The 144,179-nt window shown below is 37.7% G+C and overlaps 1 protein-coding gene across 3 annotated transcripts; it reads right to left on the bottom strand.

Annotated features, from left to right (window-relative positions):
* Positions 1-25,367: 25,367 nt before the first annotated feature.
* LOC131362223 (contactin-4) lies at positions 25,368-142,356 on the bottom strand. Of its 3 annotated transcripts, XM_058404098.1 has the most exons (23): positions 142,231-142,356; positions 73,176-73,326; positions 70,905-71,031; positions 70,516-70,691; positions 68,979-69,074; positions 64,945-65,148; positions 60,948-61,050; positions 54,667-54,851; positions 53,884-54,026; positions 53,624-53,753; positions 53,343-53,493; positions 48,102-48,229; positions 45,845-46,017; positions 44,090-44,207; positions 43,588-43,746; positions 41,259-41,408; positions 40,221-40,291; positions 37,558-37,792; positions 37,019-37,134; positions 35,362-35,542; positions 33,388-33,500; positions 29,338-29,506; positions 25,368-26,885 (listed from the first exon to the last, which is right to left on the bottom strand). In XM_058404098.1, the coding sequence occupies exons 2-23, from the start codon at positions 73,234-73,236 to the stop codon at positions 26,776-26,778; spliced, it is 3,099 nt and encodes a 1,032-aa protein (XP_058260081.1). In that variant the 5' UTR covers positions 73,237-73,326; positions 142,231-142,356; the 3' UTR covers positions 25,368-26,775. The 3 variants fall into 3 exon arrangements, with proteins under 3 accessions (XP_058260081.1, XP_058260083.1, XP_058260082.1); XM_058404100.1 differs by lacking the exon at positions 29,338-29,506 and having other exon boundaries at positions 26,807-26,885; XM_058404099.1 differs by lacking the exon at positions 25,368-26,885 and having other exon boundaries at positions 29,365-33,248.
* Positions 142,357-144,179: the final 1,823 nt, after the last annotated feature.

The raw sequence follows: 144,179 nt of genomic DNA, 5'->3' as shown, positions 1-144,179 counted from the left end.
GTGTGCACACAGAGCTTCAGACATAATTTCTTCAATTTAGCATTCAGGTAGTGTCAGTCATGACGGAGTATTGACTTCCCTTGAAAGGGAACAATTCCTGTTCTGCTATGCCATGTTCATGAAATCCATTGCTTTACAGCCTTAATGGATTTCTGAGCCACAGTAAACCTGATTGACAACCATCTCATTGAGGAACTGTGGCTGTCCACGCTACACCTGTGGATGACTGACCCATAGGGGAGTCCCCTGGGCGGAATACGCACTCCTCCACAGGGCTAAACTCCTTCCAGTGCATCCTAGTCCGACTAACTGTCTGATGTCCCGGCCATGGATGACTGGATACACAGGAGCCAAGGCATCTGCAAAACCACTCACGTGTCTCCAAAAGGTGGTGCACTGACAACACCTGCAACTTGAAGCTCAAATTCCCATGCCATAAGTTCAGGGAAACATTTCATAGGTCCTTTTGAAATTATGAGACAAATCAACCATGTCAGTTACCACCAACTTTCACCCTTGCATTGCATCTCCCCTACATTCCTCCCTCCTCAAGCCTGTGTACACCTCCTCCAACAGTGACATCACAAACAAAAAACCCCCTCCTCTGTTGGATATCGATCGCTCCCCAGCTTACCTGGTATGAACCCTACTGGACTCCAGACGCTGAAGCCAACTACTGTATCTGGTAGACTGGGAAAGATATGGCACTGAGGAGCAGTCATGGGTCAATGCCACTGACACGCTAGACCTGGAATTAACAGATGAATTTCTCAGGCTTTACCCTGACAGACCAGCACCAAGTCCATCCACATTGCAGAATGTTTTTTGGATTTGATTTTGGATTGCAACATGAATTCCAGACCCTCTGCTTCGGGAGTATCCTTACAACATAGAGCTACATAACAACACAGAACTAAGAACTGAAAATATGTTGTCGTAGCTACATAAAGTGCAATGTGTGCAACCTAGTGCAAACAGTGCAAGTCAAAAAGACAATACAATACAAAACAAAACAGTACAGGACAGATACACAAAATACCCCAAATAGCACAGAACAGTATACATTCTGCATATTATATTATACAGTTCAATGTGCAAAAGTGGAGAACTGTAAACAAAGGGGGTTCTTGTAAACATATACACTTCTGTATATTAGCCATTAGTGGCTGTTTGAAATGTGTGAAAAACGGCAACAGCAGCAATTGTGTAAATATGCAAAAAAACAGCATGAAAACAGTTATAATATGGTTGGTGTTATAGACATGGATGAGTATTGAATTGAATTGGGTGTTTGAGTATGTGTTTGAGTTTCGAGTTCAGATCAGTTCACACAGTTGAGTGTGTGTGTGTGTGTGTTCAGTAAATTTCAGTTTTGGGTGTTGAGGAGTCTGATGGCTTGAGGGAAGAAACTGTTACACAGCTGGTTTTGAGGGCCCAAATGCTTTGGTACCTCCTTCCAAAAGGCAAGAGGGTGAAAAGGGTATGTGAGGGGTGTGTGGGGCCATCCACAATGCATTTGGTCAAAATGTCTGTGATAGAGGGGAGAAAGACTCCAATGATCTTCTCAGTTGTCCTCACTATCCACTGTAGCATCTTGTGATTGACAGATGAACACCAAGGAGTTTGGTGCTCTTGACGATCTCCATGGAGGATCTATCGATGGACAGTGGAGAATGGCCACTCTGTGCTCTCCTAAAGTCAACAACCATGTCTTTGGTTTTGTCAATGTGCAGAGACAGGTCAACACCAGGCTGTTAGCACCTCTCTGTATGCTGACTTCTTGCTGATGAGACCCACCACGGTCATGAACTTGATGATGTTGTTTGAGCTGTACATTGCTGCACAGTTGTGAGTCAGCAGAGTGAACAGCAGTGGGCTGAGCACACAGCCCTGAGGGGCCCCAGTGCTCAGTGTGGTGGTGCTGGAGATGCACTGGACTGGATGAATTTTTTTTATCACTTTCATCACAGTCAGAAGTATACATACATACAAGTTTATTGTGTCTTTAAACAAAAACAAAACTCCAGATGATTCCATTCTGAGCTTAAGAAGCTTCTGATTGATTCCATTTGAGTTAATTGGTGGCACACCTGTGGATGCATATTAAGGCACACCTCAAACACAGAGCCTCTTTCTTTGACATCATGGGAAAATAAAGAGAAATCAACCAAGATATCAGGAAAAGAATTGTGGACCTCCACAAGTGTGGCTCATCCTTAGGTGCAATTTCCAGATGCCTGAAGGTACCACGTTCATCCGTTCAGACAATAATATGCAAGTATAAAAAACATGGGAATGTACAACCATCATACCGCTCAGGAAGGAGACGGATTCTGAGTCCCAGAGAGGAACGTTTTTTGGTGTGAATTGTGCGAATCAACCCCAGGACAACAGCAAAAGACCTTGTGAAGATGCTGGCTGAAACTGGTAAGACAGTGTCATTATCCACAGTAAAACAAGTCCTGTACCACCATGAGCTGAAAGGTTACTCTGGGAGGAGAAAGCCATTACTTCAAAACCACCATAAAAAAGCCAGACTACAGTTTGCAACTGCACATGGGGACAAAAATCTTAATTTCTGGAGACATGTCCTGTGGTCTGACGAAACAAAAATTGAACTGTTTGGCCATAATGATAAACGGTATATTTGGAGGAAAAAGGGCGAAGCTTTGAAGCCTCAGAACACCATCCCAACTGTGAAGTATGGGGGTGGTAGTATAATGTTGTGGGGCTGCTTTACTGCAGAAGGGACTGGTACACTTCACAAAATAGATGGCATCATGAGAAAAGAAAATTATGTGGATATATTGAAGCAACATCTGAAGACATCAGCCAGGAAGTTAAAGCTTGGGCGCAAATGGGTCTTCCAAATGGAAAATGACCCCAAGCATACCTCCAAATTAGTTACAAAGTCACGGTATTGGAATGGCCATTGAGATCACAAAGCCCTGATCTCAAACCCATAGAAAATTTGTAGGCGGCACTGAAAAGGCGAGTGTGAGCAAGAAGGCCTACAAGCCTGACCCAGTTACACCAATTCTGTTAAGAGGAGTGGGCCAAAATTCCAGCAAACTATTGTAGAAACCTTGTGGAAGGATACCCGAAACTTTTGGCCCAAGTGAAACAGTTTCGGGGCAATTCTACCAAATACTAAGGAAGTGTATGTAAATTTTTGACTGATGAAAGTAATAAAAAAAAATTCCATAAAATTCTCCCTCGCTCGATTCTGACATTTAACAAATGCAAAAATATGTCAATATTTATTGATCTAAAACAGAAAAAGTTTACTCTGATTTAATGTTTCACAGTAAAGAGTTTCACAGTTTTTTTCTGAAGTGTATGTAAATATCTGGTTTCAACTGTATGTATCCATATTGTCCAGTTGGTGAGGGCCAGATGGAGGGTTGTGGTGATGGCATCATCTGTGGAGAGGTTTGAACGATACACAAACTTTATGGGGTCCAGTGAGGATGGCAGCTGGGTCTTGATGTGCCTCATGATGAGCCTCTTGAAGCACTTGATGACAATCATTGAGGCACGATACTGAAGACTTCTTTGGCACGGGGATTATGGTTGTTGTTTTGAGTCACTTAGGAACAATGGTGCTGCTCAGGGAAATGTTGAAAATGTCAGTGAAGACATCCACAAGCTGTTCTGCACATTCCCTAAACACTCTGCCAAGAATGTTGTCTGGTCCAGCAGACTTCTATGGGTTACCTCTGCATAGAGTTCTCCTCATGTCAGCCTTGGATAGACAGAGCACCGGTTTGTTGGGAGGAGGGATGGTCTTCCTTAGGGGTGTAACTAACGATTATTTTCATAATCGAATAATCAGGCAATTATTGTTTCAAATGAATTGATGAATCGGATAAAAACACCACATTTAAAAAAAAAAAAATTTATTTCAAATTAAATTTACACATTTACACAATTTGTGTTACAAATATGAATGTAAACTAAACTGTAACACTACCACAATGGTTTTTCCAGCTTTTAAGCAGAAAACTTTTGAACTTTTATAAACTTAAAGCACAAACTGTTTGTGTTTCTTAAAGAGGCAGAACTATGAAGTTATGATTCATTCAGTCTTCCAGAAATTTTGAATTGCATTATTTTTAATTGGTAACAAATAGTGATTAAAGATTAAAAACAAATATTGTTTGTTTATTTTGATCAAACTGTTTTAATTTGACAGTACTTAATGGTCTTGTACTACAACTATTAGCGCTGTTTATTATCTACATTGTGAATGAGGAGTAACCCAGCGCTCTTTACACAATAAACACCGGACAATGTAAGCATGCAAATAAAGCATTTACACTGTTTGCATATACAGATGCAAGACGTGGTGTTTAGGAATGGTTTTAAAAAGCGCAGTACAGAATGCCAAGGTCTCAGGATGTGCCATGAAGTTGCCATGACAACCTGCTACTGTAAATGAAGCTTGCAACACTTGCCCCGCCTCTGGGGCCTTCTGATTGGTCCAATGTTCTGTGAGTGACATTGATGAGTTGCGCTGCTTTATAAGTTGAAATCATGAACATGAGGCGCACGAGGGGCTGCAAAAGATGCGTGCGCAACGGTCAAACATTTGTATATCGCATTCATTGAAAAATAATGGAAAATGAATTAGGAATAAAACACAAATGGTGTGAATGACTAACACATTAAGCACACAAATATGGCACATGACAAATCTGCATTAAACTTGCCATCCTGAAGTTTCGCCTTCATCTGTGGTTCCCTCATGCTTCCATTTTATGTGCTTGTTCATCATTGTCATGTTTCCGTGCCACTGAAACTCTTCTTTGCAAAGTTTGCAAGTTACAACATTTAGCGCGGAATTTAATATCATATGCTCCCATGAGGACTTGGGTTGCACACTTTTATCCGACATGATTGTACTCTCCACCATTCTTCTGATGTGCACCTGAAACAACGCAATCATTGAATGCGTGGTGACGTGCGCTGGCTAACAGCTGCCATTCAGAGCTTTCAAAACAGTCCTGAAGAGCAGAGGTGGCTCTTGCTGGCCAGGTTTTCACCTGTTTCATAACTGTTTTAGAGCTTCTAATGCGGTCTGTATGATAGAATTAGCATAACAGACATGTGGTCTGAGTAGTTAAGGTGGGAGCAGGGCTCTGAATGGTATGTGTCAGGGATGTTTGTGTAAACAACATCCAGCATGTTCACCCCTCTTGTAGCAAAGTTCACATGATGGAATTTAGGGAGCAATGATTTGAGATTTGCATGGTTGAAATCTCTGGCGATAATAAACAGTCTGTCGGGGTGAGCATTCTACAGATTGCTAATAGCCTCATAGAGTTCACATAGTGCTAATTCTTGCACCATTCCACATTGATATAAACATACAGTCTTACTGCACAGAGCTGCACTTCTGTCAGCACGAAAGGAGGTGAGCCTGTCTAGATGAATGGTCATGTTTGGAACTCTGTTGCTGAGCCACGGCTCTGTGAAAACAAAGACGAGCGGATGTAGTCCAGCAAACATTTGATAGAAGAATGGACAAGAGACATCGAAGAATAATCAGGCGATACCAAGTACTGGAAGCCTGGTCTTCACAGCAAGCTGAGGTCGCAAAGCTTCTCAAGCACATGTTCATGTTGGTTGGGCGTTGCATGATTTATGAACTTTAACAGCATCTGGAGGTCTTGTACATGAACACAGCTATCTCTGGTGTCCTTGTACTTTGAGAAGTACACACGAATAGCACCATTTTGGATCCTGAGTGGCCACTGCATGCTACTGCTGTGCTGCCATCTTCAATCTTGTGCACTACAATCAGTGCAGTCAAAGAGGCCTTGTAGTTCTTGCTTTGCCTCACTGGTCCATCTGTTCACTGAATTTATTAGCAGATTTAAGTTTCTGCTTGTAGGTTGGAATAAGATGAACCAAGCAATGATCAGAGTGCCCTAAAGCTACCAGAAGTAGAAAATAATATGTCATATTCTAAAAGTTCAAATATGAAATGATTATGATACACTATATTGCCAAAAGTATTCGCTCACCTGCCTTGACTCACATATGAACTTAAGTGACATCCCATTCCTAATCCATAGGGTTCAATATGATGTTGGTCCACCCTTTGCAGCTGTAACAGCTTCAACTCTTCTGGGAAGGCTGTCCACAAGGTTTAGGAGTATGTTTATGGGAATTTTTGACCATTCTTCCAGAGGCGCATTTGTGAGGTCACACACTGATGTTGGACGAGAAGGTCTGGCTCTCTGTCTCCGCTCTAATTCATCCCAAAGGTGTTCTATCGGGTTGAGGTCAGGACTCTGTGCAGGCCAGTCAAGTTCATCCACACCAGACTCTGTCATCCATGTCTTTATGGACCTTGCTTTGGTCACTGGTGCACAGTCATGTTGGAAGAGGAAGGGGCCAGCTCCAAACTGTTCCCACAAAGTTGGGAGCATGGAATTGTCCGAAATGTCTTGGTATGCTGAAGCATTCAGAGTTCCTTTCACTGGAACTAAGGGGCCAAGCCCAGCTCCTGAAAAACAACCCCACACCATAATCCCCCCTCCACCAAACTTTACACTTGGCACAATGCAGTCAGACAAGTACCGTTCTCCTGGCAACCGCCAAACCCAGACTCGTCCATCAGATTGCCAGATGGAGAAGCGTGATTCGTCACTCCAGAGAACGCGTCTCCACTGCTCTAGAGTCCAGTGGCTGCGTGCTTTACACCACTGCATCCGACGATTTGCATTGCACTTGGTGATGTATGGCTTGGATGCAGCTGCTCGGCCATGGAAACCCATTCCATGAAGCTCTCTGCGCACTGTTCTTGAGCTAATCTGAAGGCCACATGAAGTTTGGAGGTCTGTAGCGACTCTGCAGAAAGTTGGCGACCTCTTCGCACTATGCGCCTCAGCATCCGCTGACCCCGCTCCGTCAGTTTACATGGCCTACCACTTCGTGGCTGAGTTGCTGTCGTTCCCAAACACTTCCACGTTCTTATAATACAGCTGACAGTTGACTGTGGAATATTTAGGAGCGAGGAAATTTCACGACTGGATTTGTTGCACAGGTGGCATCCTATCACAGTTCCACGCTGGAATTCACTGAGCTCCTGAGAGCGACCCATTCTTTCACAAATGTTTGTAAAAACAGTCTGCATGCCTAGGTGCTTGATTTTATACACCTGTGGCCATGGAAGTGATTGGAACACCTGATTCTGATTATTTGGATGGGTGAGCGAATACTTTTGGCAATATAGTGTATATTATATATAGAATATAAAGGCTATCACAAGAGGTCATCTGCCTTCTGCCAGTCGTTAAGTCTGAAAAGGAATGCTTGTGTCAGCCTTAATCAAAACTACAACAGTACTTTGTTTCACATGTCAAGTATAAAACTACAGACTCCATCACCTGACCATTCAGACTGACCATTCACACTTCCTCTCATTCACCAGACTTTTAATCAAGCACACCTGTTTAACACACACACACACACACAAACAAACATTTCTTTGAGAAATGTGATAGTTATACTGCTTTCTGATAGTGATGAATCAGAGATGAGTTTGGACATTCTGTACAGTCCTAGTTCCATCAGTGTGCTTTTTCAGTGTGCAGCTGTGCATTTCCAGAGGTGGACAGTAACGAAGTACCTTTCCTTGAGAACTATACTTAAGTACACTTTTTGAGTATCTGTACTTTACTTGAGTATTATTTTTTCTGGAAACTTGTTACTTTAACTTCACTACATTTGGAAGACAAATATTGTACTTTTTACTCCACTACATTTCTGTCAAGGTCATAGAAAAGTAGTTACGTTAGAAAGTAGTTACGTTAATCAGAGGATGTTTTTTTTCACTCTTGTAGCCTCGTGTGTCGTGAAATTCAATGATTTTCCGTCATTTTTTGAACTGATCAGTTGGTGGCAAAATGGACAAAGACAGATCATTGGCACAGTGCACGCCTCCATGGCCATACTTAGACAGTATGTTCCAGTTTTTAGATTCTTTTTGTTTTTAATGTTTGCTTTGTTTACCGAAAACAAACCACATCGCAGCCAACAAAAACTCTCCATCCAACCTGCGGAAGTATATTGAGGTATGTATTCTTTTAATTTCTGGTAAAAGCTTGAAATGGATATTGCCTGTGCCATGAAGTATGTATGGTAACTTATTCCTCATACACTTCCGATGAAGAGGATTTCTTCTCTATTATCAAGCATGTGCACACACAGAAGACCTCCAAACAACTGGAGGCATATCTAACATGTACAGCTGAAGGTATGACTATGCTGACATCTTATCCAGCCTTATCCAATCTGTCACTTAAGCTGAACACAGCCCTCCCTGCCTCAGCGGCCTGTGAGAGGCTTTTTAGTGCAGCTGGATTGATCTTCAGCCCAAGAAAGGGAGCCATTAGTTCGCATAACTTTGAGAACCAGCTTCTCTCCACTAGTGATCTGTGAGACAGTATCATTGTCACAACTAATGGTTTGAAATTTTTGTTTTGATGGCAAATAAGTCTTTCTGTTTTGCTCTTTGTTAAAGCAGTGTTGCTGTTGGGCAGTTATACAGATACAGTTATACATATACAGTTATACAGCTGCGGTTGTGTAGCTTGGTTTTAAAGCAGGTTGGATTTTTTTTCCTGATCAGTCTGAATTTACAAACCACTTGATTCAAATGTACATGAATGGATACACATAGATGTGTATTTCTTTGTAGGGGGTGGTATGAGTGTTAAATAAAAAAATGAAAATGATTATACCTGTCTTTTTTGTCAATTCAGTTGTTTAATTTCTTAATTTTGTAACATTCTAAAAGCTCTTAATTCCACAGATACTACAAACTGGTCAGTATATTCACTAGGTTGCTATAAGTATTGCATACAACAATGCAACAATAATAAAACAGTGTTGTCATTTTACTTTTGATACTTAAGTACTTTTAAAAACAAGTACTTCTGTACTTTTACTTAAGTAAAAATCTGTCTTTACAACTTTTACTTGTAATGGAGTAATGTTTGACCAGTAGTATCTGTACTTTCACTCAAGTAAGGAAGTTGTGTACTTTGTCCACCTCTGTGCATTTCACACCTAGGCCTTCACTTGTGTCCTTCCTGAATTAATCCACCTCTATACCATCATTATGACACCACCATGGGCGTCGCTAGGCCATTTTCTACTCAGCCCTCCTAAAATTCTGCGATTCTCCATAAACTGTACACAAATTCGTGATCGCTTCAGTCCCCTTTAAATTTCATATGAAATCAGTGGCAGACTTCAGCTCTTCCCCATCTTTCAGCGTGTTCTTCAATCCGCAGACCGTGGCGTCACAGAGCAAGGATCAGAGGACAAGTGTGTCTGTGTGTGTGTTTGTGTTTGTGATCAGGAAGACTCGTATTTGGCTTGTTCAGTACTCAAATGTTATACCCATCTATGCAATACAGTGGAATGCTGCAATAAGTTTACCATCCTACCCTGTTAGTCAAACCTTTATTTTATTTATTTATTTATTTATTTATTTTTTACTATTATACCCTCATTTGGGGCTGGACCCCCCTTAAATGAAAATTCTATACTCGCCCCTGGACGTCACGGCAACAGATACTAATCAACTGTTAAATAACAAAGTAAAAAAGAAATTAGGCTACAGTATTTCACACCTCACAAGGAACAGTTAATTTTATTACAGTTACTTCTCTCAAAAAAGACATTCTTGATGAAGTATGCAGCAAACTGCAATCTCCAGAGGACGCAGCATCCGAAATGAGATGCAGCGAATATAGAAACAATGTATATGGGCAGGTCGCTGCCTCTGACTACTCCAGTTATCCAATCAAAGGACGGGAAATTGCTGACGTAATCATATGCCTGCTAGAAGGCCCCAGTTATGCCAACTTGAAATCTGATTGGTTAATGGAACAGTTTCATTGCCACTTATTTTAAGCTACGGACGCCTGCACTATTAATTCTGAAGGCCTTATGGCCGGGCAACATATGATGTCAGCCACTGGCTGACATATGATTGGATAAATATTCTTAACATAAATATACACTACTGGAAGCAGCGCAACCAAGAGAAAAGCTATGAAATGTAGAGAATAGATTATTGGGAATAATTTAATACACATTCGTAGAAAAACATATTAAATATATTAAAATGCATGTCAGTGATTCAGATCACTGCTGTTTAGGCCAGCAGAGAAGGCCTTGCTGGCCCTGATGGTCCACCACTGAGTTTCATGTATTCTCAGCCAATTTCTTCACCCCTTCACCCAATTGCTTCCAATCATGTACTGTATAAGATAACTGTATTCTCCTTTGTTTAATTGACAGTACATTAATAATTTAGAAAAAAAATGTAAAAAGCTAAATAATGCAAAGAAATGAGCCAAATGAAAAAAAGAAAGAAAGCAATAAATATTTTTGGCACTAAAGAATGCTCAAAGTTATAAGTAGTAAAGTTTAAATGGTTAATTAACATTCCATATTATGTAAGTATATACAAATTGATTCTTAAACAATAATGTAAAAAAATTCTGGAATTTAAATAATGATTTCTTGAAATACCAGTGTGGACACACATTGTTATAAGGATCACAACATATCTGTAATGAATTCACAGAGGCAGGAGGAATAGATTCCATATGCAGAGTAAAACCTTGTTTCAAAGAAACAACCTTGTTTCAAAGAACAAACAAATCCAAAATGGCAGACGATAAACACAATCCAGGTAACAGGCAAATAAATCCAATAAACCAGAATGGGCAGTCAGCAGGGCAAATGTACAATAGCAAAATCCCAAACACAAAAAATCCAACAAACAGAGCAAAGGTCGATACAATGACAATGGCAATAGCAAAACAAATGGCTAAAGTAGAGTACACTAACTATACCTGGCATAGTGTCATTAAAACTGTTGGTTTAAATACCCGTAATGGCGGGAATAGACCTGAAAATTCTTCAATGTTCCTATGAGGGTTCTCTTTTGCGATCTGAGGGGGGGACTGCAGGTGGTGCTGTTACAGAACCTCCCCTCCTAGGAACACCTCCAGGTGTTCTTTTGGGATGTCACCCCTGGGGTCTCAGAGCAGGGTTGATGATACCATTAGAGTTTACCCAGTATCATTCCTCTGGGCTGTATCACTCCCAAAAAAAGCTATTGGGAGTCAGGTAGGGAGCAGACCACATATGCTGGGGACCCATCTATTTCGAGTGGAGGCAGGGGAACAGGGCTAGTATCCACTGAGCAGTGGGGTGCATGGGCTGGCTTGAGCAATGAAGCATGAAAAGATGGGGACATGTGATAGTTAGAGGGGAGGTGAAGATGGTAAGTAACAGGGTTTATTTGGTGCACAACCTTAAATGGTCCAATATACCTGGGGCTGAGTTTTTGGCTAGGTAACTTTAGTTTCAAGTTGTTATTTGATAGCCACACCCATTGACTTTTTGGTATTGGGGTGAGGCTGCCTCTGGCAGTTTGCCTGCAGGTGCTGGTGCAGAACTGCTCACTGCAGACATAAATGGACACTATGCCACACATTTTGGCTCCTTTAAAAGAAATTGCCTACAGCTGGGATGTCCGAAGGTTCTCTGGTCCAAGGGAACAGAGGAGGCCGGCAACCCAGAACACAATGGAAAGGGATTCCTGTAGATGAGTGGGTGAATGAATTCTGGGCATATTCCTCTATGGCCTGTGTCTCGGGAATGAAGGGAGGGTAAATTGTGTGGCTCGTTCCTTGTTATAAACTCCCCACATGTTGTGATACTGTGGAAAAATTTCATAGCTTTGAGAGGGCTCTGGGCTCTCCATGGTAGTGGTATAACATGGTTGAGGAATTGGTTTGTTAGCGAAGCGTTGTTCGGTGCAATGTGGTGATCAACATTGGTTCTTTATCCTGCCATGAAATTTGAGGGTTGTGTGCATGGAGATATGGAAATCCTAAGATAACAGGGTGAGATGAGATTAAGAAAAATACCAGTTTTTCGGTCCAACCTTAACCTGTGCCTCCAATAGGCCTGTTTATCAACAGCAGTAACTTTCAAGATGTGGTGCAGGACACGGTCGACAGGTTTAGTTGTCTCACCAGCTGGTCATGGATGAGGTTTATTGTAGGTATTTATTTTTGAAGCAGGTTATCTATGTGAATGGCCAGCGTGATGTAGGAGGAAAGGTCCAGGTTCCCCTCATTGCATGCCATCTCTGCTTGCAATCTTAAGTCCCTCTCAGAATACTGCTCTTAGTGCTACATCATTCCATCCACTCTGTGCTGTCAAGCTCGAAACTTCATAGCATAGTTGGCAGCGGTGTCAGAGCCTTGTTTCAGCTGCAGTTGTTGAGTTATCTGGGAATTTTTAGCACCAATTTCTTGCTTCTAACGTGAAAAAGAACATCAGCCATCTACAGGAGACACAGGGAACAACTCCAGAATCACTTTTTAGCTCTTATATTTGGCAGTTTGGCAGGTTAGACGATAATTGTTCGGTTTGGCCCAAAGTGGATTCAATTATGTTGATAACCTTAAATGAAAGCCACAAAGAAAAGGATACATCATTACTTCTGATGAAATGTGAACAAATGTGAACAAAAATACAATTTAAACAAACTTTGCACATACTATTGTCTCAGTATTTACATTTTATCCTTACTTTCTCTTCTTATTAAAGCATAGCACATCTCTTTTTCCATGAACTGTTTAAGCAAACACATGATACATGCCAATATGTTGCATTTCTTGTTAATACACAGAAACATAACATAAATTACTGTTTTTCTTGGCATTGTGTACCATAGTAATTACAAAACTCAGGTTCAAGCGATAATCAGCCCTTCATATAATTAAAGAGTGATATTATCATACCACCAATGTTTCTGAGGTGACCAACAGTTGATGCGTTTCTCGGCTCACGTGCTACTCACTGCAGTCTCTTAACTTTCTGCAAGTGCTCATGCATTGAATCTGCATCATTAACTCACCAAACGACTGCGTCCACGACTTCTCTGGACTCTTGTTCTGTGTGCATGAACCTGCCATGTGAGTTTTCCTTCCTTCTGTATCCATTCGGCAATCTGTGCCGCTGTTCTCTGTCATTCTCTGCTGTTCGGCATTCTCCGGCAATCAGTTTGAACTCAGCTCCACCATTCTGCTTATTTTCTATGACAGTGCAACAATCTTGGACACAGATCTGCTTTTTAGCCTCACAGCAGTACTTAAAGTGACACATCCTCCAGCCCCCTGTCCCCCCGGGGTACTCAAAGACGTCCTTGATCAGGTTAGAAAAGTAGGTGAATGAGCCCCGTACCTGTGCATTACTGTCATATATGGCCGATGCCAAGTCCAATGCCCCTTCTGGTAAGTAGTGACATGGTGAAGGCACAGTGGATTCCTCATGGTATGCATCTGGTTGGTGAGCAAAAAAAATCTCACATTGGTATCCTCTGCAGCCACCTGTGGCTCTGTCAAATTTATCGGGGATCATCATTTTGGCTGGTTCTCCTGGGGCTGCAGGGTTAGGCCTTATGGGTGGTGTTACATTGGCGGCCTGTATTGAAACAAGTAAAATCAGGGGAGGTGAAGTATTTTGAATGATTCACAGAGGTGGGAGGTGTATATTCCAAGCAAAGAGCAAAGGTTACACAGTAATACAATGACAATAGCAAAACAAACAGCTCGGTAAACTAGAGTACACTAACAGTCTAAATCTGCTACATTTTTAAAATTTTATAAACAAGGTCAGATAGTAATGGAATAACTTGCATTTAAATTGCAATGCACGTACACAATGTTAAATTCTGTAAGTCTCTTAAGAATCTCTTATCTAAATGGCTAGCACCTGATATTGACCCTACCCTTACCCTGGACCGCTATGAATTATTCATCATCATAAAGATACTGCTTTATAACTTATGTCAACATAGTATGCTGAAGTTGTTATTATGTAGTGGAGAAATATTACAAAATTACTTTTTGCCTTTTGCAGTATTGATTTTGGCATGATTTCTGTGTGCATATTTGTAGTAGTAGCAGTCTATATGTTTGATTTGCTTTAACGAATTAAGTTTTTTAGAAGTTGAAAATAAAAAGCTGTAAAAAAAATGCTTGAAAATAAATCGTTTATATAATTATAACTATAATTGTCAAAACCTACCCATCTTTTTAGTGGGTGCTTGTCTATAGGAGCAGGTGGGGCAGGGCACAACTAAATGAAGACCCCTCTGAAACAATTGGAATGGCAAGCCTAATTCTTTTGTTTTTGCTATATGCTGTATTGGCATTTGCTTTTGAGCTTTCATTACCTGATATTTACACCTGAATTTGAAACACCTGAATTTGTTAAACACCATTTGTTTGAACCCACCCATTTTTCAAGTGATCAAAAGTATTAGATCTTATGATTGACAGGTGTCTCTTGTTTATACAATTGCTCTGAATGCCACCTGTGTGAATTTTTCCTGTGAAGACTGCATATATTCTTAAAAAGAACAAATCAACAAGAAGACCAAAGAGTTGTTTCTTCTAAGAAAACCAAGCCATTTTGAATTTTGAAAAAATTCAGTGCTGTGATGAAAAAACCCAAAACAACCGTCAGTCACATCAACAACCTATCTATCAAACAAAGTTTGTCAGGCGTCTACTTTGTCAGCTGAGGAGATAACAAAGATTATTATTATTATTTTTTCTGCTCTTTACCTAGATTATTTGCTTTAAGTTAAATGCAATTACTTGGTTTTGTCTGAAGAAATGTGGAGTTATCTGCTTTTGCCAAAAAATGACTGTTTGAGTTATCTGCTTTTGCTAAAAAACAAATTTTTAATAAATAAAAAACATACTTTCAATGAACTTCAATTTTGTAAGTTACCTGTACTTTTATAAGTTATTACTTAATCAAAACAACCGAACTCCAGGTTGATTGATCTTACTTGGAATGCAGAATAAAAAAACATGATTTCCGAAAATTTATAAAAACGGAGTTTCTGCAAATAAACTCTTCATATATATATATATATATATATATATATATATATATATACACTATATTGCCAAAAGTATTCGCTCACCCATCCAAATAATCAGAATCAGGTGTTCCAATCACTTCCATGGCCACAGGTGTATAAAATCAAGCACCTAGGCATGCAGACTGTTTTTACAAACATTTGTGAAAGAATGGGTCGCTCTCAGGAGCTCAGTGAATTCCAGCGTGGAACTGTGATAGGATGCCACCTGTGCAACAAATCCAGTCGTGAAATTTCCTCGCTCCTAAATATTCCACAGTCAACTGTCAGCTGTATTATAAGAACGTGGAAGTGTTTGGGAACGACAGCAACTCAGCCACGAAGTGGTAGGCCACGTAAACTGATGGAGCGGGGTCAGCGGATGCTGAGGCGCATAGTGTGAAGAGGTCGCCAACTTTCTGCAGAGTCAATCGCTACAGACCTCCAAACTTCATGTGGCCTTCAGATTAGCTCAAGAACAGTGCGCAGAGAGCTTCATGGAATGGGTTTCCATGGCCGAGCAGCTGCATCCAAGCCATAAATCACCAAGTGCAATGCAAAGCGTCGGATGCAGTGGTGTAAAGCACGCCGCCACTGGACTCTAGAGCAGTGGAGACGCGTTCTCTGGAGTGACGAATCGCGCTTCTCCATCTGGCAATCTGATGGACGAGTCTGGGTTTGGCGGTTGCCAGGGGAACGGTACTTGTCTGACTGCATTGTGCCAAGTGTAAAGTTTGGTGGAGGGGGGATTATGGTGTGGGGTTGTTTTTCAGGAGCTGGGCTTGGCCCCTTAGTTCCAGTGAAAGGAACTCTGAATGCTTCAGCATACCAAGACATTTTGGACAATTCCATGCTCCCAACTTTGTGGGAACAGTTTGGAGCTGGCCTCTTCCTCTTCCAACATGACTGTGCACCAGTGCACAAACAAGGTCCATAAAGACATGGATGACAGAGTCTGGTGTGGAGGAACTTGACTGGCCTGCACAGAGTCCTGACCTCAACCCGATAGAACACCTTTGGGATGAATTAGAGCGGAGACTGAGAGCCAGGCCTTCTCGTCCAACATCAGTGTGTGACCTCATAAATGCGCTTCTGGAAGAATGGTCAAAAATTCCCATAAACACACTCCTAAACCTTGTGGACAGCCTTCCCAGAAGAGTTGAAGCTGTTATAGCTGCTAAGGGTGGACCGACGTCATATTGAACCCTATGGATTAGGAATGGGATGTCACTTAAGTTCATATGCGAGTCAAGGCAGGTGAGCAAATACTTTTGGCAATATAGTGTATATATATATATATATATATATATATATATATAGCCTGAAACATTATTAGACCTGCAGTGTCCTTATCTATATATGCTTTATGTCACTTCTCCCAAGAGGATGAAATGATCTAGTCCTACATCTTTTTCCACTACTAGTCCTCCAGCTACGCTGTGTGATCTTTCACACCCTTTCTTGGTGCCTCAGATTGCCTTTTCAGCTCTCCCACTTAATATGCATAACCCCTAAACCATTTATTATCTCAATGGTCCTTTCTCAGTGGCATCCTACCACCAACAAAATGAACTATGACAGCCTTATTCTATCACCATAATGATTAATTCCAATTGCCACAGGTTCCCCTGAGTCAAGGTGCTGTGGCTATCTGTGAAAAATTCTGGGACAGAATTCAGCCTTTTAATTTTTTGCATAAGATTCATCACAATGCCACCAGGCAGAATTTTTAATATACCCTACTTGAGTGAACAGATATCCATCTATAATGAAAATATTGTCTAAAACAAAAGTGGCTATTATCAATAGTATTATTGATGGGAAAGGGGCAGTCTTAACAAAAATGCTATGAAAACCATAGAACCATGTATGTGCTGAGATTAGTTGGTTTATAAAATAATCAATGTTGCAATATGATGTTTCAGCAAATGTATATTTACATAGATATATAAAACCTCACAAAACCATAAGCATGCAAACATTCATAATCACTCTTGTGGCCTGTGAATTCACAGTTCAGAGACTAAAGGTACATTTTAGCCATTTCCTCTGATTAAATGGACACAAAAAAAGTGTTACATAGGTGACATTTCCTTGTGTTATATCTTAAGCTGTGAAGCCATTAAATTGTGGGGATCAGGAAGAGGATCCTTTTAAAATGGCATATTGTGCCAGAATCAGCTGGTACTGAGTGGCAGAGTACAAAATGGCAAGGAGATTCAAAAAAAAGCTTTTATTGCTTCCTATTACACATGCTCTAGGTTTTAGGTGGCCTACCACTTACAATTAAAGCCCTGAGCAGTCTGATAAGTTAGAGCAGGTCTCAGGAGATTACAGCCATGCCGAGACGCTCAGCTGTGTTCCTGGCAAGCTTATTCCTCAGAGCACTAGGAAATGTATTTGCACAATTTTTCTTTATTTCCTCTCCACAACGTACTTATAATGAAAACTTTATTTGACACACTAACTTCAACCCAGTTTCATATTTCAATGTCAAATGTATGTAAATAAAAAAGCACATAAATAGCAATTTAGTATTTTGTAAATAGTCAAATTACTGTGCAATATATATACACAGATCAGCCATAACATTATGGGCACTGACAGGTGAAGTGAATAACACTGATTATCTCCTCATCATGGCAATTGTTAGTGGACGGGATATATTAGGCAGCAAGTGAACATTTTGTCCTCAAAGTTGATGCGTTAGAAGCAGGACAAATGGGCAAACATAAGGACTTCAGCAAGTTTGACAAGGGCCAAATTGTGATTGCTAGATAACTGGATTAGAGCATCTCAAAAACTGTAGCTCTTGTGGGGTGTTTCCAGTCTGCAGTGGTCAGTATCTGTCAAAGGTGTTCCAAGGAAGGAACAGTGGTGAACCAGCAACAGGGTCATGAGTGGACAAGGCTTATTGATGCATGTGGGGAGCGAAGGCTATCCCGTGTGATCCGATCCAACAGACAAGCTACTTTTACTCAAATTGCTGAAGAAGTGAATGATAGAAAGGTGTCAGAATACATAGTGCATCACAGTTTTTTGCGTATGGGGCAGCATAGTTTCAGACCAGTCTGGGTGCCCACACTGACCTCTGTGCACCACTGAAAGTGCCAACAATGGGCACGTGAGCATCAGAACTGGATCAAGGAGCAATAGAACAAGGATTTTCTTTTAAATCACATGGATGCCCGGGTGCATGCTCATTGCTTACCTGGGGAACACATGGCACCAGGATGCACTATGAGAAGAAGGAAAGCCGGCGGAGACAGTATCATGCTTTGGGCAATGTTTTGCTCTGAATCCTTGGGTCCAGCCATCTATGTGGATGTTACTTTGACATGTTTCACCTACCTAAGCATTGTTGCAGACCATTTACACCCTTTCATGGAAACGGAATTCCCTGATGGCTGTGGCCTCTTTTAGCAGGATAATGCCGTGCCACAAAGCAAAACTGGTTTAAGAATGGGTTGATGAGCACAAGAAGAAGTTTGAGGTGTTGACTTGGCCTCCAAATTCCCCAGAACTCAATCTAATTGAACATGTGCTGGACAAATAAGTCCGATCCATGGAGGCCCCACCTTGCAGCTTACAGGACTTAAAGGATCTGCTGCTAACATCTTGGAGCCAGATACACAGCACACCTTCAGGGACCTAGTGGAGTCCATGCCTTTGACGGGTCAGGGATGTTTTGGCAGCAAAAGGGGGACCAACACAATATTAGGCAGGTGGTCATAATGCTATGCCTGATACTTAGGAATGGGCCGTTCCTCTTTGCACATGACAATTCCCCCACCTGGCCTCCATATTATGTATCGGTGTATCAAACCCTCCAAGTAGCACCACAAGATATACATCATGAGTTGCTGTAATGAAATTCATGCAACTTGGATCAGCTTGTAATGTTGGTTGATGATTTTGGTTTTGATAGACCATTGTCAGATCATTATGTTCTTAACAAAATGTATACAAGTAAAAATTTTCAACTTGAATATTTTGTTTATAAGGTCTAATGTGTGATATTAGTGTTCCCTTGATTTGTTTGGTCAGTATTATGTACAGTTAGATCAGATGCATCTATTTTCTTATATGAAAAGAAGTTTGAAAACAACATGAAGAGACATTCAAAAAGTCTATTAGTGCTGTTATACAAAGTTAATCATGAAAATTAATTCATGACTACACCACCAGTCCTCCAACGCCAAAGTGTATTTCTGAAATATGAGAAAATTTCTTCAACTAAACATGACATTTACAAAGGGAATTTATTTTGTACATGACTAACTACTTAGTTAATTGATTGGTTAATTAATTACTTTTTTTTCTCTTTAAATGTACTGTTAATTCAAAGTTTAGAGTTAGCTGCAAATTTATTCTGAAAACTGGACAGGGAATTCTTTCATTAAGTCATTCATATTCTGTACACTATATCTGTATTGCATATTTATAATTTATTGTGTTTGTGGATATTTAGATTTGAACACAGACCAAATTCTATATGATATTAATTTGTTTGGTTCTAATTTTATGTGTTTAAGTGCACATTTAACAAACACTTAGCATAGACAGTATGCTATTTTGCTAAGTTATATATAACTTAGCAAAAAAAATTATATAAAGTTATATAACTTATGTTTTTTTGTTTCTTTTACAAAAGACTTTTACAAGACCTTATGAAACATCTGTGTTAAGGATCAAGTCAGAGAGCTAAAAGGTTTCTTCAAGGGTGACCCAACAACCTAAATACAATAAAAACTGAAGCCTTAGTCACCTATAAGCATAGTAGGAAGCAATGCTTAAAGTGAGAAAGGTAAACAATGGCCTGAAGTGTCACTGTGTTTTGTTTTTGCTGTCTGGGAAATTCAAAGACAAGAATTTCAAATTTATTATGAAACTTTATTGTGTTCCTGTTACCTATCTCACAGAGACAATTAAGATATTAATACAAAAGTATTAAACTGCTTGACAAACTGGAATAATTACAGTAAGAACCAACAATAACCACATGAAAACAACTTCAACAAAAAAATGGAAAATGTTGCCTCACAATTCTTTCATCAATAACATTAGAAAATATCATACAACTACTATCAGAGAGATTATTCAAGATCAGATATTTCTGTAGGATTTTTTCACAGATTCTTGGTTTCATCCAACTTCTGAAGCCATGGTCTGCAAAGAACTTACAAAGCATGCATAGTGTTTCACTTGCTGAAAGGTATTTATCAGGAGAAGGATATACAAGTGTTTCCAATACATTAGATGTACCTTCAAATTTTGTAAAGGCTATAACCAACAAATAGAGAAAATCAAGCACCAGTGTCATCACCAAGAAAAGTATTGTCTCTTCAGAATTGATAAAAGAGAAAAACTTACCAGGGAGGCTACCAAGAGGCCTACTGCAACATTATAGGGGCTGCAGGAACATCTACTGAGTACCAATTACTCTCTACATGTGACATGCATACACACACTGCAGCATGATGGTGGCAGCATTATGCTTTAAGGCTAATTTTCTTCAGGCAGAATTGGGGGCCTTTATCAAGGAAATTTTAATAGCTACAAATACCAAAAGATTTTCTTTACAAAACCTTCAGGTGGCTAAGAGTAGGCTGAAGAGGATAAAGGAATTTTCAACATTTATAAGAACAATAACTCAAAGCATACATTCAAATCAACAAAGGGATGGGTTACGAAAAAAAGATACATGTTTTTCAATGACCTAGACATAGCCCAGACCTGAATCCAATTAAAATTCTGTATGGTAACATGAACCAGTCTGTGCACAGGACCTGCCTTTACAATTTGTTGGATCTAGAATATTTTGCAAGAAAAGCATGTGGGAAAGGTCCTTCATAAAAGTATTAGTATGGGGTGTTCATAGTCAGCCATTGTAGCTTTTTTCTTTGTTTGCTCTCCTTCTTTCTCATTTTTCTAATATATACAGCTCTGGAAAAAAAAAATAAGAGCCCACTATATATATATATATATATATATATATATATATATATATATATATATATATATATACAGTATATATACACAGTAATCCCCCTCTATATTGCAGTTCATATATCGCAGTCCCAGAATATGGCAGATTTTTATTTGGTACATAACAACAGTACGGCTGGAGAAACAAGTCAAGCCAATCGGAATGTCCCATTTATTTAATCGGCAGAATTCTCCAGCATCCCAGTTCTTCGCATGTCACTGTACCAAGTGTTTCGTTTTGTGCTGTGTATGCTGTATTTTCACTTTTTTTCTGCAAGCCCTATTATGTTGCCCAAACACTCTGCACCTTCTAAGGCTTCTGGCAAGGAACACACATACATACAATATTCACAATAAATGTGATATTTCTATGACTTTACCCAAAACTCATATTTGGATATGCTTGCAAATGTTTTCTGTGTGTGTTTAAAGAGTGTGGGAGGGTAATTTGTGGGAGGGCTTAAACAATAAAAAAAAACATTTGGGGTTGGCAGATTTTATCGCAGATTTTCGTTTATTGTGGGTGTTTTTGGAACGTAACGATTACTGTATATATATATACACACACACACACACACACACACACTATATCACTATATCGCCAAATATTTTGGAACACCCATCCAAATAATTGAATTCAGGTGTTCCAGTCACTTCCATGCCCACAGGTGTGCCCACAAGCACTTAGTTGTGCAGACTGCTTCTACAAACATTTATGAAAGAATAGATCACTCTCAGGAGCTCAGTGAATGTGGAATGTCCTTACTACTAAATTTTCCACAGTCAACTGTTAGTGGAATTATAACAAAGTGGAAGCAATTGGGAACAGCAATTCAGCCACAAAGTGGTAGGCCACGAAAAATTGGGGTCAGCTCATGTTGAGGCACACAGTGCACAGGAGTCACTAACTTTCTGCAGAGTCAATAGTTACAGACCTCCAAACTTCGTGTGGCCTTCATATTAGCTCAGGAACAGTGCACAGAGAACTTCATGGAATGGGTTTTCATGGCCGAGCAGCTGCATCAAAGTCTTACATCACCAAGTGCAATGCAATGTGTCAATTGCAGTGGCCAGATGCATGCCACCACTGGACTCTAGAGCAGTGGAAATGTGTTCTCTGTAGTTGACAATCACGCTTTTCTGTCTGGCAATCCGATGGACGAGTCTGGTTTTGGTGCAAGGAGAACGGTACTTGCCTGACTGCATTGTGCCAAGTGTAAAGTTTGGTGGAGGGGGGATTATGGTGTGGGGTTTTTTTTCAGGGTTTGGGCTTTGCCACTTAGTTCCAATGAAAGGAACTCTTAATGCTTAAGCATACCAAGACATTTTGGACAATTTCATTCTTCCAACTGTGTGGGAACAGTTTGGAGATGGATCCTTCCTGTTCCAACATGACTGTGCACCAGTGAACCAAGCAAGGTCCATAAAGACATGGATGAGCAAATTTGAGTCAAAATTTGCAGGACACATAAGATCACAGAGCAGGGTCAGTGCAAAAGTTGCCAACTTTCTGCAGTCTATAGCTACAGACCTCCAAACTTCGTGTGGCCTTCATATTAGCTCAAGAACAGTGCACAGAGAACTTCATGGAATGGGTTTTCATGGCCGAGCAGCTGCATCGAAGCCTTGAGAGATGGCGCCGCAGATGGCAGCCACAGTGTTTCAGTGCGCTCTACTTTTTCTTGTTTTGTGTTGTTTTTCAGTTTTCTGCCACAATTCTGGTGGCTTCTATTCCAGGGAAGAGCTCATGAACATCAGAGCTACTACCCCAGTGGACTTATTTCCGAGTTTTCTGGCTTCTACCGCGGATTTACTGGCTATTCTGATCAAGGAGGCACGTAACAAAGTGAAGCCCCACAGAAGAGGGAAGCACTCAGGTGTGCTTGTGCGTCTCTGCCGGAGCGGATTACGCACCGCGCTCCCCGGGATATTCCTCTCTAACGTGCGCTCACTTTGCAACAAAATGGACAAGCTGACTCTGCAGATGAACAAAAACAAAGACTTTCCTACGTCTTGTGTTTTGTGCTTCACGGAAACGTGGCTGTGTGGTCTTATACTGGATTTAATCTTTTTAGAGTGGACAGACAAACGGAGCTTTCCAGCAAAACAAAAGGTGGTGGAATCTGTTTCTATTTTAACAACAGCTGGTGCAATGATGTGAAAGTACTGTCTCAACTCTTTTCCCCGGACCTGGAGGCCTTCGCCATTAACTGTAAGCCCTTTTACTCGCCCCGTGAATTCTCCTCATTCATTCTCGTCAGTGTTTACATCCCGCCACAAGGCAATATGTGCGAAGCGCAGCGCGCGCTGGGTGATGAGATACTGCATGTGGAAAGGACAAACCCGGGCGCCTTGGTTATTGTCCTAGGAGACTTTAACAAAGGTAATCTCTCCCACGAACTGCCCAAATACAAACAGTTTATTAAGTGCCTGACAAGAGAGGGGAACATACTGGACCATTGCTTCACCACCATCAGCTGTGCTTATTGCGCTGTTCCCCATGCTGCACTGGGCCATTCCGACCACATCATGGTGCATTTGATTCCTGCATACAGGCAGAAACTCAAACTCTGCAAACCTGTTGTGAGGACATCAAAGAAGTGGACCAGTGAGGATGTGGGGGAACTATAGGGGTGTTTGGATTATACAGACTGGGACATTTTTAGATCTGCCATCAACAGTCTGGATAAGTACACAGACACTGTGACATCCTACATTAACTTCTGTGAGGACAGCGTCATTCCATCACGCACCAGGGTGAGTTATAACAATGACAAACCCTGGTTCACAGCTAAACTATTATTACTGCCGCTTTGAGAGACAATGGAACAGACCTGACTTCCCCCAATCCTCCCCGCACCAGCCACTGATCAGCAGTAGCCCCCCCTCCTACACTTCCATACCTGGATCACCCACACATCAGTGCCATCCCCCCCCACCCCTGACACCTCTCACCATCAAAGAGGAAGATGTGAATAGGCTGTTTAAACATCTGAACACCCGCAAGGCTACAGGCCCAGACTCTGTCTCCCCCTCCACCTTGAAGCACTGTGCCAATCAGCTGTCCTCAGTGTTCACAGACATCTTTAATACCTCACTGGAGACCTGCCATGTGCCAGCCTGCTTCAAGACCTCAGCCATCATCCCAGTCCCCAAAAAGACAAGGATTACAGGACTTAATGATTACAGACCCATCGCCCTGACTTCTGTGGTCATGAAGTGTTTTGAGCGCCTCGTGCTGTCCTACCTCAAGGACATTACAGACCCTTATGTCCCATAAGACCCCCCTACAGATCCACTACAGTTCGCCTACAGAGCCAACAGATCTGTAGACGATGCTGTGAACATGGCCCTCCATTTCATCCTCCAACACCTAGACTCCCCAGGATCCTATGCCAGGATACTGTTTGTGGACTTCAGCTCTGTGTTTAATACGATTGTCCCAGCTCTACTTAGAGACAAGCTCTCCCAGCTGAATGTGCCTGACTCCATGTGCAGTTGGATCATGGACTTCCTGACAGAGAGACGGCAGTTTGTGAGACTGGGTAAGCATGTCTCTGACTGCCGGAACATCAGTACTGGAACCCCCCAAGGCTGTGTCCTTTCTCCTCTGCTATTCTCCCTGTATACCAACGGCTGCACATCTGGTCACCAGTCTGTCGAACTCCTGAAGTTTGCTGATGACACCACCCTCATCGGCCTCATCTCTGATGGGGATGAGTCTGCCTACAGGAGTGAGATGGATCATCTGGTGTCATGGTGCAGCATGAACAACCTGGAGCTCAACTCTCTCAAGACAGTGGAGATGATAGTGGATTTCAGGAAGGACCCAGCCCCCCTCCCCCCGTCATCCTTTATGACTCTCCGGTGACATCTGTCAAGTCCTTCCACTTTCTGGGCACCACCATCAACCAGGAGCTCAAGTGGGAGTGGAACATCAGCTCCCTCACCAAGAAGGCTCAGCAGAGGATGTATTTCCTGCGGCAGCTGAAGAAGTTTCTCCTTCCTGAGAAGATTCTGGTGAACTTCTACACTGCCATCATCGAATCTATCCTCACATTCTCCATCACAGTCTGGTTTACTGCAGCTACAGCCAGGGACAAGGCCAAGCTTCAGTGTGTCATCCACTCTGCTGAGAAGGTGATCGACTGCAGTCTCTCATCTCTCCAGGAGCTGTACCTCTCCAGGACCCAGAGACGTGCAGCCAAGATCGCAGCCGACCTCTCATCCCGGAAACAAACTTTTTCAGTCCCTCCCCTCTGGCAAGAGGCTCCGGACCATCAGGACCAGAACTTCACGCCACAAGAACAGTTTCTTTCCCACTGCAGTCAGCCTGCTGAACAGTGCCTCACTTACCCCCAGATGACACCCCCCACCCCACCCCGGACACTCACTTCCACATTCTAAATTGCACTACTGTTCATTCAAACTCACACTTTTGTACACAATACTTATCTCATTTTACATTTTGTACATACCTCACATCTGTATATATGTTTGGACAATCACTTTCACCTTTTACATTTTTTCTATTGCACTAATTTTCATACGTCACCTTATACAGTATTTATTTAACTTATTTACCTGTGTATATGTTTGCACCTGACACCAAGACAAATTCCTAGTACTGTAAGTGCTCCTTGCTGACCCTTTGCTGTACCTGGCAATAAAACTTTTTCTGATTCTGATTCTGATTACACCAACTGTATTGCAAAGCAACAGATGCAGTGGTGTAAAACATGCTGCCAATGGACTCTAGAGCAGTTGAGATGTGTTCTCTGGAGTTATGAATCACGCTTCTCTATCTGAGGAGTCTGGGTTTGGCGGTTGCCATTAGAACGGTACTTGCATAACCGCATTGTGTCAAGTGTAAAGTTTATGATGTGGGGTTGTTTTTTAGGAACTCTTAATGCTTCAGCATACCAAGACATTTTGAACAATTTCATGCTCCCAACTTTGGGGAACAGTTTGGGGATGGCCCCTTCCTATTCCAACATGACTGCGCACCAGTGCACAAAGCAATGAGCAAGTTTGGTGTGGAAGAACTTGACTGGCCTGCACAGATTCCTGACCTCAAACCAATTGAACACCTTTGGGATAAATTAGATCGGAGACTGCGAGCCAGGCCTTCTGGTTGAACATCATTCCTTGACCTCACAAATGCACTTTTAGAGGAATGCTAAGAAATTCCAGAAGAGTTGAAGCTGTTATAGCTGCAAAAGGTGGGCCAACTTCATATTAAACCATATGGATTAAGAGTAGGATGTCATTAAAGTTTATGTGCTCTCACAAAACACCAAATAAATTATGACAGATTTGGTTTTAACTTAAAACTTCTATTGCATATCTCAAGGTAAGAATGTAGGAGAGTTAATTATTACAGATTTTATCAGAAATTCTGAGTTTAAGGAATAACTAAAACAGTGCAAAAAAACATTCATGCTCTTTTAGGCAGACTTACACTGACAGGACAAAGTAGTGTATAAGTCAAACAGCGGCAATCTAATGAAGAGCCAGGGGACTTCCTTTCAGGCCAAAAATATACTACAATTCAAGGTTTCTCATGTGTTGACAAACAAAACCTAAATATCACTAACAGCTCACCTTTTTTTGAAAAAATAAATAAATAAATAAATAAATAATTAAACAGATAAAGCTTAGACAAAGATTCATCAATAATAATGATAAATAAAAAAACAAACATTGTTCTGTGTGTCTCTTTCAACATTCTAGGGCTTATGGCATAAATAAATTACTGCAAATTGTGTATATTCCTCTTAAAATTATTTATTTGCAGTCTGTGCTAATCAAAGGGAAAAAATCCACAGAAGCAACCATGGTAGCATAAGAGATGCAAGTTCATAGATATGGACCATCTTGTTTGCACTAGAGCTGAAATAGCCCCTTGATTTCAGATCTGAAACAAAAGAAAACAAATATGAAGAATACATTATTTTAGTTAGATTAAATAGCACATTACATCAGTAAGTTTATTTGGGTTAGGTGCACTTTTATACTCACAAAATAATATTAACAAATTTGGGATATATTGAACCAAAATAGGGGTGAGTAAAAATGAGCCTTTTTTGTTATCTAAATAACAATGTTGTACCAAAATGGCAAGCTAGCATTGTGCTAACTCTATCCTTTTTTATTGGCATTAGCATTTTTGGGTACAGCAAGATGAATGAACAGAGCAGAGTAAATGTTTTTATAGAGCTACAGCAACTTTACATTAATTATTAAAAGCATTTTTGTATGCATTTTTGTTTGCTGACTCAGTATGAGGTTGTGGACATTTTTAACAATAGGAGAGTTAGGTCCATTAACCCTCAATGAGGCTGTGAATGAATGAAGCCTCACCAGACATCTATAGTGTAAAGATAAAGCTAAATGAAAGGTTTTCACAGTGGTAACTCTGGCACAGTGACTCTAACTCAAACACAGTGCTAAGTCTATCTATCTATATATACATATACAGTGCTGCTTGAAAGTTTGTGAACCCCTTGAGCTGTTCAGAGTGTTTTGTTGTTTTACCTTGATTTTCTTATCATCCCCTGATTTTTATAAATTAAATGTCAGATGTTATTGATCAATTGCATATGTTTGTTCAGAGTGAATTTTGCGAGTAGCCAAAAACTACATGAAAGATTGAATTATTGTATGTGCAAAAGTAAGTGAAGTCCGAGCTGCATTGGTAAAGTCAAGTGGGTAACAGATTCAGGTGAAACACATTTGGGTGCTTAATCAATCAGTTAAGCAGACCAATCAAATTAGACATCCTTAGGAAGGGTTTGGGCAACACTGATTAAAAGAGAGAGGAAACCAACCAAACCACTGTAGTGCCAAGAGGTCAAACAATGCCAAGAGGAAAGGAGATATCTGAGGACATCAGGAAGGAGGTGGTGACAGTCCATCAGTCTGGTGAAGGCTATAAGACCATCTCCAAGAGATTCCAACTCCATCCATCCACTGTACAAATGTACACATGTACAAATGGAGGGCATTCAACATGTACAAATGTACATTCAACATTTACAAATGGAGGGCATTCAACATGACCACAACTCTGCCAAGAATTGGACGCCCATCAAAACTATCATCAAGAAGCACCAGAAAAATAATAAATGAGGTAAAGGCCAACCCACACATCACCTCTAGAGAGTTGCAGACCTCTCTGGTAGCATCTGGGGTAAATGTACATGCGTCTACAATCAGACGAAAATTGAACATACATGACATTTATGGGAGGTTTGCTAGAAAGAAGCCTCTGTTCTCAAAAAAGAACAAAGCTGCATTGGACAAACCAGAGGCCTTTTGGAAGTCCATTCTTTGGACAGATGAGTCCAAAATAGATTTATTTGGTCATAATTAATGCCGCCATGTTTGGAGAAAAGCCAACACTGAATTCCAAGAAAAGAACCTCCTCCCAACAGTGAAGCATTGTGGTGGAAATTTGAAGGTCTGGGGCTGCTTTTCCAGGGCAACTCCATATTATACAGGGAAACTTGAATTCTTAGACCTATCAACAAATTCTTGAAGAGAATCTCCTGCCATCAGTCAGAGAGCTGAAGCTGGGCCAAAAGTGGGTCATGCAACAAGACAACGAACCTAATCATTCAAGCAAATCCACCAAGGAATGGCTTAAAAGAAAGAAGATTCACACTCTTGTTTGGCCTAGTCAGAGTCCGGATCTCAATCCAATTGAAATGTTGTGGCAGATGTCCTTCCAACCTCTCTCAACTGGCTGAGTTCTGCAAGGAGGAGTGGGCAAAAATCCCCAGAGACAGATGTGAGAGACTGGCCAGTGGTTACAGTAGATGATTGGTTGAAGTAATGGGTGCAAAAGGAGGTGCCACAAGCTACTAAATAAAAGGCTTCACTTACTTTTGCACATACAATAATTCAATCTTTCATGTAGTTTTTGGCTACTCACAAAATTCCCTCTAAACAAACATATGCAATTGATCAACATACATCTGACATTTAATTTCTAAAAAGCAGGTGATGATAATATAAGAAAATCAAGTTAAAACAACAGAAAAGTCTGAACAGTTCAAAAGGTTGACAAACTTTCAAGCAACACTGTATATATATATATATATATATATATATATATATATATATATATATATATACACCAGTCAGCTATAACATTATGACCAACTGTCACTACACTATATAATTTTCATTTAAAATTGTTTTATATAATATTTTTATACATTTATTTAATTACTTATTTATTTTTGTCCTTGCTTTTATTCTACTGTATTGCATTTCAATTTCCCATTTTTTTTTATCAGGCTTAAAGTCAAGTTTTTTGTCAAGTTTTGCATAATGCTAACTTTATTGAATGAGGGAATCCTTACTGGACATTTTTGGTATGTGAATAGGACTGCTGTAGCTGCCATCTCCACCATCGCTTGAGGCTTTGATCTGTATAAGCAGATCTTCTCCTGATGGAATCTCTAGCTCCAGTGACGTCTGATTTGTTTCCACTATGCTTGTTCCTCTTTGCCAGTTTTGACGGTACATCACCTTAAAGGCAACTGATTTGTGTTAGATTCAATGAACTTGTGTCCATTTCATTAAATATTAACATAATTTTGTGACTTCAATAATTTTTGACTAAATAAAACATGTCCTAACTCAATAATAAAATGTGTTTGCATAGAAAAGAAGTCTGGTAAAAGTCTGTTCATACTGTAAGTAATAAAATCACAAACTTTATAATGTGGGCAAAAAACAGAGATGAAATTATTTATTAAATATCACTCTTATGAGAAAATAGTTTATTGGTTAAATAATGATTAATATTTAATACAATATAGTAACTGATATGCAACAGACCTAGACTTATAATTGTATCCATAACTGGAGTTTTTATATTGTATTATTTAACCTGCTACAAACTGAAACTCTTTTTAGATTGGAATTCTAAGGATGTGTTATTGATGATTTAGACTTGACTAGATTTAAGTTTAATTGTAGCTTAAATTGGTATGTTGTAAGATTGATGTGTATTTTATTATTACAGGGTATAGAAGTACATACTGTGAAGTATGCAATATGGTATGCTGTCATCTCCAGTGTTTACTGGTGATATAGCACTGTGACAGGCTTTCATAGCACGATGAGTGTTTTGCAGAGTTGTAAATTGTGATGAAAACACACACACACACACACACACAAATTCTCACTTGTAGGCAGATTGGGAGCTGCATTAATATTTCCAGTATTCCTGCATTAAAGTTCTAGTAGATTTGTGGTGTAGTTCCTCCAGATAGGAAACACAGCAAAACAATTTTTAACCCACAAAAACGTGTCAATACTCTAAATGTAATTTGTACTTTGATTAGATATTGTGTTGCTTATTTAATATTTGTTTAGTTTCTCCTTTAAAAAAATGTGGCAGGACAGGCTTGCAAAGGTCAGGTAACCTCTGTAAGCCATCATGCTGGCGTCAGTCTGGAGCTTGGCAGCAGATTCCGCTTTATCTGCCTCTGTAAGGAGCTCTGCCAGGGAGACCACCATCTCAGTCTCTAGCTTTTTGGGGAAAGCCATCCTGTTTGCCTCAGGGTGGAAGGCACATTGCTGGCATCTGTAGGGACCTCTTCCAGGGAGGTCTCATCTTCTCCAGTCTTTCTCCCCTCATTGTTGCTACTGGGTTAAGCAAACAAGTTGGCCAACCCACAAAAATTTTCAAGGTTGGGGTTAACCTCAGCACTTCTGTACACCGCTGAGGAGGCATATGAACAAAGCTACATTTCAGAAGCCCATGGTTCCAGTTGTGACCAGGAGCTCTGCCCTCAGCCACTGCTTCTCTTTAAAATCGTGGTCTCAAAATATACTTAGCATTGCACTAGGTAACTTTCTGGATAAACTTCAAAGATGTCAAAGGGTTCTGGGGGATACAGGGAACTCCACTGAGGAAAATGTATTAATTGTATGTATAAAATTGAATGTTCATCATAGTCATCACGGTATTACTCTCATCTTCTTGCTACATCCATGTAAAGTACTCTGTCATGCAGTGAGGCAGTGATCCATTTTGAAAGCATTTTAAGCATATTATCTTTCTGAGAGGCAGGCAGACAAATCCAACTTCAAAGTCAACTGGGCTAAAACCAGACTCAAAAATCATGAAACTAGTAAAACTCACAAAACCAAAGTAGCGGACATAAAAACAAGATGGCAGACGGTTAAACTCTAAACAGTATTTGACATAGAACAAAGACACACAAAGGTTTAAATACACAAACTAATTAAAGATTGAACTGTAAACACGTGCGAGTAATCTTGAAAAATGAGGGAAGCAAGCAGTTACAATACAAGGGCAGAGACAGGACATGAACCAAAACAAAACACGTGTGGAAAAGTAAACAAATACATAACAAACACAGAAAAGCGCATCATAGCATTGCAGCTATTATTCCACTGAGCTTTTAAGCATGCACTGTTTGCATGCACAAAATTTCTTTACAGAAATTTTCCCCATGGGATATAATGACATATTTCAATTTCAATATGATATATGTTATTTCTACTGGTCATTATAAAGGAGAAAATAATATCTTTTTAATTTAAAAGATGTGTGCATATGCACATTGACATGACAGATTTAGAAGTACTAAAATCCTGTATGACCCCAGTAATAAGTACATTGCCCCAACATGTTCTAACCAAACAATGGTTATTTGATGTGTTATATAATATTTAAATAATAGAGCTAAAGAGTATTAAGTAATATTCTAAGGCTACTTTTGTGAAAGAACTTAACTGCTTCCATACACTAGCATGTTATGAAACTTTGACCTTTAAAAAGACACCAAAAACAAGGTATTCAACAGACTCAAGATTTAAAAAAAAAAGACTGTCAACATACTTGTCAACATTTATTTTGTTTAAATATTGAAATTTCCATTTAAAAGATGAGTGGAATGACAGTTTAATAATCATAGCTACACAAGACAATAATGGATATGATTATAACTCCACTATCCATACCTCCCACATGGTGAGGGATCCTCTTCCAAGCCATGTCTCCTCTCAAGCTTTTCTTTCTTGCCTTGTTTTTTCCCTCGAGACCTAGACCACTATTTCTAATAATGCTGCTTTGTGACAGTGTCTACTGGAAAAAGTGCTTAAAACTTAAAAGTGAATTCTCAGCACACTAGAAGGATGATTAGTATGCCAAGCAATTTGCTGTTCTCTTAGAGAAAAAAATCCATAAATCATTTATAATTCTTCTTTATACGGACAGATGAAAAACAAAGACCTGGGCTTCTGATATTCCTTCTTGCCTGCATGGGTGAGATAATTTGTAGCTATTGATTGCATTATACAAGTTCTGCTCTGAAAGCAGCCTGGATTACAAATGAATACTGGAAAGTGATGCTCAGTAAAGCTTGTAACTCACAGTGTTCCAGTTGCACTCACCCCCCTGCAAAGACCTTTTCTAGTTAGCCAGCACCATTCAGCATCTAATTAATGTATCCAAAAGAGGAAAAAGTGCAATACTGTTCTTTTTTACTTTTCACTCACTTTTCATTTTCTTGTCTTTTTGATAGTTCATATGTGCCAATGACTAAGACTGCTCTTTTTGAGCACAGCAGGTCATCATGCTGACTGGCTTTCTCTGAAATGTATTTTTAAAATATGCTGAGCTTGAATCAGACCACAATTATGACTCCCAGTGAAGAGATTACTTTAAATGACTGTGCAAACATATTATAAAAATTAACATTTTGTCTTATCTAATGTCTGCATGGCATTAGTGAATTAATTTTAAACCTGAAGATTATATAGGATCACTGTGTTTGCCTGTGTTCTTCATGTTTCCCTACATTACTGGGTGAACATACAGCAGACTATATTTGACTGAGGTAGCAAACTTATCACACCGCTTAAACAAAAGCCTATAGTTGAACTAATCCTGAGGATTAAGTAGTTGCTGTGACTCATTTTAGCTTAGGCTTTGAATTGGTCAAGAGCACAGAACACACTGCTGGCTCTTTTAACTAATTCCAGAGCCAGCTGGCTTTGCTTTAACTAAGACTGTCCAGGTTGCCTGATTAGTAAGCACCAGAGTGTGAATTCAGATTAAAAAGCTGATTAAAATCGAGGCATACACATAAGGTACCAAATACTTTAGCCTGTAGTGAATAAAACACTAATGGGTTTGATATCACTGCAAAAATTACCAAGAGGGAAACAGGTCAAAAGAATTTCTGATGTTTGGGCAAGAAAATGTGTCAAGGCCATACTGAGCAGATATTTTCTGTTAAAAACAGAATGAAGATAAACTAATTCTATGATAATGAAAAAGTGTATAAGAAGCAGAATTCACTTTATAAATATTATTCTATACTGTGGTATACCACAGCATACTGAAGCACTAAAAAAAGAACAAATCTCACCTTGTAGCCTGTTACTTCAGATTCATTGTCCATTGCCTTTACATGCTGCCAGTGCAAAAAGAGTTTGGAGTTTTTCATGTTCCACCAAATATTCCCAGGAGGCTGGTTTGGAGCTGAAAAATAAACATAATGTATTGTAGTATGGACTACAAGCAAGTAAAATCACTAATTTGTTCAAAGCTTTTTTATGAAAAAAGTTGAATAATTTTTTATTATTGTTAAACCTTATGTTTTGTTCGGATCATAACATTTTTTTGACAATAAAAAAAAACATTTTCAATTTTTGTGTCATAAAAATTACATTTTTCCAAAGAGATTAATTGTATTGAATTATCTAAAATATTGTTAATAGTTTAATGTATATACTGTATGAAGAGAGAGAGAGAGAGAGAGAGAGAGCACTTATCTTACAGTATAAGCAATTATTGCATATAAAAATTTCAATATTTTCAAATATGCAATTATACTGTAAACACTGCATATTTACTGTTCATATTATGTTATACAATATAAATACAATACAAAAGCCTGGAAAATGACAATGTTATTACATCTAGTGGAATCCAGTAAGAAAGCAATGCGACACAGTATTTCTAGTTAAAATTAAAAAGAAAGAGAGCTGAAAAACAGAGATCATGATCATACTGCATGTATTTCAAGTCTGCTCACTCACTTAATAATTGAATATAATAAAGGAAGAATGTCTAAGTAATTCAAAACCATTTCAGCTAATGTCTCCATATCACTCAATCTCTAATATTTGTTAAATTGAGAATTCATTTGAATTGTTTCAGCAGCTTATGTTCTCACTGTGTTTGATAACAAAATACACAAAAGAATTATACCAATTACTAAGCTGTGTTGAAAAAGAGTGTGAAATTGGGAGCGCTTCATCTGAATCTGCCCTTAATTACCTGCTTAGTCTATTAACCCAAATGAGTTATCCATCTATTTTTTTCCCCATTGAGACATCATAGTTTATCTGATAATACTCTGGTTCCATTTAAATATGCTCGGGGCTTTAATGAAGACTACAAGGATCTGTCATGGGAAGATGGAGGAGCCTATCAACTCAGTATGATCATTCCACTGATTAGTTATTCTCTAGTATTTTTTATTTTCAATAATAGCTCTTTTGTCCGTAAATAGATAGAGAATTAAATAGAGAATTGTTTCAGTGCTATTAATACATAATTACTCCATTATACAGTTGCTACAGAAAAGATTTTCTTTTCTTTCTTTTTTTTTAATTCTACAAATGAGAGAGGTTTGGTAGGACTGCTGACTAAAATTGCTGCGTCAGAGATCCAGGGATCCTGGTTTGATCCTGAGCTCAGGGACAGGTCTGTGTGGAGTTTCCTCTGGGTTCTTAGGTTTTCTCCTACGTACTAAAAAAAACAAGCCAGTAGGCATATTGGTTACTATGGATTATCCCTAATTGTGAATGAGTATGCAATGATCTGTGCTTTTGGAATATGCAGTGGAACTACTGCATTAAAGGTAGTTGCTGAGGATGAATGAATGAAAAAATGTGAAGAGATATTAACACAAACAATGCTTTAGAGCAACATTTATTAAGAGACACATAAGAGACCTCGGCAGAATAAATGACTGAAATCCACCGCATTTGTCTACCTCTGCAGCATATTTATCAAAGACAGTAACAGTATGCTAATGAACAGTAGCCTGCTTTAATATTTCAGCAATGTACTGCAGCTAGAGTACTGGGAGAGAGGTGTTTACACAGTACACATTTATTAGATTACACATAAATTACATTAGAAAAACATTATAATAATAAATATTATAATAATACAGATATTTTGTGGATAAAGGGAAAAAAATCAGTTCATGAGGTTATTGTAAATTAAATGACACAAAAAAGACATGCATGTATACTTTTTTAAATCCTGTGAGATTTATGTGAAAAAGAGTTAATGACTTAATTTACATTAAAAATTGTGAGATACTCACGTGGTTTCTTTGTAGTCATGTTGATGGCAGCACTGGTAGGTCCAACCCCACCACTGTTGTGAGCCCTGACTGAGATTAGATACATGGTGCTGCTCTTCAGGCCTGTGATATAAGCTGGGCTTCTTTTGACCCTTTCCATTATTGCCTTGTTCCCTAATGAGCCCTCCTCCCACAACAACACCTATAGTTAGGAACATGTAGAAGATTGATAACACACCAATGTACTGATGATTAGTTATGAGACATACCATGATTTCCAGTGTTAATTATATTGAACACATTAATATACTGTCACTACAACACACTTCTTTTAGTAGACATATTTAATAGACATTTTTGAGCTTCGTGTACTTGTGATAAAGGCTTTGGCAGGCAGATTGAAGGACAGATGCACTGTAAGGTTTTTTGGCCAAATCCATACACATCACATTGTTGTTGTTGTTGCTGTCCTTCAGCTGCTCCTTGTTCAGGGTTGCTACAGCAGATTAACCAATCCGCATATTTTTTCCACATATCCCATTTTATGTAGGCTTGGGACCAGCACTGAGAGTTTACCCATCAGTGGCTAGGTTGGTTCCCTGACTAGGAATTGAATGCAGGCCACAGTTGTGAAGCATGGGATCCTGCTTCTGGACCAAGACACACATAACTATGAATAAAGTCAGTCCCATGATTATGTTCACAGAGAACATAATTGGGATATAGAAGAGTGATTCCATGATTGCAGTGCCATTTATTCCTTAGAAAACTTAAAAATATAAGATGTTTCATAACCTTCAAAGGTTATGAAATGAGTCATAGAAATGGATGTTTTGAGCAAGAGATGTTAAATAGATCCACACATTACTGCAAAAATCTTTGCATGTAATATTTTAATGATTTGATTTCATGGTAAAGTTTAGTTATAATGGGGTTGGGAATGCATATTTGCTATTTTCCAAAGATTGTTTTCCTAGTATTTGAAATATGTACATAGATTGGTGAAGAACACTTTGTACATGTACATACGTTAGTAAATCAGTGGGACACAAATGGCAGCCTAATCGCGGACTCACCGACTAGTTTGAGTCAGAAAAAAAATTAAAAGTCATATTTGTTCTGTAGCCTGCAATGTGTCATGTGGGTAAATTTAGCTCGGTATCAAAGACAGGTTGCTATTTAAGGAAAGTAACATTTTTAAGAACAGGCATTCCAGCAATCTTGGATTATAAAACCCACACTTTTTTTTACAAGTTACCTTATCAGTTCATTATCAAGCCCTTTGTATGATAAGGTAGCTAAGAAACCAAAAACTCTGGGTAAAACAATGTTCTCTCTGATACCAGAAAAATATAAGGTTTATTTGAAGTAAAAAAAAAAAAGGCAGTGAGGGTATGTTGTATCTGCCTCTTTTAATTAGGTATTCAATCTAGATAAAACCATAATGTGAGTGTTTCCAGACTCTCCCTGTTTTCTTATTACTTTCAAACATGGCAATGCTATTTTTAACCACACCTCAGTGGATCCTAGAGTAGGAAAAATGGAAAATAATTTTTGACACTCGTTTCATACACCTTTAGTGTATGAAGAACTCTTTAAAGAGTTGACTACTTTTACTGTCAATACTACATAACACTACATTTTTAATTAATTAATTAATGATTGCCGTTTTCCCTACCTCATATCCTGAGATTGTGGATTTGCTATGGTTTGGCAGGATGGGATCCCACAAAACCTGCAATTCTGAAGAGGAAATACTATGTGCCCACACATTGGTTGGGGCTATAGAGGGCTCTGGGAAGACAAAGAACAAAAAAAACAAAATTAAGAATCAGCCTCAAACAACACAACAAACTGTTAAAAAATGTTAAAAGTCTGATTTGCTCCACATGTTGCTACATAAGACTAAATTTGTACAAAAATCTGTTCATGTGCACACAGCTAGCAGGGATTTAAAGTAGTCAGTCTACTTACAGGCATATTACAGGATGGGAAGAAGATGTAAAACTCCATATAGGTAATAATAACTGAAGCTCAGGGATTGACCCTGTACCCCAGAGCTGTGAGGCAGCAATGCTAGCTAAATAGTTCAACATTAACTTCTGAACTTCTTTCTATATTATACAATTATAAATGCTTTATATGAATAAAAATACAATTCCTTGTGTCAAAAGATTTTATATAAATATTTACTCCTTTATTGATATAAATATACACCTTCCTCTGCTGAGTAGACAATAAATACAGGGCTAAAGGGTCCTTCTCCAATGCTGTTGTACACTCCCACCTTCACCTCGAACTGTGAGAGTGGAGGAATGCTGTCATTTTTAAATACATAACGTGATGCGTCCACTGAGGGAACCACGCTTTGCATCCAGACAAGAGAACCAAGTAAACGAAAGGCTACCACATATCCAAAATCTTCTCCATTCTGTAGTTCCTCTGGAACAGGCTAAAGTTGAAAGAGAATATAAAAAATGAACATGTTGAAAAAAATCCAGAGAAAAGATGGTTAATTCATATAATTAGCTGAGATCATCTTATGTAATTTGAGGATGACAAGAAAAAGTCCCTTGTTGTTCTTTTCTTGCTATTGTCATGTCTACCCAGATAAGCTGAAAAGCTGTGATTATTGCTCTGTCAGTCTGGCATCTAAGCTCTCAAAACATGTGAAATGCATCATTTTAAAATCTTACTTTCCTTCACCATAAAGCCGAACATAGCCAGTGCAATTACGAAGAAAATCTCTTGACAAACTTTATTTTACATTTTTTTTACACAAGCCCTTTTTCTCCAAAATACTCTTTTCTTTTATTATGATTTATTATAATAGCAGCAGCACATAGAAAAAAAATGACGTTGACAGCTCTGTTTTAATTATGGCTCATGGCATTACTGTTGAGGTTTAACATAGAATCCAATTTCTGTCAGAAGATTTATTTTAGGAAAAAAGGTAAAACTATTAAGGATCAGCAGTGGCTATAAAAGGCACAAACATTTCTGATTATGAGACCCTTGATATTAAATTTGGCTAAAAACATAGACATTCATAACATGTCAATCAGGTGTGTAAAATTTGTTGCTGAACTGCCATTTTAACAGGCAGCTGGATCTCTGACATACTAAAATGTGTCTAAATATAGGATACAGGATAAAAATAGATATACAATAGATATATTAATAATAATATAATAATATTATATTTTCAATTGACTACAGTTATGTTCTAGGATTCCTAATAAAACATCAAAGTATTTGGACCTTAGTTCACCTTTTTGTTATATCATGGTTCATAAATTTACAATATTAGACACTTTTAGCATGTCACTTGATACAAGCCTCTTTAATATTTTTGTTGGAACAAAACATCAAATAAAGTATTTGCAAGTCCATCCAGAAATGTAAACCCCTCACTTCAAATAACAGTTGTTGGTTGGCTATGAACATTAAAAAAATGAAACAGTTTTATTAATGTAATGAAGAAAGGGAGTTCTCATCATTTTGAATTTGTATGAATAAATGAGAGTGTAAGCCTATTGGTTACACAGGATGGGTCTATGATGTATGGTATTATACAGTAGATACATCTGTTTAATGTTAAATAAATATTTTTTATGTTGAAAATTATTGTGTCTTATTAAAGTTTATGATTTAAAATATTTAAATGATGTTCTGAAATAATGTAATATTAGATTTATTCACATTACATTTTCTAAGGTTTAAGCTGAAAATTTTCACTATAATTTCTACTGCATCTGTTATGTATTACCACAGACAGTTTGACACATTTCCCCATAATAGGAAACAACAAAAAAATCTCAGTCTGAGGACAGCTGGTTAAGTCTGCCAATAAACAACTGTGAATATGTTACATATTAACAGTATTCCATTACATTCAAAAAGTATTTGGATGAGACAGACTAACAGTATACTGTATGTATCTTACCAAACTTGTCAAACATTTTGATCAAACTAGAATGAAGTTCCATGACTTCCAGATTTCTTACCAATACTGTTTTTATATAACTCCCTAATGCAATACAGGAACAAGTAATTCCAGTTGTAGGGATCCTAACTGGTACAACAGAAAAGCTTTTACACTACCCTTGGGAGACTGCAAAGCGAACACCCTGTGATGCCATAGCCATCTGTGGCTGGAAGCCAATGGATTAAAGCTACCCATGCTCTCTAGGTGGGAGGGGTAGCATACTTTATCTCACCTTATGTCACAATGACACTACCCAATTTTGGATGTCTATGAGCTCATGTATGTGAAAGAGGGCTTTCTTTGAGTGTGTTACTGTGCCATCTAAAAAGATGGATTCATATGTGTCAGATGACGCATGAGCCTTCACCCCCCCCAAGTGTGCAATGTATGATAGAGGAATACTGACTGGTGGCTGGGGGAAAGTTCCATTTTTTCTTTTTACATTGAGTTAGCAGTGTTAGCCAGTTACTTTGTTTATTTATTTATACTTAATCTTTTATTACAAAATTTTTCTAAAAGTAAAGACAAAAAATTTAAAGAAATTAAATTTATTTAAAGAAATGAGCACCAAACACATAAATCAGAAGTGAATTTTCATTTATGAAGTCTTTACACACCATTTTGAAAGTCTGGACAGGAATTAGTTGAAGTGTAAAATAATTTTCTTGCTAACATGTTTTCCAGCAAATTAGTTTTTCTGTTTTTGTTTCTGTGTTGTTTTTCTGTTATTTAGGTATAATCATGGTGGAGAGTTGAAACAAAGTTGGAATTCTTCTAAGAAATGTATTCATTTACATTTCAGTACAAGCCATTATTGGTACTGGGTTTGACTGTTCTCTAAATATCAGTAACCACATCTGTCCGCATACTGTACTCATGAACTAATCCTCACCTCCCACACAATCACCAATTCACCGCGGCTCCCACCACCTCTGCTCACACTTGCTGGAGCAACTTCAGGAACTTGGAAAAACAATGAAAATTAACAAAATCTCAAGGAGCATACAGGTAGATTCTTAATTCATAAAAAAAATCTTCTTCAACATGAGTACTAAGATATCATAAAAGCACCTAAATAAGTTGGTTTAAAGCGGAGCCTGCAAAGTGTAAAGCTTTGGGATTTTTATCATATCTTTTAAGTTCTAAAGTTGACGTGGTATTTTTTTCCTTATAACTCTGATCAAGGCAGACTCACAAACAAACATGCAAAAAATAGACTCTTTCATTTTGTTCTTCTTGATGGTGAGTGTAGAGATTTCACACATTTATGGCCAAATTAATAACAGCAGCAATCCTAGAAATGCATAACAATGTACCAAATCAAAAATATTATAATGAACAGCATGACATGTTTACCCTTCTGATGTGTAAAAGAAAAAAAAGTAAAAATTTAAAAAAGAAAAAAGTAGCTAAAGTATCAGAAAATATAGGTAAAAATATCCAAATTTATTCTGCCACCACATAAAATACAAACGCCATCAGTGCTGTTTCTCAGTCAATTTAGCAAAATCTCCTCCGGTGTTGATCAGATAGTTGCACGCATGATTTGTGTCTTAATTGTGAGTAGATTATTTGGTGATTTGGGGCCAAATGCAATGACTGACAGGAAACAATGATCATGGATTTCCCATGGCTAATCTGCCGTCAAGATGAGTCTCTCCAAGTGAATTAAATTTAATTTAATTATGGAGTTAAACAGCATTCTTGCTGTGGGCCTGGAACATTAGTAACGGAAGGAAATGAGAGTAAGGGGAGGGGGTGGAGTGTTGAAGAGACGAAATGAAGAGGATAAAGGGATTCAGGTATTGTAGAGGAGAGAAAATAGAGAGGTACAAAATGAAGAAGAATGGAACAGGAAAAGGAAAGAAAGTCTTGTCTTTAGGAAGAGGAGTAGACAAGATAAGGAGGGATTTAGGGTTTAGATTTGTACCTGCTGCTTTAGTCAGAACAGCCTCAGATGGGGCACTAGGCTCACCCACACCGACACTATTCATGGCTGCCACCCTAAATTCGTACTGAACCCACGGCCTCAGGCCCACTGCAATGGCACGCGTCATCTGTCCAGGCACAGAATCAGGAACTAGGATAAAAGAAATTTGGAATGGAGACACAAATAAATGCCCTCGGCATATGAAACACACATAACATATACATCCAGTTAAGCCTGAGTAGGTGAGTGTTTGCCAGACCACATAATATACAGATTGTCATACAATACATATATTATAACAAATATGGCAAGTTATCATTGCACCATGGTCTGGTACAAGGTATTCCACCCAGATATCTTTATCTGACTGATCATGTTGTAATGGTCTGTTTATATGGAAACTATACTTTTTAAAGTTTATATTTAACATTTCAATGCTTTCTCATTACATACTGTAAGTCAATATCAGTGTTGTTTTATTAAATAAATAAATGCAGAAATAATAATAATAATAATAATAATAATAATAATATAATAATCTCATTATTTGAAATTCAAATAATAAATATATAATAAAAGTCAATATGGTGGTAAACACTTACTATACTAAAATAGGGGCCTCCATTTGTTTGAAAAATTGCCTCAAGTGTTTATGGAATGGATTCCACAAAATGTAGGAAAAAAAATCCTTTTGAGATTCTGGTCCATGTTGACATGATTGCATCATGTAATTCCTGCAAAATTTAAGTGCCCTTTCATACTGCAAGTCTACCATTCTACCACATCCCAAAGGTGTTCTATTGAACTCATGTTCATGAAACCAGTTTGACTCTGTGACTTTATCATTATCTTCCTGGAAGTCCATCATCATGCTGGATCCATTATAAGATGGTAAAATTGTGGCCATGAAGGGATGAACATGTTCAGCCACAATACTCAGATAGCTATCTCAACCAGCTATATGGATTCATGATGGTCTTAGTTCTTAGCTGTTCAACAGGTTTTGGTGAGCCTGTACCCACTACAGCCTCAGCTTTCTGTTCCTGGATGACAGAAGTGAAACCCATCTTTTGCTCTTGTAGACCATCCGCCAATATGTTGTTCTTTTTTGCTTACCACAATTGTACCAAATGTTAATCTGAGTGAATACAGACATTTGGTCAACTTTAACAAGTCTACCCATTCTTTGTTGACCTCATTCATCAACGAGGAATTTCCCTCTGCAGAACTGCCACTCACGGGATGTTTTTTCTTTACTGCACCATTAGAGTAAACTCTAGAGACTGTTCTTCATGAAAATCTCAGGGGATCAGCAGTTATAGAAATGCTCAAAACAGCACCAACAACCATGCCATGGCTGATTAGCCAAAGCTGCTGGGTCATATCTGCATGATTGTTTTGCATTGCGCAGCTAATAAAGTATTTAGCAAAAGTATTTGAATTTAGATGATAAATATAGTAACGAGCTCATAATGGAACTAAATTATTTGTGCAAACATTTGGTATTGATGCAATCACCCATAATGTGATTATAAAGCCAAACAAATCTTTTGGGATTGGTGACTTCCTGGGCAATACCTTAATACAGGTTTTAAATGTGCATCACGTAAAAATAACATTTTAAATCTTGTAAGTGAGAATTTTTTATAAATATGATATTTCAGCAAAATAATCAGAAAGCTCTGCAAAATTGTTACTTAATTAACAATTAGGTTAAATTAGTTAAAGACTCAAATGTTGAAAATAGTTAAACTATGCCACTGAAAACATTTTAATTGACATGCATCTTATTAATAGAACACATAGTCATGTCTACATTTTATCTGTGTCTGCTACATTTATCTGTTATACTAGAGTGTCAAGTTCAGTTCCCGAAATGTTTTTGAGTTCTAAACTTGCCACAGATAGGATGTTTAACACACACAAAAACATAATTTACATATTGTCTGTCCATGATTTGTGCCAGCAAAATTTTCCCCATTGCATATTCAAATTACAACTCATTACTCTGGATCTTAGTAAATAAGGGCTTTTTTAAATGAAACATAATTTTAAAAAGTCACTGTTGTGTATTCTGGACTTGTCATATATTGAAGATGATTTGTTACTTATCTTTGTTACTATTTTCATTAGAAGTCCAGTTACCCTTAGCTCCTACTATATGTTAAGATCTGAATATTGCATCCAATAACTGTATTAAAGCCTGGGTCCTAAACATTGTTCTAGCATGTCCCTGCTTACATACTTTTAATAATGCTTCAGTTTTGAATAGTCAGTGACTATTTAGGTAAGTGTCATGTATATATGTATCTTTATAAGATCTGTATACCTGTTTTTACAGCCTGCCAGCCAATGGAGAAATCACTTCGGGCCTGCACTATGTAATGTGTTATAGGGCTGTGATTGTCAGGACTGGGACTCCATGAAAGCTGAACTGTCTGGGGAGTGACTTCCCCCACCAAAATTCGCTCAGGGCAACCAGGGGGTCCTGAGGAAAAAAACACATGATTAACCATAATTTATTTCCTATCTACTGACCTTAATCATATGTTGCACCATTTCTACACTGATGGGTAGTGGACTGTACAAGGATAAAATGGTTTGATGATTATGAAAATGTTATACATACTGAGGCAGTAAGTTCTGAAATCTATGGCAAGATGTATTTATGCTTTCTAACAGCTTGTAATATACACAGGTTAAAGTGTTTTATTGTTTATTGGTTGGGAACATTGGGATAGAAACATCATGGAAAAACAAAGAATTCTAGCTAGATTTTTAGACAGAGAATGGGTTTTGAAGTTGTAGAACCTCTGAAGAGCTATACGTACCTCTGACAATCAAATCAGCTGCAGCCGAGACACTATCCATCATAGTATGGACCATACACACATATTTCCCAGAGTGTTTTAGCTGGATGTTACGTACCATGAGGTCACCGGATGCTCCCTAGAGAGATTACATTACAATAAAGCATAGTTTATAGGTTACATTAACATATTTTTAATTTCTGATTGGGCCTGCTGTGTATATCAATGCTTTAAAAAGATGTTGGCCTGTCCTTTGCAGCTATAACAGATTCAACTTTTCTGGGCAGGCTTTATACAAGGTTTAGGAGTGTTTTATGGGAATTTTTGACCATTCCTCTAGAAGCGCATTTGTGAGGTCAGGCACTGATGTTGGAAGAAAAGGCCTGGCTCACAATCTCCACTATAATTCATCCCAAAGGTGTTCTATCAGGTTGAGGTCAGGACAGTCAAGTTCCTCCACCAAACTCACTCATCCATGTCTTTATGGACCTTGCTTTGTGCACTGGTGCACAGTCACATTGGAACAGGAAGGGGCCATCCCCAAACTGTTCCCACAAAGTTCCCCAAAATGTCTTGGTATGCTGAAGCATTAAGAGTTCCTTCCATTGGAATGAAGTGGCAAAGTCCAACCCCTGAAAAACAACCCCATACCATAACCCCCCCTCCACCAAACTTGACACTTGGCACAATGCAGTCAGGCAAGTACCGTTCTCCTAACACCTGCCAAATGCAGACACGTCCCTTGGATGGCCAGAAAGAGAAGCGTGATTGGTTGCTCCAGAGAACACATCTCCAGTGCTCTTGAGTCCAGTGTCAGTGTGCTTTACAACACTGCATCTGACACTTTGCATTGCATTTGGTGATGTAAGGCTTGGTATGCAGCTGCTTTGCCATGAAAACCCATTCCATGAAGCTCTCTACACACTGTTCTTGAGCTAATCTGAACCTAACCCTAACCTGTTCTTGAGCTAATCTTAACCCTAACCCTAGCACTAACCCTGGCCTACCACGTTGTGGCCGAGTTGCTGTTGTTCCCAATTGCTTCCACTTTGTTATAATAGCACTAACAGTTGACCATGGAATATTTAGTAGTGACGAAATTTTACCAATGGACTTACTGCACAGGTGGCAACCTATTGCAATATCATACATAAATTCACAGAGCTCCTGAGATAAACCCATTCTTTCACAAATGTTTGTAGAAAGCAGTTTGCATGCCTAGGTATACATTCAGTACAACAATCTCTCTATATATAACCATACATGTATCATCCTACCACTAGATTTACTGTAATGGTGATTTCTTTTCTTCATTGAGTTTAGGAAACAAAGACCAGACAGGCATAGCAAGGAAATACTGAATATAGTTAAATGCATAACAAAAAGCTAATCAAGACGTCTCAGTTTACATGTTTTTCTGGTGAGCAAGTCCACACTTTTTGATTATGAGCAGGAAATGAAATTGAAAGCCCTCTTGCATGGAAAGGCATTTTTTCATTTCTAATGTGTGGATTAAATCCTGTAATCAGACATATTTGTGCTTTTTCACTCACTGAGCAGCCAGACACAGCTCTTGTTCTCCATGTCCCTGATCACTAAAAAAATAGATCTACAAAAACGCTTTGGGAGGTCTTGAGGTTTTAGGAGCCACAGCTGAACAAAAGCCTTTCTTTATTCTAAATAAGAAGCTTTCAAGAAAGAACCTGCATACCATGTAAAAGCATTATGGCACTCAGACACTCAGAGAGTGTCGGATATCTATCTTTAGAGACGTACCCCTCCAATCATCTCAAAGTGTTCATGGCGGCTGAAATCGACAAGTTTCCCGTTGAAGAACCACTTGAAGATGAGGTCCATGTTGGAGTCTCTGGACACCCTGCATGGCAGAACAATGCTCTCACCCACCGTGGCATCCATACTCAGTGGAGGAACTGTTATTTTGGTTGGTTCTGTTTGAAAAAAAAAAAAAAGTATTTTGACTTTTTACGTTCTGACTGTCTTTTTGTTTTTATCATGCTCTCTTTTTGAGATATACTAGAATACAATAAACTATAATTTATCTTCTCTATAAGGTCTACAATCTGAATGGGAAGTAATATCACACCAGTAATAAACTCAGCCAGTCATTAGTCTCAGGTCAGGTAAATGTTAAAAAATAGTGAACCTTTTCATTAAACATCATTTACATTCTTGGAGCAAAAGTGATGGTCCAATTTTGTCCATGAATAATGATGTGTAATTATGTGCATGTCTAGTAACAATGACTAATCAAGATATGCTTCACAAGGGTCTGCAGGTGGCTGTATCTTGAACACTTTATGATCTCATCTCAGTTCTGGCTTTATAATTAGGAAATAGGTATATAGATGTGCTTGTGTGTGTGTGTGTGTGGGGGGGATTTTGGGGGGTTGAACTTACTGGTACATTTGCCTGGTCCTCAGATGGAAAACTGCCTTTTTAATTTTCATAAATAGCAACTGTTTTAAAACTACACACCAATTACTTTTTGTTAATTTGTTGATGTTAATATTAGGTTTAAATTGAAGTATAGCATACATTATAGCATTAGCTGCATTAATATGTGCATGTTTATATATGACCAAAAATTTGTAGACACCTGATGATCAGATTTCAGTGTGGACCTTCCCCAAACTGTTAACAAAAAGTTGGATGTAAGATTTCCCATACATGGAACTAAGAGGTCAAAACATGTTCCAGCATGATAACACCCCTGTGCACAAAACAAGGTCCATGAAAGCCTGCACAAACCCTGCTCAACCCCACTGAACGCCTTTGGGACGAATTGGAATGTCGACTGCATAGACCTCATTATCCAACATCAGTGCCTGATCTCGCTAATGCTCTGTTGAAATGAACAAATCCCCACAGCCACATTCCAAATCTAGGGGAAATGGTGGTAAATTATTTAAATAGCAAAAGGGGGACTAAATTTGGTATAGGATGTTCAAAAAGCAGTGTTATGGTCAGGTGTCCACAAACTTAGTGTATGCCAATGGAAAGTTCTGATGAGGATAGTAAAGACAAACATTTGTGTGTGTGTGTGTGTGTGTGTATGTGTGTTCACAAACACCAACAACACTGGGCTGTACTGAAATTACAGTGGAAGCTGGCATGTCTTTACCATGTTGATCATTCTGTGTCTCATTCAGTCTTTTTAAACACTTCACTCAGCAAGGATATTTTGCAATTTGTAATAAAATCTAGGTTAAAAGTCCTCCCCAGACTCAGTCTCTTAGTCTGGACTTCTAGTACTTAGCGCCCCAATGCCTGCACCAAACCATAGAACCATTACCCCACATTCTTAATGGTTGTTATGCTCACAAAGGACTGTACATAGCATGGCACAATAGATTATCAGACATCCTAACAAAATAAATGTAAATCAATTAGCTTTTTTCTCTCTGAAAATGTATTCTTGTGCCAAATCTTCTATGTTCAATCTCTGTAACAATGATTCATTAACATTTGCAAATCTTATATGCTGTTGTAAATGAGGATTTCAAAAAGGTATTTGTCCTAGAGGTATGCTTCACATTTTATTATATCCTTGAGGAAGCCTTCATGACTAGTGTACCAGCCATTCCTCAACAATATCTTAGAGTAGACCTTTGGTCTTCATATATTACAGCCCAAGGGATATCCATAGACTGGACATCAGGTACTGGTCAACAGGGGCAGTAGTAGTAGTAGTTGTAGTAGTAGTAGTAGTAGTGGAAAAGTGTCTGCTGTCATTGGCAGCTGTTGTACATAAAGAAGGTGCATAAAGAACTGTTTATATGCAGGTTGAAAGGGATCTGCCCTCATTCCTACAGATGGCTTTCGTCATGCTACTGATTTGACCAATGACTCACAGCTGACAAAAACAAGGATAAGTTAAAGCTGTCTGGGACATAAAACAATTATATGTTTCATTATCATTTTCATGCTTGGCTTAGTCATATTTTCCTGCTGCTTTTCTAAGACAAATTTAAGACAAAGAGGAGGGTGAAATTGTTGGTTTGTGGATTTGTACCTTTGACCACCAGGGTTCCCGTGCTACTGGCCACACCAAAAAGGTTGCGCGCCACACACGTGTATCTACCTGCATCTGACTCACTCACATTGGCAATCCGCAGGGTGCCATCCTCTGAGATTGTCCTTCTGTTGAAAAAAGGATATTGGATGAATCATTGTCCCCCTTTAAATAAAGTCATACTGAGACAGCTTCTGTGGGAAAAAACCCAAACATAAACCCTAGCAGTCATAGATAAGACATTCTGAAGCTCTTAATGTAATCTTAAAAGGGCTCAATTGCCAATCTTCACTACTGGAGGGCTACAGCAGGCTAAACCAGCAGCTTTGCAATATTGTATGATTTAGGGATGTGTCAATATTCATATTGCTATTAGTCTGATACTGTGCTCATTTACTTTTACACATGCTTAAGAAAACTGCTCTGATTTCAACCTCCAATATCATGTGATACTATGCGAAGCAAGTCTAATGTATTCTGTTGCACTAATGAACAGACTACATGAAATGACAGCCATCTGGATGTAGTAATGGCAATCTAAGCAAAGCAAACTGTAAACTGTGTGAAAATGAGAAAGACCTACAGAATCTTTATAAAATATTTTTAAACATAAAACTTAGCAAGAGGAATTCATTGCTAGTGGTATACATCAATCAAAGCTGCAGAGAACACTTGCTAGACAAGAAAACCTGATTACAGACAATGCTAGTTTAGTGAAACTGCCCTTTCCCAGTATATTATACTTGATTATCAGCCAATATCAGTCACTGACAATGAAGGATTACAATTCATTTATGACAAAGTACTTTATTTACAGATAGAAATCATGCTTTTTTTTCTGATGTGGAATAAAACCTGCTCTACTTCACTGCAGCTCTACTCAATTCAAGATAACTAATGTCATTCGTTAAAGCACAATCCAATCAAAACCAACTAGCTACCATTAGAAAGAATGGTACCAATATAAAAAAAAGAGCTACCATTATAAACAGTGAAGAATTTCTTCTGGATTAATTTTAACTGGGTGTTCAATTAAGACTAAGAATTCAGACAAAATAAACCACTGCGGGAAAGATTCAATATGTTCATTGACGTGCATACACACCCACACTCTGCTGCTGGAAGTCTTCCTTTAACAAGGCAAGGCTGCTGAAACCACATGGCTTCTTACGGTCACCCTCCATTTGCTGAAGGCAATCTAAGAACAATCTAACTTGGCTTAACATCTCTGAACGGGAAAAACCTTTATGTCTGTCCAGCCTTGTTTTCTTGGCGTGAGTGTGTACTTCCCAGAAGAAGAGCTGTTGCATTTCTATTTTTAGATAATCTGAGAGCTAGCTTTTGGCTAAGCTCACTGATATGATATGCTAGCCAAACAGCTAAATCCTGCATTAGCTTGTTTAACTGCTGCATCATCCAGTTAAGCTCATTAAAAATGTGCAAATGTAGCAAATTTAGCAGAAGATCAATAAATGCATGACAATGTAGCCCCTGAAAACGGTTCATGGCAGCTTGGTTATCTTGTTGACAAAAACTGTAATGAAATGTACACTATTAGGATAAAACAATAATTGTGAATGAACAAGACTCTCTGATATTTGTTTCAATGAATCTAGCAAGTTAAATAACTGAGATTAGCATCATTAATACTGTGTAGTCTATAATTACAAACCATATATTAACCCACATTCACACAATTCATAATGCCAAGTTGTGTGGCAGACTAACCTTTTAGTTCCGAGAACCGTTCAATTACTACAAAATCTACTGCCTTAATTTCTTCTTCTATTGAGTACCCAAATTATTATGTTCAGATAGTGACCACAAATAAATTTTTCCACATGCAAATAGAATAGGAAATTTAAAAAATGTTTTATATTTTTGAAAAAAAAATGAACAAAAAGTTTTGAGTTTTAAGATGAGCTTTAAATTTACATATAGCAGAATAACGCACACCTTAATCTTTGTATACTTGGAATGAGTTACTGTAAATTTATACTTAAGTTGTACACTTTATATTTTAAATTGCTTAATTATTTCAATTCCACACATGTTTTTGTGACAGTTATGTGAAACTTGAGAAAGACAATTCAAAACAAACAACTCATTTTAAAAGGGTAGGGTTAATGTGTGTCTGGTACCCAAAGAGTTGCACTGACTGAGCTGCATTTCTGAAAGATTCAGTGCATGCCACACTTTGGATGTTCTCTTTTTTCTCTCTCGTTCTCTCTTTGTTCTCTACTATTTACTCATAACTTTGATGTTTAACATGAGCTTAATATTTAGATTGATATGACCTATGGAAATATACAACATACAACTGTATGTACTAACCCAAATGACAAAAATTTATGTGCATTGCCTTTAAATAATAGACTTAAATAGTAAACCAAAACCTTTTGAATTTTTTAATTAATTAATTATATTTATAATGATAATTAGTGAAAATTGAGAAAGCAGACAGAAATCTCTGCAGTAAATGAAAATTTGATTAAAAAAAAGAATCACGTATCATACCACTAAGGTATAATAAGTCAGATTAAAGCTGCTTCAGAAAAGGGTTGAATAGAAGGTGTATAGAGGCCAGAAAGAGTGCTGACTCACATCCTCTGCTAATTGTGACCTTAATATCTGCTAAAAGATATAAATAGACATGAATATTATGCATGTAATGGTTGTGTGTAGTGCATGGGGAGGTAGGACAAATCTGAAAAGAAAAATTATTTTAATGTGTTTATGTAATTATTTATTTAAGAATTTAATGATTGTTTACATTTTGGAATTAAACAAACATACAAATAAAAATTAAATCATAACAATGGGCACTTAGACATAGAATAGCCTATATCTACCGTTGTACCCCTATTAATGACCAACAATATAGATTTTTCAGCCTTAAGGAACTAAAAATTTGAAGAGACTAAGAACTATAGACGATTACTCCTGTAGCTTTCTAATTACTGGGAATAATATGAAAAATATACATATAGACAGTAACACAAACACAACCAAATGTGGTTAGCCCCTTAATTCAATCAATTAAACAGCAGAGCAGAGAAAGTGAAAAGTTTAAACTGTTTCTGTAAAATAAATATGTATTTGCTACAGCTCAGAGAGCATGCTAGGCACCGGGGTTGTTACAGCTCTGATTCATTGACCAAAGTCAAAACACTGTGTGTTAAAGTCATTCTGGACCACTGACCCGAGAGGGCAATGAGTTAGCAAAAAAAAAAAAAAAAGGATAGGATTGGAGAAAAGAGTAATATCTGCTTACCGAAAAGATCTCTTGGCCACATACATATTCTCATAAAGTCATGCGCACATATTTGTAATCATTTTCCTTCCTACTTTTCTGCAGCTGGGCCGCCTTATGGAATATGAGAGCTAATCGATGTGAGAGCTTGCAAGTGCAGAGAGTTACGGAAAAAAAGGGCTGTGGGGAATGGGGCGAGGCACATTGATTTAGAGCTGTATGAGGCTGGGAAGGATGGTCACTTCCTTAATCACTTCTTTAATCTTAACCATAACTTCTTTAACCGGAACACAACATCAGTGCAATGATCATGTCAACATGTGCACAGGTGAGAGGGCAAAATGTGTGCATGCTCAAAAAATGAGATTTTTTTTATTCCAACCACCACACATCACATTTATGTCTTCTGACATTAAATACTCTTTCTCTCTCTCTCTCTCTCTCTCTCTCTCTCTCTCTCTCACACACACACAGACACAGACACATTTTTTTCCCTTTCAGTGTATGTGTTTCTCCAGACGCCTCATTCAATTCAGACAAGCTTTACTGGCATGGCTGTAAGCTCTACTGAATTGCCAAAGAGAGGAATACTTACCATGTACTGACATAATTGAACAGATATAAGAATAATAAAAAGCTTCAACCACACCCCTTTTCTGTCAGATTTACTCTGTGTGGGTGTGTCTGTCTGACTATGTGTGTGTGGTGGTGAATGTGTGTGTCAGGCTCAGTCTCTCTCTCTCTCCCTCTCTCTCACTATGTGTGTGTCTTTCTGTCTGCCTATGTTTGTGTGTGTGTGTGTGTGTGTGTGTGTACCCCCCCCACACACACTTTATCACAGTATCACTTTACCGACAAAGCTTTGTACAGCAGTAGCAGCATTAAGAACACAAAGACACATAATTGACATGGCTGAACATTTAGAAGTAATAAAATAAAACCTCTCATTCTCTCTCATTCTTTCTGTCAGATCAGTTCCTAATAGATTTATTTGGTTGGTTGTGTCTGTACACAGTATTGTCAACTCTAGTATCTCTCTCTCTCTGTCTCTCTCTCTCTCTCTCATATTTATTAATCATTATCAGTTTACTGGCATGACTGTAGCACAGTATGGCCAAACAGTTCACATACTGACATAGTTAGACATTCAGAAGTAGTAAAAACTCTTGGTCTTGCTCCACCTGACTCTGTCTCTCCTCTTTCCCATATCTCTCCATCTCTCTCTTACCCTCACATCCAGTAATCACTCGGCTCCTCTGGGGCTTGCAGACAGCAGCAGTGAGTCATAGCGGCAGCATTCCCGCTAGTGTAGATAGACACCCGCCATGGCCGTCTATTCATCCCCATCTATTACTGGAGATCATGCGCTTCTCCTGCCACCTGTCCTGATACAGCCATGCAAGACTCTCTCTCTCTCTCTTCCTCTCCCTCCTGTCCTAACACGACCATGCTAGACTGTCTGCCCTATGCAAACCCCCTGGACCAGAGACAGCACTCCTAGTGAATTAATTAGTGTGCCATTAAACATGCAGTCTTCTGTGAAAATGCCATCAGGAAAAAAATACAGTACTATAGTGTCTACCAAACAACATCTGTGTATGGACAAGTGCTTATATCACCAATTCTCTCTTAATTAGGATGCCAGAAACCCCTGGGGTGGTAGAAGTGAAGGGGAAAAGGTATTGAGGAATAAAGGTGAAAAATATACTACATTATCGCATGTATTGGCAAAGCCTAAGTCTCTCAGGAGACTGGAGGCCTCCATCTTGAGATGTGATGTGGCCTTTAGATGTTGGTTCAATTAAGTGTGCCAGAAGAGGAGATATTATATGGTCACTCATGTTATCTGTTCGCCAAACGTCTGAATATTATTAAATACAAAGCTTAATTCTGCTTTTGCTGACAAGATCCATGAGTAAATTTAAAGAGCTAAAGCAGCATGAAGTCCATAGCATAACTTCTTTGCATACTTGGCCAGTGTTCCCTACCGCTCGTTGTTTTTCAGCAGGTTGCCTTCCTTCCTCCATGAGAAGGAGGGCTTGGGGGATGCATGTGGCTGACACTCAATGATGACTTCACCTCCTCTTTGAACCAGTGTGGACTTCTTCACTGGACCTTTAGAAAAGTCTGGAGGAGAAGCTTTATGAAAAAAGTAAAAAAAAATTCTGTCTGTACAAAGTAACATCTAAGTATGTGTTTTATCTTATAAACACAATGTATATTCAGCCTCCTATTGATAAAAGAGATAGGTTAAAAAAAAGTGACTCACCTACAACTTTGAGTTCAGCGCTGGCATAAATGACACTGTGCTTATTCTCGGCCAAACACTGATACATCCCTGAATCTGCTAAGTTAACTTTTGAGAGCATGAACTTGCCTCTATTAATGTGGATTCTGTCCTGAGGACAAAATGATACCATTAACAGTCACTATTACCTGCATGTACTATGTATCTTGTTGAATACTAATCCAAATCAAAGTTATACTGAAATGAAACGTTTTCAAGGCATAGCAAATGAAATGTCTCACCTCAGACACCATGGCTTGTCCATTCTTAAGCCATCTATACACAGGCTGGGGTTTCCCATTAGCCCTGCACTCCCAGTGCAGATCGGCATCAATGGCCATGTAGGCATCACGCAGTGTCTGAGCCCAATGCATATGTTCTACATCTACAGTCAAGGACAGCAGAGAACAAATTTTCTTTGACTACAAGCTAAATTAATAAAAACAATACTCTCTTGCTTTTTCTTCTCTCAATTCATTTTAAAATCCTCCCTACTACTCCCTTACCATTGATACAAATGGATGCTGATTAGATAGCTCAGTACTTCATAAAACTCCAAACAGTGGGGTTAAATGGTACACATTATTTTCAAATTAGCCTGTCTTTACATGGTCCATTCTCACTATGAGTAAAATTGCTTTTCACCACCAATCTAAAGACTGACGCTTCAGCCATTTTAATTAGCCTGCCTTGGCCAACTGGCATTAAAGCATATTCATCTGCAGGTTATTCATTATTCAGTAGCGGTTACCATGCTGCCCAGTTTCTGACATACAATTAAAGCATCTTGTATTGATTTCCTTGCTGTAGAGGTAACAGAGGTACTAAGCATCATATTAAATAGATGAGATTAAGTAATAGGTTTTTTTTGCTTGTTTGTTTGGGTTTTTTTGTTGTTTGTTTGTTTGTTTTAGAATCAGCGTATTTCTAATTAATCTACACAAATGCACCCAAAATCCAATTTACAGTAGTCATTAAATTTGTGCTTTTCTTCCTATTATTGCCTATTTGTAAGTTATAGTTACCATTAAATATGAGGTGTCCTTTTGCAACATTACGGCCTCTGGAGTTCTCTGCAACACATTCATAAAAGCCAGCATCCTCAGGCTGAAAATAAGGGATCTCCAGGACGCCATTTGATTGATTGATTTTCATCTTTCCAGGAAAAGGGCTTCCGTCTGCTCTTCTCCAAGAGATAGAAGGCACTGGACTGTCCAATAAGACAATCAGGCCATGTTAGTATCAGGGCTAATAACTAAACAAATATCAGGAACAAATGTTATTTTTTTCCACTTCTACAAAATGGACCTGATCAAAAAAACATGACCTGTCTGAATTTTACCTTTTTCATTTTAATACTGAAAGTGAATGAATCTATTTTATGCATTTATTTTGCTTAAAACAAAGGTGTGACATGGGGACACATGATTATTTAAAAGTTTTGATATTACTTTTTCTGTAATATATGGCATTATGCTGCAGTAATTTTCTCGCATTACATTTCAGTGGATGTCGTCTTGTCCTTCATATACAGTGGTGGGCAAAGTACACATCTCCTGTACTTGAGTGAAAGTAGAGAGTTAAAAGGTTACTCTAGTAAAAGTCCTCAATTTGAATTTCTACTTGAGTTATATACCCAAGTACTTAACTAAACCAGTACTACTTTTATTCTAGCTCTAATCTTGTCTAGCTCTAATTTTTTGGAATTAACTATTCATTTTATGTGAGAATTTGCCAGTCTACTCACATGGAATAAACCTGATATAGTTAACATTATTCTGAGCAGTCAAGGTGTGCCAGAGGTACATGGGTGGCTAGCAGGATTTGAGAACAACTGGGTTTTCCCGTTAAAATTTATGTTATTCTTAAGATAGTAACAAATTAAAACCTGATAAAACACCATGCAGATGTTGAGATGTTGTTGTTGTTTTGTGTGTGTGTGTGTGTGTGTGTGTGCATCCCAGAGTTCACAGGGCATAGGTATTTGTGCATGGGAACTACACAAGAAAAAACAACTCATATAAAGACAGGGTTTGTGGCTTGTAAATTGTTTCCTACAAAAATGCTTAAAAATAAAAACATATGCACCACGGCAAAAGAAAATAAGTACTATACTGGGGCAGTCTAAATTGGTATCTAATTCAGAATAACTCTTTTGTGCTGGGCACTCCTATGTCCTGGGGAATCAGTTTTTAAAAAATGACAAGCAAAGATCTAAGCAGATTCACTTTAACAGAAACTTTAAAATTTAGCGCAGTCAATATTTCAGTATTTAGTCAACTAATGCATTGGTGTGTGATGGGCAATTACTGTATTTGTGCAGTAATCTTATCCTCCTTTACATGGAAAAAAAGAAAATTTACTTGATGACAGCTTAAATATCAACAATAAAGTTGACCTATTGGGTTATTGGCTTGAAGTGTAACATCAGTAATGATAATACAGACTGCTGCTCAAGAGTTACTGATTACATTAGCTTACTTAGCTAACTAATGCATAACTAGCCATGCACAACATAAGACAAAACTATGTACGTATGTAACCCGGTTCCCTGAGAAGGGAACGAGATGCTGCGTCATGACTGACACTATAGGACAACTTTGTCAAGGAAGTGTGTCTGAAGCTCTGTGTGCACACGCCAATTCATTGGCTCAGATAGGACACGTGACGGAGGAATACATGCCATCCTGTCCATTTAAGGGCATCTATGTCACATCCATTCAGCTTGCCTTTTGTCTGAAGGAAGCGCAAGAGGGTGCTTGGGGTGTGGCCAGCAACGCAGGGTCTTGTTTCCTCCTCAGAGAACTGGGTTTCATATGTAACCTGTTGTAGTTCCCTTTTGAGGGAACTCGATGCTGTGTCATGACTAACGCTATGGGAACATCAATACCCATGCCGCCACACACTGGTCGATGTTAGTCCCAGGGGCCATGAGAGAGCATGAGTAGACCAGGAATAGAACACACATTAGCCCTGAAGGATCTGAGACCCAGGAGTGGGGTCCAGATCCAGGTTATAAAACCTGACAAAGGTGTGTGGAGAGGACCAGCCCTCTGCAGCACAAATCTGGATGAGGTGACACCCCTAGTGGAGCCTGCAGATCCCCTACCTGTCTAAGGCAGGCCAAGGCTAAAAGCAGAGCTGTCTTAGGGGTCAGAAACTTTTCTGAGGCTGACTCCATGGGCTCAAAGGGGCTTCCAGCCACCCATCCATCTCTGGGCAGGGGTGGAGAATTGCCCTTCGTGCCTGAGAGAGAAGATCTTTCCTGACAGAAATCTCCCAAGGAGCACTGTCTAGGAGGGAGACAAGGTCCGTGAACTAAACTCGAGCGGGCCAGCGGGGAGCCACTAGAAGAAGGTGGACCTCGTCATGGCACACTCTAGCAAGGACTTCTGGGAAAGGCATACAGACGCGGCCTCAGCCTCTGGTCTGTACCAGAGCATTCAGGCCCAGAAGGGCTGGATGAGAGCCGGAGTACCACAGCGGACAGTGTGTCGACTCCTCGGAGGCGAACAGATCCACTTTCACTCGGCCGTAAATCTGCCAGACAGTCTCCACCACCTAAGGGTGGAGCCACTACTCCTCAGGCCTCAGCACCTGGCACGACAGGAAAACTGCCTCTTGATTTATGGGACCTGGAACAAAAATCTGTATCAGCAGGATCTGCTGCACCAACTTGAACAGAGGATACAGATGCAGACCACCCTGATGGTTGATATAAGCAACCACTGTGGTGCTGTCCGCAGCACATGGAAGTGTGGGAGAAAGTGTTTCAGTACTAGAAACACAGCCTTCATCTCCAGGCAATTTATGTGCCACAAGAGTTGAGGGCCTTCCCATAGACTGTGGACAGGGCCGAAAGTGAGGCGTCCGTCAAAGGAGTCCCACAATGATGACACCCCTCTAGGGTGGGACCCAAGGCCAGAAACCAGGGTCTTCCACATAAGACGGGTACAAGGCCCGCAGAGCGTAATCCTCATGGCACCAAGGAGATGCCCGCAGGGATGGAAGCCACCATGAGGCTGAGCATTCTCTGTGCCTCAGCGACAGAGAGGCTTCGGTCTAGCCGAATAGCATTCACTGCTAACAGTATGGAAGCCACAGAAGCAGGAGATAGACATGCCTGCACAGTGGTGGAATCCAAAATTACCCCCAAGAAGGTGGAAAGAGAAAGTACACACTTCTCTGGGTTCAGCCTGAGGCCTAGAGCCTCATACAGGCAAGCACAGCATCCCCATGACTGGCTGCCATAGCCTATGACTGGGCCAGGACGAGCCAGTCATACAGGAAACTAAGTACACAGATGCCCTGGAGATGCAGCAGCACCAGGCAGCATCCATGTACTAGACCAAAAGGAAGAACCCAGTAGTGGTAAGCTTCACCCCTGAAAGCAAACCTGATGAACTTCCTGTGTTCTGGCCGAATACCTATATGAAAATAGGCATCCCTGAGGTCTACCATCACAAACCAGTCCTCGGACCTGATCTATGACACAATCAGTTTTATAGTGAACATCTTGAACCTGAACGTCATTAGGGCAGAGTTCAGAGCACACAGGTCCAAAATTGGATGCAGCCTCCCGTCCCACTTGGGAAAGACAAAATACCAGCTGTAAAAGCCAGTCTCGATCTGGAAGGGGAACATGTTCTATGGCCCCTTTTCTCATTAGAGAGAGAAGTTCCTCTTGGAGGAACGTAGTTTGATGTGTGCCGATGATTGTGTGGAACACTGCCTGAAATGGAAGACGAGTGGCAAACTGGATCCAGTACCCTTATCCTAGGGTATCTAGGACCCACTGAGAGACACCTTGCAGAAGTTTCCATGCTGTCAGGCTGTCTGAAAGAGGTGTCAACCTTGTGTTTTCCCCCCTGGCATCCTGAAACAGTGAACTGGCAGGTGCAAACCCGGGGGGAATAGATTTATGAGGGAAAAGCTGGAGTGAGGGTGGGCCCTACCGACCCCCAAAAAGCCAGAGGTGGCAGGGTAGAAGGTAGGGAAAGCCTCACTAAGGAGAATGCTCCCAGGAACCCTAGCCCTCAGGCATCAGGATTCCTTCATGGCCCGCCTGGCTGAGATGACAGATCTCAGGTCAGGTCTCACCTGACGGGCCTGGGCCTTATTGCTGCGGCGTGTCCTTGATCCCTGTAAGATTAAGCCACAGGTCCCTCTCTGTGGCAACTAGTACAGCCATTGAATGGCCTATGGCACGGGCCGTGTGCTTTGTGGCATGGAGCACAAGATCTGTGGTTCAATGCAGCTCAGTGACTGCATCAGGGCTCAGTCCCTTTCCGCAGTCAAGCTCCCTCAGCAGGTCAGCCTGGTAGGCCTGCAAAACTGTCATGGTGTGCACAGATGCACCAGCTCAGACCGCTGCCGTGTAGGCCTTCCCCCAAGGGCTAAAGTGGCTCTACACGTTTTAGAAGGGAGCGCTGGCCTCCTCCATGCCAGTAATGTAGGGGAGAGATAGCTCACAAGTGTCTCTTTCACCTTGTGCATAACCATGTTCATCCAGCCCCATAATAGCTGAATAATTAGAGGAGGTGGGGGAAAAAAGGCATGCAGAATATTGGTTCTTCCAGGACCTTGAAACCTCAGCATGAAGGTCCGGAAAAAATGGCAGCTATCTGTGTAGGGGGTCGCTTGGCCCAAAGTCAGGAAGTGGTCATCAAGCTTAAAACGGATGGTGCTAGTTTCCTGCTCTGGCCAGTTTTTTTAACTGAATTTTTTTTATACCAGTAATGTGGCATAATTTAGTGGAATCGACTAATCGATATGTTACTTTAAAATGTAGTGGAGTGAAATAAAAATTCTCAAGCAATTTTTATAGTTAGTAGTATAGTAAAGTACAGATACTGGAAAAAGATATTTAAGTATGGTAAATGTAAACTGTAAAATGTTACTGCCCAGCACTGTTTATACTGTATATTATTAGTGATGCTTTATCATGCACCTTATGATGCAAATTGATAACGTACACTGATCAGCCATAACCTTATAACTACCTGCCTAATATTGTATTGGTCCACCTTTTGCTGCCAAAACAGCCCTGACCCATCAAAGAATGGACTACACTAGATCCGTGAAGGTGTGCTGTGGAATCTGCCACCAAGATGTTAGCAGCAGATCCCTTAAGTCCTGTAAGTTGTGAGGTGGAGCCTCCATGGCTCAGTCTTGTTTGTCCAGCAAATCCCACAGATGCTGGATTGGATTGAGATCTAGGAAATTTGGAGGCCAAGTCAACACCTCAATCTTTTTGTTATGCTCTTAAACCATTCCTGAACCATTTTTGCTTTGTGGCACGGAACATTATCCTGCTGAAAGAGTCCACAGCCATCAAGGAATATCGTTTCCATGAATGGGTGTATGATCTGCAACATTGCTTAGGTAGGTGGTATGTGTCAAAGTAACATCCACATGGATAGCAGGACCCAAGGTTTTCTAGCAGAAAGCTTGGGTCCTGCCAAAAATTGCCCAAAACATGACACTGCCTCTGCTGGCTTGCCTTCTTCTAATAGTGCATCCTGGTGCTAGGTGTTCCCCAGGTAAGCAACAGACACACTCCCAGCCATCCACATGATGTAAAAGAAAACATGATTCATCAGACCAGGCCACCTTCTTCCATTGCTGCATGGTCCAGTTCTGATGCTCACATGCCCATTGTTTGCACTTTCGGTGATGCACAGGGGTCAGCATGGGCACCCTGACTGGTCTGCGGCTATGCAGCCCCATATGCAACAAACCATGATGCACGTGTGCCTAATTAAATCACCTAACTATAAAGTTTTTGTATGCAGTATGGAGAGGTTTAAGGTCAGTTAAAGGCAGATTCATAAGATGAAAAGGCAGAGTCATATAAATTAATTATTGTATTGTTGTGAATAAACGGCTTTGCAAGTTATCTTTTCTTAAAGTGTATTTGCAGTATTGTAATATTACAGTGTGTAAGAGACTTTTTTTAATTCTGACATATAAGCTGTTGAAACATCCAGGCTGCAACAAACAGATGCCTGTTAGACTTTGTGCTGCCTCTACATACTATTCCATATTACATTTAGAAAATCAGAGGTCCCGAACCTCCTACAAAACCCCTGAATCATAGCTTGCAGCTGTTTTTGCAATGATGAATGCCCTGTTCTCTGGTCCTGGCCGCATTTTGCTAAGATTAAAAGAGCCAGCATTTTCCTGATATCTTTCTCTTAAATAAAGCTCAAAGATGTATTATGTGCCAAGTGTGCAAAGTCCTTGCTAGGTTCAGAAATCTCTGGAGGCTGGAAAGAGTCCATATGCTATATAAGCAGAGACCTACTTTCCTAAAGCGAAGCACTCCAGTCTAACCGACGTTCCTTTGAGGACGTGAAGCATTTCTTCAAACTGTACTTCAATTTTAGGCTCATATTCACCCATCACAGCTGGAAGAAATGATGGAGAAAGCAATCAACACTAAATAATAATGTTGCTAAAAAAGGACAAAAACAACATATATATATATATAGTTTATATAGTATTACATATATACACACACATATAAAGTGCTGCTTGAAGAGCTCCTTGAGCTGTTCAGATTGTTCTGTTGTTTTACCTTGATTTTCTTTATATATATTTATATATATATATATATATATATATATATATACTACCAGTCAAAAGTTGGACACACCTTTTAATTCAATGTTTTTTGTTAGGGATTTATTTTCTACATTCTAGAACAATACTGGAGATTTCAAAACTATGAAATAACACACATGGACTTAAGTAATCCATATGTAATGACAAAAAACAACAGTCAGTTGTTATTTTAAGACACGAAGGTCAGGTGTTCTGGAATAGTTCTTGCAAGAACAGTATTGTCAAGTGCATTTGCAAAACTGGCTCACATGAAGACCATCCCAGTAAAGCAAGACCAAAACTTACCTCTGCTGCAGAGGAGAAGTTCATTTAGAGTTGCCAGCCTCAGAAATCACCAATTAACAGCACCTCAAATTAGAGCCGTTATGAAGGCTTTACAGACCATAAGTAGCAGACATAACTCAATATCAACTGTTCAAAGGACATTATTGTGTATTTCGGCCACCTTCAGCATTGTTTTACAATGTAGAAAGAAATAAACATCAGGAAAGACCATGGAATTAGATGAGGTGTCCAAACTTTTGACTGGTAGTGTATATATATATATATTTTACATACATATATATACAGTTGCGCTCAAAAGTTTGCATACCTTGGTAAAGGTAATATTTTTTATCAATATCAATGTAATATTTGTACCATTTTTTGAAGAAAAAATCATGAGTATGTAAGGACATAACAGAATGGCACAATGACAATTAAGAAAATGAGGAAATAATCCCAGTTCAAAAGTTTGCATACCTTTAGATCTTTAGCATAAATGACGGCATGCAGTCTTTAGTAATAATTGTGCATGAGGTCCTTAATTCTCTCAGGTCATATGGCTGGCAATTCAAAATGTCTTCAGTACCTGTAAATTTTTTTGGTTGTCCTGCACAAACTGCACATTTGAGATCTCCCCAAAGTGGCTCAATGATATTAAGGTCAGGAGACTGTGATAGCCACTCCAGAACCTTCACCTTTTTGCTGTAGCCATTGGAGGGTCAACTTGGCCTTGTGCTTTGGATCACTGTCATGTTGGAACATCTAAGAGCTTCCCATGCTCAGCTTTTGTGCCGTGGAATGCAAATTGTCTGCCAGCATTTTCTGATAACATGCTGCATTCACCTTGCCATCAATTTTGACTAACTTCCCTGTGCCAAAATATAAGAGATCCATCACCATGCTTTACCATGGAGATGGTGTACTTTTCAGCATAGGTCTTTTTGTCTCCAAACATAGCGTTTATGGTTGTGACTATAAAGTTCAATTTTGGTCTCATCAATCCAAATGACTCTGCTCCAGACGCTGTGAGGCTTGTCTAGGTGCTGTCTAGCATACTGAAAGTGGGCCTTTTTGTTGCATGGGTGCAGTAATGGCTTTCTCCTAGCAACTCGACCATGCAGGTCATTTGTGTTCAAGTACCTCCTTATTGTGCTCCTTGAAACAACACCGCCACTTTTTTCCAGAGCAGCCTGTATTTCTCTCAAAGTTGTTTGTGGGTTTTTCTTTGCATCCCGAACAATTCTTCTGGGAGTAGTGGGTGAAATCTTTCTTGATCTACCTGACTGTGGCTTACACCTCTTTATCAAAGTTTGAACAGTACTGACTGGCATTTTCAAGTGTTAAGATATCATTTTATATCCTTTTCCTGCTTTATAAAGTACCTTATTACACAGGACCATTGACAGTTCTTTTATCTTCCCCTTGGTGCAATATCCAGGCAAGTCAGTGCATCATCAGCTGAGAAACTCACTGAGTATTTATGCACAGACACTAATTACAATTACAATGAGTCACAGGTGTGGAAACTTCCTTTAAATAGCCATTTTAACCTCTGTGTGTCAACCTGTGTGTTTATAATGTGTCCAAACATTCAAGGATATGTAAACTTTTGATCAGGGTTGTTTGGGGTTATTCCAGTTATCATTAGGTTTTAAAAAGGAGTCAAACAATGGTGTGGTAATTAATGACTTTATGTGACCACAATCCTTAAATAAGAAAAAAAAACTTGGCAATGTTTATGTTAATGCTTATGTTAATGTAAATGGCAATGTTTAACTATTTCTTTCAGGGTATGCAAACTTTTTAGAGCACAACTGAGTATATATATATACACTACTCACAAAAAGTTAAGGACATTTGGCTTTTGGGTAAAATTTATGGAAAATTAAAAAGTTCATGCTACAGTGATATTATATCATGAAAGTAGGGCATTTGAGTAGAAGCATGCAATAGTGATTTCCTCATCTCAAACAATTTATTGAAACAAAAGCCAACAACAGTGGTGGGTATACCAGAACAAAAAATGTCAATGTCTCAGTAATTTGTCATGTGCCCTTGACCATCAATTACATCTTGACAATGAAGGCTCATGCTGTTCACGAGTCGACTTATTGTCCACTGAGGCATGGCATTCCACTCTTCTTGAAGTGCGGCCCTCAGGTCATTGAGGTTCTGGGGTGCAGGGTTATGAGCCTCTACACGGCAACTCAGCTGATCCCATAGGTTTTCTAGGGGATTCAGGTCTGGAGAAAGTGCAGACCACTCCATTTGAGGTACCCCAGCCTCCAGCAGCCATTCCCTAATGATGCGACCTTGATGAGCTGGAGCATTGTTGTCCATGAAGGTGAAATTAGGCCTGTGTTGTTCATGCAGGGGCACTATGACTGGATTAATGATGTAATTTAGATAGTATTGGCTTGTCACTGTACCATTCACAAAATGTAGGGCAGTTCTGTATTGAGTAGACACACCTGCCCAGACTGTAACACCACCACAACAGTGGCTGATGCATAGCGCTCTCCTTGACGTCTCCAACATCATTGGCGGCCATCATTTCTGCTCAACGTGAATCAACTTTCATCAGAGAACAGCACTGAGGCCCACTGGTCCCTCGTCCAGCGTAAATGCTCCCTGGCCCGACACCTGTGCCTGGTGGTGTGGTCAGGTACCCTTGCAGGTCATTTAGCACGCAGACCACGCTGATGTAAACAGTTTCGAATGGTCTGATGTGATACTTGGGTGCCTCTCACCTCCCTTAAATGTGCCTGGAGTTGAGTGGCATTCATCATCCGGTTCTGCAGGGCACTGTTCACAATGAAGCGGTCATCAACGAGGGATGTGGCCAAAGGACGTCCATTTCTATGCATTTCTGTGACTCTTCCAGTCTCTCTGCATCTCTGTCGCAACCTGTTGATGACACTCTGTGACACTCTAAGCTCAGTGGCCACTTCCCTTTAAGAACATCCTGTTTGAAGCCTCGCAATGGCGAGGTACTGTTGATCAATTGTTAGGTGTTGTCTTGGTCTCATGATGTCAAAATGTGAACAGCATGATGAAGAGGACTGTTTAAATACCTAATTCTAATTGAACTAGAAAATTTATTGGTTGATTCATGGATCAAACACCAGTTGTGAATTTTGCCATTAAGCACCTTGTTAGAGAACAGCAAGTTATGCAAAAAGTACTGAAACACTGAACAGTTGGACATGTGCATTCAAAAGTGTAAAGAAGGTCAAATTAAGTTCACCTGTAAAGGTTATAGTGCATTTTAGGTGCATCCTGAAATTTCACCAAAAAAACTTTTTGTGAGTAGTGTATAAATATACATATATATATATATATTCTATATATACATTTCTTTTTTCGAAAAACAACAGATGAATTGTGCACCAATTAAAACTGAATTCCCTCACCATCCTGGCGCAGTACCAAGGGAGTGGGGGAACTATAGATGGTGCCATTGGTCATCATGTTCTTTACCACACATGTATAGTTGCCCACATCAGACGGTTCCACTTTAGCTATGTAGAGGTTCCCTGTCCTCTGGGACACAAAACGCCGGTTGTCTTGGACAAGGACACTGGGATGGCCATTGTAAATCCATGAATATCTAATCTCTGGGAACAAGAATTAGCATTAGCATATGGACAACAGTGTATACATACCAACATCATTGACATCATGTGTTTTATTTCTTTAGACACTACTCTATATGGGTTGGAATTTTTTTCTATTGCAATACCACTCCATTAAAATTCTCATATACTCAAACTCATACACTGTGTTTTGAAACCATTAAAGCAGTGCAAATATAGACATTTTCATATCAACCTTTTTTACTGTAAACTTTGAGGTAATGCTTCAGAGTAAGGGTACACTAATCTACCATTATTTACTGTATATTTACATAACAATAATAAATCATGAACTTTATCAGCAATATTCCATATGTTAAAAATAATTACTAACTAATTAATTTAACTGATGCTGGGCTGAATCAGGAAAATAATGACGACATAATAATACCTGCATTGACTGCTTCATTCTCTACAAAAACCCATGCCTACTGATGCCTTAACTAATCTGTTTTTGGTGGTTTTTCTGCAAAAGTTATAAGTGAGGATGCTTTGTTAACATGACTTAGTTTTTTAATGCTGAAGTTTATGTTTTGCTAATGTTGCTTAATGTAAAGTATTATCAAAATTAATTTAGGTAAAAGATACAAATTTATATCCTAAGATGGACTAGAGTTCCAGCTAGCATAGTTTTTACTTTGCACCCAGTGTTTTCAGATCCACCAAGACTCTGACCAGTGTATAGGAGTTACTGAAGATGAATTAATTAATACATTAACTAGTTAATGTTGCAGCTTTATTTACTTTGCATGAAAGTCACTACCAGACACACATCAATAATCCAGCATCACTTTGAGACAACCTTACTAGCTACAGCAAACAAATATGTAATGTAAATATTGAGCTTATGACAGTGGCAGTTCAATTAGGAACATGAAACCATTTTATAAATAAGCAGTACAGTAAGCACTAGTGGAGCATATGGTGTGCTGAAAAAAACTGGTAGCAATTCTGTGTGTTTACATAGCTCCATGTACCATTACAAAAACTCGTGCTGACTCTCAATGACAAGCCACTTGAAGTGGAACAGTATGAGAAAACTGTGTTGAGCAACATAGCATGGGGCATTAATGCCCGAATAGATCTGTCACATTACAGATCTTATATCCAGTCTAATCAAACTGTAGTGATGGGCCTGACAGTGCTGTGACATTTACCTAGTATAACAATCACCGTGGCACAACAAATTCTACAAAATATTTATTACCATTTATCTTCAGTGACTGCTTAATCTGGGTCAGATTTAAAATGCATATGGAACCTTCAGCGTGTTGACTTGGCCTCCAAATTTTTTCAGACCTCAATGCAATTGAGTATCTGAGGAATGTGTTGGACAAACAAGTCAGATCATTTTAGGTCCCACTTTCCAAACATGTCTTTATAATTTAATTTAACTCTATAAATCATTTCCAGTCTTCAACTGTACAGTTTCAGTTAGTCAGTCAGTCAACTTAACTGCTCCACTTAACATTTTGCAAGGCTTTTCACCCATAAAGTGAGGTTATGCCTCAATTTAGAAATGTGTCTGCCCTTTTTGGTTCTGGGGGGTTTTCAGTGCAATGTTTCTTAATGAGACAGAGACCATAGTTTGAAGCAGCTGGATCTGTCGAAATCAGTGTCAAATTAAACTTTGCTTATTAAAGGCCTGGAAGGGCTGACAAGATTGAAACACAGCTCGATAAGAACTTGTCTAAGCATGGCATGTCCAAAAGTCAGAGCTCTTTTTGTTTTGTAGAGACACAAAAGAAACCCATTTTAGTTCATAGATTAAAGACTTGAAAAATTAAACCAATTCTGGAGGGGCTGTGATGGTCCTTTCATGATTACTGAATAGCAATAATTGAAGCTGTTCAAGTGCTGTTCACCAAATAGCAATTAATGACCCATTGACCCAGGCTAACTCATTTGATTATAAAGCAGTAAAATGCATTTTTGTACACCTCATATAACTTATCTGCATATCAGTTATTTGCACTGTAAATAAAATGCACTTCTTTCATTCATCAGCTTTCATTCTGATGGTCATCGTTGTAATTGTTTATGCAATCTACAGTAAGATCTGCATAAACAAGATACAATCTTGGGAAGACAGTAATGTACTTTTTGAACATATTACACACAGACATAAACATACAATAAACTGAGAAATTAATTTATTTGCATCAATATTAACATGACACCATATTGTGAAGCAGAAAAAGCTGAAAGGGAAAAATGAATAACTGTACAGGGGATCTTAAAATCCACTAGTGCAGAGCTACAGTATAGTTCTGGTTATCCAAAGCATATATCCATATGAAAGCACTCAACAGGAGAAGTGGAAAAGGGAAAAAGGGACTGTGAGCTAACAGGGGGAGAGCCGTTATGCTTAAGGCCATTCGTTCCTCTGGAAAATGCAACCAAGTGGCAGAATGCTGGGCTGATGGCATGAAATTGCACCAGTGGCATGTGTGTATGTGTGTGTGTGTCTGTGAGCTTTGATGGCCCCCTAATCAGCTGCACATAAGCACAGCAGACATCAGTGGCTGCAAAGAGGGATAAAGAAGCTTGTTGCTCCACAAGGACTGCCAAGTGCCTTTATTACCCAGCAATATAAGGCCAAGCCTAAAGAAAATAACCTTTCCAAATGACCGCAAGGGCACACGTGGCATTAGGAAAGAAGGAGGTATGGAGAAACTAGAGCTAAATGCCATGAAGTAGGGGTGTGTGTGTGTGTGTGAGTGAGAGAGAGAGAGAGAGAGAGAGAGAGAGAGAGAGAGAGAAATTGTAGTTAGTAATTGAAGAAGTTTTCAAATGCGAGTTGGTGACATTCTAATAAAAAAAATCTTTTTGCAAGTATGCTTTTATTTTGTTTTAAAAAGCAAAACATGTAACATACACTGGTGAGGACATGTGCACGAGTGCATGATTCTTGAGGTTTAACCATTTACTATGGTAATTTTTCTGTTTATGTGTTTGTGAACATTTGTGGGTTTTTTTTAAGAATTTCATTATTTAGTGAAAAATAGTAATTGAGGATGCAAAAGATAGGTGGAGAGACACGATTCGCTGTGGCGACCCCTGAAGGGAAAAGCCGAAAGAAGAAGAAGAAGAAGAAGAAGAAGTGAAGAATAGTAATTGTTATTTTGTAATGATGGTCATATACTTTGAAATTAACAAATGAATATCTTTAAAAGTCCTGAAAAAGTCATCTTTTGTTATTGTCAAATAATACTCTTATTGTGTTTTACTTTTGTGTATATATGTGTAAACAAATATGTTCTAATAAATTCCACTTTATATTATGTATTGCATTGTCAGTGTATTGTCATTTTAATTAAAAAGATATACTGATCCATTCTTATATTTATTTTTATTCTTTTGGATTTTTGGATTTCATATTCTGAAAGAGCTTTTTGCTTTCAATACACCTCATTAATACTGACACGAAAACAAAGATAAATAAAAAATAAAAAATAAATAAATAAATAAAAACTTTTTTAAATTAAGAAGTTTCTAAAAAAAAAAGGGTGTATGATACTAGTGGCGTCACTATAGTCTGGAATAATGCTTTTTTCCCCCAAAATACTTGTTTAATCAAAACATTTTATTTGCCATTTGTGTTTTTAGTTACCCTCCAGTTCCATTGCTCATTGGTGCCACCTGCTGGATCAAACCATATTTGGGCAGCTTGTAAAATAAAAAGCTCAAAACAGAAATATCACAGATATACCATAGTTTACCTCCAAATTATCAATGATGAAGATGTAGAGTTATATAAAGTTGCTTCATACAGAAATATATTATCAACAGCAAATCTGGGAGCACAATACCTCCAAAATGGGGTGGTGGGCCACAGAGCAGCACCACAGCCTGACCTTCTCTCACTGATACTGCATTTCTGGCCTTGTTGGTAAAATTCTGAAGATCTGCAGACAACATTTATGTCATTAGTTTTCATTGTGCAAGCACCATCTCATTGAAAGAGCACTCAGAGGACAAGAACCTTTAGAAAATACCATTCTAATCCACAGAGAATAACTGAAATATCACTACCACTGCAGGCATCAGTCAGCCAATTAAAAACAAAGCTTTTAGTTAAGCATTTAATCGGCTGTCTACTGGAAAGCTTGAAAACATATCTTCTGAATGTCAGATCCTGTACACAGTGGAATATATTACAACTAATTCTCTACAAGAATGGATCTACAATTACTATAGTTATACAATAACAGATCCAGAATGAATTTTCATACACGTTTGCTTATTATAATTCACAAGTATATGTATATGTAAATGATATGTTTCTGAGCTTTAGGATGGCACAATGCAGGAAAATCTTTATGAAGTTGTCAATGGTATGAATATATATGTATATATATGAGGATATGTAAAGATGCATTCTGGCATAAACCCAGAAAAATTAACGTAAGATGTACATATAATAGAGATGACACTGGATGTTATAATCAAGGTGTCAAGGCCACCACAGGCTATGAATCCCAACACATACTACTTGATATATTTGTGCACACCCAATTACTGTTTATGTGCACCTGTGCAGTGTTGTGAATTCACCTGGTATAGTAAGCCTTTGTTGTCTTTATGGTTTTCTGATTCTGGTTTTTGTTTGTTTTCTGGATTCTGTGAACAGGTTCATCCTGTTTGCTAATCACCTCTCCCACTAATTTTTCTTACATTTTGGATTTGTTTGCCTTGTCTTTTTTTAATATTTTAAATTAAAGCACTTTTGCTCCTGCAGCTGTCTGCAAAATACAATGAAATTATTTTGTGGTATTCATGAGTGATCCGGCCTGCATTAAAGAATTTATGAAAGTGAAACATACGGTACATATTATAGATGAGTTTATGAGATGAATTTTAATTCTACCAACTGTCCTTTTTTCTGTTATGGAAATCTGCTAGAATTCCCATATATGGTAATGATAAACAGATATGAGCTCCAGATGTGGTGGCTATAGAGAATATTGTTTTTTTAGGGTTGGGGTGGGGGGTTGGGGTCGTGTGATTATTCATTTAATTACTTTCCATTACAAACATGGGCCAAATAATAAATAAATTTTGGGATTGCATTCAGAGAGAATGATACAATGGGCTTTAAATTTCATGAAATACTTGTGATACTTGTGCATGGCTAAAGTGTAAGGAACAGAAAAACTAATTATTCGGATATTTTAAACAGATCATTATTATATAAACTTTGGAAGCTGATTCTAGTATTACTTTTGATTTTACTAACAGCATGCTAAAACATTGTGAAAAAAAATATAGAAGCACCTACTTAATAGAACTTATTCCTTAAGCGCTCTTTGAGGAAACCTTTCAATTTGATGTCTGAACTCTACTCACAGGCAAACTCCACTTTGGCCTTGCGGCTCAGGATGGTTCCATAAGCATTAGTGGCAATACACTGGTAAGATCCTCCATCTTTCATTGCCTGTGGGTTATTGATTAAGAGGTTGCCCTCTAGCAGGCTGTAGTTCAAATTAGTGTAAGTGCTGAGATCTTTTTCATTGAATTTCCAGCTGCAGGTGAAGGGAAATACAGCTTTGCATTTATAAAAGCACCTGAACAATTACGATAAAAGAAAGAAAAATATTTTATTTAAACAATATTAGTTTAGATTATGGCTTTACCCTTTACATTCTAATACTCTAAACACGAACATGTGACTCTTGGCTAGTGCTCTTTGTCTAACATGCTTAAAAAATTATGAGAAAATATGGGCCATATTTTACCTGTAATATGGTGGTGGATTTCCTTTGGCTTTGCAGTTGATGAATATCTTGTTGTCTTCACTGCTCAGTGGGAAAACACTGTCACTAGGCTCTTGGGTGAAAACAGGTCCATGTTGAATAGTTCTCTCTGCAAAAATGCGAAACCTAGTCCATGTTAGCATATTCATGTGTGTGATTACTTGTACACAACAGAAAAAATAATAAAGTTCATTTTCATTCAGGAACACTTTCACATTACCCTTTAGGGCAAGGGGAGAAATTGGTGATATTATGTATATAACACTCCAGTTTAGAGGACCACAAGAGACATAAATGAGAGACAGTAATCTGGATATTCAATGCAAAATAATTCCATCTATCTCTCAAACAAAATGAATGCCAGAGGCAAATCCATTGCCTTCTCAGTTTCAAAAGCAGTCAATCTAAGGTAAGGCTAACTTGCTGTCTTTCCCTTTTGGCTCGTGACATTGTAATAAAAAAAAAAGATATATATGTATATATACATATATATATATATATATATATATATATATATATATATATATATATATATATATATATATATATATATATATATATATATATAATCTTATTATTATTTATTTATTATTAATTATTATATAATATACACTACCAGTCAAAAGATTGGACACACCATCTAATTCCATGGTCTTTCCTGATATTGAGATGTCTGATACTTATGCTCTGTAAAGCCTTCATAATGGCTCTAATCTGAGGTGCTGTTAATTGGTGATTTCTGAGGCTAGCAACTCTAAATGAACTTCATGAAGGGATGGTCTTCATGTGAGCCAGTTTCATCATGGTGCTTGATGGGTTTTGCAAATGCACTTGACAATACTGTTCTTGCAAGAACTATTCCAGAACATCTGACCTTCGTGTCTTAAAATAACAACTGACTGTTGTTTTTTGTCATTACATATGGATTACTTAAGTCCATGTGTGTTATTTCATAGTTTTGAAATCTCCAGTATTGTTCTAGAATGTAGAAAAGAAATCCCTAAACAAAAAACAATGAAGTAAAAGATGTGTCCAGTCTTTTGACTGGTAGTGTAAATTATATATTTATATATATATATCCAACAACAAATACTTATTATGTACTTCACTTCAATTTAATTTAATATGATCTGTTATTACTACATGCTTTACTATTTTAAGTATATGAATTCCTGTTGTGTTTCTCTCTTACTTTTCCTCAATAGTAAATCCTGTATGAATATTAAAATCTTTCATCTGTGTAGACATTTCTGTTGCTGTGGTAATCTATTTGCCTCTGTAAGAGAGAGAGAGAGAGAGAGAGAGAGATAGATAGATAGATAGATAGATAGATAGATAGATAGATAGATAGATAGATAGATAGATAGATAGATAGATTCGGCCACCTTTTGAACATAGAAACATGTTAACTGTGATTAAAATCAAACACAAACTGATGCATATTTGCAAACCAATGTGCAACCAAAGCCTTTGTCACAGGCCAGAATATTCCAGTTATTTTTTTTTTATCCCAGCTAAAACGTGTTTTTCTTTGTTCATCCCTGTCTTCTTTAGGGATGAATCACATGCTTGTTCTCAAAAGGAAGATTGTCTTTCTCTCACTTTTATACAGGTCCCTAACCTTGACAAGGACAAAGTGAAAGGCTCCCTCCCACATAGTCAGGCTAATAGAAATGGCCTGTTTGCCTGGGGTGAGGGCTTCATGTCTCCTCATTCATTTTTTCCTTTCCTTTGCCTTTTTATATGTCCTTTAAATGAAGGGAATTAATGATCCATTTAGATCAGGGTTGCTTGTTCTGGGAAAGGCGGGTTGTCTTCTCCGCAGGGAGGAAGTATGAAACACACAACACCGCAGGAGTGGATTAAGTGAGTCTATGAAGGTTTTCAGTCATTCAGGTCAGTGTGCCTAGTAATAGCAGGTCAAGGCCACTTGACTTTTGGTTTTATCTTGAAGTCTTTTCATTGAATAGGTTTCATCGTTTCTAGGGAATGGTGTGAAATTAAAAAAAAAAAAGCCATCAAGATCTTGAAAATAGTCTTCAAAGTAAGGTATGTATTCCATGAAGATGTATAAGAAAAAGAAGCCATAGGGGCAATTGAAGGAACTTAATCTTAGTGTGATCTTTGTCAAGAAGAAAGAGTAAAGTAGATCAGATGGAATGCAATAAAGCACCAATTTCATCTTGTGAAATGCAGAAACAGAAATTAAGTAAATCACCTACAGTGTTAATGGATGCTGGGAAAATACTGTACCTGTGAGGTAGCATTTGAGTGACAGCAGGGTTAGAGCTGCCCATGATAGTAAAATGCACATCTTCTTTATCCAAAGTAACTCTTTCACTTTTATTACCCGTCCAAAATTCTTGAGCAAAGTTCTAGTGTGAAGTCAATCAGCTTCTGTTGTCTGAAAAAAAGAGAGGCAGTAAGAGGTTTCAGTGCTGCAGTGAAGTGCAGTACTACATACACTGAAAGTCTGTTGGAAAATCTAGCAGCAAAACTGGAGCTTGAGGAAAATCAGTAGCGCATTAATAATTCATTCATCCAAATAAGCACAGGCAGAATCCCAGTCCCGCAGGCTCACAGCTGATCCACAGCAGCCGATATTTTGTGTCGACACACTACTATGATAGTCTCCAGAGAGAGTGGGAAAGATAGAGAGAGAGAGAGAGAGAGAGAGAGAGAGAGGGAGAGAAGAAACCTGGCTTTGCTTGTAGCTGTAACATCTAAATACACATCTGTTGCCAAAGGCACTGTTTGGATTGTGCTAAAAGTATTAGTTCTACGTGTATGGACTGCAATACTACCTTGATAAGAAACCTACAAACCTACACCTGTATTTCATTTTTACACTGTTTATCTCCAAAGAGGATTACATGTCGATATAATAAAAGGTGATATATTTGATCAAATCTGTGTTTCTGAGGTGATGCGTACAATCTGTCCAAAGAATCCAGTACATTTCAACTAAACACATCCAAGCTATGCTTTAGTTACTTTAATCTCTTACCATGAATATGGTAAATAAATTTGCTCTAGCATTTTGACACTGAATTTTATATATTTATTTATTTATTTATTAATCAGAGTAATTTTAGTGATATTATTACTCTATTCAATAGATGTCATTTATAGCTGAGGTTTCCCAACTCCCAACTCTGGCACCTAGAATAGTTGGAATGATGCAAAATATATCTAAACAGTATGCCTATATTTATTAATTGTAAGCAAACAAAAAACTATTATTAAAATCCATTCATTAATTACTGAAATAGTATATTTTCTTTGCTGAAATTGCTCAGATAATTTTTGATTAACATCTTGACTTTTCAGCAATTCCACATTAAACACAATGTTAAGATGTAATTATGGATAATTGTAATTTGTCCAATGGGCTCCCTATACTGTAATTATTTTGTTGAGTTCTGATGATATTCTGAATAATAATTACTGAAAGAAGCTACAGTACATGCCTGGAAAAAACATCAAAAATAAGGATAAAACAGTTGGCAGTTTGGTGATCATTGGGTCACTAGCTTGATGCATGTATTGCAAGCAAGTTCTATTTAATCTTTATAAGTTGTTTTATGTAGACAGTATATAATAGGGTTCTTGGAAAATTTAAATTTTCAAATTTCATTAACTGGTGTCCAAATCAGCAAAATTATTTTCCGAAACTTGGAATTCGTGATGACGTCTATATTCTAGTTGGTATATTAAAGTTCTATATCCTTTTTTAATATATGTCATTATGGAAAAATGTGAATTAAAGGGTATCAATGTATGAATAAATTTTTGAAGAAGATGTGTCAATGGCAAATGCTTTTATTCAAGTGGCAAAATCTGGTTAAACAATTGCTTCATTTCTCAATTTAAGTGTGCCCACTTACAAATTAAAAGCTTTAAACTGGTTTGGCACTGGACTTTAGCAAGAAAAAAAGTCTGTGCAGGGCTCAGTGCCAATTTACAGGGGTTAATCAACGATGCCATGCTGATTGCCGCAGAGCTTTATTTTCTTCAGGATCCTCTAATAGTCTTTCACTTTCCCTGTGCTATCCACATCTCTAACCATTTTAAGATGAAAAAAGCCAAGATGTTTCTTATCCCTAGATTTGCTAAAAGCTTGCAATAAACTTTAGGAATTTACTAAAGGTAAAGTGGTCCATATGTTTGAGATCTTAATGAACAAATACACCATTATAATTGAATGGATGTATGAGAACCATTACAGTGAAAGTATGTGCATGCTTCTGCATGGTGTTCTGTACTGAGATAATAATAGCTATTATTATCCTCTTTTTCCAGGATATGGAGGTCTTATAATTCTCCTTGTTTTTGTATGCATATTTATAAGCTAAATAATGGTTTTAACATTTTAATTATATAACTGATACTATGTAACAATACTTATACAGTATCTATAGCTATGTTATACTGTGAATACTGTACATTTTTCATTTAATTTCATTGTCTGTACCGCTTATCCGATCTATACTTGGGTCACTGGGAGCCTGTGCCTATCTCAGGCGTCATTGGGCATCAAGGCAGGGTACACCCTGGATGGAGTGCCAACCCATCGCAGGGCACACACACACACACACACTAATTCACACACGCATTAACACGCTACGGGCAATTTAGAGACTCCAATCAACCTAGTAGCATGTCTTTGGACAACTTTGGAACCCGGAGCACCCGGAGAAACCACCAAGCATGGGGAGAACATGCAAACTCCACACACACAGTGAGCGGGAGCGATACTCAAACCCAGGACGCTGGAGGTGTGAGGCAAACATGCTAACGACTAAGCCACTGTGCCACTCTAATACTGTACATAATTTTCCAATTTATTTTCAAATAACAATGATCCATATATAACTAATCACATGATGATTGTTACATTAATCTGTCTTCTGAGTGAACATTTGGTAGATAGCATCTTATTACTAAATGCTGATATTCAGCATCATATGGACAGGTTGTGTAGGTGCTTGACTGTAATGTAAATGATTTTGGCCTGACCCTATTAGCTGTTGTTTTTAAATGTTTTACATCTAATAGAAGTTCATTCTCTCTTGACCTGAGCATGCAAGTTCTCTCCTCACCCTATCAACACTCTGAATTGATCCTCATTCATTTCACCAAGTTTCTAGGGGAACATGCAATCACTGGCTAGAAAATGAAAAGAACTGACCAGGAGAGGAGAGAAAAACGAGCCTAGATAGAGGAACAGATTAAATCAGATGAGATTGATTATGTTCTGGTATTATCTGCTCCGAGGGACCACAAGTGCTGACCTTCAAACCCTTTGTCATTTCAGCCAACTCTATTGATTTTGGGTTCTTTTTTAACATTGTGTTTCTTTTCTTTCTTTTTTTGCCATTCTGACCCACCATGCCACTAAGAGTCTCAAACAAGTCATGGAAGACAAGTCAATAACTGGATATTTGGTTTAACATCCTTAGGAAACACAAGGATGATGCATATAGTCGTGCATGCAGTTGAAATTGATGCTGGAACAGTACTCATGTGTCAAGGAGGAACTTTTGACATCCAGGTAAAGTGCAAAATTCCGTTGACTTCAATATTAAAGGTCAATATTAAAATTCAATATTATAAAGTAAATATTTTCAGATCTCATACTGTTTTTACTGTTGAAGATCTTTGTGTGATTTATGAGCAATAACAATAATAAACAATAATGATGGAAAAATATATTTATCAGAAAACCATTACTGTTTGCCACCAAATAACAAGCAATAAGTACTAAAAGCAGTGTAACTGAATAGCTGACTTTTGTACAGTATTGTATAAATGGTATGTTTCATAATATGTTTTAAAAACTAATGAAATTTTCTATTTTAGGGGAGCCCTGCAAGGATATGCAGCCCAGTGCACAGCATGCAATCATTCTCTGTGCACATGTACTTTTATTTTTTGAAAACTATGGTAAGGCAGTGTTTGGTCAGGTTAAAACCAAACCATGTATCTTCAAATGGAATAATTATTTAATGAATGCTATTTGTTCCATGAACAATGTTGTCAGGTTCTTCACATAATGTCCATGTATTGTAGTTATATACTGCAAAAAATTAACCTATGAAATTCTGTACCATATAATTTGCCTCTGTTTTGGGGTTTCTTGTATATTTTAACTTTTTTATTGTTAATAAAACATGTACAGTGCACATTTTGATAGCTAGCCAATGTAATGAAAATAAGAAAGAAACAATCTCAACATAGCCCAGTATCAATATGGCATCATTTCAAAGAAATTGTATTCATCCTCGCATTGTTAAAGTGTGTAAAGACTGCAAAAAAGAAAAGTGTGATCTACTGAAAAGCCTAATAAAAAGTAGAAAAATTTTATATTCTATTTTATTTTATATTCTAATTTTATATACAAGAATATATTAGACAGGTTTCATGTGTTTTTATGCAGTTTTTAAATAGTGATATTAGGAACAGGGAAACTGGCAACCAAGACAGTGGACAGTGATTGGGTCAGATGTGTTGACTTTGATATCCATGGAACCCTTAACAAAGTCACAGATAGTAAAGTATTAAAAGGTGAAATTATTATTCAGACATAATAGACATTCCTCTAGACATAATATTAGCAAATTTATTACATTATAAAACATTATGAATTATGCATTTTTAATATTTATCAAAAGGTCAATCTTCCACAGGCAGAATTTGTTGCAGAGGAAGCACACTATACTGATGTAAATGAGAACTTTCAATTTAAATGACAACTACAAGATTTCAGTTGCTCCACAGTGAATGTTGATAGCTCAAGTTTTTAAAATTTAAAACTGATATAGGGCTTTTCAGCATTTGGATCCTTAATCTCAACAAATGCAACATGGATGGGGTTATTTCTACCCACACAATTTTAGCTCTAATTCTTACTGAGCCATTCTTTAGGCTAAGGCAAAATGTGCCAAAACTGAAATGCACCTTCATGATTGTGCATCTAAAAAGACTTTAGGAATTACTGTGAATGTACTTTGAATGGCTTGGAAAAAATGACTAATTTCTGTTCTGTTGAAATGTATGAAGTGGGAAAAAATGTAAGAATTCCAAAATAAGTTCAGATTCGTTTTACAGTTGACATTGCTGATGTGTAAGTTGCTCTTATTTTCTGTCAGAACATCTGGGGTTAACTTCTGTGAGAAGAACGCACATGGATAGACCTTCAAAAACGAAATAGTGTCCTGGTGAAACTCACATTTCTCCACTTTCAGAATAGTCTATGCTGGAGCAAGCGATTCAACACTGTACGCACATGTCTCATGTTGTAGGTGCTGCGCAGATCTAGTTTTGTGAAGATTCGGGCTTCTCGTAATTGCTTCAGTGCTGTCGGGACTAGCGGAAGTGGGTATTGCTAACTTACAGTGATTGCGTTGAGTCCTCTGTAATCAATACTTGGTCTCAGTCGACCATCCTTCTTTTCTACGAAGAAGAAGCCCGCGGTGGCCGGTGAGGTTGAGGGACAAATGTAACCCACAGTGAGGGTTTCTATGTAGTCATCCATGGCTTGGGTTTTGGGCAGCGAGAGCATTTTGGCAGCATTTCATGAGGTAACAGGTCTATTGCACGATCCCCCACAGCCAAAACACAGGCATAAGTGCTCCTGGCATTGATGCTCCCCTTGTGTAGTGCGTGTTTGCCATAACTGCATAGGCTCAATGTCCTCTCCGAGGTTCCCCTCGACCCCTAGTGTGGGCTGCTTGGGTCGTTGGCTTGGGATACAGCTTCTCTGATGCAACAAGTTGTCCTGAACACAGTCAGGAGTGCGGAATCATTCCAGCCACTCTGAGTAGCTAGAGTGCTGAATTTTACCGCAAATTCAGCAGCTGGCTCCAAAACCTGGCGCAGTTTGAGCAGCTGTACAGACACATCATGCCCCCCACAGGATATTCAAAAACCTCTCTAATTTGTCCCACAAAATATGTAAAGGAGGTCTTTACCTGGGGGTCACTGTCCCACACAGCTGACGCCCAATCGAGGGCTCTCCCGGTGAGCAGTGAGAGGAGGAAAACACATTTAGTAATCTCCTCATGGTACACTTCCGGTAGATGAGGGAAAAAGTTTTCACACGGCTGCAAAATTCCACAACAGCGATCTGCGGAGCCATCAAACATGTCCAGGAGAGCCATATGCACCAGCTCACCATGCATAGCGCTGGTTGGGGTTGTGGGAGGGTCAGCCGCTGACGCACTTTGTTGCTGCGGTATCGCGGCGGCTTGTAGGGCAGCCAGCTGATCCTGGTACATGCGGATGATCGTTCCCTGAAGGTGAGCATGTTCTGCTGGATCGATTGGTGGTGAAGTATTCTGTGAAGACTCACCAGCGGCAGGTGGGGTTGGATCAATGAGTAGAACGATGTGGGTAATTCCAAATTTGAAAATAGTTTTTTTTTTTTTTTTCTTAGCGTTTGTCCCGCACACTTGCAGGGTCTGCTGTTTGTAGTGAATCAATCAACCTGTGTGATTTGGCGCATCTTTTACAACGGATGCCCTTCCTGTCGCTACCCTCCTTGGGGCTGGCACTAAGAGTCAACTCTTCAGTGGCTGGGGTGGCGCCCCGCCCAGGAATCGAACCCGGGCCGCGGCAATGAGAGTGCGGGATCCTGCCACTGGACCACCAGGAGGCCCCAAGTTTGAAAATAGTAAACAGGCAATAATCCAGTAACGTAAGAACCGACACTCTCAGCAATGGGTCTGAATCGCAAAACCAATCTCGATGACCAAAAGTCCATAAACCAATGTCCTAAACATGTATATTTGAGTCACACAGTAGCAAACAGCTATAATGATACTTCGCATTGCGGCGTGGTGAGCACGCCGCTTACATCCTGGAAGTGTTTCTTTGGTGGTGGGGCTAATACTCAGGTGAGGGCTCAACACTGATGGTGATGTTACAGCTTGCATCAAGGGGAATAATAATATTGTTTCTTTGTTGTTCTGTTATTTTGCATGCATAAACTTACCCACCCTCCTTTGTTTGTTTCAGAGCCTCACATATTATAAAAGGCAGTGGCGGGCCATGCATTTCACACCTAGGCCTTCACTAGTGTCCTTCCTGAATTAATCCACCTCTATTCCATCATTATGATGCCACACCAATAGATACTAATCAACCATTAAATAGCAAAGTAAAAAAGAAATTAGGCTACAGTATTTCACACCTCACAAGGAATGCGCAGTTTTATTACAGTCCACCTTGAAAATGCATTTGTAAGAATGTCTGTGACCAAATCGATTTCTTCTCCTCTGTCAGCCATTGTGAGTGTAAATATATATATATATATATATATATATATATATATATATTATTTAGTTTGTGCGGTTCGCTGCCTCTGACTACTCCAATTATCCAATCAAAGGACAGGAAATTGCTGACATAATCGTATGCCTGCTAGATGGCCCCAGTGACGCCAACTTGAAATCTGATTGGTTAATGTAACAATTTCATTGTCACTTATTTTAAGCTACAGGCACATGCACTATTGATTCTGAAGGCCTTAAGGCAAATTTCTTTCACCCTGGCAACACATGATGTCAGCCACTGGCTGAAATATGATTGGATAAATAATCATCATAAATATACACTACTGGAAGCAGTTTAGGCCAGCAGAGAAGGCCTTGCTGGCCCTGATGGCTCACCACTGATAAAAGGTATTATTAACAAAATATGTGAAGTAGAAAACAGTTTATAGAAGCATTTTAGAATCAGCCCACATTTTAATAGCTAGACTGTTTAATGAAACTATGTAAAGAACCAATTTCAATATGGTCCAGTATCCTAAAGTATGTGCTGAAGTGCTATTTCAGCTATTCAAACTAGTTAATCTAATATGTTATGATTGCATGCATGCTTGTATGAATTGTATTCATCTTCACATGCGTATGTGTGTATATGCTAGGGTTGAAATATTCCGGGAATATTCACGGCTGGAAACTCCCATGGGAATTAACAGGAATATATGAGAATTAACAGGAATATATGGGAATTAACAGGAATATATGGGAATTAACTGGGAAAATTTGCAAAATTGCAGGTTAGCCTATAACAGGGAACTTAAATGTAGTTGAAAGAAATATTCTGCAGCATAATCTTGGTTAAAACAACCAGATAAAACAACCCTGTTTATTCCTCAATCACATGCACACAGCACTGTAGGGCTACTGAGGCCACATTTCCACACACACTGTGCATTCCTCCATAAAATACACTGATCATTTCTTTAATCTTGCATACAGAATCATTAAAAAAAAAAAGTCCATCTTGGTGAATAATCATGTAAATTACATTAAAATACATACATTTATATTTAAAACAAAAATTTTACTATTGTAAAAACAAATATGTGTGTATCAATGTATTTGCACTGAGCAAACATTTAGGTGGAATAGTTAAAAAAAAACTGTCTAAAAAGACCATCCTACACACACACACACACACACACAATCCCCCTCAGTCACTTAATGGGGGAATTCCTCCCTATTCTCCAGGCTCTGACTTTTACAAGATTATCGAAGCCACAGTTCTGTATTTCAAACCGTAGATTACAATTTTGAAGGGGACTTTTTTTGGAAGGGAAAGGGTGGGGTGTGCTTTCATTTTAGAGCAAACATAAAGAAATATGTTTTTTTTTACATTTAATGTTTATGCTTTTCTGTTGTTCAATGAAAGAATTAATTAAAGTTCTACTTACATTAGTCTGCTTGCATGACAGCTTAGGACCAAACTAAATGTTTATATTTATGTTTGTATATACAGTTTATATAATTTTCCCCAAATTTCTAAATGATTTAAATAAATTCCCATTAATTCCCATAAATTCCAAAAAAATCCTGTAAATTGCCGAGAAGCACAAAACAAAATAACAAATCCAAAAACAAAATAACAAATCATAAAACAAAATAACAAATCCAAAAACAAAATAGCAAATCCAAATACACAACAACAATTTAGACAAACCATAAATGTAGGTATAGTTTGCTAGTGAAATTCTTACTGCTGATTGGAAGAGATATCTGTCACTCAAGATATACAAGAAGTACAGCAGGCTACAGCAGTAGAAAGTTGATTCATGTGTGGATGAATGCAGATCTGCTCTTTACATAATTTATTCTGAAATAGTTTTGTCTTCGAATCACACCTGCATTCTTTAGGTGTGTTTTTAGAGATCGCAATCTAATCTTTATGCCATTATGTGCTATCAGTATATGCAAAATCATGACATATGAAGTAGCGTTGAATAAATTCCATTTTCTTATAAATGTAAATATATATGTTTGTTATTTTCTTAGAGTTGCATTATCCAAAAAAATGGTTTAAAATGAACAGAGAACTACATACATTTACAAGAAATAAAGTTAGAGACACAATTTCTTGTATATCTTGAGTGACAGATGTCTCGTCCAATCAGCGCTAAGAATTCAATGCACAAAGTATACCTACCTTTTCAGGTTTCTCTGAATTGCCGTTGTGTTTTTGGTTTTGTTATTTTGTTTTTGAATTTGTTATTTTGTTTTCGGTTTTGTGGTTAGTGTTTTCTTCCCTCTGTTGCTAAGTGTTGTTTGTTTTGATAGACTCTTGTTTCTGTTACAATGTCTTATGTGGCACATCAAGTTCTTGTTTTGGTACATAGTTCCATGGTACTTTATTTGCTTTGGATGTGTTTTATTTAATAAACAGAATGATGCATTTGCAGCTGCCTCCAAATTGTTAGTGTGAATAGTAAAACATTTTCACACCTGCTCTGGGTGTGATAAAGAGCCTGTGATGAACAGGATTTCTCAAGTTCCCAAAACAAACAAAAAAAACTTTGCTTTTCAGTTCATAAAATGAAACATTAACTTGCAACATTAACCTGCAGTTGACTTGCATAATAGCATTTTTGCTAGTTAATATGTTTAGCTAAGCTAAGTACTGCAGAAAGCTAGATACCAATTTTTCTTTGTATTTGACTTCTTTTCTGTTCTAATGGTGTAGTGCATTTGATTAGCCAGACTAAGAGGAGATTATTTTATAAATAATATGTGTTTATAAATTCCATTTTGACAGAACACGGTTTTCTGAATGCTAAAACCCCAATGTACCACAAAAAGAGATCTTGCTCTAAATTGTTTAATGAGACAAATAATCACGATTTCAATTCTTATTTCATTTGAACAGATTGTTCAAAGATGTCCAGCGTTAATATAATCAATAAATTAAGAAATTAGTTTGTTATACATCAATGTACTGAGTAGCAGTGCTACATACTGCTTTACTTATCTTATCACTGAGAAATCTGCAAGCCAGAAAGAAAGGAGAGCAAAATTTCTTTTCAATTAGTGTGTTTTTTTAATGATTTACTTCATTACTGATAAGAAACCCACATTGAACTCAAATTCAATGATTCATAGTTCATTTATTCATTTATTGCATGCTTTAACAGTTGACTTTAAAAGTAATATTTTCAATATTTTATCTTAGCAGTAATAATACATAATCACCCGATAAATGGCTATTTACAGTCCTGCCTTACTAACAGTTTGATCGTAAGTTTGTTTGCACCCCCCAAAATCTTTTAGCACCAGCCACCACTGATCCAGCCACCAAATACTATTGAACTGATATTCATGCTTTGTTACGATCATGTGCTCAGATTGCTGAAGAAGTTAATGCTGGTTCTGATAGAAAGGTGTCAGAATACACAGTGCATCGCTGTTTGTTGCATATGGGGCTACATAGCCGCAGACTAGTCAGGGTGCCCATGCTGACCCCTGTGCACTGCTGAAAGCGCCAACAATGGGCTCTGCTTTTTTTTCATCACTTTTCATCACTTTATACAACCTCGCACATTTGCACAAACTGAAACTTTGACACTGGACTGGCACAAGTCACTTTATACAATTTTTTTTTCCAGCACATGGACACTTTAATGATAAACACTGGATCACCTCAATATATTCCATATACACATACATCCCTTCATGTTCATGTCTGCATTTATGTGTATATATATACCACTTTGTTAGTGTATATATATATATATATATATATATATATATATATATATATATATATATATATATATATATATAAATATATATATATATATATAAATATTTATATATATATTTATTTATTTATCTACTTGCACCTATATTTTCATATTCTTACACCTATATTTTCATATTTTTACACCTATTTTCATATTTTATTTTTTTATTTATATTATATTTTTATTTACACCTATATTTTCATATTTTATTTTATTTTTATTTATCTATATTACATCTTATTTTACTTTATTTTCATATTTTTATACTTTTAAGATACTCTAGTTTTATTTTTATCTTTATTTTTTATGGATCTCTTTCTAACATACTTTTTATAGATGTTTACATGCCGGACAGTCGTGAAAAAAACATTTCACTGCATGTCGTACTGTGTATGTATATGTATGTGACAAATAAAATTTGAATTTGAATTGAATTTGAATTTGAATTTGAAAAAGCCAAGTCAGCAGAGACAGTGTCATTCTTTGGGCAATATTCTGTTGGGAAACCTTGGGTCCTGCCATCCATGTGGATGTTACTTTGACACGTACCACCTACCTATGCATTATTGCAGACCATGTACACCCTTTCATGGAAATGGTATTCCCTGATGGCTGTGACCTCTTTCAGCAGGATAATGGACTGTGCTACAAAGCAAAAATGGTTCAGGAATGGTGTGATGAGCACAACAGTGAGTTTGAGGTGTTGACTTGGCCTCCAAATTCCCCAGATCTCAATCCAATCGAGCATCTGTGGGATGTGCTGGACAAACAAGTCTGATAGCCATATACTGAGTTAGCCAAAAAAGGTTAGGAACTTGAGTTCATGTTCAGAAACTGCTGATCTTGTGGGATTTCGCACACAACAGTCTCTACAGTTTACACAGGGTGGTGTGGAAAAAAAAAACATTGAGTGAGCAACAGTTTTTTGGGTGGAAATGCCTTGATACTCTAAAAAACAATATAGGAAACCAGTCAAATTGCTTTGAGCTCTTAAAAAAGATGTAGTAACTCATACAATCTCCTTTTACAAGTGTAATGATGTAACTCTCCATGCATAGAACATCGAACATTGAGGTGCATTTGCCCCTGTCAGCCTAGAACAGGATTTTGCAACTATTGTGGGCACAGGCTCACACCAACTGGTCTGCTGAAGATTGGAAAAAAATCATCTGGTCTTTATCTAGTCTTCAATAGTCCAGTTTTGGTGAGTCTGATCCAGTGGGGATGGGAAGTGTACAGCATAACTGCATATTTGTTCCGTCAGTCAGAGTAACTATAGCCACTTGTCTCATTACTGCTGAATAGGTCAGTTAGTGCTGTTCTCTCAGTGTTCTAAGTTGCCCCGTAACAAAGCATGAACAGCAGTTCAAAAGGATTTGGTGGCTGGATCAGTGTCGGCTGGTGCTCAAAGATTTTGGGGGGTGCAGATCAAACTGTTAGTAATGCAGGACTGTAAATAGCCATTTATCAGGTGATTATGTATCATTACTGCTAAGATAAAATATTGAAAATGTTACTTTTAAAGTCAACTGTTAAAGCATGCAATAAATGCACTATGAATCATTGAATTTGAGTTCAATGTGGGTTTCATATCAGTAATGAAGTAAATCATTAAAAAACACACTATTTGAAAATAAATTTTGCTCTCCTTTTTTCTGGCTTTCAAATTTCTCAATGACCTTCTGGTTAAACTCAGTTATCTCAGTCACCAGTCTCTTTTCCATTGACAGCATGGCCAATGCATTCATTAACGAAATACAGTTCTGATTTTTTCATTTTAAATAAATTATTTTTTTCAACTAAATGATTTTATTTTGTTATTAAAATATTTCATTATTTCTAACATGTTAAAGTAGCATTCTTCTCTGGCTAACTTTAAGGGGGTGGTGCCCCTTATTGAAAGGCCGCCACTGGGTTCAAATGTCTTGGAGGAAGTACCTTCACTCTCCCCAGTTAGCTGTGTGATATCAGAGAGAATAGATGGCAGTTGGCATATACAACAAATTTGGAGAAAATTAGGGCTGTCAATCGATTAAAATATTTAATCGCGATTAATCGCATGATTGTCATGAGTTAACTCATGATTAATCGCAACTTAATTGCACATTTTTATCCATTCTAAATGTACCTTAAATTAATACTTTTTTAGTTTTTAATACTCTAATCAACATGTACAAATATTGAAATGTATGTTGTTTATTAGTGAAACCATATTCAACATAGAGCATGAAGACTAGACATGTTTCAAAGGTCATAGATATTTTTCTTGTTCATGTCTATTAAACATATGAAAAAAGAACATAGAAAACAATTACTTCTTTCTTTGCACTGAGCTATTTACTTACACAAGCCTGTTAACATTTTCAGATCACTTCTTCTAAACATGCAAAGTGTACATTTATTACTGAAACCACCTTAAATATAGAGCATAAAGAACATAGACATGTTTTTCAATTAAGTTGTTCATGACTAGTAAACACATGAAGAAAAGAACATAGAAAAAACACAGGTTCACATTACATCTCTGCTGAAAAGAATCTAGTGTTGTCTGCCTTTGGCGAAGGGCAGGAGAGCACTCTGCATCAGATGTATGCTTCGCCATCAAGTGATATTTTAAACTCGACGTGCTGCAGTGATAATTCACATCGGCAATAAATGCAGACTTTTGTCTTGTCGACAGAACCATCAGACATCGTTTTATATATAAAGAAGACATTTTTCTTTCTTAATTTCGGTTTGCTGCTGCATCTCCCATTTCCCAAACTATGGGCAAGGCCAAAGGTCAAAAAGAAAATGCGCACTGCTTTAATCGCGCGTTAATAAAATTAGTGCCTTTAGAATGAATTTGCATTATTAACGCGTTAATTTTGACAGCCCTAGAGAAAATAGATTAAAAAAAAACATATGATAGGGAGGTGCCAGAAACATGTTCCCACAAAAGTTGAAACAAAACTTACATGTGTTGTCTGAACAGAATAACTACACATGCATAACATGCAAATAACATTCATCCTGTTGGTCAAATTTATCCAAATGTACAATTTTTATTCTAAATCACAAATGATGTCTAATCATTTCATCTAATCATCATATCAATCAGATGGTAAAAAGATGGTAAGTAAATTCCTTAAAATTCAATAAAGGCCTTGATCTGTGTAATTTATCTGAACAAATAGTAATGCATATATTTTATATGTTATAAGTGCCACATATGTAAAGTCATTAACAACAGTGTTTATATATATTTAATCTGTCCCCTTATTGTTTAGTTGTCATGCAAATCTTATAGCTGTTTATAATTGTTAGTTTTGCAATCATGGCATCTGGTTTATCCTGATACTATGACACTATGAAATGTGGTGCTAACCTGCCAGTATCAATGGATTATCTTTGATAAGAGAATGCTGGTTTGCTTATAATGATTATAATGGGTTCCAGGCATCCTCTGGAATGGAAAGCAATGTGCAAATGCAAAGCAAATGGAAACAACAACAACAATAATAATAATAATAATAATAATAATAATAATAATAATAATAATAATAATAATAATTATTATTATTATTATTATTATTATTATTATTATTATTATAAGGACACAATCCCTTTGTGATTAATTTATATACAAGGGGAAAATATAATGATGATAATTCTTGAGCCCAGAGATACGGAAGCCCAGAGAGGCCATGTGATATTATTTTTTTTGCTTTTGTTTTCTCGTGATCACGACTTAATTTTCTTGTGATCTCGAGATAACGAAGTTGTTTTCTTGTGATCTCGACTTAATTTTCTCGTGACCTCGAGATAACAAAAGTTGTTTTCTTGTGATCACGACATAATCAGAACCGCGATGAAGTTAGTTTGATATTTGGACATTAGACAGACATTCGGAAGCAGTAGTTTAGGGACCGTCGACAAATTTCTGTACGACTGAAATGTGGTACTTGTTACTTAACTGACTATGTTCCCCAGTTATTCTAATTTCTTCTTAAATATACATATGGCATGCGGCATTGAAAACAGCATTTGTTTATTTATAAATAAAAATTGAATTAATTGATAGTATTAATTATGTATCATGTGAGTTAATTTGCTATCATTTTTATTTTAAAAAAAAAAAAATCTATTTCTTCAATAGCTTCTAGGTCATATGACCCTGTGACCCAAATCTAGTACAAAAATGATCTACTTGAACACCTCCACAGGGTACACCTCTTTGTATCCCAAAAAATCTTCTTTTTTTATTTTTATTTTAATTTTTATTTAAAAAACACAATTTCTTCAATAGCTTCTAGGTCATGTGACCCTGTGACCCCAAACTAGTACTAAAATAATCTACTTGGACACCTCCACAAGGTACACCTCTTTGTATCCCAAAGAATCTCTTCTTTTATTTTTATTTTAATTTTTATTTTTAAAAAACACTATTTCTTCAATAGCTTCTAGGTCATGTGACCCTGTGACCCAAAACTAGTACACCTCCACAGGGTACACCTCTTTTTTATTCCAAAAAGGTCTTCTTTTTTTTATTAAAAAAAAAAAACACTATTTCTTTAATAGCTTCTAGGTCATGTGACCCTGTGACCCAAATCTAGTACCAAAATGATCTAATTGGACACCTCCATAAGGTACACTTCTTTGTATCCCAAAGAATCTCTTCTTTTATTTCATTTTATTTTATTTTAATTTTTATTAAAAAAAACACTGTCTTCAATAGCTTCTATGTCATGTGACCCTGAATTAAAATAAAAAAAGAGAATCTTTTGGAAAACAACTTTTGTTATCTCATGATCACGAGAAAATTAAGTCGTGATCACGAGAAAACAAAAGCAAAAAAAATAATATCACATGGCCTCTCTGGGCTTCCGTATAGAGAGCAGTGGTCACAGGTGGTAGAAATACTGAACGGGATGAAGCCTGGCTAATGGTGCCTGCAAGTGATGTGATATGTCAGGGATAATCTCCAATAATATCAGGACATAAATAATGTGCCCCTTCCTCCCTTCCCCTTCCAAAGATGAACAGATTGTACTGCTATCTTTATGAAACTGGGTGAACACTCTGATACTGGCATAGGTGACTATGCCTACTGATCTGCTTAGAACTTGGGAGTGAATGGAATATAATGGTACATATCTATCATGCTTTGGTCTAAATCAGAGGCTGCAAAAGCCTAGTCCATCCAGAAGGGAAGTCTATACTTCTCATCATCAGCACACTTGATCTATGTAAGCTGCCATGGGGGGTTGGGGGACCAAATGAATCTGACAGACTGTCTGAGTCCTGCCAGCCTGACCTTCATAAGCGCTTCTTAGCCAAGGCACAGTGCCAGAGCTTTATGCAATTCATTGCTGTCATGTCGCTGCAAAGCGGGGTACCTCAAGGCCACCTCACTGTAAGTTTAGAATAAACTAGTCTTGAGATGCCAAGCTGGTGGATAATGCGTGAAATATGAACCGGTGAATCAGACACATACTAAATTAAATCTGGGCAACAGTGATTATGAAATGTCATATCAGCCGAAATCATCACCTACACCATGTACATGAATCTAAACTAAATTATATGGTGATTACTATTTAAAACATAATTAATACAAACTTCCACTCATCTTCATATAACCTTGATGCATGATGGTAAAGGATTGAACCACCCCCCAGAACACAAGGAAGTAAGTACACTGACTATAACACACTTTGCAACAAATATATCATCTTTAATTAAAAATACATAATAATTAAATACATTTGGTATGTACATACATGTTTGGTATTTTTTTTATTTTATTTTATCCCCAGGTTGGTCTTTTGCCAATTTCTAACAACAAGCAGCTCTCGCCAATCATCTGAGAGCTACCAGTCATGAGGGGTGAAGTTTAACTAATGCTTCTTCTGTAACACATGAAATTAGCTAACCATATCTTTTCCAACTGCTGCTCATGCTGCATGCTAGGACAGTAGAGCAGAGAATAACTCAGAGGAAAGTGATGTTGAGTTCTGCATTATTATTATTATTATTATTATTATTATTATTATTATTATCTGAAATTTACATACATGAGCTCAAAGCTCATGTCATCACTCCCGCCCAGAAAGCAAGGCCAATTTTGGTGCACTGAATCCTGGACACTGATCATTGGGACTCAAAAGAGCGTGGATGCTTTTCTGCTGCATTGTGTTTAATGGAATTACTCCACATACAGTACATATGTTGATATGGTTTTTCATCACTGAGTGTTTACAAGCCTAACATGAAGTAATGAATGAAGGAATGATACTGGACACTTATAGCATAACTATAAATCAGAAAACAAAATAACAAAACCGAAAACATAATAACAAATCAGAAAACAAAATAACAAATCAAAAAACAAAATAACAACTCCAAATCCAAATAAACAAATCCAAAAACACAGCAACAATTCAGACAAAAAGGTATAGTTTGCAAATGTAATTCTTACCGCTGATTGGATGAGACATCTGTCATTCAGGGTATACAAGAAGTAGGAAACTGTGTAGCTAACTTTATTTCTTGTACATGTGTGGAGTTCTACGTTCACTTTAAACCATTTAAATTCAAATAACAAACATATTTTTCTTTATAAGAAAATGGAATTTATTCAAAGCTACTTTGAGGATAGACATTCTTATGCCGAGATGTTGGATACACTGATAGCATATCATGGCATAAAGATTAGTTTACAATGTCTAAAAACACACCTAAAGAATGCAGGTATGTTCTGAAGACCAAACTATCCCAGATTATACGACGTAAGAAGTGTTATAAGACATTCATAGACATGCGAATCAACTTTCTACAGCCTGCTGTACCTCCTGTATATCTTGAGTGACAGATGTCTCTTCCAATCCACAGTAAGAATTTCACAAACTATGCCTACCTGTCAGGAACAGCTGGACAGTTCCCTGCCAGACCACTGGAGGGGGTGCTGGCAGGTGAATCACTGGAGCCTGCTTTGTCATGTGTATTTTGTGAAATGCCTTCCCCATTGATCTCCTTCCTGTTGTATCACCTGTTTCCCATTAACTTTAATGTCTAGCCCTATAAATAGGGATCCTTGTGTGTTTCATGTTCTATGTTCTTGTTAGTCATGTCTAAGCTCATGTTCAGGGTTTTATTTATGTTTCAGTTCAATTTGTGCCATGTAGTGTCTTCGTGATTAGGTCAGTCTTCCCCATGTCGTTTGTCTTGCGTTTATGTAAATAAAGCAGAGCATCTGTGAATCCTGCATACGGGTTCATGGTCATCATGGTGTGCCAGCGCACACACCACCATGGAGATGCGGGTTCGAGTCCCGCACAGAGTGGGGGCACCTGGACATGACACTAAATTGTCATTGTGTTTTTGGATTTATTTTGTTTTCTGATTATTTATTGTGTTTTTGGATTTGGTATTTTGGTTTTGGATTTATCATTTTGTTTCACATTTCCTCATGACCTCATTTGGGGCACACCAATTTTTATTCATTATTAGCAATATAAATATTATTGGGTAGTGCAGTCCTTTAACCTTCTGCTCATACTTATACTGAGTGTCAGCTAGTGTCAGATTGTGTGAGAAGAATTCGAACACAGCTTTAAGCCTGTTCCCTTTAAATTGGTTGACCAACTTGAAATCCAGCATGTGCCAAATGAGGTATATAATCCTGCCCAGCATTTTTGTTCTAATTTGTTATCGTTGTTCTTCTGTTATTGACTACATTTTGGCCAGGTCAGATTTTTTTGGGCTATATATGTATATATATATATATACACTATATTGCCAAAAGTATTCGCTCACCCATCCAAATAATCAGAATCAGGTGTTCCAATCACTTCCATGGCCACAGGTGTATAAAATCAAGCACCTAGGCATGCAGACTGTTTTTACAAACATTTGTGAAAGAATGGGTTGCTCTCAGGAGCTCAGTGAATTCCAGCGTGGAACTGTGATAGGATGCCACCTGTGCAACAAATCCAGTCGTGAAATTTCCTCGCTCCTAAATATTCCACAGTCAACTGTCAGCTGTATTATAAGAACGTGGAAGTGTTTGGGAATGACAGCAACTCAGCCACGAAGTGGTAGGCCACGTAAACTGACGGAGCGGGGTCAGCGGATGCTGAGGCGCATAGTGCAAGGAAGTGGCCAACTTTCTGCAGAGTCAATCGCTACAGACCTCCAAACTTCATGTGGCCTTCAGATTAGCTCAAGAACAGTGCGCAGAGAGCTTCATGGAATGGGTTTCCATGGCCAAGTAGCTGCATCCAAGCCATACATCACCAAGTGCAATGCAAAGCGTCGGATGCAGTGGTGTAAAGCACGCCGCCACTGGAGTCTTGAGCAGTGGAGACGCGTTCTCTGGAGTGACGAATCGCACTTCTCCATCTGGCAATCTGATGGACGAGTCGGGGTTTGGCGGTTGCCAGGAGAACGGTACTTGTCTGACTGCGTTGTGCCAAGTGTAAAGTTTGGTGGAGGGGGGATTATGGTGTGGGGTTGTTTTTCAGGAGCTGGGCTTGGCCCCTTAGTTCCAGTGAAAGGAACTCTGAATGCTTCAGCATACCAAGACATTTTGGAAAATTCCATGCTCCCAACTTTGTGGGAACAGTTTGGAGCTGGCCCCTTCCTCTTCCAACATGACTGTGCACCAGTGCACAAAGCAAGGTCCATAAAGACATGGATGACAGAGTCTGGTGTGGATGAACTTGACTGGCCTGCACAGAGTCCTGACCTCAACCCGATAGAACACCTTTGGGATGAATTAGAGCGGAGACTGAGAGCCAGGCCTTCTCGTCCAACATCAGTGTGTGACCTCACAAATGCGCTTCTGGAAGAATGGTCAAAAATTCCCATAAACTTTGTGGACAGCCTGCCCAGAAGAGTTGAAGCTGTTATAGCTGCAAAGGGTGGACTGACGTCATATTGAACCCTATGGATTAGGAATGGGATGTCACTTAAGTTCACATGCGAGTCAAGGCAGGTGAGCGAATACTTTTGGCAATATAGTGTATATATATAGTTTATAATACATTTTACACGGGTTGCACTAAAATATTTACAGCAACACTCATTGCTATTTGGTGAATGTGAAACTGATCAAGTCATTGTTTTTGTTAGACTTTCACCTCAAGGCTTATAGGTTCCCTTTGCTCTGTTATTTATTAACTTTAAAGTATAATAATAAACAGTTGTGAGCAATTTAGAACTGATAAATCTTGTAGAGTTAGCAAATGTACAAGTAGTAAGAATATGAAACAATATGAGGTTTCTTTTTATATATAATTTATTTATTTACATATTTTGAGTAGATCAACTATTCAGAAAGCAACAAATAGCACAGAGTGGAAAAAGGTCATCTAGGAACCATCACATTCACATATAATTCTTATGCATTGCAAGGGAGGAAAAAAAAGCTGATGGACTGAATTCAAAACCATTGTTTACACGCACTACATGCAACCTAGATTCCAGTGCTAACAGGAGTGAGTCCATTTACTCATAGTAATTGGCTTTCCTGGTACCTGCAGTCTCCAGCAGGGCCTATCAAAGAAAGACTGATCGCTTCCTCAGGTGGAAGATTAAAATAAAAAAGCGCTTTGAGCCAGCACAGTGACAATCTACAGCTTTGTATTTCCAGCATGGTCTCAGAGAACGCTATTAACCATTAGCTCATAAAATGAAAAAATGCAAAAAAAAAAAATAGATTTAAGCAAGGACTCTGCAAATGAATAGGCAGAGTGAGCCCAGAACACCCAAGGAAATGTGTGCATAAGTTTTGACAAACTGGCTAAGCTAATAAAAGCCAGGGAGATTTTTTAATGGTATTACACATGCTGTTCTTAACCTCCATTTTCTCATAATTCACGGGGAGATCGAGGGAGCGTGTCAGTTCAGCTATCTACCATGATACTTAATTGGCTTTATTGATTCCAGCAGTGGAAAAGCAAATTCCTTCTGATAGCTATGGAGATGTTTGGGAGTGCAAGATTTCAAATTATTTAATTTTGAATTTTTCTGTTTTTGTTTTTTGCTTTTCGTTGTTTTTCCATATCCACATTGAACAAATTGTAGGCACATTGCCAGAACTGTTATGTAATATTTTGGACATAAAATAATGCTAGAACCCCAGACTTCAGATTTGCTTTGTATGCCTGTCAACATAAGTATAAAGCAAGTAGAGTGTCATGGCTGCAGCCTATTTGGAGAAAGTAAAAAAAAAATCGCTAAACCGTTGGACCCAGCAACTACACACACACACATTTCCAATAGTAATAAATATAGTTGCTTCTATTATCTATTTTTATAGAAAAAGATATGGGCAGGCAATGTCAAATTCTAGTAAGCTCTATAAGCTATTTTATGATTTGCAGCTTTGTATACTGCCCCAAAATAAAGAAAAAATAAATAAAAATAATGATTTTAATCATTAAAAGAAGTGTTTATGTAGTTTTTGTTCTTTACAGTGGTGAGAAAACATTGATGATATAGAATAAATTTAAATTTTGCAGAAGGCATTACCAAGACCATAAAAAGGCAGGTACAGTATGTGTCCCAAGATTCTGTTTGTCTGAAGTAAGACATCAGACATGCCCAATGTGTGGCAAATGTCACAGTATCTCATTCTATTTTCAGGAAACTGGGCCACATACATAACCTGAGATACCCTAACCCTTTTGAGTGAACTCGACGCTGTGTCATGGTTAGACACTACGGGGAACACCAATGCCAACAAGCTGTGTAAGATGACAAGGATGAATGCTGGGAGTGGAGGGAAGGGGTCAGCTCCACAAAATCTGATGAATATATGCTGGGACAAACAGTCTGCCACAGTGAAAACATCCTGTAATGGGACACCCCTGGACAGGGCAGTAGAAGATTCTATACCCCTGGTGGAGTGGGCCTTGAGACCAAGAGGCGATGCCATTCCACGCATCTTAAGATTATGCATATGCATCTCACTGAGAAAGTCTGCTTGGTGGCAGGGTTACCATGTTGCAGCCAATAAAGCAAATTAAAAGTTGCAGTGACTTGTGCCACTGCCTTAAGCGGTGGACATAAGTCCCAAGTGCTCTAACTGGGCATAGAAAATGCAGCCTTTTCTGCTCTAATGTCTTCTAAGATGGAGGAAAGAAAGCCTGCAAAACCACCTGCTGGCTAGTGACTGAAGGCACCTTTGGGATATAACCTGGTCTGGGGTGCAGAATTACTTTTACAATATCAGGAGCAAAATCTAGGCAGCAGAGGCTGCAAATCTCCCAGGAGAGTGTAAAAACTTGCCCTGAAAAGGCACTGGTTATACACAAGATCTGGGTCCTTAACTGCGTAAACAACAATAAAACACCAACAACTTTCAGCCCAGTTGTAGTGTATTATACATAACATTTACATTTTGATGTACAAAAGTGCTGATTTTTTTTTAAATAACGTACATACAACATATAACAATACATAAAAAACGGAAAAATGAGAGCTAGTTTAAGTGTTTCAGGAAGAGGTAGGTCTTCAGCTGTCATTTGAAGATGGTCAGTGACTCAGCTGTACAGACATATATGGGAAGATGTCTGAACAGAGAAGAGTCTAGATGTATACCTACCTTTATACTGAGAGATGGTGGGACCAGTCGAGCAGTGCTAGTGGATCTGAGGGAGTGAGGTACAGTGCTACAGTGCGAGGAGTAATGAGAGCTTTGAGGTAAGATGGTGCTGGTCCATTCTTGGCTTTGTAGGCAAGCATCAGTGTTTTGAATCTGATGCATGCAGCTACCAGAAGCCAGTGGAAGGAACGTAGCAGTGGGGTGGTGTGGGAGAACTTAGAGAGGTTGAAAACAAGACATACAGCATCATTTTGGATCATTTGCTTGGACGAATTGCGTTCAGAGTTAGACCTGCCAGTAAAGAGTTGCAGTAGTCCAGTTTCAAAATGACCAGAAACTGAACAAGCACCTGAGTAGCCTGTATGTATAGAAATGGTCGAATACTTCTGGTGTTGTAAAGAAGAAACCGACATGAGCGTGTCACATTAGCAACATGGGAGGAAAAAGGACATTTGATTGTCCATGGTTACCCCAAGATTGTGAGAGGTGGCTGAAGGGGAGATCAAGGAGTTGTTCAGAGATACCCAGTTGCCCAGGAAGATCCTGGGCTGGGATTGAATCACCTGGGATGACCAGCAGTTCAGTTTTTCTGGAATTGAGCTGATGAGCTGTCATCCAAGATGAAATGTCTGCCAGATATGCTGAGATCCAAGCAGAAGCCATGGTATCTGAGGGAGGGAAGGAGAAGATAAGTTGGGTGTCACTGGCATAGCAGTGCTAGTTTGTCCACTGCTAACATTACTACCTTGAGAAGCTCCTTAAACACACCTGAGTGAGAAAGCTGCTCAGTACCCACCCACGAATCGTCACAGTCCAATCTAAACAACATTAAATCATTGTTTGGTTTGGAAGAAATTGCAGAGTGTGCTTCTTAATCAAGAATGGGAGCTTTGCTGAGATTCACAGCTCCAAACATACAGCTTCATAAAGACAAAAATTCTGGGGACATAGATGACATTTTATGGTCTTTTCATGATGTGTACTGTTACATCACCTGACCCCTCGAGTCAATTAAAATTAGCATGTGTTCACATGTGCTTTAGACACTGGTTCTGCAAAGATTGCTCAGATAGCATCTAGCCATGATACAGCTTAGAGTTCCCTCAAAAGGGAATTTTATGCTTTTCTTTTTAAAAAGATTCAAAATATCTGGTAATATAAAAAGAAAATGTAAATCTTCAAATATGTACAAGCAACTAAGTAATAATATATTTGATTGATAATAAACTCATACTAAGAGATCATTCAGATAAAATTGATCACATTCAAGATATTGTCACTTGCTAAGACATCATTTTTGAAGTGTAGCAAGTTATAAATTATAATAATAAATAAATAATTGAGATTAATGATTTGGTTAATAAAAAATACTTATATAAATAATATCATAAAAGGAAAACATTTTAACACATTACCCTTTTTTATTGTAATACAGTATGTATCTATAGTATGTATCTACATATATGTACTTTAATTCATATGTTTTGTATTTACTACATACTTATTCCACACTGTTTTTCTTTTTCGTTGATCTTCCCTAGCCTAGTTATCTATGTAAGAAAATCTGCTGCTCCAAGTAAGTGACAGTGCAGACATCAATGAACTGTTACACATGTCAAACTGAATATGTGTTTTGTAGCTCCCTACAAAATTAAAAATGGGCATATGATAAAAATGTTAAAGATGAACAACTAGATGGACAGTTTACATCTGATATAACAGTTTATATCTATATCAAAATATTGCTGACTTCTTTTTAAACAGCAAAGCCTCTGGGTTGTCATTGTATGTTTTCAGTTAATACATGAATTAATTCATCATTTAATACATTAATAATACATGCTTGTATGAGTTACAGCACCTGCTAGAGTGCATACAGACCTCCAATGCTTCAGATATGGTATCCTAGAGTATTTGAGAGTTAGGGAATAAGGAAATAAGGGAATAAGTTAAGGGAATAGTTCAAAGATCCAACCCTAGGATTCAAACTCAACGAGATAATTCTGTGATTCTGATTGATCAAACTCTGCAATCCCAGGTTCTTTGTCTTCAGGAAGTCTGTGTGGATTATCTGTCTATTTTTTGAATTCTCTGCCTATTTTGTGTGATAAAATATCTGGTAGACAGTTCACATGATGCCTGCTGCCATGTCCATGCTTTCTTACAGGGAATGACTTGCACTTGGTCTTTATGTTTCATTGTTTGGTAGCCAAACATGCTCGATCAGTCCCCTAGGGGGCTGACTGTATTCACTGCAAGTGTTTCTCAATAAAAAAGCTCTGCTCCCGTCTGGCTCTTTTTTTCACGAAAATCAAAGCGAGTCAGGCATCTGTGCCTCGTGGCTCGGGTCCTGCATCTGCTGCAGTGGTGTGGCAGCTCCAATCATGGGGTTTGCAGGTTGAGTTGGGGGAGAGTTTGAGACGGGTATTTTCCCATCTCTTGCCATCTTTGCTGACTCAGAGAGTTCTGATCTGGATTCAGAAGCTTTCTCTATTATCTCTTCTGATCCAAATGAGGACCCAATGTTGTCTCCATCTGGCTCTGAGGAGTTGCATTTGGATGTATCAGCAGAGCAGCTCCCTCAATCTGCCACATTTGAGGATCTGCTTGTGGTTGTGACTCGTGCTGTGACCAAGGCTTTATCTACTATGTCTATTCCTGAATGAGACACTGTGACACTTTGTCACATGCCTGAAACATCTTCCCTCAGACAATTAGAATCTGGGGATTCGCTGACATAGATGCTCTTTTATGGACTTGTTGACATGTGCTACTACCTCACCTGTAGCACCCCTTATGTTGTCTAAAAGAATTGGCATGTTTCCACATATGCTTCAGACTCTGGTCTTGTAGAAGCATTTCCATAACATCAAGCCATGATGCAGAGTCTCATTCCCTTTTTAGGGAACCACATTACACATGTAACCTGAAACCTTTTTGTCATAGAGTGCCACCGTACATGGTGCCAGACATAGTTTTTCTCCTGACTTTTCACAGAAAATGGACACCAGAGAAATCTGTGTTAATGTATATGACTGCCATATGCTAAAATAGTACAGTAATTATGCAACAGCCAATCTACATAACAATGTGCTTGAGCTTGTGTTTATTATTGCCATCAGCATCCCATCATCATACAAATTCCATCAGCATATGAACCTTGAAATGAGAGGGGCAAATATGCTGGATATTGTTTACACAAACATCCCCAGCTCATACCACGCAGAGCCCTACCCCCACCTCGGCTACTCAGACCTCATCTCTGTTATGGTAATTCCAGCAGCTAATTACAGACCGTTCATCAGATGCTCTAAACCAGTTTTGAGGAGCCATCTCTGCCCTTCAGGACTGTTTGAAGTGCACTAACAGGCACATGGGGTTGTGGTAGCTTAGTGGTTAACGTGTTGGGCCACTGTTCAGAAGGTTATGAGTTTGAATCCCTGAGCAAGGCCTTTAACCCTCAATTGCTCAGTTGAATGACGAATGAGACAAAATGTAAGTTGCTCTGGATAAGTGCATTTGCCAAATGCCAGAAATGTAAATGTATATTCAGGGAGGCTGCAACCAATGGTGATTCCACCAACTTGGAGTCCCAAGTCATACAAGAGCCAAAGCATGCATACACACAGAGAATCCACAGCCATATCTGTGACAGCAGCAACACCAGTGCATGTGGCAAGGCATACAGGTGATCACTAACTACAGGACAACTTCACCTGCTGATGACATTGACGCCTCCCTCTGAGATGCACTGAACAACTTTTATGCTTGGTTTGAGGTGCAAAACGACATGGCAGTGAGGCAGACCATCCATCCTCCCAATGACCTAAAGACCTACATGCCTGAAGACTACCTCCATGATTCCTGTCTACAGAGTCCTGCCTTAGATAGATAGATAGATAGATAGATAGATAGATAGATAGATAGATAGATAGATAGATAGATAGATAGATACTTTATTCATCCCAAAGGGAAATTCACAGAGCACTATTATTATTATTATTATTATTATTATTATTATTATTATTATTATTATTATTATTAGTGACTATTGTCCTGTCACACCCATCATTATAAAATGCTTCAAGAGCACTGTCATGAGGCACATCAAGACCCAGCTGCCACCTTCAGTGGACCCCTTGCAGTTTGTGTATCATCCCAACCGCTCCATGGATGATGCCATTGCCATGACCCTATATCTGGCCCTCACACATCTGGACAGAAAGGACACATATATAAGAATGCTGTTCATAGACTTCAGTTCAACATTCAACACAATCATTCCTCAGCATCTGATTGAGAAGCTGAACCAGCTGGGCCAGAACACCTCCCTCTGTAACTGGGCCCTGCACTTCCTGACTGGGAGACCTCAGTCAATCCGGATCAAGAACAGCATCTCCAGCATCACCACACTGAGCACTGGGGCCCCTCAGGGCTGTGTGATTAGTCCATTGCTGTTCATTCTACTGACCCACAATTGTGTAGCATTGCACACCTCGAACCACATCATCATGTTCACCAATGACATGACAGTGGTGGGTCTCTCAGCAAGAACAATGCAACAGCTAAGAGCTTGATGGAGTTCACAAAATGTTAACAAAACAAAAAAGACAAAAAACAAAAAAGCTTTATTGTCATTTCAACCACATATAGCTGACACAGTACATAGTGAAATGAAACAACGTTTCTCCAGGACCTGGTGCTACATAAACATACAACATAAAGTTCAAACACAAACAACAACACAAAGCTAGGACAGAAGTTTTGCCCTAGCCACATAAAGTGCAAAGTGTGCAAACTAAAGTGCAAATCCGGAACCGGATGATGAATGCCACTCAACTCCAGGCACATTTAAGGGAGGTGAGAGGCACCCAAGTGTCAGGTCAAACCATTCAAAACCATTTACATCAGCATGGTCTGCGTGCTAGATGACCTGCAAGGGTACCTCACCACACCACCAGGCACAGGAGTCAGGCCTCAGTGCTGTTCTCTGATGAAAGTTGATTCACATTGAGCAGAAATGATGGCCGCCAACAATTTTGGAGACGTGAAGGAGAGCGCTATGCATCAGCCACTGTTGTGGTGGTGTTACAGTCTGGGTAGGTGTGTCTACTCAATACAGAACTGCCCTACATCTTGTGAATGGTACAGTGACAAGCCAATACTACCTGAATAACATCATTAATCCAGTCATTGTGCCCCTGCATGAACAACACAGGCCTAATTTCATCTTCATGGTCGACAGTGCTCAAGCTCATCGAGGTTGCATCATTAAGGAACAGCTGCTGGAGGCTGGGGTACCTCAAATGGAGTGGCCTGCACTTTCTCCAGACCTGAATCCCATAGAAAACCTATGGGATCAGTTGAGTCGCCGTGTAGAGGCTTGTAACCCTGCACCCCAGAACCTCAATGACCTGAGGGCCGCACTTCAAGAAGAGTGGAATGCCATGCCTCAGCAGACAATAAGTTGACTCTTGAACAGCATGACACGTCGTTGTCAAGCTGTAATTGATGGTCAAGGGCACATGACAAATTATTGAGACATTGGCATTTTTTGTTGTGGTATACCCACCACTGTTGTTGGCTTTTGTTTCAATAAATTCTTTGAGATGAGGAAATCACCATTGCATGCTTTTACTTAAATGCCCTACTTTCATGATATAATGTCACTGTAGCATGAACTTTTTACATTTTCCATAAATTTCACCCAAAAGCCAAATATCCTTAACTTTTTGTGAGTAGTGTATATATACTGTGTATATAGCGGCCTGACAACACATATTGTGCAAAAATACAGTAGCAGCAGTTGAGGTAGTGCAAATAGAAATAAACATAAATATAGCAGTGGAATGAAATACTAACAACCATCTTTTTTGTCCTGTCGAAGTTCAGGGAGAGGTTGTTGGCTCTACACCAGGCTGTTAGTTGTTGCACCTCCTCTCTGTATGCTGACTCATCATTCTTGCTGATGAGACGCACCACGGTCGTGTCATCAGCGAACTTCGTGATATGGTTGGAGCTGTGCATTGCTGCACAATCGTGAGTCAGCAAAGTGAACAGCAGTGGACTGAGCACGCAGCCCTGAGGAGCTCCAATGCTCAGTGTGGTGGTGCTGGAGATGCTGTTACCAATCCAGACTGACTGAGGTCTCCCAGTCAGGAAATCCAGGATCCAGTTGCAGAGATAGTGGTGTTCAGGCCCAGCAGGATCAGCTTCTCAATCAGCTGCTGAGGGATGATTGTGTTGAATGCTGAACTGAAATCTATGAACAGCATTTGTATGTATGAGTCCTAACAGTCCAGGTGTGTGAGGGCCAGATGGAGGGTTGTGGTGATGGCATCATCCGTGGAGCGGTTAGGAGGATACACAAACTGCAAGGGGTCCAATGAGGGTGGTAGCTGTGACTTGATGTGCTTCATGATGAGTCTCTCGAAGCATTTCATCATGATTGGTGTGAGTGAGACGGGACGATAGACATTGAGGCAAGAAACCATAGACTTCTTAGGCACAGGGACGATGTTGGTTGTCTTGAGGCATATTGGGACGATGGAGCTGCTCAGGGAGATGTTGAAGATGTCAGTGAAGACATCTGCTAGCTGCTCTGCACACTCCCTGAGCACTCTGCCAGGAATGTTGTCCGGTCCAGCAGACTTCCGTGGGTTAACTCTGCATAGAGTTCTCTTCATGTCAGCTGTGGTGAGACAGAGCACCTAGTCCTCTGGAGGAGGGGTGGTCTTCCTCGCTGTTACGTTGTTCTGTGCCTCAAACCGAGCGTAGAAGTCATTCAGTGTGTCTGGGAGGGAGGCATCACTGTCACAGGCAGGTGATGTTGTCCTGTAGTTGGTGATCACCTGAATGCCCTGCCACATGCGCCGGGAGTCTTCGCTATCCTGGAAGTGGCCATGGATTCTCTGAGAGTGTGCACGTTTTATCTCTCTGATGGCTCGGGACAGTTTGGCCCTTGCTGTTTTTAAGGCCGCCCTGTCCCAGCTCTGAAGGCGGAGTCTCTCGACTTCAGGAGAGCACACACTTTTGCAGTCATCCACGGCTTCTGGTTGGAGCATGTGGTGATGGTCTTGGAGACAGTCACGTCATCAATGCACTTCCCCATGTAGCCTGTCACTGATGCCATGTACTCCTCCAAGTCGATAGAGTTGCGGTTGGTTGCAGACTCCCTGAACATGTCCCAGTCAGTGCACTCAAAACAGTCCTGAAGAGCAGAGATGGCTCCTTCTGGCCAGGTTTTTACCTGCTTCAGAACCGGTTTAGAGCGTCTGGCGAGTGGTCTCTATGCTGGAATCAGCATAACAGAGATGTGGTCTGAGTAGCCGAGGAGGGGGCGGGGCTCCACACGATACGCGCCGGGAATGTTTGTGTAAACAAGATCCAGTGTGTTCGCCCCTCTCATCGCAAAGTCCACATGCTGATGGAATTTAGGGAGCACTGTTTTGAGATTTGCATGATTGAAATCTCCAGCGATAATAAACCGTCTATCAGGGTAAGCATTCGGCAGCTTGCTAATAGCTCCGTATAACTCACACAGAGCCTTTTTAGCATTAGCGCTGGGGGGAATGTACACTCTGAAAAGCAGTAGTGAATTTACGTGGCAAATAAAAAGGTCTGCATCTGACAGTCACAAACTCCACTAGCGATGAACAGTAATTAGACACAAGCACAGAGTCCTTAAACCATTCCGTGTTGATCTAAACACACATACCGTGAGTCTTACCGCACAGAGCTGCATTCCTGTCAGCACGAAACGCGGTTAGCTTAGCTAGCTGAATGGCGGCATCTGGAACTCTGTCGCTGAGCCACGTCTCCGTGAAAACAAAGATGCAGCAGTCTCTGTACTCACGCCGTGTAGTTCGCTGGAGTCGAATGTAGTCCAATATATTGTCCAGTGAGCAGACGTTGGACAAAATGATGGAGGGGAGTGCTTGAAGAACATTCTCATGTAACAGAGTGACCACCTTCCACTGAACATTGACGGATGCTCCATGGTGATTGTAAAGACCACCACATTCCTTTATTTTCACCTGGTGGAGAATCACACATGGTCACTTAACAATGCCCAGCCTCATATGGCGAGAGTATGCAGGCAGTTCCTGGAGGATGAAGAAATTGATACCATTGAATGGCCCCATACTTCTTTGACCAAAATCCAATAAAACACGTCTGGGACATTATGTTTCAGTCCATCTGATGCCACCAGGTTGCACCTCAGACTGTCCAGGAGCTCAGTAATGCCCTGGTCCAGATCTTGGAGGAAATACCTCAGGACATTGTCAGGCATGCATACAAGCATGTGGGGGCCATACAAACTACTGAGTACCATTTTGAGATGCTGCAATGAAATCTTAGCAAAATGGACTATCCTGCTGCATAATTTTTTCACTTTTATTTTCGGGGTGTCTTATTCAGCTCTCTGTAGGTTGATAATTTTCATTTCCATCAAATGATACGGCATCCTTTCATTCTAAACACATCACTACACAAGAAAAAGGACCAGCTAGCTCAAAACTATTTTCAAAAACACCTGACTTTCTAAGTCACTAAGACTATTTCGCCGAGCTCCCTGCTTATATTAATTAAATTTAAATGCCAATCAAGAGTCATCATCAACGGTTGGTTAACAATGTAATAATTAATGTTAATCTTATCTAACTACACAAATTTTATAGGAGTGCATGCTATTTGCAGTGGAACTGCATGCTTAAGGCCAGCTGGAGTTGCTAACGTGTACAACCCACACAGACATGGTATCTGGTTCACTTGCACAAAATTTATAATGTTTATGTTGCTGTAGCACTATTCGGATGGGACTAGTTTTACCGGGGGAGGTTTGAGAAATTCGTGTTTCTCAGAAGTGCTCTGTGATTTTTAATCTGCCAAGTCTGTGTTTTTCTCACATGGTCTCTGTAAAAATTCCAGAGCAATTTTCCTACAGATTCTCGCCGAAAATATTGCTGGTCAAACACTTTGAAAGCTTTAAACACCTTAAAAAAAATGAAGCAAACATTAGCAAATTTACAATTACATTTGTTTTACAGTTTATCTGGAAGTGAGTGATACAGTTGATTATTAAAATGGTTGCAGATTGAATTTCATTTGTTAACTAGCCAATAAAATGAGACAGCCATGGGCTTTTTCCTATTTAGTAGCTTTTGACAAGAGTTAAATACTAAAATTAAATATATACTTGTCCTTTCTATAGTGCCCGACCTTAGATTATTTTTTTCAGCAAATTCTAATTTTATTGAGGACTGAAACAAATATAATCGATGCAGTTTACAGTGGTGCCTTTTGTGATTTGTTTTGAGTGCTAATTGGTAAAGCAGGTCTTTTTTTCTTTCTTTCCTAGTCTTCCTATGAATGTGGAAATGCAAAGACTGTGGTACCTCAGTTTTGCGAAGATCTGAGATTCTCAAACAGTATAAGCTTGAACACAGACATTATGGACGTCACCATTCCTATCCATGCATCTATTTGAACTGTCCATGCACTTACAAGGCTTGGAATGGACTTCTGACTCGTGTATCAAAATGTCATCACCGACAGAATCCAAAGACCATAATTGACATGATGCACTTTTTATTTTACTTCTTTAAGTGTTTTTGTTGTGCACTACACTTTTTAATGTTTCTGGATTTAAAATGCATTTTGTGTTTAGTTTACTTTGTTTTATTCATGTTATAGTTATGTTATTTTGTTTTTCTATTAAATCATTGCTTTTCTGATTTTAATTTCATAGAACAATACAAAGAAAAGGTAATGTATATTTTAAAATACATAAATAAATAAATAATTTAATTTAAATAAATAATTGGATGAGAGCTTAATTGTCTATTTAGTGTTATTTTGTTAATAAATTTGCCTCTGAGGAAATTATTAGTTTCATCTGAAGTAAAAAACTATTTTAATGTATTAGTACATTTTTTTTTTGGTTGTATTCATGTTCACATTTAAGTTGTTTACACAAACTTATTTGTAGCTACATTTTTGGATTTAAGTCAGGACAAGATATTGATTTAGCTACAGTTATAAATTTTAATTTGTACAGAATCACACATAAGAAAAATTAATAACATAACTTAAACAAAATTACAGCAATTGTTTTTTTCCAAAGTAAACTACATTTGGATGTAATGATCAATTTTAGGTTTTTATAAAGTGAAATAATAAAGTTGTTCCAAAGTAGAGCATGCAGCGGCATTGGCCTATTCGTTTGTAATAAATTCAGTTTTTGACTTGTGTGGATGCAAATATTTTGCGTTGGGGAAAATTAGAAGAATTGATTAACACGTAATCAAAATAAAACATAAAATAAAGTTATAAATATGTTTTGAGAAAAGGTAAAAAAAAATTGCTGTAAAAAATTGGAGCATTTTTTTTTAAGTTGATCCAAAGTATTGTTTTTTTCAGTGTACATAAAGTGCTTAAAAATAAAAATATATACATCACTACAGAAGAAAATATTAAGTACTACAGCAGGATAGTCATACAGAATAAATAATGTGTGCTGGACACTCATGTCTCCTGGGAATCAGTTTTAAACAAATGACAAGCGAGGATCTAAGCAGATTCAGTTTAACAAAAACTTACTTCTATACAGGAAAAAAAGTTCAAATACAGCACAATCAGTATTTCAGTATTTAGTAACTAATGCTTTGGTATGTGATGGGCAAGTAGAGTATTTGTGTAGTAATCTTATTCCATTTTACATTAAAAAAAAACTATGAAAGAGACATTTTACTTGTTGACTGGTCAAATATTAACAATAAAAGTTGAACTTTTGGGTTATTGGTTTGCTGTTTAACATCAGCAACATTAATATAGACTTTTGCTCAAGAGTTACTGATTACATTAGCTTACTTAGCTAACTAAAGCATAACTAGCCATAAACAACATAATTAAGAAAATGATAGATTTATTCACATACACAATAATGCTGCGAGCTTGCATTAGGTTCATAGTAAAGAAAATGGCCATTATGATTACCATGTGCTCACCTCTACGTTTTCGCAAATATGATGGTGAATTCTTGTAAGCTTAAATTGTATGTTACTGAAGCAGAGCAGGAATCTGAATATAAAAGAGTCTTTCTTCTGTTTTACAACTTAAAACAAATCCTGCAGGTAAGCCCACGGGTCATGGTTGTGCAGGTGGTGGGATGGGGTCAGGGTTTTCTTCCATTGTAGGATACAGTATTTCAGGCTGTGACACTGCCGTTTTAAAGCTCTACCGAACCGTTTGCACTCGCTGCATTTAATGAAAACAAAAAGATAAATAGGTCAAAAATAATGCACACACTGTAGCTCGGTTTGCTGTGCTATTATTGGACAACAGCTTTTTTTAAATTATTTTTTTAATTATACAAGTAATGAGAGATGTGGGATAATGTAGTAATGCTCAAAGTAAGATATCTTACTTCAAAATATTGTGGAGTAAAAGTAAAAAATCTATTTAAAAAATTGTATACTTTAGTAAAGTGCATATACTAGAAGAAGATACTTAAGTACAGTAACAAATTACATTTACTTTGTTTCTTCGCAACACTGGAATTAACAGATATGGGTCAGTTACTAAATCCACTTTGTGGGATTCCCCCTGGTTCTCTGATCATGTAGACATAGATTATAAGGTTGTACAGCAAACAGGGTCAGATCATGGGTATTTAAAAGGTCCAGTAGTCCCCTAATCCTTCAAGAGAAAAGCTTTTTCTAGTAAAAGCATTATCCTGGTCAGGGTTGCAGTGGACCTGGAGGCTTATCCCTGGGAGTGAGGCTGCAATACACCATGGATAAAATGCCAGGGAGTATAAGTTTTAACAACACAATAGATTTTTTTTCTGTGAGTACACTTAAGAGTTTAGCCTATTTTGACCATGCCCCAAACCGCTACTATAAAAATAGTACACCTGTAGACCATTAGTTTCCTTACTTATTAGGCATAGTACTTACACAGTCTCATTAAACTTGGCATTCTCAACAATGAGGGTAATTCACATGGCATAGTACAGGCCATGACAAGAATAGTTGTTGCTGAATAGCTTATGCAATAGCATTTTCTAGCAGAAAGTGAAATCTTACATCCAGCTGCTTTTATTTTTTTGCAACATTTATTTTGCAGATGAAAACTGAGAAATGTTGTTGTGTTTAATTGACTTTTGTTATTTTATTGATTTTTTTTTTTTACACAGAATTGATTACATATGTAAATGTGAAACAAAGCTTAGATCAGTTTCCAGAAACACAAGGATTTGAAATCATAATTGACTCCAAAGTCTTCAAGAACCCAATAGAGATAGTCACAGTATTTGAACTTATAGCCTTGAGCTACAACCACACAAACAGGCAATATTTGACACAAAACCAGAAATTAACCAACTAGTTCAAATAACTACAGAGGTGTCAGGTAAAGGCAGAGACAGGTCTGAGGTTAATGGTTATTAAATTAATTTAAAAAACCCTATCCAAGTTCAAAGTCAAGATACAGGTAAAAGTCAGGTGATCAGGAAACAGACAAAACAGGCAACTCTAGAGCAAAGGCTAGATAACATCAATAGCAATGCTAGTATGAGACTTGCATGTGCAATTGAGGGTCTAGGTGATTTCTGTTGTGTGTGTGTGTGTGTGTGTTTGATGAACAATAAGTGAGTTCATTCTAAAGTTTGGCAATGCAGGTGAATAAATCTTGTAATCTGTTTTTGGCCCTGATGATTTGGCTCTAGCCTGTGGCTGAAACTGAAAAAAGGCAAGCTTGGCAAACACTTTATTAATGAAAAGAGCTGGCAAATGGTGTGCATTTCAGAATATTTTATCTGTTTCCAATCAGTATCTCATGCAACAGACTTATGGGGACTGTGCATCACTACCACACCACACCCCAAAAAGATCTCATCAATAACATATTATGACCCATCTATATCATTTTTCCCTCTGCAATGAGGGTGTTGAAATACGGTGTCAGGAGAGCATATGATACGGGATACTAATGGTTTCTGAGTTTCAAAGCTCTTGTAGCTGTAAAGGTCATTGGGAAGATTTGCAGAGCAAAAGAATCCCAGGGAGCATGATTAGCTCAGTATATTTAATGGTTGTTTTCAGTTCTTGCAGTTTTTCTGACAAAGACTGTCACTAATCTCTAACCCTTCCTAACCTTTTTTTTTTCCTTTGAGAAAGTCTTTTATTGTCATATACAATGTGTAAATTAAATTCTTGAATAGCTTTTTCATCATCAGTTACAAAAAAAGAAAATATTGTTAGCTTATATACCTTATTTGATCATTCAACTAAAAATGAAAAATGGCTGCAATATCAGCTTTATCTCTAATACTGATCATTTGATCTGTTGCACCTTTGCTCATCCATGAGCGAGGCTCCATTTGCTGACAGGCAAGGTGTTGTGTTTGCCTGCTCTAAGCAAACAGAGGATGGTCTCTATCTCCGCTTCTCCTCAAGTATCACTCAGTCCTGTCGAAAAGTGCCACTAAGTGCATAAAGCCCATGCTCATATTTCCTTTACCCTCCAGATTATGAATGATAAGGAACCTCTTTTTACACTCATTACTGAGACAACCATGAATAATTCAGCTGTTCAAATTACAGTGTCCAAAAATGTTCAAACAGTGTTGTATTTGGCTCTTTTTCTCCAATAGATCAGTGCCTCTTACAGGTGATGTATTTGCCAAGCTAAAAGTGGCACAGATATTTTTCAAGATCCAACACCAAAATGTGAAATGATAACGATTGAGCATCAGCTGCAAGATCATCTTTTTTTCCTTTCTGCTTTGCCCTCCCCCACCACCACCATACAAACCTACACACACAGACACACACACACATACACAGAGAGAGAGAGAGAGAGAGAGAGAGAGTATCATACGCTATCAGTCTGCATTATCTTCTACTGAATTATGAGTTATTTAAGGTGATTGCAGAATGTGTTGCAACTAATGAATTGCCTTGGGTCAAATATCAATTGGTGAGTGAATGTATGTTTTGATACTTGTGGGCTGGTGAAGTACAAATCATAAAGTGCTGAAGCTATAACACATTGCTGTGCTGTGTAATATCATCAGAGCTTCTGAGAATTCTGTCAACATTGCTAGGTTGAGCATCTCATGGGGGAACAATGGTTGTCACTCACTTTAATAATGCCAGAGATGGCACTGGTATTTCTCAGACCATCATCTGATATGGGTCACAGAGAGAGTAATTCCACTAAAGGTTAGGTGCCAAATCGGACCATCTCCCCAAACCCGCCCTGGCACTCATGACAGACACTTTTGACAAAGTGCTAGCACACAGCAAAAGTGAAAGGGTCATTCTCCATGAGATTAGTTCCTCTGCAAGTTACCAAGAGGGAGAACAGTTGAAGTAAGGTGTGGACATGAAGCTTAAAATAGAAGAACACCAAGAATGCTGACAGGTGATATGTTGTGGCATTTGATAAGTAACAAAAGTATTTTGGGGTTTGAATATGACACTATAAGTATTAGGTTATGGAATGTTGATATTCTGTGTATGACAGAGCATGTTTACAACTGACGATTAATAAGAGTGTTATTGGCATTCTGTATCATCTCTCACTAGAAAAAAGGTTGATTTTATAGAAAGTCTACCACTCTGACCATTTAATATATCTATCTCTCATACACCTGGTCTATCAGTCATAACTTCAAAACCACCAACAGGTGGTTTACAGTGGCACCTCTCAAGGCATGAGATATTTTAGGTAGCAAGTGAACAGTAACTTCTCAAAGCTGAAATGTTGGAAAAAGGAAAATAAGGCAAGTGTAAGGATCTGAGTGGCCAAAATGTGATTGTAAGAAATGTGGGTCAGTGCATCCCCAAAACAGCATATCTTCTTGTGTGTTCCTGGTATGCAGAAGTGCAGTCAGTATCAGAACTAGTTCATGTTAGCAATTGAGGAAGGTGGCCTTATTTAATGACTCACAATTTTGCATCATATGATATATGTGTGTATTTGTAAACTTTTTTTTTACAAACAACTGAATATTAGTATTGAATTTAATATTAATCTGTCCATAAGATGTTGTTCCAGAACATTTTTTTAATGTTTTTGGCTAACTTTAATCTAGTCTGGATTAAACTGATGAGGTATACATATGTTTTTCATCTTAAATGTTTTTCCAATGGGTAAAACCTGCTGTATTTTTCCAGTGAAGACTTCTCTTGACTGTTGACAAATATGTCTGCCTCCTGGAGGGTGTTCTTGATATGGGCAGCTGTTGTGCCGGGGTTTTACTTCAATCATCCAATACACTTGTTTTCTGTGGTCTTTCAGCCCCTGTGGTGTGGTATTTCAAGTCCTTTCCTGAGCTCATCAGTGTGTTCTTTCCTTGTTTGAATGTACCAACTAGTTGACTTGGTCACATCTAATATTTTTGCTATGTTTCTGATGGATTTTTCAGCCTTTTCTAAGAAAAAAGAAAAATTGGTTGGGGGTTTAGCAAGGTAAACACAAATAAATAGTGCTGTAATTCCTACACTGGTCACCAGATTTACATGTATATACCCTCAAATTATTGTGGAATAACCTTAATAATGTCCAAAAATCTATGACCATGAAAGCATACTTATTACTGCAATATATTAATTTTAAGCAACTTTAAAATGCTTGAATTAGTAATACTAATTAATGCTACTATGGATGAAGGACTGTGCATTGCATTCACATTATGGCAAAATGATAATTATATGTAGTCCCAACCACTTAATGAATATTAGCTACTTTATGTCTTAGGATGAATATTTATCTTAAGACTGATTATATATCTTAAGACTGAATATCCAAATTAGTATCCTTGAATGTGAAAATCCTTAAGGAAATAATTTTCCCATACAAAAACTGTAACGGGTATTATTAAAATGAGCTCAATGTTGAATTATCAGCAAATTGAAAGGGCAGCACAGCACCTCTTTACATTCTGGTCAACAGGCTCTTGTTACGATTTGTCAAGGTCAGGAGCAGAGCATTTAAAAGTTTTAAGAGCTTAGTGAGGAAAAGCATGACAATCAGATCATTCTGAGAGTCAAGAGAAAAGCCAAAAGTGACACGCACTCTTGCCTTTTTCTCACACATTAAATAACAATGGAACATCATTTAGCAGCTGATGTCTAACTAATGGGTTTCTGGGGTCACAGAATTTACCACTAGAGTGTGCTTTGAAAACATTCCATCAAAAGATCCAGAGAATATGTACTTAGTTTCACAATTCCTTTGTGTTTATCAGAGAAATGTCTAAGAGAGTATTGCATGAGTGCTCTTTTTGGAAGGCAGCTCATGCAAGACAACAATCTTTAAGGTCTCAATTAGTAAAGGTTTCAAACCCCCACAGTCAGAGAGAGCTACAATGAGGTACCCCAGAGGAATGTGGCCATTATCACCCACTTTCCAATCTCGTTTCAACTGACTGGCTTGAGAATAGGAATTGTGCTGATATGTCTGCCCTTACTTACCAAAATCGATTTTAACCAAATAGCTGCCAAAGAGTAACGCTTAAAAACTAGTGATTGAGCCTACTAGTGAAGTGCTCTTTGATTAGACTTAAAGTTCAACTTATTTTGAGTCCGCGCCTAATCCCAAACCAGACACGGTTCACATATTTCCTTAAAAATTTTCCTGAAGAATTCTTGATAGGTCTTTGTGCAACTACCTTATCACTAAAAACACTTTAATCTGTTCACTTTCTTTGAATAGTGATTTGCAATATAAGATTTAGATCACAAAAATGCAGATTGTGTAAAGTGTTTTCAAAACACCAATAAAGGTATCATATTTCTAAATATGTCTTCACAGATATTTTACTTTTAAAAGCATAATATTATTATGCAGCAATTCTTTTTACAAAAAATATTTTCTATTTCATACATAGCCCCAAGCTGTATTGCATTATAATGAGAACTTCTACTGCAATGTTCGATTACTTATATATGTTGATATATTGTGACCGAAAAATGGATACTGAGAATGTTAATTGTCTATCTTGTTGAAAGCCACTGGTAAACAACTGTGCTGTGTCACATAGCCTTGTGTAAAGCAAGTGTAAGACTTATTTTCAGCCAAATAAGCATGACCTTATATTTGAAAGGAATCTTCTTAAAGGAGGTAAAATCTGGCTGTTGTGTAGCTCAGAATATAAATCTGCTGCGTTTTTAGGAAGAAGAAAATAATCACAATATCTATCTATCTATCTATCTATCTATCTATCTATCTATCTATCTATCTATCTATCTATCTATCTATCTATCTATCTATCTAGGTTGCATGTTTGTGTATGTGTGTGTTTGGAACTGTTTGTTGGAAGAGTTATAGATGTTGATCTACTTTATTTATCATTTATTAAAATTGACAAGCATACAAATTGTTGAAATCCAATTGTCTCAGATTTCTGAGTGAAGGCCTTGTTAATCTGTAAAAATTAGATTTTAGCAGCCTTAGAGGTTTGCTAAATAGTATGTCAATGGCCCCTATCCCAGAATAGCTAAAACCAATATTAATACTACTTTTAAGGGCTTCCATGTTGATTGCTACAAGCAAAAAAATGGCTAAATAATGCACCTGAATGAATTTTGGAAGAATTGGATAGGCATTACATTACTAGTCTGGACATTAATATTATGTAAAAGGACAAAAAGTAGATGGTCTCATATGCTACACAGTTCTCAGCAATGAGCCCCATCATTAATTTCTTCAAAACAGTATATACATATTTTAATCCCTGTCTAATTTTGATTTCTTTACCAGAAATGATAGCAAACCTCCTTACAGACCATAGCAGACTTCTGGCAGAGATCATACTTTGCTTTGGCATGCTTAATCCTTCTCTGTCCCCACTCTCTTTTCTCAAGTGTTTGAGTGTTTCTCTTCTAATTGCCATGGTACTGTTTTAGCTGAGTGGAGCAGTACATCAGCTTTAGTCCTCAGGCCACATATGCATCTTTCCACTGGTTCTGATACCACAGCATCTCTCTGGAAAACTTTCACATGCACAAGTGGCATTTTAATTTAGTGCAATTTGCCACTGGTGATAATTAACAGCTGACAGGATTACTGAGAACAAATGTTGGTCTTCAAAAAGGTGGATCTATTTACAGTATATTCAGGCTTCTTTACCTATACCTATTTTTCTTAACTGACACTTAACATCACACCAAGAGGATACACATTACAATTGGGATGACAGAAGTTAACATGATGGATCACAAGTAAATTTCTAATATTTTTTATAATATTTATGTTGTCTGATCCCATGTGAAATGCATATTTTATTGGATTTGTAAGAATGAAATCATAAAACAGCTACAGCAGTTACTACTGTCCTTCCTTGTGATCTTTCTCATTAGTTAACCTTACCATCATGGATATATAAACAAGGCATTATTTTCATTAACTGTTAACCAAGGAAGTATTTCCATTAACCCTCTGTTAAGGATAGAAGCAAGTAAAAATATATTATTCAGAATGAACAAATATAAATGATTAATGCAAACAAATGCAGATACATTATTATTATTATTATTATTATTATTATTATTATTATTATTATTATTATTCATAATAATAATAATAATAATAATAATAATAATAATAATAATAATAATGATATCATTGCCTTACGGCTTCAAAATAAAAAGCCAACACAGACCATATGCAGGGTAGTATCTCTGCTACTCTGTCACATTAGTTAGAAATACTCAGTCACATTAGTTTAAAATGACCAATTATATGCTCAGGTGAAGTAACTAAGGAACTGTAGAGGTTCAGGAGTTGAATAAATTTATTTTCTGAAAATTGCTTTTTGTTGTTAAAATATGTGAATGGTCAATTACTTTTTCCAACAGCCCTGTTTTTTTTCAGTGTGTTCCAGTGCTCATGGGCAAAGTGCTAGGGGTTGCATTTAATTAATTAATAAATAAATAAATAAATAAATAAATAAATAAATAAATAAATAAATAAATATTATTATTATTATTATTATTATTATTATTATTATTATTATTATTATTATTATCAATAATAATAATAATAATAATAATAATAATAATAATAATAATCCAGTATATGCCATGTCCATTTCCAGTTCAAATAAATCAAAGTTCTAAATACTAAACTAAACAGTTATTTGGAACACATAGTACTATAGCATTGACCTTATTTTTCTTTCACACACCATGTTTTTCTTTCACAGTCATCTAACACAAGTCTCATTGTAACTTTGCAATATGTGATAATGCTAAATATGTGTCAGGACTTATACTAAAGTAAAGCCTTATTCTTGGGAACTCTCATTCTTAGGCACCACTGAAAGACAAGGAGCCTGCTGGCAAGTCTCTGTTGCTTGGAGACCTACTGGAAGTGAAATTAGAATGCAAAGCAGTAGAGGAAATAATAGGAAGCATGGTGTCTACAGCTTGCAAGAGACTGTAATGAACCTTGCTGCACCTTATCAGTCTTGCACAAACCAGGGTTGATCACACCACAACATGGTAAGCCAGCTAGACTGAATGGTGCATAGAAAGAGGGAGAAAGTAGGAGAGGGGAAAACCTGTGTCAGGATAATCATATACATATGCTGAAGGTATTATGGCATAAATAAGGTTCAATTCCAAGCATCTAAGAACTACAAACTAGGTATTGACATTACTAAGCATGGTATTTTGTGAGTAAATGGTGCAAAAATGCTTCAAATAATTTTAGAACTTACTTAATTAACATCAAACATATTGATATTAGAGAGGATAAACTAAGGGGAAAAGTAATATACATTCAGACAGTGTAGAACACAAAAGAATACAAGAATATAAGAATACAAGACCTGTGACCAAGAAACATTCATCCTCCATATTTCCTAAACAGTTATTATATATATATATAGATGTTTATTTCTTTCTACATTGTAAAACAATGCTGAAGGTGGCCGAAATACACAATAATGTCCTTTCTGAGGCTGGCAACTCTAAATTAACTTCTCCTCTGCAGCAGAGGTAAGTTTTGGTCTTGCTTTACTGGGATGGTCTTCATGTGAGCCAGTTTCATCATGGTGCTTGATGGGTTTTGCAAATGCACTTGACAATACTGTTCTTGCAAGAACTATTCTAGAACACCTGATTCTTATTTTAAGACACCTGTGTCTTAAAATAACAACTGACTCTTGTTTTTTGTCATTACATATGGATTACTCAAGTCCATGTGTGTTATTTCGTAGTTTTGAAATCTCCAGTATTGTTCTAGAATGTAGAAAATAAATCCCTAAACAAAAAACATTGAATTAAAAGGTGTCCAAACTTTTGACTGGTAGTGTATATATGAGTGTATATATATATATATATATATATATATATATATATATATATATATATATATATATATTTATATATGCTGCCCAATCTCCAGATTTGAACCCTATTGAAAACCTCTGGAATGTCATCAAGAGGAAGATGGATGGTCACAAACCATCAAGCAAAGCTGAGCTGTTTGCTTCTCTGCAAAAAGAGTGGTATAAAGTTCCCCAACAGCAGTGTGAAATACTGGTGGAGAGCATGGAGCCAAAACGCATGCAAATCGTGGCTATTCCACCAAATACTGATTTCTTAATGTTATTTAGCCAAAGCATTAACACAATTTGTTTACAAATTATTTGCATTTTGTTTTATTTGAGTTATTAAAGCTCTGCAAATACTGCATGATCTTGGGTTATTTTGATGTGTTGTCATTTCCTTTAAATATACACTCTAAATAACAATAGTTATATTTTGAATTTAGGAGAAATATAGTCAACAGTTCGCAAAAAATTAAACAAAACAAAACTGTTCATCTCACCAACACATGCACATGTAAGAAAAAAACATAAGAAACTAATTATTTTGCAGTGGTCTCTTATTTTTTTCCAGAGCTGTATATATATATATATATATATATATATATATATATATATATATATATATATATATATATATATACATATATATATGAGGAAATAAAACCTGCTGTGTAGACTGTAAACCCATTACCATTGTGCTCCAAAGACTACTTCTTGGAACAAATGTCTGGTCCCATATCTTTTAAAGCAACAAACACCATACTGAGACAAAGAGCTTAATAATGCACCCAAATAGTACATTTGCTTATAAACATGTGCAATCACAAACAGATAAAGCCTATTGAGACTATGTAAGAAATACCTATATGCCATGGACTGATAATAATATTACCCCCAAGAACATCAGCCACTTATGCAGTATGTTAAAGATCACAATCTACTCCACATTCCTCATTCCACATTCCACATTCCTCCACATATGGCTGATCCCTCTTGATCTAGATCATAAAAATCAATGCAAAATGTCCATATGTAATTTTATGCTTATCATAAACAGAATGTCAAAACACTTTTTGTTCAGCACTGTATGGATATAATATCTCTTTTGCGATAGTCTGAGACAATTAATCAGAAAAAATAAGACTTTAACAGAAAGAATTATGAACCTTTATGTATAAATCTATTGCAAAATAAATTGAAAGAAAAGAAAAAGATATTGATCCCCATGCTGCATCAATCTTCACTGACAGACCTTTCTGGGTAGGTTACATAAATAGTATTAGCCCTTCCTGAAGAAGTCAATTACTTGGGTCACTGAATAAGACACTGATGAAAATAAAGTAGTAAAATGCTTGAGGAAACCAAAATCATGACAGCTTACCTGGAGAAATATTTTATATTTAATATTTTATTGCCATAGGAAAAAAGTAAGACATATCTATATCTATACTAGTCAAAATATGACAGAATTCATAGGTTATGAATATGACAGGTTTTGCCTTTCCATCACAGGCTACACAAACAAGTGATTATTATGCCCTTTAGGGTTACCTTAAATCAAGTGGGTTTTTATTGTCGTTCCTCGATATAGCTTTTATATGCTGGCATAGAATGTAATTTTGATCTATGTAATTTTTCAGTCTTTGATCTATACAGTTGGTCTAATTGTTACAGCTTAGCCACTGTTTAAGGAGCCAGCTGAACCCTGCTGCAAAAGCTTTTGTGTTTTAGAAGGTTTTAGAATGTCAGTAGATCACACAAGATGTACAACTGATTTTAATTTATTAGTATTAGTTCTATAATATTGCTGAACACAATACAAAATAATTATTTAATCATTATGTAACCGTTTAATTACTTAGTAAAATAGACTTAGTACTAAGGCAAATTCATTTAAGTAAAAAAAAAAAAAAGTAAATACAAGAAGCAACCATGATTCTGTGTCTGCATATTGAATTATGTTTATTTGACCTGTTGCATGTACTACATAGGCTCTATTTTACCTTTATGTTATACCCTACATAGTGATTTTTATGGGTACATAAATACAAATGAATCTGAAATATTTAAAATTATAGATGTCACCTACTTTTACTTCTCTTTGCTGAACATGAGAAAGTAACTGGCCACTGGCCAAATTAAAATGGATAAACAGCATTGCGCCATGATCAATGATACCAGAAGTCAGTTGGTGGCCATCCACTGCCATGCTGTAAATTATCTTGATAACTCAAGCTCAGTCTCCATTTCCTTATTTCTTAAATTTAACGCAGGAACTAAAAAAGTATGAGAGGATATAACATTTCCGCTTAAAAATATGTATGACAGTCTTTAAAAAGATGAAGAGGCAAGCAACTACAATCTTCAAGGATTAAAGAATATGATGTTAGTCCCTTCTAGGCTTTTTGTTTCTCTATGTTTCTTTGTATACAGGGGATGCCGTAGGCTTGGAGTTTTGATTGGAGTAGAATTGAGTTGAATTGAAAATCTATCCAGTCAACGATCTGTAATTTTTACTGCACCTCAGATTGTCTGCAGGACTCTACAGCACAGTCGAGTTAACAACCAAGGGTGTTTGTGTTTATTTATCTTATTGAAAGTCAGATCTAGAAAGTTGATTGCATTAACTTGCCTGCTTCATAAAAGAATTATATTGTTTATTCCCTCCTGCTGTATTATGAAAGGTATGTTCATGTCATTTCCATAACAGGCACCAAGTGGGGCTCATTGGGACAAAAAAGCTCACATGAAGTAGAGATCACAGCCTTGGGGATATTCAGGGGGAAAGAAACCTTTTTTTACCAGAATTTATTTCTGGTTAAAAAAAAAGGACCCTGTTGGTGGGATTATTTTTAAAACATGAAATATTTAAAAACAATATATGAAAAATGTCTTACATGCATTACAGTGAAATATTGTATATCTTAAGAAAAAAAGACCTGTAGAAATTAGCATAAATTGTAAGTCTATAGGCAACACTTACTACTTGGCATTTTATTATTTTAACTAATAAATCAAAAAATATTTGAATATTTTGAGTGAGAGAGAGAGAGAGACAATGGGAGAAAAAAACATACGCACATATTACCTATTTAACATTCATTTAGGAATGACTGATTCTGTTCAAAATAGTATGATTAGTAATTCATTTTTAATGGCACATAAAACCTCACCATACCTACCCCCAAACTTTACAGGTTCTTACAAGTCTAGCAGTCTGTGGTCATTTTGGAGCAAGCAAAGTTAATTCTGAGTCTGGCCTTTCAAAGGGTTTTTAGCATCAGTTCCAGATTCAGTGTTTCACTACCTGACATTTTATTTTTTCTCGTGAGCCTAGTAACTAGTTGGCCTGGCCTATTCAATTTTGGCACACAGATTATTTCTTTGCTTAAAAACTGGGTTTTAGCATCAAAAACTGGGTCTTCATCAGAATTTGACTAATCATCCCTACCCAGGCACCAAGTGTACTGAACACTGCTGATAGCCTACCACATCTTTAAAAAAGGTAGTCTAGAATTTCTCTATAACAGAATGAGCACACTGTAAATACAGTGGAGACGATATGTGCCAGAGTGTACAGAGATCTCCAGCAGCTTGGTGAAAAAGAGTGTGGTATTAACCACCTCAACTCCTTCGCACTAACCAAAGAGTTCTGACACAGAGCCTTTCACAGGCAGTTCAATGTCCATCAGCTATGATATCCTAAAATAAGAAATGTTCTTTCTTCTCCAATGCTGTTCAAACACTGCAGAAAGGGTCTCCTCCAGATCCCCTCTATGCAGCCTACTTAAACCATTGAGGGAGTGTTAGAATCACCTCTTTTACCATTACCACCAAGCTTAGTTAGTTCAGCTTTGTGAAGGTGCTGGCAATCACTCTTCAATGCCATGATTCTTGCTGGGATCAGTATAAAATTAAATAAGTGCCGACAGAAGCATGGCTGGTTGCCCATCCTGCTCATTTTTAAAAGAGAAGACTATGCTCTTAGCAGTCATTGGTAAAACGTTCTCCTTGATATGGCAACCTCATTTAGGTTCATTTAGGTGCTCCACTCAACCTAAGAGTAGACAGACTATCATAGTCCATGTCAGTTCTTCAGTATAAAGCATTTTCTCTGCTGTCAGTTGACTGGACAGGTCAATCAGGCCCTGACCTCCCTCCTGTAATAGCAGGCATAGGACAGATGCTTGCATTCAATGTTATCCATTCCAGAAAAAGTCCAGCTAATAAAGCTTCTCATATTGATCTCTCTGATTAGCATCTCATATGGCTCGGGGTAATACATTTGTGCCACAGAATGAAGATGGTTGGTGACCACTACTCTTGCCCTGAAGACAGTTTGGGCAAGACCCATGTCCCCTTAGCACCTACTTTTTTTTATAGATAAACTTCTAAGAAAACAACCAGCTATTTGATGTCTCTTTTCCCCACTGTAAGTTTGCTGTGTTTTAGAAAGTTCTTTACCTCATCACTATAATGCAATAAAACTTTTGAACTTCAGTTCACTCAAGTAGAGGATGCCCCTTGATACCCAGCTAGACTGCAAGTAAGGCTTGAATGTCTTCCTGTTTTATAATGAAAACCACTACATTGCTGGCATAAGCTGACAGTACCACTGTCTCCTCTGGTCCATGCCTTGATCAGTTATGCATGTTTGATGGCCAAACTGTAGAGTTGATCCCCCCTTGCTTTATCCCCCCTTGCATCCTGAAGTCCTCCCCCAACAATGAGCATAATGGTTCAGAATATTAAAAACAGGGTACCTATCCTAAAAGCATTTAGTGTATTAAAAGGATGTGTGATGGACTATGACAAAGAGTTGTTCATGGTCTATGGATTAAACCAAGATCATGAGAGTTGATTTTACACAGGCCAATCATATTACATTGAAAAGAATTGCACATTATCTTGTGTCCAAGCAAAGGGTATATGTTTAATAAATTGTTACATTTATCGGTGTGTACATGTGTTCTTTCCATCTTTTTAATAGAAATTTGTAGTTTGTATGTAAAATTGCCACTGGCCTTCAGTTTTTAAAACACCTTTAAGTAACCTTTTTAGGAGGGATAAAACTGCCCATGTGTGACTGGTGGGAAATTTCATATGTAGAAAAGCCAGAAGTGCATTAATGCCTGGTGTTAATCTTTGCATTTAAGATTAGACACCACTGTTCTAGAGAATTACTTTTCCTTGTGTCCTTTTTTATTAATTATTTAATTGTCCAGTATTCCTATCTCCCTCTCCAACTCCTCAATGGTGCTCTTTATCATAACTCTCTATGGCTTGATCTTGAGCATTACATTAAAATGGCAGTAAGTGCTGGGCTTTTCTGTTTTGGACAACATAAAGTCTCTTGTGACTATGTAATGATCTGAACAACCACCAACATAAATATAAAATTCTAAAATTTTTGAAATATAAAATCTGTTTAGATGAGCAGAAATTTCTTTTTATTAGTATTTGTATGTATTGCATGTATGCGTAGTATACCCTTGTCCTTTTCTCTCCACAGAAGTATAAGCCCACATGCCTTAATGACTTCATCCTGTGTGGTTCATCTGCATTTCTTGCCTATTTTGCAATCTGTAATGCAGTTCGTCTCCACCTATTACTATAGAGAGGTTACTTAAATATTGTGTCAGTGCTGTTATAAACATTTACACTTGCTCCTTAATGATATTTGAGGCATACACTTTTACAAATTAAAAACCCCCTATGATTTATGCTTCTACCATTTAAACTCGATTCTGCACTAGCTCAGTACTCTGATGGTTGCTCTTAACCGTTTTGAAACTAACACTGACACTCCAACACTAAAATTAATTCCATGACTAAGGAAGTATTGGTCTTCCCACCTCATTCCCTATTCTGTCTCATTTTCTTTGTTGCTGTGAGTTTTCTGTAAAAAGACTACATCAATGTTTTTATGTTTAATAAATTCTTTCTTCTCTAGCTCATTTATTCCTGTCCCTGCCCCAGTTGACATTAAAAGCATCTATGCTCAGTTTCTCCATGAGAAATGATCAGAAGAAGAAAAGAGGTGAGGAGAGATGTACAGAAAAGGAAGAGACCCGCATGATATGACTTGACTCTTTTTATGAATGTAAGATTTTAAAGGTCTTATTTTTCTTTTTGTAGCTTTGTTACCATACCACATTGCCAAATGATATCTTTTGTTGGCTCAATTCCTCCAAGGTAGCACCTTTTGGTAGCTTTGAAAATGATGTTAAAAATGTATCTGTGTCTGGAAAAAATTGACACCTACAACCTTTCCAAAGGTCTTGTCTAGGAAATTCTTAATCTCACCTAAAGAGTACATTAAAACAGCAGCAGTACTCTTTTTCTTTACAGCAGCAGTGCTAGTGCTATTCCCATCCTCCATACCAACATCAGTAAGCTCTGGAACATTCCAATCATTCTCAATAATGTCAACATTCTCCCTAGCCATTTTACCACTCTAAACAACCATAGATTTCTACAAATTCTTTTTTCTTTTTGTAGTGACATCAGCCTCCCCCAGTGTCAAACGATCATTGTTCATTGCATTATCAACTCTCAGCGTTACCACAGTAGTGTCCCCTACTGCCTTAGCAGCATTTTCTGCAAATGAACCATCATTGCCTATTTCTACACCACTGTTTTCCTTTAGCATATCACCACCTACATAAAAACACCAACCATCAGAGCCCAAGCTGACCCCTATCCACAACCAACAGCACGTACAATTGTCAAATGAGCATCATAAATGGACCATGGCACAGTCAAAGAAGGTACCCTGGTCTGATGAATCACATTTTCTTTCACATCATGTATATGGCCAAGTATGCATCACCTTCCTGAATAAGAGATGGCACCTGAATGCATTATTGGAAGTGATTCTCTGGACATGTTGTGTCCATGTTCTGCAGGAAAACCATGGGTCATGGCATTTATGTAGATGTGAAAAAAACACCCCTTCAATGGAATGGTATTTCCTAATGACATTGGCCTTTTTAGCAGGATAATGCATGCTGTCATGCTTCAAAAATATTTCTGACTACAAATTCCCCATATACCAATGCGATCAAGCAACTGTGGGATGTGCTGGATAAACAGGTTCTGATCCATGAAGGCACCACCTCACAACTTACAGGATTTGAAGGATCTGCTGCTAATGTCTTGGTGCCAGATACCTTCAGTTTTGGTGGAACAAAAGGGGACCTTTTAATGTCATGGCTGATTAGTACACTGTATATAATTCACTTTATTAGGAACACCTATACACCTGCACATTCATGCTGTTATCTAATCAAGCAACCATGTGGCTGCAGTGCAATGCAAAAAAATCCTGCAGATACAGGCAACGAGCTTCAGGTAAAGTTCACATCAAACAACTGAATAAGGAAAATCATGGGATGGATATTAGTGCCAGGTGGACTGGATTTATAAAACTGCTTATCTTGGACTTTATACCCAAACAATCATTAGAGTTTACACAGTGGTATGCAAAGAAAATTATTGAGTGTGCGATTGTGGAAATTATTGAGTTCTGTGAGTGGACAGTTCTTGTTGATAGGAGCTGTAAGAGGAAAATGGCCACATTGGTTTAAGCTGCCAGAAAGGATATAGCAAGTCATATAATCATTCTTTAAAAAGCCTCCTGGTAGTCCAGCGGCAGGATAAATTAACTGGTGAAAAAGCTGAAAGCATCAGATAGCAAAATATCTACATCAACCATTAAGAGAGTCTTACATCACCATGGCCTGAAGGACTGTTGTGTAAGCAAGAAGCCCCTACTCCAAAACCTGCATAAAAAAGACATATTGGTGTCTTCAGATAATCACCAACCTTTTATAGAAGTTTTCTCTGGCCTTACAATACTTAAATGTTTGATCATAATAATCAGTAATATGTACGAAAAGGGTGAGGATTTGAATCCAAAGAAGACCATTCCAGCTTTAAAGAATTGAGGTGGCAGCATCATTTTGTGATAATGTTTTGCTGGAAAAAGTGCAGTTTGAATAGATAGCATCATATAGGACAAAGTTTATCTAATATAGCAAAAAAAAAAAAACACCTCAAGACATCACCCAGAAATTAGGTAGATTATATGCTATGGTCTTCACAGTCAGCAGATTTACACCTAATTGAACACCTGTGAATATTTTGGAAGGATTTATTAAACAGCATTAAATCCATTATTTAAAACTGGATATGGAAAGAATAAGTCTTGTCAGAATCGCATTTCCATATAACAGAGCTTTTTGTATACTATAAATGTACAGTGACTTTCAGTTTTTAAATGCAGCACATCCTTCCCTATCCACACCAATCCATCCCATTATAATGCGGAAATTCATTATGGTATTACATATTTTGTTTTCATATTTCTCCTACTTTCACTTTCTGAATTTTCTTCATCACCTGATATTTGGAAACAAAATACCAAGAAAATACAACACGGTATTTCAGTTGTTTTACACTTATTTTAAAAGTGCATCAGTAGCAACAAAATACAATAGGGGCTGTTTTCTCTGACATCGACTAATAATAGTCCTGTTCTAACTTGAAAAGGCAATGGTAATTCATTATTGAAGTTCTTTTTATTATTCCTTTTATATTACGTTCCTTCCCTTGGACTGATCTGAGTACTTAGAAACATTTCTAACACTACACACCTGATTCTGCATCACAGGAATTGTATAACTGCATTAAGTTAAGGAACTGCATAACTGCATTAAGTGATAGCAGTCTAAGAAAGTCTCCAGGAAGGCAATATATCAGAAAACACTGGCTATAACTATAAAGCATTTCATTATATAGCACAAAAAATAAGCATTTTGTTATAGATCACATAATGTAGCTGTGCTCCTATGTATGTTAAAACATTACGCTAAATATTAGAGATTTAAAAAAACCCTAACTGACATGTCATTGTACAGTGATGTACCATTTTATTATAATTGCACAATTTGTTAGACCACCAATATTCCATCTATCATTAGGACTGTCATAGGCCAGATACAGTCCACCGACCAAAGACATCCAGCTAACAATAACACTCAAGCGAGAATGATTACCATAACCTGTGCATGGAAAACACTGAGCTATAGTCTCCTATATACCTACAAAGAAAATGAAATGATTCTAATGAATTGACCAAACAGTACACTGTGTTTATAAACCTAAATGCTGCTGCATCTGATATTCTCATACCAAAGCAACACACTTTTTAATGTCACTACCATATCAATGTCAGTGCAGTGCTGAGAATGGTCCACAACCCATGCAACATATGGTCAGCAGGAGACCTATTACACTGATGGACATTGTACAGGGTGACAGACAAATGTCCTGGAAAGCCTTAATGTCTGTAACCTTCTGGCCCACCCTTTTAGTTATGCTGTCAGAGCTAGTCTTGCCGTAGTCCCTGCCTGCACTTTACACATAATCTACATTGTGTCTTTAAACATCACATGATCACAAGCATACTTGTGATATTCTCTCTCTCTCTGTCTTTCTATGTTGAGCCATACATCCACTCCCAAGCTCCAAGTATTCTGAGTTTCCAGTGTGACCACTGGCTCTACCCTTTGTTGGAGTCTTGTCAGTTGGTGGTGCTCACAGATGCTGTGGCTGGATCTGTGTAGACAGCCTGTATATGTCCAGGAGACAGCCATGGACAGAGCCACTTGGGGACTATCACACCGTCTCAGATATGCCGTTACATCTGTCAGCTTGCAACAGCAAGGAATTAGTGCCTATAATGAACTCAGAAACTACATTGACCCAATAGTTCAGCATAAGCCCTTGGTTGCTGTTGTAGAAAGGACATTATTTAGTTACATTTACATTATTTACTGTCCAGTGGCACCCAGATGAGGATGGGTTCCATTCTGAGCCTGGTTCCTTTCAAGGTTTCTCCCTCATGTCATCACAGGGAGTTTTTCTTTGTCACTGTCTTAGGGATAAAATAGACATAAAATAGTAACTTTAATTAAAACTTGCCTTAAAAATACCCTTAATAATATCTGACCTTGGAGCAGGGCAATGTAATGTTTCACTGATGTGTCTTAACATTCCTTGTATAGTTAGTTAAAAGTATAGGTGCTGTTTGAAATATGTAGCAACAGTGAAACAGAGATGTCAGACAATAATTTAAAGTTATACAAGTTATTGCATGTTTATATGGAATGTCTTCTTTCACAATACATGAATAGATGTTAATTAAATAAATAATTACACAAATTAATTAACAAATTAATTCACTATTATGTAGTGCTTCATTATACTTTTAATATCTGAGCATATGCATTCAGTTACAATTATGTATAACTTTATTTCAATTCTATTACAAAATTACTTACACCTAATAACATGTTTGGTTTATTGTGGAAAAGCCATTAAAAATGCTAATGCTAGAGATTACACTGAATCACCCAACATCCTGCTTCCTAATGCGGACAATACAATCAGCAATCAACAAGAGTTAGTTAGACTTAATTGTGCTTGATATCTTTGCAACCGCCCATACTACAAGAAGATGATGGTCCTTTCAAAGACCATACTACAAATATAAAATTTATTTTAAAGATTTTTTAAATTCAGAAGCTAGATCAAAATGTCAATTCTAAGATGTAAATGTTGATTTTAAGAAAATTATTTACAGAGGACATAACATTTATTAACTAGCTCACAAAGTCAAATATTATAGAGGGGTCTGAGTACCTTCTGTTTGATTTACAGAAGCACTGAAGCTTCCACTCATACAACAGTACTTAACTGCTTTGTCAGTGGCACCATGTGGTGGAGGTCTTATTGTGTGCTGACACTCCATGTGTTTACTTCATTTAACCATCTGTCTGCATCTGAGTAACAAGGTCAGCTTTTTAAATAATATTTAAATACCCAAACAAGTCTAAGTGTATGTGGTAGGAAATGACATCTGAGTTTAGCTAGCAGGTCTCTTGAGAGTGAACATGGTGGTAAGTTTGCATCATTCCTGAAAGACTGAAGTGATGTGAATTATTAGTTGGGTTGTAAGTATATGGTCATATCTCAATGTTATTACCTTATGATAAGGTCATCCTCAGGAGAACCTTGGAGGAATGTTTGGACTTGAGGTGAAAATAAATTGAGTATTATTTATACTCAATTTATATTACTATACTATATATACTATATATACTATATACTATATATTATTTACTCACCATGCACTGCTGCATGTTCATTCTCCAGGTTTTGATTTCAGAAATCTAAAATTAGCCTAATAAAACAAATAAATTATATCTCAAACTCCGACTGATGAGATTTTCTTTTGCTTGGTGTTATGCTAATAGTGGGGAGCCTCGGGTGGCCTTCACCCTTATCGCATCATCAGAGTGAGGCTTGCACAATCATTTTCCCTGGGATCTTATATGTTATGCAAAGTGACAAGCAGTTATTTTGGGGCACATGGGATTGATTTGCATGTAGACAACAGTGCTTTCTATTCCTGGTTCTATTCATAATTCATATCTGGTTCTGCACCAACAGGAGGAGAATTAGGTTTCAGTGCTTGGAATTAACTGAGTTTTTTAAATTCGGCCATACATAGTGGTGCATGGTTTGGCATGATAGTGCAGAGGGTCCTGTAAGACATTGCAGCTCCAGTGTCCCCAGTTTGAGCCAGGACTAAGGTTAATGCCCTGTGAATTTCTGTGTATGTTGTGCCTGTCCACACATGAATTTCTTTGTGGATTGAATAGATACTCTAAATTGCCCCAAGTGTGAAAAATTGTGAAAATGTTTGTGCATGGTACCTTGCAAACTCATATCCAGGTTGTATTCCCTCTTCATGTGTAGTGCTCTCAAAATAGGCGCTGGGGTCATGCAATCATGACTAGGATAAAGTGGTTATAGAATGATTGAATGCAATATGAAAAATAAAAATAAGAGTAGTGTAAGATGAAATATCAGAGCAAAAATACAGTACTACTTTTTTTCTTCTACTTTTTTTAAGTTTATATTCAACAGATTGATAAAAAATTTAAACTTTTATACTTTTATAAGTGGAAGGTTCAGTCACCAGACTTTAATCACAACTGAGCATGTATTTCACCCCCAAAATAATGAACAATTGAAAGAAGCTGCAGTACAAGCCTGGAAAGCATCACAAATTAAGAATTTGGTGATGTCAGTGGGTTGCCAGCATGGTTCAATTATTGCTCACCTAAAACTCGGTAGTCTGCTACTAAAGGTGTCATGTTTTAATTCTTTAACACATCCAGATGTAAATGTCAAGTACTGCAAGCTGAAATTCTGACTTATCGTCTCCTATTATTCGTCTGGTCTCAAACCTAGGTGTCTATCAATATTTTCAGGGGATTGTATCAATATTATAAATTATTTGTCAGACTTTCCACAGTGTATCAGTCTTAAACAACTACGATACTTGTAGCTGAAACATACAGCTCTGGAAAAAAATAAGAGACCACTGCCCAATCTCCAGATTTTAACCCTATTGAAAACCTTTGGAATGTGATTAAGAGGAAGATGGATGGTCACAAACCATCAAGCAAAGCTGAACTGTTTGGTATAAAGTTACCCAACAGCAATGTGAAAAACTGGTGGAGAGCATTCCAAAACGCATGCAAATCGGGGTTATTCCAGCAAATACTGATTTCTTAACACAATTTGTTTACAAATTATTTGCATTTTGTTTAAATTTGAGTTATTAAAGCTCTGCAAATACTGCATGATCTTGGGTTATTTTGATGTGTGATTTCCTCTAAATAATTCATATGTTTTAACAGCTAGGTCAGTGCTGAATCTTCCTGCAGAAGAGAAAGTGTATTTTGCTCACCCTGTACAGGGCTATATGTAAATATCTGTAGCATTTTGTTGTCATTAAATCTTCAAATATACAATTAGAAACCACCTCAATACAAAAAAAACTATTTGGAATGTGTGCCAGAAAAGAACCTTCTCTTCTAAGAAGCTACAATTGAGTCATTGTTGATGTTGCAGTAGGACGGCGATCCAAATTATACCATATGTCCAAATACTTGGTAAAGTCCTAAAGTCCTTCAATGACCAGAGAATCAAGCTTTTGTCATGGCCATCTCAGTCCACTAAAACCCATTAAAACAGCGGGGATAGGTGAAAGTCCTCAAGAAAGGATCTAGAACCCTTTCATTTATGGAAGATTTCTGTACTTGGAGTGCTCTCAGAGCATTTTCTCTCTATTTTACCCCATCTCTATGAGCATTATAAGAAAATAATGCTATTATACTGGCAATGAGGGGTTACACAAAGAGCTAAAGCAGTGGTGCCAACTATGTGACATTTTTGGTTTAAAATATATGTTTAGATTTTATTATTATTATTATTATTATTATTATTATTGTTGTTGTTGTTGTTGTTGTTGTTGTTTAGTTTAAATAAAAAAAACTAAAATTTTCTTCTAATTGAAACTGTACGATCAAATTATATAAATATGTTTTTGTAACTTTTTTTTTTTACATCTTTATTATTTTAAACTTTATTTATTGCATTCAAGCTTATAAGCAATATACATCAGAACATGCACTGAATAACAGTTGCTCAGATGTGTCATGCAAATATAAAATATTATGAGGGCATGAACCCTTTATTATCGCCACACATACATTACATCACAGTGGAATTCTTTTCATGCAAATGTATAATATTATATGTTATTTTATACAACATTAACATAATACCTTATAACTCCTTATAAGTATCAACAAGTTGCATTAGCCTACATTTTGAAAATAAACCACATAAGTTTGTGGTCTTTAGGGAAGATGTTAACCATGGTGTGCACAGGTAGAGAATAAGACTGCTTTAGGTAGTATGTGGAAAAAGCCAAACCAACAAACATGGCAAAAAGACTATCTTTGAAGTGCTGCCAATGTAACAACTGTTCTGCTTTTTTCTGAATTCTTCCTCTTTGACTTTGAGAGTCTGACTTTTACCGGACAATAAAAACAGAGCAGATATTGTAATTAGGAGGGCATAATGAATATTATACTCATGGCCATCAAGTCTTTAGACAAACTGAATTTGGTGAAAAACAGGCATTCTCTATTGGATGGATGGAATAATGATGGATGACGTCATATGTAAAGGGCATTGAAAAAATTTTATGCTAGTGTTGATGCAACAGTTGGTTTCAAGTCCAATACACAACTTACTACATCTTCCTCAGACAACATCTACTGTGCAGTTAGTTCTCAGCTAGCTTTGAGACTCTCTAACCAAGGGGCTTGAAGTGATTTATGGACTGTAATTGTACCTTCTATCTAGGAAATCTAGACTCCCTTGCCCAGAACATTGGACTTAGTTTTGAAAAGGTGGAGACTATATACAGGTCCAAAGCACAGAAAAAAACACTTGTGATTTATGCTTGCTGAGATAAAGATGGCAGTACTGTAGATCCCCAGTATTACCTTTGTATCTACAGGACATGTTTTCTATTAAGAAGGGCATTGCTCAGAAAGGTCTGTTTCAGTTTAAAAACATTTCTACTGTGGCAGAGTGCACAGTCCATTCTAAATGAAATCACAATGCAAGAGCATAGGTATGATGAGTATTATGAAGATAGGCTTACTGCTAGACCACAGTAGTTGATAATCAAGCTGATTTGAAGCCAGTTTGCCCTCTTCACAATCTGTCTTGATCTCTCATCCATTAGTTCTGAGTAGCATGAAATCTGTTTTAAAAGGTCTGGTAGAATCTATCCAACATCTGATACAATAAACTCCTTACAGCATTAGGTATGTGCGTAAGCCTTCAAAACATTTAAACCTTTTATAGTAAGAAAAATTGATGCATGGGAATTGTCAAACTGTGGTCCAATTTTAAACAACCTCTGTATCTCGATCAATAGTTCAGCAGCTAAGCTTGTACTTGCACAGGAGTCCATCCATCTATTTTTGTACCACTATACTACTGTACATAGGGATGTGGGGCGCATAGAGCCTATCCCAAGGTACTTGAGGTACAAGGTAGGGTACACAGTGGACATTGTGCCAAACAATCAAACTTTAGCAGTTTAGAGATTCCAGTCAGTACATGTCTTTGGACTAGAAGCATGGGGACAGTATTTAGTCTTTGTCCACACAGGACTGAAGCAAGAATCAAACCCTCAACCCCAGAGGTGCAAGGTAAACATGCAACTAAACCTGATGACAGTTGACAGTTTACTAAGGTTGAGGAATATACCAATAAAACACACTGTTGTTCATCTTAATTCTAATGTGATATTCCTCTTCTTATTATTATTCTTTTCCTTCTTCTTCTTCTTCTTCTTCTTCTTCTTCTTCTTCTTCTTCTAGGCCTCACAATCGCCTAGCAACTGTTGACACCCTATTCTTTGTAGCTATCCATATTTACTGACACTGCAAGGACTCTCCTAGTAAAATGTTTAATTGATGATAAAATACTACAAAGTGTGTAAAGTATAACATTTTATAATAATGTTTAACAACTGAATAACTGAATTTTATTATTATATCATATAATATCTACTTCTGATCACACCAAAATTAATTCCTAATATCTAAAATGTAAATATTTAAATGAGTTATTTAGGTCTGCTTAGAGGAGCAGAGGGTTGGAGTGTTATATTTATTTAGCCAGTCTCAAGGCCTAAAGAGAGAAATGGATAACAATAACTTATGAAAGTAAAAGTTGCTGCAGTGCAGCAATCAGTAACAAATTCTCCAACACTTTCAAATTTGTTAATAATAAAAATTAGTCATGAATTATTATGTGTAATACTGTTGCATGTGATTAATAACTGCTGAAGTGCTACAAAGTAACACTTCAGTCCCTACTAATGATGTTCCATGTGTTTCACTGTTTACTACTGCTCCACATCTTCATAAAGTACTAAAGAGCTACAAAGTTATATCCATAACCATATCCATATCCATAAGTTAGAATACAAAAGCAGCATTCTTAAGTGATTTATACAAATTAGGGCTGTTATGGTACAAAACAGGGGTGACAAATTAATTTGAGTTCTGTCAGGTGGCAGTGATGGCGGTGCATGTGAAAAATGCTTTATTTAAAAAAAGAGTGCCACACATAAATTTATATTCAAAAATAGTAAATGTAATCAAGTTCAGGAAACAGGTATGAGGTCAGGTGATGCACAAACAGGTTATTGGAGGTCAAGGCAAAAATGAGATAAACAAACCCATGTCAAAACCATAAACATTAATCAGAATCAAATAGCTTGGCATGTATTTTGTAGTAACAGATCTGAGCAAATACTTTGCAGTGTGTGTGTGTGTGTGTGTGTGTGTGTGTGTGTGTGTGTGTGTAATCAGTAATCGGGTGACTGTGAACATGGTGTGTGGTGTCTGTAGTCCAGGGAGTCCAGATAGTGTATGGTGAAGTCTGGGATATGCAGTTTGATGTTGATTCTGGCACAGGGTTCTTATGTGGTCTACCACTAGTTTATGGTCCAGGATTTTCAGATTGTTCATGAAAGTCATTACAAAGTAGTCAGTTAAAAACATGGTGGGCAGTGACTCAGCATCTGTCCTCAGGGCTGTAACCTTCCCAGTCATTTAGGTAGTTAACCTTCTTTGCAATGAACATCTAGAATAGCTTTGACTCTAGAGGCCAGTAGTTCTAGAGGAATTTCTAGGGAATCCCTTTGGGCAGGGGACCTTCGACTGCCATACACGAAACGAGGGGGGAAGCCAGCAGTGTAGTTATAATAATGTGGTAATTTCAGTGTTGTAAGGACATATTTTTGTACGGACATATGTAGCAAGGCGTGCGTTTACAGCAGCCCTGACAGGCCTGGATGTATCTGGTGGAAAACCATACTTTATGTTCTTGCTTGTACCTAAGTGTTTTTGACAAATCATTTATTTCCCTTTGCTACTTGTTCCAGACATTGGTGGGTGGTTTCCCATAACAGTTTGCTCTGCCTGAACCACTTGTCCATTGCTGCAGAATCAGTGGATTAGCATTTCACACAAATAAGGGAGCCTGTTAACCTAGGATTCACAGGAAGGGAGTGATCTGGGTGGGTGAGTAGCACAATTAGTTATGCACATATTCATTCTATGGAAAGGAAGGCCACTGGCTTTTGCTTTGTTGAATTGCTTTTTCCTGAAGAAACTCCTCATACTTAAGATGGAATGATTAGATTTAAACTGTGTTAAACCTTGGGGGTCAGTTCATATCAGTTGCTGCCATGAATGTTCTAAACTTGAGCACATTTTTTTTTTGCAAAATGCATAGCAAAAAGTCATAGGAGTTTTGAATGTATATGTATTAATATATTACTTTTATCGTCAAATATATAACACTAACAACTGATATTGTCCAAAACCAACACAGTGTTAATTTTGATGAGGCACTGGGTTGCTCATTTTTGTTGTGGAATCTCAAATGATATCCTAGTATGAATGTTGTTTGCATGGCTTTTAACTATATGGAAACAATAATGTGAAAAAATAATGACAAGTGTTATGTTGTTCTTCAACAGTTAATGATGTGGAACTGTGATACACTTGATAATTTATTACTCATTTTTGTTATTTAAAATAAAATTATTAATGTTAATTTTAACGTTTAATATTAACGTATTATTATGTTAATGTAAATTATTTGTTACTCATTGCTACATTATAGCCTTATGCTATAGATACAGTGCTGTGAAAAGGTTTTTGCCCCCTTCCTGTTTTTTTTTTTATTTTTTGCCTGTCACACTTAAATGATTCAGATCAGAAACAAATTTTAATATTGCACAAAGATAATGCAAATAAACACAAAACACAGTTTTTAAATGATGATTTCATTTATTAAAGGAAAAAAGCTGTCCAAACCTGCCTGGCACTATGTGGAAAAGTAAATGCCCCCTAAATATAACTGGTTGTGCCATGCTTTGCAGCATCAACTGCAATCAAATGTTTGCATTATCTGGCAATGAGTCTTTTACATCGCTGTGGAGGAATTTTGTCCCACTCTTCTTTGCAGAATTGTTTTAATTCAGCCACATTGGAGGGTTTTCGAGCAGGAATGGACTGTTTAAGGTCATGCCACAGCATCTCAATCGGATTTAAGTCCGGACTTTGACTTGGCCACTCCGAAAACCTTAATTCTGTTTTTCTTGAGCCATTCTCCTTCAGGATTTTCTGATTGATGGATTCATGGTTCCATCAATTATGGCATGTCGTCCGGGACCCCAGACCATCACACTACCACTACCATGTTTGACAGTTGGTATGATGTTCTTTTTATGAAATGCTGTGTTGGTTTTATGCCAGATGTAACGGGACACAGACCTTCCAAAAAGTTCAACATTTTTCTCATCACTCCACAGAATATTTGCCCCAAAGTCTTGGGGATAATCAAGATATTTTTTGACAAGCCTTTGTGTTTTTTTTGGTGAGCAATGGCTTTTCCTTGGAACGCTCCCATGGATGCCGTTTTTGCCCAGGCTCTTTGTTATTGTTGAATCATGAACACTGACTTTAATTGAGGCAAGTGAGGCCTGCAATTCTTTAGATGTTTTTCTGGGTTCTTTTATGACCTCCTGGATGAGTCGTTGTTGCGCTCTTAGAGTAATTTTGGTAGGACTGCCACTCCTGGGAAGGTTCACCACTGTTCCAAGTTTTCTCCATTTGTGGATAATGGCTCTGACTGTGGTTTGCTGGAACCCCAAAGCCTTAGAAATGCCTTTATAACCCTTTACAGACTGATACATGTGAACTATTTTGTTTCTCATCTCTTCTTGAATTTCTTTAGATTGTGGCATGATGTGTTGCTCTTTAAGCATGCTTCACTTTGTCAGACAGGTTCTATTTAAGTGATTTCTTGATTCAACAGGTCTGACAGTAATCAGGCCTGGGTGTGTCTAGTGAAATTTAACTCAGCTTTCTAAAATAATGTGGTTAATCACAGTTCTTTCATGATTTAACAGGAGGGGGCAATTCATTTTTCAAGTAGGTCCAGGTAGGTTTGGACACCTTTTTTTCCCTTAATAAATGAAATAATCATTTAAAAATTGCATTTTGTATTTAGTTGCATTATCTTTGTGTAATATTAAAATTTGTTTTATTATCTGAATCTTTTAAGTGTGACTAAAATGCAAAAAGTAAAAAATGAAAAAACAGGAAGGGGCAAAAACCTTTTCACAGCTCTGTAGATATTGTTGTCCATTTCTCACTTTAGACCATGACTGGCTAAATAAAAGCAATACTAAGTGGCTAATACTTTATGTTATCACACAGAAGGGTATGTATTCCAAACCCAGTATTGCATAGTTAAATCATACATCAGCAAAGTGAGCAAATGTACTGCATTATGATTTTTTTTAAATGTAAGATATTATAGTATTGTATTGTAAATATGTATATGTATATACTGTTGTTTGTACATTTTACAGCATCTTTCTTATATGATAGTTAATAGTAAACTCCTAAAAAGTAAATAGTAATTAAATGGTAGTTATTATTTAATAGGAATTTAGTTATATATGCTAATGAAGAAATAATAATTATTTCCCGCTTAGTTCCTGTATGGATGCCTGTGAAATTTTGAACTGTATTGTAAAGTGTTATAAAATAAAGCACTAAATACATCCTGTAATAATACAATACTAAAAAACATCCTGTAAACTACTGATCTGTTATTGTCTGTCATGTCTGCTTTAAAGGTCCAGGCCATTTATCATTATCTATTATAATGAAAACTACAGAAGAAGACAAAGCTTTTTACTACAGTCTCCCAGCTAAATACCCCTATTAATGTGTTGTATTCTTACATAGTCTCAATCTTCTGTTTAGGCTGAAATTCTATTTGTTTAGTTAATCATTGTGTTAAATGAGTTAAATGTATAGATCAGAGGGTCATGGTCATAGATAGTAAACTGAGATGTCTTGATGCTTCCCCCACTTCATCTGTCTCCTCCCCTCTCTCATGTGATCACACAGGTTATCTGATGGAGTGATAATAGTAACACAGACCTGTTTCCACTCTAATCATAATATACACACTTTTAACTTCTAGTGTGCTCCTTCGATACCTAATCTGTTCTCCCTTTGTCTTAAGCTGAATGGGCAGTCCTACTGCGTGATGAGATGCTGGTTACTGTGAAATGACTCCTCCTGCACTCTGGATTTGGATAATTGGTCCTGATTGCTCTATCCCAGCTTCTGATGTTTCTTCTTCTTCATTTATGAGCTAATTGCACTTATGATTAACCTTCTTGCTATCTCACCTGCATACCACAGAGATTTTACCATACCCATTTTCATCTGCATACAATATAGACATGTATGATTTAAAAACTATAGTGCCTATGGTGCAACTTCCTCTTAGAAATGAGGAGACTCTCTAAGATTGCCTCTTACAACTTAATGTGCTTTACAAATATAATTTAAAAAAAAATAATAAACAAGCAATTAAAAGGTTTTAAGGACATTGTTGAATTTAAATAGTTGAAGCCATCAATTTCTATGAAATCATAAAAGGAGAATTAATATATTCAAATTAATTTTAAATTAATAAATGGAACAGATCACTCTGTTCACATATGAAGGACCCACACAAGATCCTTGGACTTAAGGCAAATAGAGTGTAAACTACTTTTTGTTAGGATTGTAGCGAAGAAAGTATTAGAATTACTGATATTTTAAACCATTACAACTTCAGTGTGCAAATGCAGTGATGGAATGATTAGTAAGAGGTTTATAGCTCATCTGACACACTCTTCATTACAAATCTCTTTAGTGATACTTTAGTCAGGAAGCTGACTCTGCAAATACAACACACACCTACACCTCAATTAACTGCTGAGTACAATCAATTCATTACGTTTTGAAACCTCAAATATGCCTGTTAGTACAAAATGTGTAACATTCAATTTTATAAGTTCACATTACCAAGTTATGCAAAATAAGAAATCCTGTCAGACTGGATTCTAATGTTTTATTGTACTTTGTGACCTGACATACAGTGTGTCTTGACATGAATTCCATCTGTGCATTCCAATAGTGAATGCTGTTTAATGCCATCTGAGACCATTCTCCCTGAATTTTTTCTAAATTATAGTAGCGCAGAGCAGAATTTCATTCTGAGGTAATGTGATGATAATATAGCCACTGAAGATGACTACATTACAAGAAGGTGAGGTAAATTAACCCAGACACAAAAATAGGCATGTACATACCCTTTCGTCTCTATCCCCTGAAGGTTTGAGTTTATGAACTGAATTTGATGAGCAATTCTGTCTTTAGTAGAACACATTCATTCAACATGTATGATTAAGGAATATTACAATGCAAATGCTAATATTAAATTTTAATATTTAACTTGTATTTCCTAAATGTACAATATATAAGAACTATATTGCACTACATTATCTAAACCCTTTCTCACTGTGTAGCACATAAAGGCACTGATTCACTATAATGCATTTACCAAAACATAAAATGACATCAGTTTTTAGTTTGAAGACTAGGCAGCCTATCCCCTGATCCTGTGCTTGGACTGCAGTTTACAAAATTAATATGGGATTTATTGTGCTACAATGCTGATGTGGCTTTGTGTTCCAGGTATTTTTAATAGGGGCACAGGCTTTGTTATAAATAAGATGAGAGGTCACTCTGCCATATGCTATGTTTTTGTGTAGTGCTGTTGCTACTTATGAAGAACAGCCTGTTAGAACTACTAACCAATGGTTGGCCAGGGGTGTGATCATAAAGTATTTATGCACAAGGCCTTGCAATTTCCTGATTGAATCCTGTTGAATATTCATAATTCTCTAATTCTGTAACTCTAATCATGGTAATCAGCTACAGAACTAAATTGAACATCCAATTGTATGGCCTAAAAAACTGGTGAAATCTTGCAATGTATTTCTCGAGCAGGCACACTAAGGTGGTTAATTACATTAACCTAATTCTCTGTCATTAATTTCCAGTCCTACCTTTTTTAAAAATAAAACTTATATGGAAATAGTACAACTGTCCACGGTTATATAGGACATGGCACCACTAGATCCCTGAAGGTGTGCTGTGGTATCTGGCACCAAGATGTTAGCAACAGATCCTTTAAATCATGTAGGTTGCGAGGTGGGGCCTCCATGGATCGGACTTTGGATTGAGATCTGGGGAATTTGGAGGCCAAGTCAACACCTCAAACTTCTTGTTGTGTTCAACAAACCATTCCTAAACCATTTTTGCTTTGTGGCACAGCGCATTATCCTGCTGAAAGAGGCCACAGCCGTCAGGGAATACTGTTTCAATAAAAGGGTGTAAATTGTCTGCAACAATACTTAGGTAGGTGGTATGTGTCACCATCCACATGGATGGGAGGACCCAATGATTCCCAGCAGAACACTGCCCAAAGCATCACATCTGCTGGCTTGCCTTTTTCCCATAGTGCATGTGTTGTTCCATGGTCCAGTTCTAACACTCATGTGCCCATTGTTGCACAGGGGTCAGCATGGGCACCCCGACTGGTCTGCGGCTATGCAGTCTATACACAACTTTGATGCACTGTGTATTCTGACACCTTTCTATCAGAACCACTATAAACTTGTTTAGCATTTGAGCAACAGTAGCTCATCTTTTGGATCGGACCACATGGGCCAGCCTTTACTCCCCATATGTGTCAATGAGCCTTGGCCGCCCATGACCCTGTTGCCGGTTCACCACTGTTCCTTCATTGGACCACTTATGATAGATACTGACCACTGGAGACTGGGAACACCCCACAAGAGCAGTTTTGCATATGCTCTGATCCAGTCATCTAGCCATCACAATTTGGCCCTTCATCAAACTCTCTTAAATCCTTACATTTGCCCATTTTTCCTGCTTCTAACACATCAGCTGCAGTGAAGAAAGGCAAAGGTTACATTCAGCTTGTAAGCTAAAAACAGCCACCAGCAATGGACTTTTCGTGAAATATCTTCAAAGAAGTAGTGCAAATTTTGGGAAAATTACTTAAAATATCAGGATTACGTTCAAGTTTGCACTTTTATTTAAAAACAACAACAACAACAAAACAGTGCATGTCATTATTTAAGGCTTTACAAATAAGTGAAAGGTTTTGAGCCAAAATGCCAAAAAGTCTGAAACCTCTCAGATACATTTGTACAGAACATGGCGATTCCATTCTCTCCTGCTGTTTGACAGTAAGCATTCTTGATTAATTAATGAACTGTGTGCCAAGAGGCATTACAGTGGAGTGAATGACTGAAAGGTAATGTAAAGAAAATGTGCATAGTAAAGCAATTCACTAATTCAACACAAAATAACATGGATTCACATTCTCCCCATGGCTTTACAAAAAAAAGAATAATTGCTTAAATATTAGCAAATTATGGTATCTCCAGGTTTTAAGGCTCACCAAGGATAAGGGATGGTATACAAGTAGCTCTAGCTCAGATGAAAGGGTTCCTTTTGAGCAAGGTCAGTCTTATCAAGGTTGTTTACTGCCTGTGAGAAACTAATACTTTGCTGCTTCTTCAGAAGTACTGAAGCATGGTTACAATGATGGAATCAGCTTGACAATTTGAGTGTTCCCAGTAACAATAAATGAAGGTCACTCCACCTGACCCCAGGTGCTCCTGCAGAATGGGCACATGTGCATGAGCAAAACACCATCAAACGCCCTTGATGGTTGACTATCAAGAAACATATTATTCAGAAGGGATGTACATTATTTTACTATGTACACTGTATAATAATATGATGATTAAAAATACATTTGAGGGAGTTACTTTTACTGTGTTACATAGCACACCAAAATAGCATCACATGTATGTTTAGTCGATTAATTTTTTTTATTCGCGTAAGTTTATTCGCAAATAAGTTTTATTAATATTTATAATATACATTAACTAAGATACTACTACTAGTAGTAGTAAATAAAAATAATAATAATAATTATAATGCACAACAATAGCAGTCATGTGTACATTAATAACAAATTTTGTTACTCCAAAACTCCAAAACATTTATGCAGTCATCTAATCAGCCAATCATGGAAACAGAGCAATGCAAAAAAATAAAATAAAATAAATAAATAAATAAAAATAAAAACATAAATAAATAAATAAATAAATAAATAAATAAATAAATAAATAAATAAATAATGTTCACACCACAGATCAGAATGGGGAAAAATGTGATCTCAGTGGGTGAACTACAGTTGTTGGAACCAGATGGGCTGGTTTGAATATTTCAGATACTGCTGGTCTTCTGGGATTTTTTTTTTTTACAAACAACAGTATCTAGAGAACAGGGAAAAAAATCACACATACTTCTGATTTTGATGTTGGAACATTAACTTAAGCCTGTATCTGCATGATTTTATTTGTATCTGCATGATTTCCGTATTGTGCTGCTTCCTTACCAGATGATTGGCCAACTAAATAACTGCATTGATTTCTCAAGACTGCCAAAGATGTGCTGTGGTATCTGGTACCAAGACGTTAACAGCAGATCCTGTCCATCATAGCCAGCATGAACATTTTCAGCAATTTGTGCTTTAGTAGGTCTTCTGTGGGATCAGACCAAATGGGCTAATATTCTCTCCCACATGCATCAATGAACCTTGAGTGCCCATGGCCCTATCACCAGTTGTTCTATCATGGACCACTTTTGGTGTGTACTAAGCATGGCATAACAGGAATACTCTACAAGACATGTCATTTTGGAGATGGTCTGACCCTGTTGTCTAGCCATCACAGTCTCTTAAATTCTAGTGCTTGCCCATTGTTCCTACTTGAAACACATCAAGTACTGACTGTTCGCTTCCTAATAAATTCCAGTCCTTGACAGGTGCCACTGTAATAAAATAGTCAATTTTATTCACTTCACCTGTCAGTGGTTTTTATGCTATGGCTGACCAGTGTGTATAGAAATTTGCAATACTGAAGTCACCTCACCTACCAGCAGAGCACTTGCAATGTTCAGCCATAGCAGTGGTACCATCTATCTTCCTAATCTATGTCACCCTATACTGAAGATTAAGTCTCTCACCTTCCAGTTTTAGTGCTGCTTCGCAGTGGAGGGCTGTGTATACTTACTCGCATGCAGCAGTGTATCAATGAGTAAACAGAGGCATCTATTGAAACCCAGAATGGTTCCCAGACATGTAGAGCTGGCCTCTTGAATGCATGACTTTTCTTTGAAACAGCATCAACAGTGATAAAACAAACAATACAATGAACAATCATGAAAGGTGCAACCAGAATTGATATATGGGTCCATATATGTGTAAGGCATGTGAAAAGGAACAGTATAGCACATAGAAATAAAACAGCACTTTAGTTCCAACTTCATACATTGGATTACTGAGGTAATTTCCAGGGAACTGTGAAAAGAAAATGGACATCTGTTTGCAGACATAATTTAATATTTGGAAGAATATAACAAGCTCAGATCATGGAGCCATATGTATTCTCTATATTATACTTGTTAGCCTAATCCTTGAATCTCTCTCTCTCGAGAGAGAGAGAGAGAGAATGAGTGAGTGTCTCCAGTAAAGTGACAGAGCTCAGAAAAATACAATTATTCAAAGTTTCAAGTAAGGTGCCCCAAGTTTTCCATTTCCATTTGAGTCAAAGACAAAAAAAAAAAAATCACAGAATTACTCATTTTTAACATATCATCTGAATTTCTGTGGAGGAAAGTTTTTCAGACAAAATCAAAAGTAGCCAGTGTGACCCTGACTGAAGAATAAAAGTGTATAAGTAGATCCAATGAGAAACTCCAAAGGCCATTTTATCTGGAGATTTTGCATCTCAGGAATGACACATAAAGGTGAAAAAGAACCCGAACCAAATGCACACAGGCCAATCTCTAGCCATACATGAACACAAACAAGGATTAACTAACCTCTGTAGTTAAAGTTATTTTACAGTTCATTCAAATTCATTTAAATCAACTGAACTTCAAATGACCACTGAGTTGATGCAACATAATGGATCTTTCACACACACAGAGAGAGAGAGAGAGAGAGCATCCCGTACACAGCCAATTTAATATGTACAGCATCGAATGACTCCGAGTCAAATGAACTGGATCCAAACGAAACGACTTAAATCAAGGTTCAAAAAGATCCTGTCACTTATTGTGAAATGCTTAATAATTAGGTGTTATTTTAATTGCTGATCGCACTGTACACTACGCCGCAGTTTTGATCACGAGGAATTAAAATCCATTCACTTTGCTCGCGCCGAGCCTCGTGATTCAACAGCATGACCACGGAGGCTGCACGGCACCCGCGTTTTATTCAGACGCGTTAATCGACTTTATAGTGGAAGATAAGGCGCTTCTCTCACCTTTTAAAACGATGGTCCGTTCGGACTGCGCCAAGCTGTTTGGTGATGCTTTTTAATGGAGAAATCTGATGTCCGAATAGTCGCCGCGGTCTTTCTGAAAGAGTATACAGTAGACTGAACAACCGGCAAACCGAAACTCCTCCTCCCCTGCCCTCAGAAACACACATCACCCTGCTTTCACGCAAAATTTCTAAGATCATGAATGAGAGAGATCGGTTTTGACACGTATTCAGTCAGAGATGAGATGTAAAGCCCCTAGTCTAGTTTTTACATCAAGAGGGCCTGCAAAATTCTTATACATTTGGAACCAAGAATAATGCTTTTATAATTCTAACAAAATAGGTTCAAAGAATAATATCTACCTGTAAAGCCAAAAAATCCACACCTTACACCATGCCAAACCGAGGGGAAAGATTTCTGTAAATTTGCAGTCATACTGTCCTTGGCCTAAATTATTAGAAAAGTTTGATAGAATTTCGATGTCAAAACTATCTAAAAGCAGAATTATGAAAACATAAAATGTGGTCATTATAACAGAATACCAGTTAATGAAAAATGTCTTTGAAAGAGGTTTAAAATCACACTGCTGTATTTTGATCATACCAAACCCCCATAATTTATTCAGTGGTACAGATGCACCAGTTACACTTTTTCGATTTTGGTATGATTACTGACACTAAGTCCATGTTTTTGTTTCCTTAATGTAGTTAAAATCCAGAACCCTTAGGTGGTTGCTTGATTCTATGGGTGGTCAACTGAGTGTTTCCCAGTAGGAAAGGGTTTCCTACTTGAACACTTTTGATTGCATGAACACAATACATTGAAGCAGCACAATGCTTAAAATTCCATGTAGATAGGATTTCTATTTAACATATAAGTTAAATGGTGGAAGCAGTAAATACATTAAATAGAGTTGTATATGAAGATGTAGCACTTTCTCCCCTTTATAATTCAAATAAACACATGCATATAATGAAATGCAACAGAATGAAAGACTGAACAATGTGACAATATGAATAAAGAATGACATTTTGTCCCATTGGTTATGCATGCCATGTCTCAACAACTCATGGTAATTTCTTTGCTCATTATCAGTTTGGTTTGTGGGTCTAAAGTGCCTTGTCAGTGGTTGCTGAATAATCACAATTGTGTGAATTGCTGAAGAAAAAAATTATATTGATGAATTGTACTAACATGCACTGGCTCAACTGTAATTTACTGCAAGTAAGATCAATAGATTAGATTATGCTTTCAGTGACCTGAGTTTAAGTTATGTTGATCTGATGTCATTATTCACAAAATATTAAGTAAATATAATTAAAATGAATATATAATTATAAACACTTTTTTTTTTTAGCAAAACAGTGACTGTTAAATCAGAATAAATGAAAATAAATGTTCCTAAAATGAAGGAGCTGCTCACTGGTTTGTGATTGGTTTGTGCTAATGCTCTGCAGTTACCTAATTGAGTGGTGTTCCCGGTTGTTCGTGGCTTAGGGGTCTTTCGAGAGAGAGAGAGACAGAGAGAGATGAGAGAGAGATGGTGGTTGGTGGTCAGCATAGTTTACAGTTCAGTTTAGGAATCTAAACTCATTTGTTACTAGGACACCCTGGATGATCATACACCCTGTATGATTGTTCCTTTAGTGGGTTACCACCTTGGTAACCCACTGAAAGCACAATCATACACATGCTCACACACCACAGATGATTTAGAGATGCCAATTTTCCTACAACACATGCCCAGAAGCGGGGAGAACATGGAAGGCTGCACCCATACAGAGAGTATGGGTTGCATATAATTCTTTCACCATGCTTCAGTGTACTGTTATTTCGAAAAATTAATTACAATAACTTGAAAGTCCACCAAAAGATCACATAGACAGTGCTTTGCTATATAGAGAGATGACCATGAAGTTTGCTCCAAGTAGGTGCACTCACTGGAGTTT

The sequence above is a fragment of the Hemibagrus wyckioides genome, linkage group LG11 (assembly GCF_019097595.1).
Source record: "Hemibagrus wyckioides isolate EC202008001 linkage group LG11, SWU_Hwy_1.0, whole genome shotgun sequence".
NCBI lineage: Eukaryota > Metazoa > Chordata > Actinopteri > Siluriformes > Bagridae > Hemibagrus > Hemibagrus wyckioides.
Note: the sequence above shows the minus strand (reverse complement) of the source record. Positions and strands in the feature narration are given on the sequence as shown.

Bases quoted from the DNA above. Each gene is read 5' to 3' on its own strand.
- LOC131362223 (XM_058404098.1), bottom strand. From the start codon at position 73,236: ATGTGCATTTTACTATCATGGGCAGCTCTAACCCTGCTGTCACTCAAA. The intron at 41,409-43,587 runs GTATACAGATCT...CTTTTATCCTAG, and splicing joins CTGGCAGGCTGTAAAAACAG to TTCCTGATTCTGTGCCTGGA. The intron at 35,543-37,018 runs GTAGGGAAAACG...TCCTAACTATAG, and splicing joins CCACAATCTCAGGATATGAG to GTGTTGTTGTGGGAGGAGGG.